The sequence below is a fragment of the Dioscorea cayenensis genome, unplaced genomic scaffold, assembly GCF_009730915.1.
Source record: "Dioscorea cayenensis subsp. rotundata cultivar TDr96_F1 unplaced genomic scaffold, TDr96_F1_v2_PseudoChromosome.rev07_lg8_w22 25.fasta BLBR01001193.1, whole genome shotgun sequence".
Taxonomy (NCBI): Eukaryota; Viridiplantae; Streptophyta; class Magnoliopsida; order Dioscoreales; family Dioscoreaceae; genus Dioscorea; species Dioscorea cayenensis.
In genome coordinates, this window is record NW_024087584.1 from 74545 (window position 1) to 193605 (window position 119061).

The 119061-nt window shown below is 32.9% G+C and overlaps 16 protein-coding genes across 27 annotated transcripts; 7 read left to right on the forward strand and 9 right to left on the reverse strand.

Annotated features, from left to right (window-relative positions):
• The first annotated feature begins 8588 nt into the window (after positions 1-8588).
• On the forward strand, positions 8589-11256 carry LOC120255788 (protein TILLER ANGLE CONTROL 1-like). Its single transcript, XM_039263562.1, has 5 exons — positions 8589-8749; positions 8839-8911; positions 9020-9630; positions 9870-10006; positions 10991-11256. The coding sequence occupies exons 1-5, from the start codon at positions 8738-8740 to the stop codon at positions 11019-11021; spliced, it is 864 nt and encodes a 287-aa protein (XP_039119496.1). The 5' UTR covers positions 8589-8737; the 3' UTR covers positions 11022-11256.
• Positions 11257-14333: 3077 nt separating this feature from the next.
• Positions 14334-19631, reverse strand: LOC120255775 (aldehyde oxidase GLOX1-like). Of its 6 annotated transcripts, none has more exons than XM_039263543.1 (5): positions 19524-19614; positions 19328-19367; positions 18984-19040; positions 16542-16608; positions 14334-16003 (listed from the first exon to the last, which is right to left on the reverse strand). In XM_039263543.1, exons 3-5 carry the CDS (start codon positions 19023-19025, stop codon positions 14457-14459), a joined length of 1656 nt encoding a protein of 551 aa, XP_039119477.1. In that variant the 5' UTR covers positions 19026-19040; positions 19328-19367; positions 19524-19614; the 3' UTR covers positions 14334-14456. The 6 variants fall into 6 exon arrangements, with proteins under 6 accessions (XP_039119477.1, XP_039119476.1, XP_039119478.1 ...); XM_039263542.1 differs by having other exon boundaries at positions 18984-19044; XM_039263544.1 differs by lacking the exon at positions 16542-16608 and having other exon boundaries at positions 18984-19044.
• Positions 19632-31473: 11842 nt separating this feature from the next.
• Positions 31474-33340, forward strand: LOC120255792 (cytochrome P450 78A9-like). Its single transcript, XM_039263566.1, has 2 exons — positions 31474-32504; positions 32597-33340. The coding sequence occupies exons 1-2, from the start codon at positions 31494-31496 to the stop codon at positions 33206-33208; spliced, it is 1623 nt and encodes a 540-aa protein (XP_039119500.1). The 5' UTR covers positions 31474-31493; the 3' UTR covers positions 33209-33340.
• Positions 33341-38011: 4671 nt separating this feature from the next.
• Positions 38012-44867, reverse strand: LOC120255794 (protein prenyltransferase alpha subunit repeat-containing protein 1-B). Of its 2 annotated transcripts, XM_039263567.1 has the most exons (11): positions 44674-44867; positions 43624-43718; positions 43159-43491; positions 42442-42552; positions 41000-41090; positions 40097-40165; positions 39687-39764; positions 39368-39460; positions 38813-38863; positions 38336-38572; positions 38012-38249 (listed from the first exon to the last, which is right to left on the reverse strand). In XM_039263567.1, the coding sequence occupies exons 2-11, from the start codon at positions 43704-43706 to the stop codon at positions 38127-38129; spliced, it is 1269 nt and encodes a 422-aa protein (XP_039119501.1). In that variant the 5' UTR covers positions 43707-43718; positions 44674-44867; the 3' UTR covers positions 38012-38126. The 2 variants fall into 2 exon arrangements, with proteins under 2 accessions (XP_039119501.1, XP_039119502.1); XM_039263568.1 differs by lacking the exon at positions 44674-44867 and having other exon boundaries at positions 43159-43480.
• A 3022-nt stretch (positions 44868-47889) lies between these two features.
• Positions 47890-48558, reverse strand: LOC120255783 (auxin-responsive protein SAUR32-like). Its single transcript, XM_039263558.1, has one exon. The coding sequence runs from the start codon at positions 48284-48286 to the stop codon at positions 47918-47920; it is 369 nt and encodes a 122-aa protein (XP_039119492.1). The 5' UTR covers positions 48287-48558; the 3' UTR covers positions 47890-47917.
• A 6057-nt stretch (positions 48559-54615) lies between these two features.
• Positions 54616-61041, forward strand: LOC120255791 (epimerase family protein SDR39U1 homolog, chloroplastic). The gene is made up of 13 exons (XM_039263565.1): positions 54616-54774; positions 54865-54930; positions 56344-56419; positions 57311-57370; positions 57802-57920; positions 58026-58070; positions 58197-58275; positions 59213-59274; positions 59530-59632; positions 59973-60033; positions 60265-60335; positions 60534-60673; positions 60775-61041. The coding sequence occupies exons 1-13, from the start codon at positions 54712-54714 to the stop codon at positions 60880-60882; spliced, it is 1053 nt and encodes a 350-aa protein (XP_039119499.1). The 5' UTR covers positions 54616-54711; the 3' UTR covers positions 60883-61041.
• Positions 61042-61380: 339 nt separating this feature from the next.
• LOC120255790 (protein ACCUMULATION AND REPLICATION OF CHLOROPLASTS 6, chloroplastic) lies at positions 61381-66353 on the forward strand. The gene is made up of 7 exons (XM_039263564.1): positions 61381-61779; positions 61873-62103; positions 62192-62416; positions 63631-63891; positions 63971-64919; positions 65023-65159; positions 65967-66353. Exons 1-7 carry the CDS (start codon positions 61498-61500, stop codon positions 66255-66257), a joined length of 2376 nt encoding a protein of 791 aa, XP_039119498.1. The 5' UTR covers positions 61381-61497; the 3' UTR covers positions 66258-66353.
• A 202-nt stretch (positions 66354-66555) lies between these two features.
• LOC120255789 (kinesin-like protein KIN-7F) lies at positions 66556-70485 on the reverse strand. The gene is made up of 15 exons (XM_039263563.1): positions 70437-70485; positions 70250-70341; positions 69946-70143; positions 69780-69869; positions 69597-69697; positions 69409-69522; positions 69256-69337; positions 69100-69167; positions 68975-69040; positions 68760-68884; positions 68348-68681; positions 68151-68255; positions 67327-68055; positions 66989-67239; positions 66556-66903 (listed from the first exon to the last, which is right to left on the reverse strand). Exons 3-15 carry the CDS (start codon positions 70133-70135, stop codon positions 66564-66566), a joined length of 2595 nt encoding a protein of 864 aa, XP_039119497.1. The 5' UTR covers positions 70136-70143; positions 70250-70341; positions 70437-70485; the 3' UTR covers positions 66556-66563.
• Positions 70486-72922: 2437 nt separating this feature from the next.
• Positions 72923-76445, forward strand: LOC120255778 (B-box zinc finger protein 19-like). Of its 4 annotated transcripts, none has more exons than XM_039263549.1 (6): positions 72923-73121; positions 74964-75060; positions 75141-75256; positions 75342-75569; positions 75848-75969; positions 76308-76445. In XM_039263549.1, exons 1-5 carry the CDS (start codon positions 73029-73031, stop codon positions 75935-75937), a joined length of 624 nt encoding a protein of 207 aa, XP_039119483.1. In that variant the 5' UTR covers positions 72923-73028; the 3' UTR covers positions 75938-75969; positions 76308-76445. The 4 variants fall into 4 exon arrangements, with proteins under 4 accessions (XP_039119483.1, XP_039119481.1, XP_039119484.1 ...); XM_039263551.1 differs by lacking the exon at positions 76308-76445 and adding an exon at positions 74154-74280 and having other exon boundaries at positions 72968-73121; positions 75848-76178; XM_039263547.1 differs by lacking the exon at positions 76308-76445 and having other exon boundaries at positions 75848-76178.
• LOC120255777 (probable metal-nicotianamine transporter YSL9) lies at positions 76254-79145 on the reverse strand. Its single transcript, XM_039263546.1, has 6 exons — positions 78401-79145; positions 78135-78307; positions 77954-78051; positions 77712-77846; positions 77436-77625; positions 76254-77302 (listed from the first exon to the last, which is right to left on the reverse strand). Exons 1-6 carry the CDS (start codon positions 78801-78803, stop codon positions 76283-76285), a joined length of 2019 nt encoding a protein of 672 aa, XP_039119480.1. The 5' UTR covers positions 78804-79145; the 3' UTR covers positions 76254-76282.
• Positions 79146-88001: 8856 nt separating this feature from the next.
• Positions 88002-91876, forward strand: LOC120255780 (ATPase family AAA domain-containing protein 1-like). 3 transcript variants are annotated; one of them, XM_039263554.1, is made up of 6 exons: positions 88002-88334; positions 89131-89431; positions 90509-90667; positions 90912-91207; positions 91350-91587; positions 91658-91876. In XM_039263554.1, exons 1-5 carry the CDS (start codon positions 88140-88142, stop codon positions 91563-91565), a joined length of 1167 nt encoding a protein of 388 aa, XP_039119488.1. In that variant the 5' UTR covers positions 88002-88139; the 3' UTR covers positions 91566-91587; positions 91658-91876. The 3 variants fall into 3 exon arrangements, with proteins under 3 accessions (XP_039119488.1, XP_039119489.1, XP_039119487.1); XM_039263555.1 differs by having other exon boundaries at positions 91350-91487; XM_039263553.1 differs by having other exon boundaries at positions 91350-91876.
• A 262-nt stretch (positions 91877-92138) lies between these two features.
• On the reverse strand, positions 92139-94068 carry LOC120255781. The gene is made up of 3 exons (XM_039263556.1): positions 93696-94068; positions 92530-92875; positions 92139-92454 (listed from the first exon to the last, which is right to left on the reverse strand). Exons 1-3 carry the CDS (start codon positions 94023-94025, stop codon positions 92273-92275), a joined length of 858 nt encoding a protein of 285 aa, XP_039119490.1. The 5' UTR covers positions 94026-94068; the 3' UTR covers positions 92139-92272.
• A 1074-nt stretch (positions 94069-95142) lies between these two features.
• On the reverse strand, positions 95143-97167 carry LOC120255765 (ras-related protein RABA3-like). Its single transcript, XM_039263529.1, has 2 exons — positions 96824-97167; positions 95143-95803 (listed from the first exon to the last, which is right to left on the reverse strand). Exons 1-2 carry the CDS (start codon positions 97069-97071, stop codon positions 95341-95343), a joined length of 711 nt encoding a protein of 236 aa, XP_039119463.1. The 5' UTR covers positions 97072-97167; the 3' UTR covers positions 95143-95340.
• A 1917-nt stretch (positions 97168-99084) lies between these two features.
• LOC120255766 (mitochondrial import inner membrane translocase subunit TIM23-1-like) lies at positions 99085-102148 on the reverse strand. Its single transcript, XM_039263530.1, has 2 exons — positions 101400-102148; positions 99085-99191 (listed from the first exon to the last, which is right to left on the reverse strand). Exon 1 carries the CDS (start codon positions 102010-102012, stop codon positions 101437-101439), a length of 576 nt encoding a protein of 191 aa, XP_039119464.1. The 5' UTR covers positions 102013-102148; the 3' UTR covers positions 99085-99191; positions 101400-101436.
• A 947-nt stretch (positions 102149-103095) lies between these two features.
• Positions 103096-103908, forward strand: LOC120255772. Its single transcript, XM_039263536.1, has one exon. The coding sequence runs from the start codon at positions 103152-103154 to the stop codon at positions 103677-103679; it is 528 nt and encodes a 175-aa protein (XP_039119470.1). The 5' UTR covers positions 103096-103151; the 3' UTR covers positions 103680-103908.
• A 3253-nt stretch (positions 103909-107161) lies between these two features.
• On the reverse strand, positions 107162-109166 carry LOC120255764 (cytochrome P450 89A2-like). The gene is made up of 2 exons (XM_039263528.1): positions 107746-109166; positions 107162-107457 (listed from the first exon to the last, which is right to left on the reverse strand). Exons 1-2 carry the CDS (start codon positions 109041-109043, stop codon positions 107193-107195), a joined length of 1563 nt encoding a protein of 520 aa, XP_039119462.1. The 5' UTR covers positions 109044-109166; the 3' UTR covers positions 107162-107192.
• Between the last annotated feature and the right edge of the window lie 9895 nt (positions 109167-119061).

Sequence of the window (119061 nt, forward strand, 5' to 3'; positions counted from 1 at the left end):
GACGGCTTGGTTTGCTATGCTTTGGCGAGGTTAAGTTGAAGTCTAGTGAAAGATTGCATAAGAGTTGGGTAGTCTTGAAGGATGATTGCCATGATAGAACTTGGGGGAAGAGTTTTAAAAAAAAAAAAAAATCTAATTGAAACCTTCTCTTATTTGAATAAATAGTTTTAATGTATTAAAAAATAACTCTAGTTTTCAAAACTTTCCAAAAATTCACCAAAAATTGAGACATCACTAAAAGTAAAAGAGAATTTTAAAAAAATTATAACTTTAAAAAAATTCATAATATCTTTAATTTTTTTATTAAAAATAGATAAACTACAATTTATTATAAGAAACATAAGAACAATGAAAACTAATGACAATAAAAACGGAACAACTACAAATTAAAGACAAAAGAGAAACAAACAGTGCATTGAAACAAGAGGAGGGACCATATGTCCATCTTGGGTGTATTATTAAAGACTACAGAAAAAACAACAAAAAGTAGGAGAAGTCAGGCGGTATCAAATGATTAGATATGAAGGATCACTTTGTGCGTTGCTAGGTCCTTATGTGGCGAGAGTCATGGAGCTTGCAAAGTTGAGGCTCTACTTGAACATTGAGAGTAACTCCTCAAGAGTTGTTTATACTGAATTCAGAGTTGCATTACCCAAGTAATAAACATGCGATCAATTTTACAAATAATCAAAAAATAACATAATGCTATGCAAGAGAAAATTAGATTATTACATTCTATCCTAACAGTCTAGTAGATCGCATGAATGAGCAAGTTTCTTAGGCCATGATGACTACTGACAACACCTTTGGTCACCCATGAGGTATTGACCTCCTTGAGAGTTGTAGGAGTAAAAGGGACATTTAAAAAGGCATAATAATGCACCCAAAACCTAGAAGCGATAGGCCAATTAATTAGCAAGTGACCCACATGGCAGAGAACAATAGATGGTTGTGGAGATCCTGTTATAGCTACGCTTTACCAAATTCTCCAGAGCCAAGATCTTGTTGTACGAAGTGAGCCAAAAAAAATTTTTGACTTCGAGCAGGCAATCCCCTTTCCAAAATGTTTTGCTAACGGAACATCTTAGACCATCATTGTTCAAGAATTTAGTGAAGGATTTAACAAAAAAATTTGGCATTTTTATCCTAACACTAGCTCTTTTAAGTAAATATGAATAAACCACAGATTTATTGAAAAGAAAAGAAACAATGCAACACTAGCCCTTTGAATCCCTACCATCAGAGATGTAGATAGATAATCATGGAGTTCGCAAAGATTGGTGGTGCAAAGAGAACTTGGCTTGAGTAGATAAAAGCCAAATATCGTCATATAAAGGTTCTGCCAATCAGCGAAAAGATTGGGTAGTTCAGTGAATCTTGCGGTAACTCAAACTCGCTACTTATTACCTTGTTTTCTTATCCCCTCCTACTAAAATCAGACAAACAAATTAATAAAAACCAAAAAAAGAAAAAAGAAAAATCTGTCAATATTGTTGTTTCTTCTTTTCATAATTAATTATTACTTTGCCATATATATTCTATTAAGTATATTATGAACATCATGTTCAAAGGCCCATATCTAGTACTCTAAATAAATATTTGTGTTAAGTAGGGAATAGCAATAAGATGAAGCGCCTCTACTTTCTTGGAGTTGTAACTCCGGAGTACAACAGAGCACTCAGCATTCACTGACTGCATTCATGTTCTTTTGAGTTTATATAGTGTTACAACTAAATGAAGCTTAACTAGATGAAGGCTTTGCGATGGATCTCCATGCTATGTCCAAAGCTCTTTGTATTTTGATTGAGAGATCGATCAGTGTGCAGTTTGTCTTCAGCAGCAATTCAGAGATTCTCACCATCCTTAATCAACCTGATAATCCAGTCCTCTGGCGCCTGTCCCCAGTGATCCATAACTTCAACTCTCTCTTAGAAACGGCTGGGAATCCGAAAATAACTATTATCCCCAAGCATTGGATGGAGCCTACTACTTGCCTTTCTGTTCTTGGTGCTAACCTCCACACTCTCTCCCTTTACTTGTCAGGACGGGAACTCCCCTTTTGGCTCATGAAGACATTTTTCATTGCTGGTTTTTTATTCTAGATGTATCTGTTTTTCTTCAGTTTTAGTTCAGTTTTAATTGGGTCTTAGTTGTCTTTGTCTTTCTAATCTTAATAAAATCAGCCTCCGGGTTCTTTCTTCAAAAACATGCTAATACACTATTACACAACTAAACCAAACTTAAACTAAGTCAGCTTGCCTCTAACTTAAACACAAAACATTATGATAAGATTCTGGCCTTTCATTTGCTTCATACAAATCACCAAGCAAGTAACGAACTTAACTAAAATTAAAAAAACCTGGCAAACTCTCATTCAACATACATTCAGTCAAACACACACACATCCAGCTAAACACTTTTAAGCTGCTTCACAAACTCTTCAATCATGCTGACACAGGCAGCCTCTAGTTGAAGTGATACAGAAGACTTGCCAGTGCAAGCTCTATGGAAGTGATCACAAAGTTTATTCCCGGGCATATCCTCCTCCTTGCACCAAATGAGGTGAACTTGGAAGAGGGTGCAGTCTCAACATGATGCAGCGGTATACTCGAACTATTGATTCGCGCACGAATACCCAGTACAAGTCTTCAAAACCTGTTGATCAACGATAGCAAGGAATTGAAAAAAAAAGAGTAAACTTTATTACTCAAGAGAATAACTATTACAAAACTGATTATACTCTCTCCCATAGGCTTACATTAAATAGGAAAAATAAAAGATATGAAAATAATCCATAAACGGAAAAAATTTGAAAATATACCAAAAATGGTAAATTTTCAAATACCGGCAATAAATAAAAGAGTTAACAAAATAAACGCTAACGTCATAAACGGCTTACAAATCAGAGATTTCTAGCCAAAGGAATAGCGAAATCAGGGTTTTCGAGGCCTAAACGATGGAATTTGGCCGAAATCATGCATGACTCAAGAGTTTGCACAGCAAACTCGTGACTTGTGTCCGTTGGCCCGTTTCCCATCAGACTAGGCCCAAGAAACCCAAAAACTCCACCGCCCGGCGAATTACTAAAATACCCTTATTACTTCGAGTCTCACTTTCGCATGAACACGCATGCCATCTCCTCAATACGGCCCGCATCACAACACTTCTTTGATTACTGCTTTTTAAGTAGCTCTTCTAAGGAATATCATCCTTAGATACTGTAGTTTTTCCATTGCTTCTCTGCCTCACTTCATCTTGAGCTTTCTTCATTGTCCTTGGATTCTTTGTTAGCTCCTCCATTGCCCATTCTAAGGCCATGTATGACGCATGTGTCTATTCCAACTGCTATCATATCCTGCATGGTGGTTTTATAAATTTTACATTTAGGAAAATTAAAGAAATTGCGGTGTATATATATGTATATATAGATGTATGGTAACATATTTCTATAAAGTCTATGTTGTAAAATGTAGGATCGAATAGAGCAGTACAACAGTAAAATAAATAAAAGGAATGCTGGAAAAAAAAAGAACACAAAGATGTTACGTGGAAAACCCCTAAACAATTAGGGTAAAAACCACGGGCAAAGATAGAAGAATTTACTAAGTGGGAAAATTGCAGGAGTTACAAACTCTCTAATAACAAGGAGAAAACCAGAATTCTCTCTTATACTAGAAGATTGGACTAACTCTCAAAATATTTTTTCCACACTTTTCTTCTCTTTCTAATTTCTTCTCACTCTCACTTCTTCACTTGATTCTTCACTCAAGGTTGTGTATAGAATGAGAATAAGCTTCCCATACTTATAGGCCAACTAAAACCACCATTTTCCTTTAATATGTGGGCACTAATCCATGGGTTAAGATCATGGTTTAGGTTCTAATGGTTTAACTAAGCCATTAGTTTATAATCCATGGATTTGTTCATTGGTTTTGGGCTAATGGTTTTGAGCAATTAGTTTAGGGCCAAAGTTTTGTAGGAGATAGTTTTAGCCAACAGTCTAGAACTTATTTATTTGTTTTAAAACAAGTTTCCATTATATACATATAGTCTTTCAACAAAAAGGGTTCTATATATATATATATATAAATATATATGTGTGCCCCCATAGTTATCCTTTTTTTATTTACTATCAAATGATAGTAAATAGTAAATAGCCATTTTGATTTAATAATGAGGCTATTTAAAGGTATGCATGTATGGGCGTAATATATATGTTAGGATTTTGAAAAGGTACGTGCTTATAGATGTATTATCAAGTGGAAAAAAAAATATCTAACAAATAATTAAAACAATCGCCTCTTTATTCTCTTTTTGGATGATGTTTTTTCTGTCTCACCTATCTATTGTGTTTTTTATACCTTCATCTCTGGTGATCGGGTCTCTTTCTTTTGTATTTTACTCCTAGTTCTTTTTAAGTTTTAAATTCATGATTTATCTATTTTAAAAAAAATAAATAAAAATTAAAACAAACAGAAATCAATTATCATATATGATTAATAGCCTTAATGTTTGGTATAATACCCAAATTGGTCCCTCTACTTTTCTCTTTCTTCCCTTTTGGTCCCTCTACTCAGAAATGCTCCCAAGTAATCCCTCTACTTTTGAAAATGGTTCTATTTAGTCCATTCTACTCTAAAATAGATTAATTATTTGGTTGTATTTTCAAGAGTAGAAGGACTAGATCGAAAGAGATTAAGGGTATAGGGACTAAATTGGATCATTTTCAAGAGTATAGGGATTAATGAAACGCATTTTTTAGTAGAGGGACCAAAAGGAAAGAGAGAGAAAAGTAAAGGGACCAATTCAGGTATTATACCCTTTAATGTTTTTGTCAGCAATGACAAAGTCTCCACCCTCTTCTCTTTCAATGCCATTGGATCGACTTTGTATACCAATTAACTAGTATTTGCTCTACTCAATGAAAACATCTGCAATTATTTATTATTACTAAATTACAATGATGTGGATCTACACCAAATTGGTACGAAAGGGAGAGATGAGTGGTGCATGTTGTGGGTTTTTTAGGGGAAAAAAAACATTTGTGTGAAAACAATCATTAATGATTAAAAAAGAAAAAGAAAAAAAGAAAAAAATTTAAAAGCTAGAAGCTCACGAGGTATATATATTACTCGGTAGGATTTTTGTCAGTACTGGAATTCTCAGATGCTAATTAAAAAATAATTTAATTTTTTATTATGATAAAGAGAATGCAGTTTTGTTGTGATTCAATCTTCTTTGTAATTGTTAGTTTAAAATTTATATAAAATATTTATTTTATCATATATAACTGTAGTAACATCTATATATATCTGTACTAGTTTATAATTTGTTTTATTTTTTAGACTATGCTATACATTAGTCCAGGACATGACCAGATCTAGAGAGCTGGTCAAAGTTCAATAATTGAGGTGGTCACATACAAGTGGTTGTTGGATTGATAGATTAATTAACATAAAGTAGCTAAAAAAAATTAATGTGGTGGATAATCAACCCACAGTGAAAGTGAAAATATTCTAATTTTATTTACTTAATCTTTATTACACTCTAGAAAAATTAAGAAACAATTAACATGATTGTTTTCGTCATGAACCCTAGATATATAACAGTCTATATTCAAGAAGAAAACATGCACTCACTTTCAATTAAAAAGCAAGAAGTCCAACATATCATCACCAAAACATCTGTTAATGTTCTTCAAAAGCAGTTTTTCTGATAATTAAACAACCTACAAAAAGTGCATGCAAACACATGACAAGAAAACTCATAAGCTAACCACTAATTAATTAACAAGCTAGCATAAACATAAATATGAGTACAAAGCCAAGGAGAAAAAAACTTCATGATCTTGAGGATAAAGTGATGGTCCTCCATCACTGCATGCATGCATTGCATGGTATTCTCAGAACATCATGAATGAATAAAGGACACACTGATCAGACCAATCAATTAATACTTAGGTCTCCCTTCACTTCATTCTACATTAATTTTTGAGGATGCTTAGTTTGCATGAAGGACAAGAAGGAAAAGGTTGGACCATAAGGACACATCCCTCCATGCAGTGCTTCTCATTGCTGTTAGGGTTTAGAGGCTGTCTGGTGCTTTGGAACAAAGTAGGGCTAGGATAGTCCTTGTTGGACACTTGTAAGGGAGAAGAAGACAAAGGAATGTGGTTAAAATGAAAGTGCATACATGTCATGCAATGTTGAGAAGGTGGATAGTGAACAGCTTGCATAATTATCTGCATGCATGCATGCATGTATATATCATATATGTCCTTATAAACACAAGTGAGCAGGACATGGGGCACATGCACTAAGTTTTGTGCCCTTCATCATCTCAGCTGCCTTTAAAATCAACTAATGATAGATGTGGAGTTGGATTTATATATATATATATATATATATATATAATTGACCGGCAACAAATGTTTTACCTAAATTGAGCCTGTTAAACAAAGTGAACATACTTGTGAATATCCTCCCTGAAGACTCGTTCTACTAACACGGTATTTCAGTTAACAAGTTAGTGGCTAAAATTAAGGATGTGTAAAACCTCCTTGAAGAGTTCTCACTTGTAACCGTTAATATTAAACTTATATAAAGAACTATAGACTTGTATGGCTTTGAGTTGAATAACATTAATCTTTTCTTGGTATCAAATGATGAAATATATAGAAGTGTGTTAAATTAAGAAGATTTTCTTTGACGTATGTTTATGGAAAATTTTATTATTATTATTATAATTATGAAATAGATTTAGATTTATAGCATCTCAACACTTATTTGTTGCATGTTTGAAATAAGGCTTATTATATTTTGAAAGAAAATTTTTCGGTGCAAGCAAACAGTTAATTAGTTTGCTAATATTTGAATCCTGAAATTTATGAGTTTAAACCCCTAATATTTCTCATATAATGTTCAATTGAGTCAAATTATTATTTTAAACAACATTGACACAAGCACAATAATGACAAACATATCTTCATACAAGCGGGCAAACAGTTTATCAAAATTTAAATCTAATCATATATTTCAAATAAATAGGTTGCTAATTAAGGAGACTCGATTTTACACATATAGTTGATCTTTTATTTGATTATTAGATGGTGAGATTCATATGCATATAAATTCTCATATATATATATATATATATATATATATAGAGAGAGAGAGGATGCATTCTCTGTCAACGTTCACAAATACGTAATCTGTGAACGTTGATATGGGCCGTTGGATTTCAATCAAGCGAGTCGCGCATGCATACGTGAGCGATAACGTTGTCATGCTATTTATAAGCAGCGATAAAAAGTGGGATCTGCGGTGTTTTTAATCCGAGCCATCCAGTCGATCTCGATGACGATGTCGAATCAATCGCAACCATCCAGCACTATGAAAGATCGCATCATCATCTGCGGATGACTCTACGAACGTCCGCAGATGATGTTTAGCCCATATATATATATATATATATATATATGGTTCTCAATAAATCTACATTAATTAATGTTGAAATAATTGATCAATTGAACTTTTTTATAGGTCATATTGATCCAAGAGACATGATGTTGGTAAGGCCAAACACATAGGCATCAAAACATCAGCTATTTCCGTAAGACTTATCAAAACAGTTATATGTATATATCTATATATATATAGTACATTGGTTTATCTACTTTATTTAAATATATATATATATAGTGCATGCACTAGTTATGGACACCAGGACATGCCATATGATCAATTATCTAATTCCGAATTGGATTATTGATGATTATTTAGATATGATGATTAACTTAAAAACACTTGATTCTTAAATACAATTCTCTATTAAAATTTTAACTTTGGTTATTCCAAGTTAGTCAAATTGTAGGAATTCAAACTATGGCTTAACCGAACCCGACAAAATATGATTTGATTTAACTTTGTTATCTAAATAACAGGCCACAATATATATATATATATATATATATATATATAATCTTGCATTTCACTTTTATATGTTAGCTAATGGACATGGCAAGGCAGTGAACATCATCCTCCAAGATTTTAGCCATTTGTTTGGCCATGTTGGGTCCAAAGCTCTTAATTATTAGCACACATTGACTGCTCAACACAATGCAACTTGGATTCCTTTGCTTCATAATATCATACATGCATGTCAACTTTAGACAAGAATGGTTACACTAATTTTTTTTAAAAAAAAAAAGAGTTGAAAGATTATACACATAATTACAGCATCTATGTGATTTAATATTACATTTATTCTGCTCTTGGATTCGTTATTTGATAATAATTATAACAAATAAGTGTGATCATGTTCAACACTTAACTTTAGTTTAGCATCTTTCTATGTTCCATTAATCTTTTTCTTTTATTATTAGTATTATTATTACTATTCAAAAGATTCAAAGTCTCAATGATTTGATTAGAAAAATCATTGAGACTATAGTATAAGAGGACAAGATGATTAAAAAAACTCAAAAGAATTTTAGAGGCAGAGAAAGCCATGAAGATAAATCTCATTGGATATAAACCTTCCAATAAGAAGAGTGCTTCTTGTTCCAATCTAGCCAAGCCATTGCCAACTATGCAAGGGACCCATTCGTTGGTGCTCTCTTCCACAACTTCTTCTCTATAAGACCCCATTCTCTTTCATTCTCTTTTTCCCATCACTCTTCTTCAACATTAATATTAATTCTCTCACTCACCACCTTCCTTTAATTAATTTCTCTCTGATGGCCATGAAGGTACATGATGAGCCAATGCAAGTGTATTAACATTATTTATTTATTTATTTTTATTTACTGAATGTTAGTGTTGCATATATGTTTAACAGATCTTAAATTGGATGCAATGGAAGATGAAGCCAAACACTGTGTACTCTAGAGTTTCTCATAAGCATCCACCAGGTTTAATTAATTTTAACTTTTGATTAATAAATTTCCTTGCTTCCTTAATTTGTTGATGATTTGTTAATTAAGGTTAATTATTCTGATGACCCCTTTTAATTTAATTAGATGTGTTTGCTGATGGGAAAGAGATGGAAACTAATGATCAAGAAGCATTGCTTCTCCACAATGTGCTTCTTGATGGCATTCTCACCATTGGCACACTAGGCCTTCAAGACATACACCACCATCATTCTCCATTAATTAAACATCAACAAGAGTATGACAATGATAAATTAGAAGATGAGAAAAATGTTTCACAAGAAGCAGTGGAACAAGTGGAAATCAAAGTGGCAATGGTGCCACTAAGTGTTAGCAAGTCATTGAGGTCATCTTTTAGAGAAAAGGAAAATGAGAAGGTGGTGGTGAAGGTGATGAAAGAACAAGACCAGCATTGTGATCAAAAGGAGCTCATGGATGAACCATTGTTGAAGGAGGACAAGGAGAGGAGTGAAAAGGGAAGAACTACTCTTGCCGATCTCTTCGCCGCCTCTGATGCCTCCCCGAAGAAAGTCAAGAGTATTACTAGTCCTCTGAAGGAGAAGATCAATAAAGAACCAACAGAAGAAGATGAGAAGAAGAAGAAGAAGATGTTGATGATAATGAATAAGAACAAAGAGAATTCACTTGTTGAGGGAAAAACAAAACCCACCATTAAAGCAACAAAGAAGATGCAAAGAGTAAGATGATTATTCATTCATACACTCATTCAATCATTCATTCATGCATGCATTACTTTATTTTTTTTTTCATGGGAGTGAGCTAAGGGTGTTTGTTGCCTTTGTGGGGGAGAGTTAGAATTCCAAGATTCACATGAAGTATTGCTAAATTTGACTAACATGCATGAAGGCTCAATGTACAATGAAGAGTTAGTGATTTTATTTTTTGTTTTTATTGGTTTTGCATGGGGATTTGGTAGCTGATCACAAGGATGATGAAGAAGAAGAAGGTCCATCCGGAAATGGTGGTAAATGGAATGACAGAAACTGTGTCTCTGATGTCCAAAGAGATGGAGAAGATAAGTCTAATTAATCAAGACATTGAAGAACATCCATGGTGAGCTTCATCATATATACTTTAATTTCTCCATATATTTTCTTCATTTTTTTTTCTTTTTTAACTGTCTATTTATTTTATTTTAATTGGGGTTTATCATTAATCATGCAGTTTTTTTAATTTTACATTTTTTTTAATAAATAATGATTTTTTTTTTGTTTATTTGATCAATAAAAATAATTTTTTACTTCATGGATTTCGAGGGAACGGCCATTCATGTTTACGTATGAATGTATATATGTTTGTTGTTGTGATATAAATATATGAAAATAAATACTATATATTAAGTATTTTTAGGAAAAACTTTTTTATCATATCGTTATTATAATTAGGGTTTATCATTCATGCTGTTTTTTAAAGTAACCTTTTTTTCAATAAATAATGTTTTTTTTTTGTTTATTTAACTAATGAAAACAATATTTTATTTCACTCAAGTCTAGGGAACAACTTTGTTCATGCATGTTTCTTGAGATAAATGTATGAAAAATAAATAAAGAAAATATGGAGATACATAAAAGAAGAAATAATGAACAATATATCACACAAAACATTTAGAATAATAAATTTTTCCACTAATTATATAGACCATTTAAGAAAATACAGATTAATTCTTGAAACATAGATGAATTATAGTCCTATTATTTTCTCCAGTAGAACCAACTTTTTTTGGTTCAAAATATATCATATAAATATATGATAATAAAAAAATCATCTGATTTACAATCTGATTTTTTCCCTGAATAAAACTATTTTGTAAAAAATAAGTATAATAAACCCATATAGATTCAAACTCTCCACCTATAAATTATGCAAGAAATAAAATATTAACTTTACTGTTGCAAGAGTGGCAACCAATTTTTTTTTTTAAATCAATATATATATAGATGTAAGTTTATTGTTGTTGATGTGATATGTTGGACCAAGCTAGTGTGCAAAAGTAGCTACAATTGAAAGAAGAATAACATGGTGATGCAATGCATGCAGGAGGGATCAAGCTGTTCATCAGATTGGGTGATGAATCAAGCCATGTATGGGATTGGATCTAATTGGAAAGTGAACCAAGATCTTTGAGTACAAACTACTAAGCCTTCATTTAGATTTGCTTTTCCATGTGTTTGATGATGATGAATCTTTAGATTCTTTACTGTTTTTTTCTAATTTATTTTGGTGAGTATTAATGTTGTGTTCTAAGCTTTTGTAAAGTACTTGTTGAAAAGGAGTGCTTAATTTGTGTAGTTCTCTTTAAAAAAAAAAAACTTTTTAAATTTCTTTTGTTTTTGTCTTTTTGTGTTATGCTTGATGAATAAAATAAGGAGCATGAGCAAATGAAAGGTAATGTATTATTAAAAATATATTAGTTTTATTTCTCTATTTTTCCCTTCACTCCAAACATACTAATACTTATTTAACAAGTCAAAAGCAAAGATGATTAATTTACATAAATAATATATATATATATTCAAGGTCACATTGTTAATCACGTGACAGACAAAAAATTAAAAGTACATGATTTTTTTTTACAAAAGGGGCGGTGATTGGACATTTACTTACTATATAATTTATATATAATTCATAATGGGGAAGTCACCGACACAATTTTTTTATTAATATATTTATATAGATTAGTTAAACCTAAGTCTAAGGATTTTACCTCGATTATTGCAACAATAAACATAATTATATAATGGAAGTATGAAAGTATTTATATTTCACATATACATGCGTATATAAAGAGAGTATAAAGCACGACAGTTGGGAATCAAAGTTTTTTTTATTTTTTTTTATTTTTATAAAAGTGGATAAATCACATGTATTAATTAAAATAAAAGAGTACAAAGTCCATTAGAAATGGAGCAAAACGAAAATACAGGAAAGGAATCAAAGTGTTAGCCTATATAACAGCAGCTTATTTGTGTTATTTATAATAAAAAATATATTTAATAATTTGAATAAAAAAATTTATTTATGTTATAAAAATTAGTGGAAATTATTAAAAAAAATATTATGATAAAATAATAGCGCAATCATTATTGCTACAAACGCTCTCTCCCAAAAGTTCTTTAATCATAGTCGTTCGATCACTATTGCTACAATACCCTCTTTCTGACCAGGTACAACCCAGAACCACTGTATACATCACTGTTTATGTATATTTTGGTTCATTCCTTTCCCTATCTCTCTACCATTATGTCTCTCTACTGTTTCATCCTCTGCGAACGTTCTACAAATATCCGGAGAGGAAGTGATATAATGTGTGTGTATATTATTTTATTATAAAAAACAATCAAATTTTTATTTTTAATAAAAAAATTTATTGGTGTTGATCGTATGGCAAAACTTGAGTTGACCCATAATTTCCGATCAAATCCATCCCAAATGAGGTGTTTTTTTGTTCAAGTGAAGCTTGGAGCCAGGCAAGACGGAGTTTTTTTGCGAGGGGGTGGGATGGGGTAATTCTAATTTTATCTTGCCCCGCTTCCGTTCCACTCTATTAAAAAATTTACTTATATGTTTATATATATATATATATTCAATTTTAAGTTTTTTCTACACATATGTGTTTTAATAGTTTAATTAAAAAATACAATATTAAAAAAAATTATTTGTTATAATTTTAACCTATTGGTAAATATTATATGTTATTTCATGCAAAATTTCCCTCAATTTAAAAATAGTAAAAGTATCTATATTTTTAATAGAAAATAAATGTAAAATGAGGTATGGCAAGGCAGACCAGTGCAAAATTCGTTAGTGATTATAGTATTAAAAAAGTAAAAAATTAATTAATTAAAAAAAAAAGCCACTAAAATGATGGGCAAGATATGTGGTTGGCGGAGCAATTCCGGCCCATTGCAATCCCTAAATTGTCTCATCAAGTTCATGAAAAACAGTGACCATCATTGAAAAGTAAAAAAAAAAATTTTAAAAAAAAAAATCACATGGTTTACCAAATTTTAAGCATGCATTAACTTGCTTGAACAATTTGACTATTTGCACATATTCATTTGTAGTCTGTACTCTCTTTCATCCAATCATATTTATTCGAAATAAATAAATATATGAAATAAATCCAACCATGGTCACAACTCACAAGCAATTATGTTTGTAAATTTAAGTGCGTGTTTGCCAACTTAGTTCGGCAATATTGATAAAAAAGTACAATGTGCCTCTTTATTTAATGTCACCTTAGAAAGAAGTTTTAGTCTTTTTCACAAATTAAATGGAAAAAAGCAGAAAAATAGAACACTTTCGGTGGCAACTTGCAACTCATAATTTTCACTTCTCTCCTTCACATTATTTACCTTAAAGTGATCACTTCAACATGAAAATGATCTTTGCTTGAACTAATGTTTAATAATTTATTTCATCTAACATTCTAAACTTTTAATTTAAGTATAAATCCTCAAAAGTTATTTATTTATTTATTTTTGAATTTTTTGAATTTACAATTTTTAAAAATAAATTCTAAAGAAGTCTTTGCAAAATACTAGATACTAAGGCATATAAAAAGAAACATATTTCACAATGTCTTTTGTACAGACAGAATTCAAACTCCACTTTAACTTGTTTGATCAATCTAAATCTTTAGTACTAATATTAACCCTCAAGGAGAAATTGGTCCAATTTAAAATTATTGATGTTTATATTGATTTATTCATAACAAGTTTTTGAATAATAGACTGACAATCGCCATTTTTTTATGAATATAAACAAGATCTAAACAAAGATCTTAAAACCCGGATGTACAGATATATACGAGTATGAGAATAGTATATGAATCCGGGTAAGCATGATGTATGAACAGATGCAGGGAAACAAAGATCTGTTGGGGAGAAGATTTGAACAATGCTTTTCTTCCTGTTAATCTAAATTTTTTTTTTAAATATGAAGAAATGATTTAGTTCAAGAAAACTCTTTGATAGGTACTGTTTGAAAGAATTCTTCGTGATTAGGTACTGTTTGATTTTTTTTTTTAATCCAAAAAACTCTGCTAATTACTAAAAATATGTCACATTTGTACAATTAAATTTGTCATGACTAATAAGAAATGTTATTAGATCTCTCGTTGATAGTAGAACACTAGCATCCCTTCCAGAATTGAATCTCCGGTGAACACTAACATCCCTTCCACAATTGAATCTCCGGTGAATGTATTGCAGAACACTAGTCGCTTTGTAAATAAAAAAATCCAAGATTCTCACAATGTCCGGCCAATCAGAAACAAGATTCTGTATAAATAAATTCATATAATAGTATGTTTGTTTTATCGACAGCATTCTCAAATTTCTATCACAACAAACATTTAATGATGATATTATTACTTCAACAAACAAATATATATAGATTCAATTAAAAAAAAAACCACTTAACATAAATCACCGGGAGAAAAAAATTAAAAAAACAAGTCTCCCACCATGGCTCTAACATCAACCAAACCAAACTCCCTCCTTTACTTGATCTTGACCCACTTTCCCCGGCTAGGCACACCACCATGCACAACATGCAACAAATAATACCCCGGCGGCGCCACCACCGCCGCCGCCGGAACAAAAGCATCAACAGCATAACTCTCACCGGAAATCTTATTCACCGCCACCACCTTCAACACCAAAACCCTCTGATTCATTGTAAACGAATGTGTTGTAAACCCCGGCACCACCATTGTCACCTTCACTTCCTTATCTCCTCCTCCTCTCTCCACCTTAAACCCCAATGTAATCCTCTGCCCATGCCTAAGCTCCAAACCAGGCTCCACCATTACTATCCTCGGCCGGCCTCCCCGGAAAAGATAAGGCGGTGAGTAAGCCTCCAAGCTAAGCTCTGTCGGAAAAAGCACACCGGAAAACTCATACTTAATATTAGGATTACTCCCTCCGACCATCACCCTTCCATCGGAGAGCAAATGTGCCGTCGAGTGATAAAGCCGAGGTATCGTCGTCGGATCCATAACTTTAAACATTTTGTTTTCCGGCGAGTAGAGCACCGGGTGCAACACCGGCTCTCTCCCCATGCACCAACCTGCCGTCCCTTTCCCTGCTCCATTGATGATCAGAATGTCGCCGGTCGGAAGTAAGACCATGTCTCCCATCACTCTACTCATCGGCATTCTCTCCATTTCCCATTCCGGCGACTTCTCTGTCACTACTAACCTTCCACACGTGTCATCGGCCGGCAAGAACTCTCCTTTCATGGCCTTAGAGTTGGAGCTTGGCTCAGCACCACCACATATCATGATCTCAGCTTTGATACCATTAATATCTTCACTGTTATTAAGCAAGAGAGGGAGGAGCACCGACGAGCCAGAGCTCGGGTAGTTCCTCGCCGCATTGCCGGGTATCTCTGGAAACTCTCTAACAACTTTGTTTGTTTTAAAGTCTAAGACTATAGACTTTGTGTTGGCGAAGACGAACAAGTTTCCATCCGGCAAGAGATGCAGAAACGGATAAAGATTATTCTCCGACGAGTCTTTAGTTTGCCGGAGAAATGGGAGGTCATAAACAGAAGCTTTGGGAATGAATTCATAATCAAACCGAGCACGGCCACCGACGACAATGATCCTCCCGTCCGGCAACAAGGCATTGCTAGCATACCATCGCTTTAAGATTAGACCATTTTTTATCTCCTCCCAATCACAAGTGTCACAAGGGGAGAAGTACCGGACGGAGTGGTCGCCGTCGTTGAAGCCGCCAGTTTGGATGAGGACGCCATCGGCGGAGACTACGCCGGAGGAGCACCAAGTGTCGGTGAGGACGGTGAGTGGACGGACGGAGTGAGTCTTGGGGTTAAATTCAATGGAATGAGCTGAGCAGTCATGTTTGACAGCTTGTTCATTGAGGTCATCCCGGCAACGTCCGGCCGGGAGGGAGATATTAGAGAGGCCGAAGTCAGTGCGATCAAAGATGATGAGCTTGTCATTGGGGAGCAAGGCTACGTGCATGGCTGAGATACCAATGTTTCGCCGGAGCACCTTAAATTTCCCGCCATTTTGAGGGAGAGCTGAGGATGAAGAAAGGGAAGTTAGGAGGAGGAAGAGTGTTAGAGATGAGATGATGATGATGAAGGACATGGTTAATGAAGGAGGTGATGAATGAGAAGGGAAATGGCAATATGGAGGGATATGGAGAGGGGAAGTGGTTGGGTTAATGTGAGCTGTATTCTGCCTTTGGAGTTACTACGTCTGACTTGGATGATTCAATGCTTTTATTTCAGCTTCAGTCAGTCAATCGTCTAAGAGATAAGATTTTTAATATATCAGATCTATGTCAAGATGAAAGAGCAGAGAGGTTTGGAAAATTAAAAAAATTATGAAGTCATAATAATGCAATAATGCATCCGTTTTTTTTAATTGAATTCTAAATGAATTTGAAACTGAATCATAGGATCATAATGCACTTGCTACACTAGTTTCTTGGTATTCCCTGCCTAATCTTAATGCCGCCTAGTTATTCTGGTAGATGGAGAAGGTAGAGGTGCATAAATGCGGCCTAAACAGTGGGGAATCTATGATTAAATTGAGAGCGAGTTGCTATCCAACCTCCACAAAAAACATCATCAAGCTCATAAACTTTATAAGAAGGATCCCGTGATGAATGTTTTTCAATCTGGTAAAAAAAAAAAATGTTCAAAACCTCATGAAAGACAGGAAATAACATCATAACTAATTACTGGATCTTATGTCAGCAGTAACTCCACAAACCATTTTTGCAGTACATGTTAATTACCATCATTGCATATCTACTTGAGTTTCAGAAAACCTACATTGTGTTAAAACCTATGCGGTTTAAGAGGCTTACAGAACTTAGATTTTTTCTTATATCCAGTACATTCCAAACATTTTTGAAAGTTATGACAAAACTGTCAAACACTAGTCTCTATCACGAATGACTAAACATGGGTTGTTTGCTAAGTATCCAAGAATCATTAAATCTTGTGACAGTGACCAATAACCTTCTTAACAGCATAACATCATGCGTGAGTTGGAAGGCTTCTCATTTGTTCAATCTTCACCATGTGCCTTTCTTCTAGAAACTAAAAAAAAGAAAGCTAGTTTTATTTGTAGATTTTGATTTTGATTTTTTGTGAAGCTTGCTAATGATTTTGTGTGACAATTGCATGTAACTGTTGGATCGCTCCAAAGTTGCATTTTTTTTTTTCTTTTTGTCATCTAACAATCTTGTGGATGCACATCTTTTAACAAGCTTTGTTGTACTAACAAATCTTCAATTGAGCGTGCGCACACACACACACACACACACACTATATATATATATCTGTTATGTATGTTGTTTTGTTCATACAAGAAACTCTTGCATTTGAAGAGTGTGGTGATAGATCATGGGGTTATCAAATAAGATGTGCATTAAAACACTACCTAGCTATTTCTAATTGGGTTTGACATCAATTTTGAAAACTTATGAACTTGCCAAATGCTTCATCATCCTTAACTTTAAAAGGGTAAGTAATAGGTGTAACATCTACAAAAGTGTGAAATTATCAGTGAACAACTTGAGTGAAAACTCAGTTTGAATCACAGTCGTTAGTGCGGATAAATTCTAAAAGATGAAAAATTAACATGGTTGAAGGGCTTTTGGTCAATTTGGCAATTGGAGTTGGAGTTACTATTGAATTTTTGGAATCAGAATTATTGCACACTGGTAGAAATGATAACTATGACAGCATCAGTTATCAAAGCATTTCCACAAGCACAAATTTTAAAGCAAGTGATAAAAAGAAAGGAACATAAATGGCAGAACAACAGCAGTAACCTTGATTTAAAGTAAATCAAATCTAAATACCACTTTGAGTTGAAGTGTGAGAGCGATCTAAAATGATAAGCAACAGGATAAAAGATTTAAACAATTTAACAAGAAATCAGTTTGAGACAGGATATTCACATAAAAACATGTGTTTATGAGATGCAATTTCAAGGCAAAATATAGCAGCAGTAGCTGCACAGATATTTTAAGATAGATATGACTAAGCTAACAGCAGTAGCGCTGATTCAAGGAAATAATAAACAGAGAGCTAACTTAAGTTTCAGATTGAACTGACAGTAGGAATACAACAGCATTAAAAAGGTTTAAGCCAATATGAAGCTGTGTGAATTTATATTGTAGATGTAGTTGGAACAAACATAAAATAATAACCGGTGAGTTATCATATAAAAATAACTAGAGCAAGGTGATGGCCAATTCAGAGTGACCACTGACCATTGGCTGTAAGTACTGAATAAAATTTTGTAAAACAGTGTACTGGCAGAGTTACTGTCAAATCATTTGAATATAAATATGGCTACTTATAACTAGATTTGATGAACTCTAAATTATTAATGAAGATAATGGCACTCGCATAAAACAGGAAGCAGTGCTTTCACAGAAGTTTCAAGATTAAAATCAGGGTTGAAGAGACTGATCAAGGTCAAAGTAAGCATTCAGATGGGTGAAATGGACAATCAAGTTCCAGCTTTATCAAATCAGCAAGTATATAAACAGCAGAAACTTCTGGTTCAGCAAAGAAATGAATCAACAAGAAGAATAGTAAGTTGATGATCACTGTTCAATTTATAAGGCCTGATCATTAATGGATCTTCCATTTACTTTTCAGCAATATTATGTACATTCTCTTTAAAAGATGATTTTGAAAAGAAATGAATGCCATGGCATTGAGATATATATATACATATATATATATGTATATAGATACTTTGATGTATTGGCAAATAGCTCAAATAATAGTTTATAGAGTAACAGATAAGCTGCGGTAGTAGAAAGCAAACAAATTTCAAGAAGCTACAGCTAATACACAGTAAGCATTAACTCAAACTTTAATCGAAAATTAGACAGCTATAGTTTTAAGAGCAAGTATTCAGCAGTGATGTTAATAAAAAAGTTAAGACAATCAGCAGTCCAACAACAATGATTGAGCTTACTAACATGATAAGAAAAGGAGCTATGTAGACTAGAGGCTTCAGACTAACCTGATAAACATACAGAGTATCATTTTTCTCCTCTCTTCCCATCCACTCTGCAGTGACCTATCTATCAAAAGAATACAGGTTCAAATTAAATTAAGTAATTCTATTGACATCTTTGTTCGAAAGACCACACCATCTCTTGGTAGGAGTTTGTAAGCTAACAAACTCATATTTCACAGATCATACTGAAGTATAACAAGTACCAGCTTCCAAGGATGCACCTACTAGTGTTTCAAGATCAAGGAATTGCATATATAAAGTCTTAGAACAACCTTCATTATGCACCTCACCCTCTTAATATTTGGCATGTTGTCAAAAGAAATAAAGAAAGATGTCCATTGACTAACCTGCAACTTGTTTGGATGTTGATATGTTGCTAGCCTGTCTCTGTTTCAGAATAACGAGAAACAGATACATGACCTTCATTAATTAGCATGCATGCTCTAGAGAACAAAGGCATTTCACTGTTGATTCTTTGTAAAGAAGCACTGCAAGATCAACAAACATTAGAGTGCTATCAGTTGAAAAGCTTCACTTTCTTACCTCTCTTAGAAAATTACACATATTGAATATCCAGCCCATCCCTTGTGATCTGTACATTGGTATCCAGCTGCATTGGTATCTAACCATTTCCTTAGAAGGGTCTGCCAACCTCTAGTCAAATTGGTTATCCAAAATTGTTTTGCTTCTTTTGATTGTAGATGTGCAAAAGGCATGCTAAAAATTGGCCAGACGTTGATCATGCCACCTTCACTGAAGTGGGAAGAGAGAATGTTACAGAGAATTCTTCAGAATGCAATATCACATGGTCCGCTGGCCTCCATCCACTGCCTCGCTCAACTAAATATAGCTCATTCTAATCAATGATATGAAGAATGTGGTCAAAGAGTTGAATGCTGTCTGAGACCCTCCCTTGGCCAGGTTGTCATCACTGAATGCCATTATTGGAAGACAGAACCACATTGTCAGATAAGGACTTACTCCCAGGATAATGTCTTGGAGTTCTGATGCGCAAAGACATGAGCCACACTCGCCAGGTTGTCATCACTGAATGCCATTATTTGAAGGCAGAACCAAATTGTCAGATAAGGACTTCCTCCCTGGATATTGTCTTGGAGTTCTGATGTGCAAAGACATGAACCACACTCACTAGAGACTATCCTATCATTATCATATAGATGCAAAAAAGAACAGCTCTATGGCAAAAGAAATTTCATCACTACAGAGCAATCTTAGTGACTTCAATAATCAAGATTGATGAGGCAGGCGTCCACCACCTTGAACTCTGAAGATTGATTTTTCGTTTAAGCTGAAAAGAAGTAAATTTTGCATGCAAACATTGATCTACAAATCTCGCTAGATATTATACGAAATATATGAAATCAATCTTAAGAAGATGCTTGAAGAACTAACTCTAAAATGCCATGGAGAGAAAAGGGTTGATCCTCTTGGTTCGCAGTGCAAGGAGTCTGCAATAAAATGTAATCAAAATCAATACAATTAGTAGTCAAATCTCATCAAGCATTAATTTCAGCAATTAGAAAACACTTAAACTGTATTGACTTTATTCATGTAAAACTTTTACGAAAAATTTAGAAAGGAATTATAATATCTTAAAATATATTCATAAAAATGAGACAAGTAAACAATTTTGATGTAATGTAAGTTCAGTAAAAAGGATATGTAAATTAATTAGTTTCTTTATTTGTTCTTCTTACTGATTATCAACCATGGAAGTAATCCAAAAATAACTAATCAGCCGCTACAGTCTTTTCTCATATGAAGGATCTTGAACCGTTCTCCAACCTCCCTACTTAATTGGATGTTGTGTGCCCTTCTTCAAGTTCTTATATCTAAATGGAGAACTAAGACTAATTAGAAAACCACTCAACAAGAAGATAACAAAATTAAATAAACTGGTGAACCAAGACTAATAAATTGGTATTGCAAAAAGAAAACATAAAACCAAATCTTTAGCATACATCACATGTATGCTAAAGATTTGGTTTTATGTTTTCATTTAAACTCAAGGAACAATCAAGAGCAGGTTCAGGAAAATAAAACTCGAGAAACAAATCCAGTTAAAACTATTAAACATAAAGCCCTTCATTGAAGATCAATCAGACATATATATAAAATCTTATCACAGCCATGCAGCTACTGAGGGACAACAAGCTAGGAGGGACAAATCATGAGTCATGTGGTGAAAAAAACTGTCCAAGAAGATCTGAATTAAAAGAAAGACCTCAAAACCTATTTGCTACCTTAAAAAATGGAAGATCTGAAAGCCATTACGCATGAAGGACAATTTTCAATGCCAATGAACAAACATCAATAAATAAATTTCAAACATTACATAGGTTATCAAACATTTGGGCACAAAATTAATCAGGGAAATCAACATGCCAGCATACAAAACAAATAGTTAACTTTCAGGAAGAAAAACAGTTCAGATCAAACCAAACAACAATAAAAGTTTCTCATCCACCTGATTATATCCCTCAATGATTTCTTCCACGGTTTTCAGTTTCTAATTATCAAAACTTGGCCAAAAAAATTCTAACAAGAAACCCTCATCCTCATGCATTAGAAAACAATAATAAGAAAATGTCTCGATTAAAATAAATCCGAATGCGAGGCTCTCACCATTCTGATGATCAGACCCTTCCGTGAACTCCGGCGACCTCCGGCAACCTAAAAGAAGCTCAGGTTATCAGACAACAATAAAAAGATGAACAAATAGATCAATCAGCCCACCAAGAAAAACAAAACAATAAGATCGGAGAATGCCAAACCCTCACCCTCCTTCCTTCAACTCCGACGAGCTCCGGCGACTCACGGAGAAACTCAAGCTATCAGAAAACAATAATGAAAAAGACAAACAAATAGGACATCAAATCATTCAACCTGACAAGAATAACAAAATCGAATGATCGGAGAATGCCAGAGTCTCACCCTTCCGATGATCGGACCCTTCCTTCATCTCCGACGAGCTCCGACGAGCTCCGGCGACCCTCGAAGAAGCTCAGGCCTCTTTGATCTAAGAATTGCGTCAACGAACACGAGTGTGCTCTATATTTATAGAATTTGGGACAATGGAAGAATCAACGGTCCAGATTCAACGATGGTTCACCGTTGGATGTTAGTGGCTTTCAACGGCCGAGATTGTTTCTATTGAATGGCGGGATGTTGTTGGTTTCCGACGGTTAGTTATTCAAAAAATGAGGGACTATATAGCAATTTAAAATAGAATTTATAAACTTTCATAAATATTTTACTCTTTAATAAAAATTAACTCAATGCTCAATAGAACTTTTACCCTTTATTTAAAATAAAAAAAAACTATTTATTAGTTCTTTTGATTTTTCAATAATCTTAATAAGTTTCATTCCTTTAACATCACTTCAAATTACAACGCAATGAACTCCATAAACTCTCTTTTCTTTTGTAGCTATTTTTACTACGGAGAAAAAAACCAATTTAAAAAAAAAAAAACTTTTTGTAACAAAGCAATTTAAAGGAAGATATCAAGTGGTTGCAAGTAGCCAACTTTTAACCTTTAAAGTTTAGAGGACAGTATAATAACTTCAGCCCAACGGAATTTTCCGTCACTGAAAACTACAATTCCATCAATTGGTGATCTACAGCGACGGAACTGTCCGTTGGAAACGTTTGTCGGAAAATTTTGTGACGCTGATGATATTCCGTCAGAAATATTTTTTTCCATGGGTGATGCTAGAGCATCACCGACGAAATATTCTGTTAGTGAATCCAAAATAAAAACTGAAATTAATGATAAGAAAATACATATCACTGACGGAATTCCGTCACGGATATACTCACTTCACCCACAGAATTCCGTTGGTAAAGATCTTTAACACCAACGAAATTCCGTCACTGATGTGATGTATTACCAACGGAATTCCGTCATTAAAAAATTATCACCCACGGAAATCTATATTTGAGTCTCTTCACCACTAAATGAATTCCGTCACTGATAGTGTATATCACCGACGGAATTCCGTCATAGATATACTCACTTCACCTACGGAATTCCATTGGTAACGATCTTTAACACCAACGGAATTCCATCACTAAATAATTATCACCCACGGAATTAGGTATTTAGTCTCTTTATCACCAAACAAATTTTGTCACTGGTAGTGTATATCACCGACGGAATTCCGTCACAGATACTCGCTTCACCCACGGAATTTCGTCAGGAAAGTCCTTTTAACACCAACGGAATTTTGTCACTGATGTGGTGTATTACCCACGGATTTTTGTCACTAAAAAAATATCACCCACGAAATCAGTCCCCTTTACATCCAAATGAATTCCGTCACTAAAGCTCTTATATTATGTTATTAATTAGATTTATCCTGCTTGATTTCCCTGTACCAATACATATAAAAAATTTCATATGGCAAACACACAATATTAAATACTGTCAACAACATGTAATTAATTTTCCATACCATACTTAGTGTACATACATCACTGATAATTAACAAGTCTTAACAAGTACTAAACATAAAAAAGAAACAGTACCATATGTATAGCATATATTAATCTGTTTAATATTCAAAGTGGTGGTCTACCATCCTATTGAAGCATTTGTAAACATACGCGCAGGATTAAACATATCCATCTTTGTTCAAGATACTTCTTGATATCCGCCGTATCGCTCGCTTGCTTCTCTACTTTATCCTCTAAGTTGATTATTCTGTCTTTCACAAGAGTCACTTCTTCACGTAAATTGTCAATTTCAACTGGAGTTTGTTCACGTTCATGATTCGGACGACTACAAGCCGAATATGATGTATCTCCAGCATTGATGGAAGTAGATATGAAATTCTTACCACGTGGTGTGATTCCAAACCCATAGAAATGAGTGTGTGTAGTACCTTGCCCTCCAATTGCATCACACCAAACTTCTGGGTCAAACTCAGGATGATTGGCTTCATCAGGACCATACTTTTGACTCATTGAAGAAGTATAAGATTCCTATAAAAAAATAACAAACCAATTAGATCAACATATACATCAAAATTAATTTATAAACTAGCTAGTTGCAATTTCATCATAATACATATCAATGATCCTACATTATAACATGACAATAAAAAGTTGACAATAAAAAAAAAGTTGTGATGTAATAATCCCATACAAGAAGCATATTCAGTTTTTTATTATATTTTTTTCTTAAATAAAAACTATGAAGATATTATTAAAAAAACAAAAAGAAAAAAAGAAAATTATGGAGATATAAATAACTTCCATCTTTTTTTTTCTGCAGAAATGGACTAATTCATACCAGTTTTGAGAGAAACATTGCAATACACTTGCAAACGATCTTGAACTTGAAAGTGAGTATTTAGAAGCATACACAAATCATAACTGCAGAAGACTTTTGGTTTTTTTTATTATAAGTTTCCTTCATTAAGTTCTGTTTTTCAGTTATCAGTGATTTTAAAGCAGGTTATGTACTAATTAGTTATTATAGATTTAATTGTCAACTATTTTTGTATTAATAAACCTAGCTACTAAAGCAAAAATTTCTGCAATTTTCAGTGAATTAATTTGCTGCTGGTGTTTGTGTGATCTTTGATGTTACTGATCTTCAGTCCCATGCTACTAATCACTGTTCTTGAACTTCTCTGCATTTTACTGAGTAACTGTAAAAAGAGCTGGCCACTTATTATTATTTATTTACATGTATCTACTTCAATGTTATTCATTATTGAGAACACATGCAGTAAGTACTTTGAAGTGAGTAAAATATGTATTTTGATTCAAAGTCTTGTGTTTATTGTCAACCATATTGAATTTTCAATCCTTGTTATAGTACTCACGGCCATGAATGAAACAAATGATTCAATCCTAGCTTGTACTGTGATGATGTTTCAGCCCAAAGATTTGTGCTTGAATTTCATTTTGGTAACTCAACTAGATATTGATGAAAAATTAATATTGGTTGATTAATCAGAGTTAGGAAGTTGTATAATATCCATCGTATTATACAATAATTCATAACTTGTTTAATATTTACATATGTGACTAATTATTTTTTATTTAATTACCACTAACCCAATAGTCAAATGGTAATGCGTACTAGTTAGTAATGTTTGACTTTGCGGAAGGCTCCGTTTTACAACATGACTAAAGATTTTTTAGTGTGTGATATGTAAATGTGGTGATTTGTCCATCTGTATATATATATATATATATATATTTGAGGTTCATAGAAAACGGATTTTTTTTTTCAGGTTATTCTCCTAGTAGATATAGAGTTTATTTAAATTCATTTTAATGTTTTCGGTCCCATGGTAACATTTTAATATTGTTTTTCTTTAAAAAAAAATGCATGGCTTGTAAAATACAATGTTTTAGAAATTAATTCTATATGTCTTGATACAATTCTTTTTACCAAATTATCTTTTCAAATTTTTTTTAAATTTTTATAATTAAACATCCTAGCCCACTTAGCATGTTATTTTTTATAAAAACATTAATGTCATGAACATCTTTTGGAATTAAAAAAAAACAGTAATTCTAGTTTGCTCACATAAATTAATTAATGAAAATCAAAATCACAAGAAAAAGATGATAATAAAACAAACAAATAAATAAATGTCTAAATCCAACCAAGTCCACCAAGCAAGCATGACTAGACACAAATAATAGGGTGAAGAAAGTATATACATTCCAAACATCCACAAAATATATGGCGGCTTTGTCATATATTTCCCTTATTATTATTATTATTATTAAAAAATATAAAGTTTATGTCATAATTGTTGTAAACTCATGGCTCAACATCATCCCATTAAATATGCTTACTAAAACTTTAGCTAGGAAAAACCTTGATTAGATTGAGAGAGACCAAAATGTGTCATTAGAGCACCATCACAAGCATAAACCTGCATTAGTGGGGGAGCCTTATTAATTTCCATAACTTGGTCTGCCATCTTAGCTAGATATTAATTATAATACGGACAAGTGAATCTACTAAGCAAAAGCTTTGATCATGACAGATACATATCTTATTTGTATTCTTTACTACAAACTACAAATAATATAATGTTATTAGTAGTTAGTATAGATTCACACTTTATATTTATTTATTTATTTATTTATTTATTTATTTATTTATGGTATGGATGATAAGGAAGTGAAGGAGTTTACTTTTGAGGAGATGGATGTTGATTTGATGGGATGTTTAATTGAGGGAGTTGGAGGTCTTAATCAAGATGATTAGGATGTGAAGCACTAATAACTACACAAATCATAACTTTGTTGTTGTAATGTTCTACTAACTATATAAGTCATTATTCTATTTTTTATTTTTTATTTTTATTTTTATGTTTGTGCTTTGTGCGCATGATGCCTAGGATGGCAAAATGTGCTATGTTATTTCATATCAAGATAGACATAGGGAAAATGAGAGCTAAGAAAGTTATTTCTTATAGGGAGATACCTCTAACTATAGGGTTTGGCAAGGTGATAACATTATGAGGAAAGATGATGTAAAAAATATTTAAATTTGGCCAAAAAATAAACCTCATTGTATTTAGATGAGATTGTCATGCCTACCTTTAAATAATTTTATGGAAACTCATAAAACTCAATGTAAGATGATGTATAAACACTAAACTGATGTTGTATTAGTTTATTATTATTATTATTATTTGACTAAGAAAAGTATCAAGTACCATCCACAAGCCAGATGAAACTAATGGATGGTATAAAACAAGGGAATTAAGTGATAATCATGCTTTATATTCTTCTTAGAGGATAAGTACACTATTAATGAACAACAAGAACATAATTAGCAATTAATAGGGCCCTCCTCCATCTAATTAACAAGCCATATATAAATGAAAACCAATGTTATATTATTTTATTTTATTGGCTAAGAAAAGTATCAAGTACCATCCACAAGCAGGATGAAACTAATGGATGGTATAAAACAATGGAAGTAAGATGCTAATCATGCTTTATATTCTTCTTAGAGGATAAGTACACTATTAATGAACAACAAGAACACAAGTAATGGGACCCTCCTCTCCCGCTAATCAATTAATTAACAAGCCATATATAAAAATATATATATTAGATCCAAAGTGTGACAAAGGATGCTCCACTAGTTGAAAACACAAAGACCCCACTCATGGATTTGGTTAGATCTTTCAATGCCCCCATTGACACTCTTCTTGTTCAATGTCAATACAAACCTTTCCTTGCAGTTGCAATGAACCTTTCACTTCCTCCCACTTCCTCTCCCTTTCCTTATCATTATCTATCTGTTTCTCCATTGGATTTATATGATAATAATATTTTTTTTAGAAGAAATATAAACAAGCAACATGTCATGAACATACACATACGTAAAGTTATTATCTAGTCAACACATTAGTGTTTTCATCTTTTATAAACTGAGATTCAAACCTACTTTTTTCAATAAGATATAAGCACTTCATGTAAAAAATTCAGTGTCAATATACCGAGAGATTATTGATTGTATAATAATAATTATAATAATTTTTTTTATCCATTTACTATTTTTTGATATCTATCTATAAGTCTTATAAATATATTATGGTAAGGTTGAGGAGAAAAAGTTAAACTTTGTGAGTCAATGCACCTTCACAATCTTTATCTCCCATGATGCTTTTTTACCATGCTAGTCTAAACCCTAACCCTAAATTCTATTCTAAACTCTAGCTAACAGTAAACACTAAGTTCAGTGTGTGCATGATTGTTTAATATGATTGGTTTTGATTAGGAGGTTCCATTGCAGACTTGCCACAAAGATGCATATCTACATTCAAAGATTTCGCCAATTTAAAAGAAAGAGTATGACAAATATCAACGCAACTGGATGACATACAAATATATATATAGTATTTGAGATTTAATTTTTAGGTATCATATCTACAGTACTGTTTAGCCTATGATTCAAGGACAAGTTTAGGGTTCTTAATGCAACCTTAGAGATCTTGTAAAATGGACATATGTATAGTCTAAGTAGTTAATTAGGATTGGCCTTTAAATAAATTATCTTTTGGAAGAATCTACATGAGCCTTTGAAGTGCTCCAACTTCATTAATTGTACATATAACTATTATGTTTAGCATATCTCTTTTGACACATGCCAGTGTTTCTCTAGACACATATATATCACATTTAAATAGATCTCTCCTAAGTCCTACCATATCCATATCCATGATTAAAGAGATGATATGTAATCTAAAGTAGAACAAACAAAACTAGTAAATTAATTTGCCAAAGATAACAACTTGAGTTAAAACTCTTTTTTTTTTTTTATCGTCATATTATTTTTGTTGTGTTAATCCACTTTATGAGGACTTTCTCTTGTTTTAATCTATAAAATGGCTATATGTATATATATAACTCTTCTAAACTTTGTAAAGAATTATTAGAGTATACCAGTATTTGAAGTGAAATTAATATGATACCATCTTAGGGATGTAAATGGGGTGGGGAATCCCCGTTCCGCGCGAGGACCCACCCCGGCGGGGGGAAGATTCCCCGAAATAACCCCCTCGAGTGGCAGGGAACGGGGGAAAATCCCTCCCCGTGAAGGGTGGGGCAGGTGCGGGGAGGGCATTCCCCGCCCCACTCCCACGGGGATTCCCCGATTTTTAATAATATATATATATATAGAAAATAACTTATATGATTATTTATCTATTTTTTAAAACAGTCCAATATGAATATAAGATTATAAGGACCAAATATTTAGATTTAAAAAAAAAATATTTTTTTGGTATTTATTAATAATGTTTTAGACTTGGTTTAATTACTGTACAGGTCCATGTAATTTTGTACTTTCTGTCTTTTTAGTCCTTGCAATATTTTTAGGTACAATTAAATCCTTATATTTAGTCGAGTTGGGTCATTCTATTTCGTGGTGTAGATGGGTAAGTGTAAATTAGAAGGACTTAATTGTACATAAATTATTGCAGTGGACTCGAACGACCCAACTCGACCAAATATGAGGACTTAATTGTATCTAAAAATATTAGAAGGACTAAAAGGGCATAAAGTACACAATTATAAGGATCTATATGGCAATTAAACCTTTAGACTTCTAGTAATACTAGTGTTACTCCCGTGTGATGTACGAATATAATTATATAAAAAAAATTTAAATTTTTTTATTTTCTATAAAAATTAAGATAAAATTAAGATTAGATAAAATAACCTATTTATCAACTTTAAAGATATAATATTTTTAAAAAATTAATTTTATTATATTATGAGATAAAATAATAAAAATTAGTTTAAAATATAATTTAGTATTATGTTATAAATATTTTAATATTATTAAAATAATATTGGTAAAATTTTTAATGAGAAATTGACTAGTGTTAAATAGGTCATCTACTTTAATATCTATATATATATATATATATATATACATTGATACATAATATTATTAGAATTTTATGTAATAAAAAAAATTGGTGGGGGATTCCCAGCGGGGGAGTGAGTGGGGAGAATTTTTTTCCCCTCGGGGAATTTGGAGGTGGGGAATCCCCGCCCCGTGGGAAGCGGAGATGGGGACGGGAATCCCATTCCTCCCCTACCCCGCCGCATTTACATCCTTATACCATCTTAATAATATGTTAATCTAAGTCTAGGCTTCATGTTAACCCCATTTCACTAATACAACTTCACATGCAAAATGCCGAAACAAACCCTCTAGGCCATATATTATATGTACAAAGTGGGAAGGATTAAATTAAATGGTCAATCATGAATTAACTTTTATATATAATACAAAAGATATATGCATTCTTGCAACTTGCAAGCTGTACCCAGTTGATGTTACTCCACATTGCAAGTGAACAAGACATATAATATATATATATATATATATATATCAGAAAGAAGTCATCTCTCACTAATTAACAATCATATTAATCTTCAAAAAACAAATCACCTCTGAGAGACCAAAGAAGACTAATTAATAATTTAACCTTCTTTAAATGAATTTTTTGACTCAATAAAACTCTCAATAATTGAACAAATGATATTATTGTTCGATCACTAGTAATTTGTCTCCATGCATTGCATGTCCTTAGCATCAAGTATCATATTATATATCTTCAAACTAGAGAAAAACATATATACACACACACACATATATATATATATGTGTGTGTGTGTATGTTTTTCTCTAGTTTGAAGATATATAACTTAAAATGGCAAGTATTGTGTCCTTTGCTAATTCCTTTGAAGCTTTTGCTCCTTCTCATTGTGTCCTATAATTTAAGCCATCTTTGCAAGCTTGCTTTCTTTCTTTTCTTTCTTTCATAAAAGTTCAAGTGATGGTCTCATAAGGAATTGTCTCCCATTAATTTGTCGGCACCTTTTTTATTATAAATTTATAACAAGATATGAATGAGGATCTATGATAGATCCATTGCAAACCTTTTCTGCATCTTTACTTAAGCTTGACAAGCACGGTAATTCAACACTTTTTGACTATGTGCGGAGGAAAAGCTTTGACTAGGAACATGCATGACCAAGCCAAGGTGCATGAATATCAATAATATATATATATATATATATATAATATTAATTAATCAAACTAAAGTTTTTGGTGCAAGTGATGTTGCAAAGCTTTCTTTGCAATGTCTCTAATTTTTTCTTTTCCCTTTCAACATCAATAATGTAGTAGGAGAGTACACTACCCAAAAAATATATATATATATATATATATATATATATATATATATATATATAATTTACGTTAATTTGTCTTCATTTTTTTTTATTTTACCTTTAACTTATGTGGATATTACAACAATAATGAATATTATCTAATAATATCCAACATGATGAAACCAATCATATATGAATGGTTGTCACGATGATATTGATGATATAAACTTAATCCAATATTAATTAATCCATAACCAATGACATGGCCGGCCAAGATTGGTCATACGTGGCCTAAATTTATTCCATTAGCCGGCTTCTATTGGTTGAGTAATCCAAAAATAAACTAACCACCCTAAACACCTCAACGACTTACTAATAATAATGATAATAATCTTAATTAACAGCCACTTAATCACATATAAATCCCAACATCATCATCACCTTTCCCGCCAATTTCAAAACCGCCACGTGTCAGTGTTCCAAGCCACTCAACCACCACCCGACTTCTATGCTCTTTCCAACGTGGGCCTGGCCCATTGGCCCCTGCACTGAACTTCCTCGGGATCTGCACTCCGACACTTCCTGGCCACATATCGCCCCGACAACATCTCACCACCTCCACGTGTACTTTTCCCATGCACTCTCTCCTCTACTTCTCACTGGCGGCGCTCTCTCTCTCTCTCTCTCAATTTTTTTTTTCTTTTTTTCTTTTTTTTAAAAAAATAGTATTATATTCAAAAATTCTCTCTATATAAACCCAACCATTCATAGTTAGACCCAAAGTTCAATCCAGCGAGTAAGACTGTAAGAGTGATCATGGGTTCAGGTTTAGAGAGTGGGTGGGCATTTTCTTTAACTCTAGCCGCCAAATGCAAAGCTATTGATCCTTCTCGTCTCCTTCTACTAACCACTGCTATCCTCTTCTTCTACTTTGTCACTTCTCTCATCTACTGGTCCTTCCCTGGTGGCCCAGCCTGGGGTAGATCACTCATAAGATCACACCGGAGAACCATGATCATAACCAACAACAACAACCATATCCCTGGTCCTAAAGGTCTCCCTATAATTGGCAGCATCAATCTCATGCATGGCCTTGCTCACCGCCACCTTTTTAACATATCTCAAACCATGCATGCAACTAGACTCATGGCTTTCAGCCTTGGCTACACTCGTGTCATCATCACTTCCAACCATGATGTTGCCAGAGAGATCCTCAACCATTCGGCTTTCGCTGACCGTCCGATCAAAGAATCCGCTTATGGTCTCATGTTCAATCGTGCTATCGGCTTCGCTCCTTACGGCGTTTACTGGCGTACTCTTCGCCGCATCGCAGCCACTCATCTTTTTTCCCCAAAACAAATCTCCTTATCAGGCCACCACCGTGCCGACATCGCTCATTCGATGATTGAAACACTTGGATTAATCTCCTCCTCTTCTTCCACTAGTAATGTTACTATCCGTGTTCGCGATGTCCTTAAACGTGCTTCGTTGATCAACGTCATGGCTTCGGTGTTTGGCCGGAGGTATGAGCTTGGTGGTAGTGAGTGTGAGGAGATGAAGGAGTTGAGAAGCTTAGTTGAGGAAGGGTATGATCTATTGGGCAAGATCAACTGGTCTGACCACCTTCCTTTCTTGGTTGGGTTCGACCTTCAAGGAATCAGGTTCAGGTGCTCCAAGCTCGTCCCTCGGGTTAACCATTTCGTTAATCGGATCATCCACCAACACCGGATCCGACCCGCTAGCTCCTCTCCTGATTTCGTCGACGTTCTGCTGTCCTTGCAGGGCTCCGACCGTTTATCCGATCCCGACATGGTCGCTGTCCTCTGGGTATATATGCATTAATATTATCAATTTAATTTTATCTTATTAATTAATTAATTAATTATTATTATTATTATTATTGTTTTTTAAAAATTTAGGAAATGATATTTCGGGGTACGGACACCGTGGCGGTGTTGATAGAGTGGGTGATGGCGAGGCTGGTGAAGCATAAGGAAGTGCAGGAGAAGGTGCATGAGGAGCTGGATAGGGTGGTGGGGAGACACCGGGCGGTGACGGAATCCGAGACGAGTTCACTGGTTTACTTGAACGCGGTGATAAAGGAGGTGCTCCGACTCCACCCGCCGGGCCCACTGTTATCGTGGGCCAGGCTTGCCACGAGGGATGTACACGTGGACGGGAAGCTTGTGCCGGAGGGGACCACAGCGATGGTGAACATGTGGGCCATCATGCATGACCCGCACGTGTGGGAGAACCCGAACGAGTTCCGGCCCGATAGGTTCGTCGGGCCGGGCCGAGCTGAGTTTCCTGTTTTCGGGTCGGATCTTAGGCTGGCGCCGTTCGGGTCGGGCCGGAGGAGTTGCCCGGGAAAAGGGCTGGCGTTGACCACGGTGAGTTACTGGGTGGCGGCGCTGATGCATGAGTTCGAGTGGGATGCGCCACGTGTTGACTTGTCAGAGGTTCTCAGGCTCACGTGTGAGATGGCGATCCCACTCACTGTTACCCTGCGCCCTCGGCGCAGGTTAAACTAAACCCTCATCGCTGGCTTTGCATGCATGGTCTTTATTATTATTATTATTATTATTATTATGATTATAGTTTTATTCCTTCTGTTTTTAGGTTTTTTTTTCCCTTAACTTTTTCTCTTTGTTTTTGTTTTTCAGTGACGTGTGTAAATGAAATAGATTATATAAACATATAAATTTTTCGTCCATATATATATTAACAATGCAGATAAATCATCATATAAATATTTTATTTATATTTCAATCATATATTTTAAAAAAAATAAAATCTTTAATCTCTTTGATATGAATTAAATCCTTGTTCTTCGACTATTGTGGCAGTGGCCATATATATATATATATATATATGATATTGGACATGGTGCACTGAATGATAAGAAGAGAAGTGAGTGATTTGGAGTCTAGGGACAAGGCTAGGAATGGTTGCTTTGTACTGTGGATATATAGTGCAAAGCAATGTCTTAATGGAGTAGCGAGTACTAACATATGAACAAATAAAAATAAAAAAAGAAAAGAAATAAAAACATGTTTTATTCTCTTAAAATATAATGATAATGCTTGCCATAGTACTTTCAAAATAATTTTCCCTTGAATATTGGCATGATAACCCTATAAAAGTTATTGGTCTAGCTAAGCTAGAGTTGACGAAATATAATGATAATGTATTTTTAGTCCATATCTTAAGCAATGATTGGTAAGAGGATTAAACAAAACAAACAATATAATTGTCAATAATTAGTCATTGATTAATAACAATAATAAATAAATAAAATAAAATAAAGTTAACAAATACATATATATACAGAGGAAGGAGGATGAAGTTGAAGTTAGGTTAGAAAAGAGAGAGAGAGAATAGTTGAAATATCATTTTCACAGAATCTATGATAAGTTTGAGTGTCCCTTGTTGATTCGGCAGGGTGACACAGCACATTTTAAATCAGTCTTGTTGATTGATTGGATTGAGCTCAATGCCCTCCTAGGTATTTTTTATTTTTTTTATCAGTAAAACAAAATGCATGAGGATTTGGATGTCTACCCTTAATTATATTTTATATCTACTTAACAATTCATTTATGTTATAATAATCCAATAATGTTATCTTGAGTCTTGACTTTGTGAGAATATATATATATTCACACACACTTGACAAGTGAAGTAATTTTTTTATTTCGTAATGTTATATATCTTAATTAACTTTTTGTAAACTTAAACGCCAAAGCGGCACTAACATGAACCCTTCACGTGGCGTGCAGAATGATAAAAATTTAAATCTTTCGTTAAAATAAATTAAGTCATGAGCAATATTGCACATTCTAGTGTGCGGCCATGAAATAAAAACGCATTTGAAGTAATATAGAACTTACACACAATAGATATACTAATAAGTATTTATTATTTTTTTAAGAAAAAACTTAAGAATAAAATAAATAATTTTTTTTTTTCTTTTCATAAGATCAATATATGTATATAATTCAATTTATTTACTCGACTAACAAGGGAAGTTATTTATCACTTTATAGAATTGATAAATGAACTTGCATGTAAATATGATAATAATGCGATAATGTTTCATTTACGAGTAAATTCTCTTTTAATTTTTCTCATATTTATAAACCTTAACCTGCGTAAGCATTAGAATAAAACCAAAATAACTTCTTAGTACAACTTATTTTCTTGATCATTAGTGAAGTTACTTCTCTCTTAATAAATCAATATAATGTAATATATTATTATTAGCGAAACTCTCCCTTTCTTCGTAAACCTAATTTTCTTAATCGATAGAATAAATCCAAACACAAACTTCTCCCTCTTGTCACAATATCAATAATTGGTCAATGCATAAATGCACTAATATACAATACAACTTAATTACTTGATCATTAGTAAATTATTATTTCTCATATTGCACTATTAATGTATAGATGTACTCGTACAATAATATTTGCTTAATCTTCATATATATATATATATTGCGGACATTTTGCAAATGTCCACAATTGAGCACAATGATAATTAGGTTGTTCATATAAAAATACTGTACATCTCACTTTCATTGTACAACTATTTACAAGTATAATATAACTATTTATTAAATAGTGCACAACCGATTGGATTGAAATCCAACTGTTGATACGAATGTTCGTCGTAGAAGATTGGTGCTCATATATATATATATATATATATGCCATCGAGAGACATCCCACAGTGGTCATTAAATTTGTCTTTAACAGTCATTGTCCATTCGTGCACAATATCAAATAGTACCTAACACTCTCTTAGTGTCAAATCACAATAACTAATAGAAACTTTTAATACACCAGCCCAACAAATAGCAATAGCTAAACCTGTATCCAACGATTGCCATCAAACGTCTTTAGATTTTGAAAACGTATAGTATATATATGTGTATCCATATATATATATATATATATATAAAAGGCACATCATCTAGTCTTTAAATTTCAAATCTAAAAATGTCTTACAGTGTCATTGGATATACATCCAATGGTCACCATCATCCACATATGGTTCGAAACAATCTTAAACAGTTCCAAACATTACTAAATAGTAATCATACACAACAAATCAAGTGAATACGCACAATTCTTTGCATATGTACACAGTTGATGTTTACCCTTGTATATATAAGCTTAATTAGGATGTAAAATGTATAAAGTCAAAATACAAATTAAGTTCTTTATTCCTTAAAACCCGGAAGGGAATGCAGAGATATTAGACATTGTTAATGCTAAGCTTAGGAGTGGTTATCATCACTACAGAGTGGGATGCTATTTAAGATGAGAAAACAAAAGCTTCAATCTCAATTGAAAGTGATCCCAGGATCCATCAAGGCCTCTTCTTAGAAGTGATGGAAAATGACTTCCCACCAGCTTTCTTTTGATTCAAAGGCATCAATCAATCACTAGTGAAAGTCTCATCCTCATTTGGGACAACAAGTACATCTCCAAAACAAACAACTCACTCACATTCATATATACCACATCTCATTTCTATCACTTTATTAATTTATTCTTGGTTTTCTCCTTTGCCTCTTGTCCTTGCATGTATGTTCCCATTAATCAACAAACAATAATTAAATGTTCTTAATTAATCAATTCATCCAATTAACAACTAATTAATTACCTAATTAAGCACTATGTACATTATAAACAACACTGGTTGACTCCTATACCATTAAAAAAAAACATAGTGAGGAAAGAAGACATCTTCCACACAATGTTGCCAAGACAACAAATTTAACCCATTCAAACAGAATCTTCAATCCGAAAATCGTGTAGAGACAAATGTCAGGAACTCGGGGACGAACACGCGGAAACAACTCACCACCGAATCCACGCCTCACCCTGCGAGATGGGTGATCGAAACTCGGGAGGCCCACGCTGACACTGGGCGCGAACACCCTACACTAGCGACTCTGACGCCATGTACTCAAAATTGTCGTTAGCAATCCGAAATTCTCTTTCGGCGATTATATTAAACATTTTAGTTATTCACATTGTAAATAAACTATAAATCATTTTTAGTTTCAATAAGAAGACTAATAAAATATAAATTACCGACATTTGCACCTTTTATTATTTATTCCATTTTATCTATATATATGTCTTCTATTTTTAGCATTCGTACTCTTGTACTATTTAAAATATGGTCATTTATTAGCCAAGGTTGTACTCCCCTAAAGCCTTAAAGAGAACACAAGCATGTGCTTATAGTACATACTTTAAAAAAAAATCTATATACCAATTATTTTAACTAGCAACGTTACAAACAAAAACTAAACAAGAAGATCGATAAAACAATGAACTATCTTTCTTGATTTAATTCAAGCTATATGTATACAATAACCCTTCATCTTTTACTAGCATTTTACATTTGAAATCAATGCATGTGCTTTTGTATATGCCTTAACATATATAAATAAATAGATAGATAGAAAGAAAAATAAATAGATAGAAAAAGAGAGGAGATAAACAACAACAATAAACATGGTTGTGATGAGTCAGTGAACACTGAATGGAAGTTTGTCAATCAGGGATAAATCCAGGTCCACTAGACAGAGAGACAATGATAGACATCTAATAATACAGGTCACAGATGGTGGGATTGTTTTGGTGTGTTCATTGTCCCAAAAAAGATGTGGTTGTTGTTTGTACATCAAAACAGGTGCAAAAATCCCTAAAAAAATCTCTATACCTGTTTTCCTTTCATATCATCATCATCAAGTTGGTGGTGTATGCAATGATAAAAGAGAGATGGTGATTTCTAGCTAATAATATTAATAAATAGATAATAATAATAATAAAAATAAAACAGAGCTTCATCTTGTTTTTGTGTTCTTCATGGAGTTCTCTTTCGGTGAAAGTCTTTTATAATGCATGAACTCAAATCATGCAATGGACATGTAGATAAGGGAAGATAAGTGTCATGTTGATTTTCATTTTCTTTTACATATATACCCTTATAACAAGTGAGTTATATAAGCAAACATCACTCTTTATAGGGGCATATAAATGTGTGTGTGTGGTGTGTTGGCAGTTAAATTCAGATGTTGATGCAAAGCAGACTCAATTATTGTCAATGGCTAGTTGAAGATGCAGGCGCAAATGGGAAAAAGTCATGGCATCAACAAAGTTGACAATTTAATGTCTCTCCCTATCTGTGTGAGTCATATATCACAGAGCTTTATCAAGAGAATAACATTTTGATGCTTTAAATATTCTACCAAATTCACGGGAATATAAAAAGGTAACCAGAATTAGTGATACATGCAAACATGGCACTGAAATCGAATACGATAAGAAAATGTGGGCACTGATGCACTGAATCTTTCATGAATTCAAACCACAAAACATAAAACATTATTTCTGATTTTCGATGGAGCAAAAATGATAACTAAACATTATTATTGTAGAAGTGGACTTACGCAAAGATGAGGTTTATCAGCACATAGTTTTATCATAATGGGCTTTAGATCCATCTCTTGCAACCTACTTTGAAGCTTTTCGTGTGTGTGCGGAGGAACTTGCTGAAATATAGAATTAGAAAAGGTAAAACCGATGAATGGTAACATATATAAAATAATATAAATGAAGTTTACACTGGATTATGGACCTTTGATATCCAGATGATATAAGCTGTAGCATGCTGAGCTTGAACTTGAGTGTCCTCAAATTCATTGTCCGTAACGTCCAGTGAATGGAGGAGGAGTTCTAGCTCTTTGTCTAGAAAATCATCCAAGGTAGAGTGACCACCATGGAAATCTTCTCCATTGGAATTACGGGTTTCTTGGTCAATGGTAAAATAATTTATGTAACATTGAGAGAGGAATCGACGATGAAGCCACAGTGCCTACAGCAAAACAAGAGAAAAAAACAATTAATTGTTAATACTGATGAAGAAAATGAAACAATGGGAAAAGATAGATATTGTTGGCGTTTAAGTCCTGTTAATATACAAGATGGTTTGTTCAATGTCTAGAGTGGAGCAGCAAAATGGGGCATGGCAGATCAACGGAAAAACAACGACGAAGTTATCAAGAGAACTTGCACAAACAAGACATTTTCCATAGATCGAAAGAAGGTAACCAACCTCTCTTCCAATATATCGTCTTATTAGTGATTCATTCCACCCAAGCTCCTCCTGTAAATAATAATCATGACACTCATGTTAGATGCAAACTAAATATATTACCAGGCTAGATCCAGCCCAAAAGCTAATACTAATAGAATGAGAGAGAGAAATTTATTTATTTAGATTTCTAATTGTCAAATTAAATAATCTGGGACCATAGCTACACTTATATTTATCAACCAGTGAGCAAATTTTATGAAAGGTGTGAGATGATATGGAAAATAGTGATAAATTTATGAGCAATTACGTAATTGTTAAATGGGTATGTATATGTGATGGTTTCAGTGAACATTTTAAGATGCAAATAACATCCAGCATAATAGATATGACAAGATATTTCTTAATGGGCAAACAGAACACATATTATAATTTATCTTCAGTTGGTTGTTTAGATTCATGCAAAACTCACTTGGTAAATGGAAATAAGAGCATAGACTCAAGAGAGGTTCCATTAATGTAAACTTACTTCTACTTGCATTAAAATTTATAGTTTTGAGTGATCAAAAGAGTTACCTTCCATAGAAAATAAATTTCAGTCTTCTGATTAATACAAGATTCATCATCTTCCCATGCAGAAATATCCTCAAGCATTTTAAACAATAACCGCTACAATAAAGAGAACAAAGCTTATAATAAGACAAGCATTCTTATGAATATAAATATGTTTAAAACTATGAAAAATGGAAATCGATAAAATATCTTGAATCAAATCTTTAAAATATTCCACTGCAAGCTTATTACACATATACTTGACAAGAAGTAGATTTGCATCAGAATAATGACAAAAAAATCCAGACTTGAATTATAATCAGGAAAAATCATAAAAGCTCACCCTACGAAAGTGAAAGCAGCAGTTGTCAGCAGTATGCAACTCAGACCATTTTTTTGATTTATTCAGCTCATCAATCACCTTTAGGAACATCATATAAAAAGTCAGCACTATTTTACCATCTTGATATGCTTTGAGGAAACAATGATCTGAACAGAAACTTAATGGTCCATTAAGAGGTATAACAAGAAACAATACTACATTGAGACACGAAACCAGGCCCAACTATAAAACAGTCAGATAAATGATTTTGCTAACCAGACAATTGAAAGGAATTGAGTACTATGCATATAAGTTGAATAATTCAAAATAACACAATTACTACAGCTCCTGCATGCTGTTTGAATTTTTATGCACAACAGAGAAATAAAATGCTAGTATGCAAGGGATAAAAACACATCCACAATATAAACCTGTGTCCTTTTCATGTAAGGAATCAACCAGCAAAGATGACTCCATGCCCGATAATTCATTTTTGATTTCTGCACAAGAAAAAAAAATGCAAGGAAGGACATCAAACAAAAATCTATCATTCAAGTTAAGACGTTTGAGTTAAAATCAAATTGAATTTTCCAAAATCATACCATAGATATAAGTGAGGTAAAAACACTTTTTTTTGCTAATTTCAGCAAAATGTGAAATGAATTGTGGCCATAAAAGACATGGAACAAACTTCTCTTTTCATATAAAAGCGAAAGAGGCATATATAAAAGGAGCCCTAATTTCCAAACACAAAACAACGATTCTGAAAAACTTGAAAGTTTTGATCCTTATAAAGTTCTGTCTTCTCCATGAGAAAACTCAAGACTAACTTCACCCTTTACTCCTCAGATACCCTAACTTTTGAACACAAAACAAGATTTCTGATAACAAAATCACCTTCACCTTTTTGCACTGTTTCTTTATATTATAGAAATAATGCATTTATTCTCCATAAATAATTGCACCGGGTACTATACACACTTCTGAGGAAACTTACAAGTTGGCAGACATGCCCAAATTTCTCTATTTCAAAATTCAAATGCTCCTTCTAGTGGGTGAACTTATAGTGGCAAGTCAAAAGAAGCAGAATCTTTTGAAATTGAACATTAAGACGTAATAAACCCATCAAGGACCTTATTTTTTATGCCATAGAAAAAAAAACAGATGTTTTTTTTTTTTCTCTAAAGAAATTGCATCTTCACAAAAGACATTCTTTCCATTATCATCCTCTGAACAGAAAGAGCATATGAGATTTTATGTAGACAAAGCTTTATAAGAACAGATGCGACAAATCATTGGCAATTAGAGCACCCATTTCAAGAACAGATATAAACCTCAGCTATTTGCTTCACAAGTTCAGAGTCTTGTCCCACTATCTCGTGCATAATTTGGAACTTTTCACCAATAATTTCAATCACCCAACGCCTGAAAAAATTATAAAATATTTGGTAATACGTAAGATCTCATTACTTGATATAGCTTCTCCAAAAGAATGTGACTTGTATAACATCTAATGGAAGACGAGAACAAAGATTCTTTGCCGATAGATGGGAGATGTGGCACTTCTCTATCATGTCAAATAATCTTTACATAATCATTCACAAATTAACAGATGTAATCTTGAATCAAAAGATCTTCAAAAAATGAAGTGTTAGAATGCATCTTCATTGTGGAAGACAAAAAAGCATCCAAACTCTATTATAACTCAAATCAACAACGTCTGTATAGGGCTGACAATGTTGTAGGTACCCATAAAAAATACAATTATCACGACTATACCAATTCCACTTATACTATTTATCTGAATTTTTAAATCCATTGTGTCCCAAACCTATTAAAGTAGTCCCAAACCCATTAAATGTATTTAATAAAAAATTAAAAAATCAATGTTACAAATTTAATATATATTACTTTAAAAAATAGCATGATCTTATAAAAAACATTCTGAAAATGACAAAAATATTTAATTTACACAAACCAAAACTTTGTAAGAGAAATAATATTTTTTCTGACTATATACTCACTTCACAATACACAAATATCCTTTTAAAAAATCAAAATAAATTTTTTTCAGGTCCTACATTACAATCTATTAAAAAGCTTTTATTATGTTGAATTTGACAACGAGAGTAGAGAATAAAAGTGAGAAAATTAGCATAATTATTATGGGTATATAGTGTTATACATTTTCATAGTGGTCTGTATACCAAGTTTTCTAAATTAACGCCTTACAATATATTACTTAAATTTCCTACATTTTACTTAAATGATAAAAAAAAAAGAAATTTGTTTAAATTTCAAACTAATTTAATAGTAATTAATTAATTTAATTGTAAAGCATTCCATTTATACAAATACCACCAAATAAAAAATATATATTATTTGGATTTGGGTTTTATGGATTCTATATTGGATACGCATGCGATTTACATGTTTGGATTATGGATACCTAAGAATCAATTCCACCCATCCCAAACACAGTAACACACATGGGTTTTCATTCTAAATCCCAAACCCTGGGATTTATCAAACGGGTCCTATTAGGATTTGAGTGAATCAAGTACTCATCAAACCCATAAAAAGTATTATCTCTTATAATATAAAAAAATAATATTGAAAAAAAATAGAAGTCTACAAAATCATTTTATTTGATAAATCCATGGCTTCAATGGTTAACCCCTGATGAGGGCACTCTCCTTAGAATGCAATATTTGACCTTCGGAATATGTGCTTTTGTCAAGATAAGTTAAAAAAAGGAAAAAGGGAGAAAGTTCACCTATGGCTCCAAGTACACTGGCTTTTGGGAGAATATGAAAGAATGAGTGTGCATAGACGAAGCTCATCCATAAGTAATGAAAGTTGAACTTTCCTTACAATGACCATCTTCCTGCATTATAAATAAAAGAAAGTCCTGCACGGTGAATAAGACTAATGACTGAGTGATTGATAGCTTCACAAGGTTCCAAATATTAATTCAAGATTTAAAAACACAGAGACAGAACTTTATCTCAAGATAGTAATCAGGTGATTAAGGTGTAATAATGTGCATATAAGATCATGTTTGGATACATGTACATCCAGGGCTGTGCCTATGTACTGGTCCCTCAATGTTAGCTTTAGGCTATATTGATATATTCAATTTATGATTATCTAAGAAGATATAGTAAAGCCAGCAGTAATAATAAAATCCACATTTTGGTGAACAGAATGATGGAATACCTAACAAGAACAGTTATTAAACAATGTGGCAAACAAACACAATTTCTATAAGAGAACTTTGTGTGAAAATTGGAGGCTTCACAAGGAATTATTTTTGCAGGAAAGGAAATAAAAATGCTAGTAGTCTAGTGAACTAGGGAATAAAGAAAAATTTCGACTATGTACAGTGAAAATGTGTCCAAAAGGTCAGGAAAACAAATGTTTTATGTTGCCATTTGAAATGCAGAATAATGAACATACAAAATTAACTCCAGAAAGTGCAGAAAAAAGCAACCTGGAATTCCACGCACTGCCAAAGTCAGAGTTTAAAATTAAAAGAGCCATTGTATGCTTTAGGATCTCACTTTCAAGCAGGTGATCTAAATCAGATCCAAAAGTCGGACTCTCCAAGGAATATTTCCCAATTGATTGCTTGATCAGCCCTTCAAGTCTTTTTTTCACATTCATATACTCGTGCATAACAGCCCTATAAAGATGTGGCAGAATCTCAGTTGAGATTGCCAACTTATGATCCTTATTCCAAAATGCCGTTTCATCATAATGTGTTGCATCTGGACTTCTATCCAATGTTGCGAGCTGGGAAGGGTGTACAAACCCTATTTCATTACTGAGGATCAATAGTTGAGCTCAGAAGTCAAGTAAATAAATTAGATTTTTAGAATATTGCAGCAACTTACATCATATAAACAAACAAACAGCAAAATAAAATAAAAAGAAGGAAACATGAGGGTGAGTTTACATGAGAGTATCACGTTCTAAAATAACCTCCAACTGCTTCAAAAGCATCATTCCATCCACATGAAAACAGGAACTTCCTCCCATTTCCTCACAGCCCTAAAAGAAGCCAGACTCAGATTCCAAATTAACATGAAAATAGAGGTTTCAAACGGTCTGAACTGATGATCATAAGCCAGAAGCACCCAATGGAAGCTTCACAGTGAGCAGCGGAACCATAATTGACACATTTTTAGTAGAAATTTTAATGAAATGCAACTTACTAAAATCAAATGTCTAACAAAGAATGCTAAGGAAAAAAACCATATAGGTATAAGAAAAACTAGGATTATAGAATTAAGTTTTAGCAATAATTCAAAAAATGAACATTGATCACCTACCGCTAAACATGCTGAAAAAAATAGAACCCACCAAAGCATTTAATAACACTAAACCACACACCAAAAAAAACAACTGATAGAAGGACAATAACTAAAAACTAGAGTTTTCTTGCAAAATTTTATCGATTACCAAAAATCAATTACAATAATAAGAAAACTCGAATTCTTCCGCCTAATCTGCAGCAATGCATGGATGTTGTTTATCCAGGGGTCTAATAGATTATTTGGATTAAGAGAAATGACCAAATGAATGCCATTTAATGATAGCTTAAGTAAAGGCAGAAACAAATGAAGTTTGTTCACTTCGCCCATTTCTACAGTGATCTGCATCATTGCCATCATATTTAGTAATTAAAAGACTGAATTTTAGTAACTCGGATAGCTTGATCTTTCCTTGCTTTGAGGAATTACATGCATAAACGCTGAGAAGAAATCAAATTTTCTGTTTCTATGATCAAAGTTATAGCATTGTAATCTACAACGAAAGTAAACCATTTCACTTGTGATAATCTTCAAAATTTCAAAGCCAATAGCAATTACATCAAAATGTAAACTCACTTGTGCATTCACCTATCTGAATGCATAGAAAATCAGAATGAATTACAGAGAGAAATCAATGAGAAAACAAATCCTAAGAAGCAATTGATCATTGAAAAAGGATCAAATTAGTAAACCTGCTAGAATATTGAGCAACACCGGCGAACGACGGAGGCTGCGGAGATGGACGGCAGTGTCAACGTAGACTAGTTATGACTCACGACGTCTTCGGCGCCGGCGCCGGCGGAGGGCGGCGAGGGGCGAGAGCGCGAGAACGGGCTTGGAAGAGAGGATTTTGGAAGAGGATTTCCCATTTGGTAAAATTATCTGAAACCCCCTTACTCTAATGAAAATTATTATTGAGTCCCTTTATACAAAAAAAAATTGTTTATACATAAGACCTTTAATAAAATAGAATTTATAATAATTTTTATTTATTAATAATATACAAAAATTAAATAATATACCAAATACTACAAATATAAATGTATATATATATATATGGCAATACATCATCTGCTGTAGAGCATCTGCAAAATGGGGTAGGGTTGCAAATAAAGATGTGATTTATTATATTACTATTACGACCATATCAAATGGTTATGGTTGAGATAAAAATACTATAGGTCCTAACTTCACTATTTTGTAATATGGTTTAAAAATACTGTTTATACCATTTCTTTTTCACGGTTGATAGTAATATTCCTAAATTATTGTTCACTGGAATGAATGATTTGAAACTGTTGAATTCAAATCCAACGGTTAGTAGACGGACATTAGATAACCAGTCCTTGTATATATGTATATAATTATGAAGCAAAATTTAATAGCCCTAATAAAAAAATGAATTAAAAGTTTTTTTTTATGAATAGACAACAAGTGTCCCCAATTTAAAAAAATGTCAGGGAGACAAGGTCATGCAAAAGTTTGAACTTGCCTCTTCAATAGGTTGTATTCTTACAGGACAAAAATAATGGCTATAGACCAATTGGTGGTTGCCAATTTAATGAAGTTTGTATCATCTCACATTAATGAATGGTATTTATTATTTAAATATTAATTAATAAATTTATGTTAAAAAAAGTAGTTATCTTTCCCAACATATTTTTAAAATAAATAATAAATTATAAACCAATATGTTGTACAAGTGGTACAAGTGGCAAAAATTTTGTTTGCTCATGTAATTTAGAGTCTGAATATTTTTATATGCTAAAGCACATAAGTTATGAAGTATTTTTTTATAGTACTCTTAATATCTTATTTTTAAATTTAATTTAAAATTCATAACTCATGTAAAACCATAAATAAAAGAAATAAATAATAAGAATCAATAGATATTTTCTAAAATTGAAAACATAATATTAATTGAGTAGCTACTGATCCGGACCACGTCCCCATTACTTCCCATCATCTTTCCTTTGTATTGTACTTACAAGAATCAGATGCCTTCCACTAAATATGGAATCAAGATTTTTATTTTTAGTACCCCATTTTATGAAGTGGTGATGAATATTTGATGCTTAGTTTTCAAGGAAAGAGTGGTGCTTATTAAAAGTACCCCCTTTTTATTTCTTTAATTTAAAGTTTCAATTCCCACTTTCAAGGTCTATATATATATATATAAAAGGGAAACATATACCCATTAACTCCATATTAACCACTCAATTATAATTTTAAAAATATAAATCAAATGGTAATTGCAACCCAATTCCAAATTATGCATAACTTAATATAAATCTTTTTATTTTTATTTTTATTTTTTTGTCCTTTGACTATAGGTAACTTTAGAGCTTATGATCATTGAACTAATTTAGACTGAAATTATTAAGAACCTATTTTGAGAATAAATTCTCTTTGACGAAAATATTATATATTTTTATAAAAATTTAAATTTTGGATCACTTACTGAAAAATAATTAAACTTTTACTACGTGGACAAACAAAGTTAAAAGAATATATCTTGTGTTTGCACAATTGCGCTTGCATTTCACTCTTTACAAAAAAAAAGTCAAATATCATAATAGTGAAACACACTCATACAAACACCATCTCTTTCATGTTCAAAGTTTATCTCCATCTTTATTTGTATGACAATGGGCATATCATATATATATATATATATATATATATATATATAATAACATTGAATAATGGAAGTCTAGAATGATCAAGTTGTGATGTGAATGTTAGTCCGAGAGGTAGGTGTACTTAGAAAGGAAGGTGATGACTAATGGTGGTTCTTCCCCTTGAGACAAAATGAAACAAAACAAAAGATAAAAAGTGGGCATGCCACTTGTTTCCTTTGTTTTAAGTGGAGTCTCATTGTCTCAAGAGTGATTAAATTCTTTTTTATCTTGGTTTGGAAGGTGATTAAATTTCTTAGCTATCACTACCAAATCTCTCAACCCATAATTATGGTCAATTTGGTACATGCATATGCATGCCTTTGTGAAACTAAAACCAAGAAAAAATAAATAAATATAAATTATTATTTAATTTCATTCACCTAACCTCTTAATATATTCAACATGCTCATGTTGTTAGGAATTTATTTTTAGTATTTTACATTTATTTATTAATTTTAGGTAATATGACAAACCACCCAAAATATATTTTTTTATTATTATCACACTTCAATTGTGCATTAAAAGAAAATCAAGTACGATTGGTTAGCAATAGTATATTTATCTTAGTGATACTTAACAAACGGCAATCATTTATAATTTTTATATTATTTAATAGTATATATTATTTTTAGAAGTTTTGGTTTTCATATTTATTCCATGGTAATATTTTTTAATAATTATGTTATATAAATCTATACAACAACTTATGAATCATGATAATAACATTATTTTTTTAATCCATATAAGTCTTTTCATGATATACAACAATAATGAAAAATATAACATTCAGTGAGTTAATTTTCTAAATTTTTTTAAAAATATTTTTATGACAATTGGTTAAACAAACACATTCTAGAAAATTTAGCAAGTGGCAAATGGCATTAAACAAGATGTTTTGGCATTAATATTGGTGATGCTAAGACCAATTCAACCTTTAATTTTTACATTGATAAAACATTTATTTATTTATTTATTTGTGTTTGCATTTTTTTTCAATATAGATTAAAATAAAATCATGTTGTTCTATTCTTCCCCACCATAAATTTAAATCAACCTTCTAAAAAATTAAAAACAATCAACCCCACACCAAATAAATAAACAAACAAAACTAGGTTTATCAAACTTTTCATCATCATCATCATTATAATAATAATCAACATTTTTCCCCAAAAAAAAAAAGAAAAGAAAAAGAAAAACAAAGGCATGCATGCTTCACACAACCATGCATCATCATCAACCTCAACAAACTCTTTAATTAAGCTCTGAAGCATCCAACAAGGTGGTGGCCATGGCCATGCAAGTGGTGGTGATGATGACCACCACCACCACCACCACCGGCGGCGGCGGCGGAGCAATCACGGTCAATAACAGACCTAACCTTATGAAAATACTCAAGGTGGCAAGGAATAGTGATAACTCCTTCATGATACTGAAACCCATACTCTTCTTCAGCTTCTTTCAACAACCCTACAAACAAAGGATGGTTCAAGTACTCCACCGGCACAGCAAACTTCTTCTGCTCCTCTCCTTCTCCTCCCACTCTTATTCCCATCCATCCCTTCGCCGGCGCCGGCGTCCTTTTTCCGGTCATGTGTCCTTTGTGCAGATGAAAGTGATGACCCATATAATATATATATACTCTTTATATATATATATATTATTGAGTTTTAGAGAAGAAGTAGAAGAGGAGACAAATTAAGATATATATATATATATATATATATATATATGAGATTAATTAGAGAAGAGAGAAAGGCCAAGGATCAGAGCTAGAGATGGTGAGGTGAAAAAGAGTTAGAGAAGAGTCACAAAGAGAGGTTGGAATGTTGGACATGGTTGTGTTTGAAGACAAGCATGCATGAGAGAAAGACAAAGATGAAAATAAGAACAAGAAGACGGTTTTGCAAGTGTGGACCTTATTTATAGATCTTCTCTTTTTTTTCTACTTAAGTTATTTCTCAGTATTGTTTTTTAGAAATTGTTTTATATATATTTATATATATGGTTTTTTTACTTGGTCTTATGGATCGGTCTAAGCTAACAAACTTTTTTTTAGTTATTATTATAAAAATTTATTTATTAAATTCATAAGTGTCTTACGTTCTCTTCTCTGATAAAATAAAAAAAAAAAGTCAATGGTATATATATATATATATAATTAATTATATATTTTAGGTATTTTTTTAGTTTAAAACTTCGATAATGATTAAAAAAATTATATAAATAAAAAAAAGGTGAGGAGAGGGTGCGGAGTCCCACTCAAGAAGACAAAGTCTGCACGTCGAACCCGGAAATAGAGATAGGTGTGGACCAATTGGGTGCTGCCACGCGGCAAGTAATGGGTCCCACCAGTTTGGGAGGGTGAGATGGAATTGGGTTCCTAACTTGATCACACACGTGCCAACTAATGTTGGAACCTTTCGCACGTGTGACAGGGGGGGACAGGGGATGGGTTGGCACGTGCGAGGACGACAGTGTCTTTGGGGCCCACACTGGCCCGATGGGCATGTCGGGTAGCAACAAGGGAACAGCCTAACGGGCCGGTCCCGAACATGCCCCTCTTGTGTCCCGTGCCGGGTCGGGTTTTTGAGTCGGTTTCATATTTTTCTTTTTTTTTAATTGTAAATATATTTATATATAAAAGACAAATCATCTATAGATGTCCACAAATTTAAAATTTGTAGATATTCTTAAAAATCGTTAAATCACAATCCAATGACCCCGTGTCCAATCTTCTCGCCGCCCCCAAGCACTCCCTTTCTAAATCTCGGCCTTTGCCGTCCCTCTCAATCTCTCTTATTTTCATAATTTTTTTTTTTAATTTTTAGATTTATATAAGATTTTTTTTTAGTAATAATACAAAAATAATAATAGTGGGATTTTGCAAAAAATAAAGGAATAATTATTTAATAATTTTTAAAAATATATAGAATTAATGGGTGATATAATTTCTTTTATTATCGTTTATTTTTTATGTATTTTTAATTTTTAATATAAAAAAATTTTTGTGGTTGTGTCGGTTTTATTAGAAAATATCTCCAAATGATAGAGTTAAAATTTACTAGAAAAAAAAAGAACGAAAATGTCACTCTCATTTTCAAGACACAAGTGGCAATGCATTTATTTTTCATATTTAATGAAAATTGATTAAAATTGAAATATATGGTAGTCATTTAATGTTTAGAAAAACTCATTATCTTCTGTCAAAAATTTGTCTTTATGTTAACTTCAAGGACAATCACCTATTGTCCTTGATTAAAAAATAAATAAATATTACAACAGTAATATTACATTAAAAAAATTAAATAGATTTTAAAAAAAATGATAATAATACTAATAGAATAATTGTGATTAAATGGAAAATAAGTCCTTGCCCTATTTTTAAGCAAGCATGACGTGGATCTATGTCATCGTTGTTTGGTTGGTGAACTAAAACAAAATATGACCTTTTTTAAAAAAAAAATATTTATAATATTCATAATATTCATATATATATATATATATCTTTTATGATAAATTCCAGAAGTTTCATACATTTAATTTCAAGTAAAATAATCATTTTTATTTTTTATTTTTTTACAAATAAAGACAAAAAAATTGTCACTCTTATTCAACACAAGTGGCCTTGCATTATTTTGCATATTTAGTGAAATTTGATGAAAATTTTAAATATATGGTAGTCATGGAATATTTTTATAAAAATCAAGTGATAAATTTTGTCCTTATATCAAAAGCAGGAACGATTATAATATTTAGATATTCAGTTGAGAAACTTTATTAAGATGAATTATTAAACAAAATAACTATATATATTTATATGAGGGTAAAATGGTCAATAACATTAAGTAAGAGATAACTATAACTAGAAAAGGACTTAGCTTTCATGTATCTAATTATCTATAATAAAAAAAATCAATTTTAACATTATGAAAAGACCAAAGTAGCCTTTGTTGCTTCTTTCATTAAACAATTGACCAATTTTGAGTAGTGTTCTAGTTACTAGACATAATTTTATAAGTTAATAGTATTTGTTATAATGAATTTTTCAAAGTTGTTTGGAGTGAAGTTCCGTTAAGGTCCATATGATAATTCTTTTTTTTTTTATGATTTAAATTGTTAAGTAAGATATCATTGTTTATGATTCAATGAATGATGTGCCATAAGTGAAGGAAACCATCAATTTAAAAGACAAATGGAGGAAATAAAATTATTGTTTTAATATCATTATCATCAAAAGTCTCTTGTTATATTTAAATTTAAAACGGAATACTTATTAACTCAAGAAAATCAAGCAAATTTACAACTTATGGAGTCATTTTTTAATAGACTTATCAAAAAATGGGGAAATAATTAAAATAAATATTAATTTATTTAATAATCCAATTCAACACACACAAATATTGAAATGTTAATTTATTTATTTATATAGAAAAAAAAAGCTTCAACTTTAAGTTCCACTTTATGTCAATCTCAATGAAGAAAGTTCATTGCAATCTTCGTCAAATTGAGCCTATGATATCTCTAGAAATTGGGATTCTTAAACTTTATTTTATTTTATTTTATTTATTTATTTTGGGTGATTAATTGTTAAATTTATCTGAAAGGGAGGCCATTGCTTTTCAAACTTGGAATCCAATTCCCTCTTTATTTTCTTGACTTTGAATCTACTTTTGAAGATAATGGAAGGCTTTTAAATAAGAGTTTTATCATTGAGAACTAATCTTTTCCAACAAGTGCTCAAATTATATGCAGCTAATCATGCCTCCTAAAAGTAATTAAAGGCATACCTTGGTCTTGGTAGCAGAGTCATGGGTGACTTAACCAATTAGTTTTAAGTTTGATTTTTTATGTATATACATATATATATATATATATATATATAATACAGGGATACAAGTGTTAGTGAAGAACTATTTTAAACAAAAGGCTCGTAGCAATATTATTTTTTTTTTGGGAAAAAGAGTGGGACGAACCCATTAGAGATCTCAGAGATGTGCACAAACCTTAGTGTGTATTTGGATGGGGGTAATGGTTCCCCTTTTGGGAGAACCATTACTTACACATTCCCATGCATGTGTTTGGATGGCTTTTTTGGGGGTTCACCATTACCTTGGGGGGTCACCATTAACCTCCACAGGGTAATGAAGTATTCCCCCCATATTGGGGGGAATGAACCATTCCCCCCTACAAAATTACTCTTATGCCCATGTGAAACACAAAATTATTATTATTATGCCCTTGTGAAACATTAAAATTACTATTATGCCATTGTGAAACACAAAAGTACTATTATGCCCTTGTTAAACATTAATTAATAATAATGAAATATATATTTATGATTTAATTATTTTATAAATAATTATTATTTAAAATAAAGATTATTAGAAATTAATTAAAAAATTCTAAGTACGGAATGTAAAAATGTTATTTGAGATAATTACTAATTTAAATTTAATTAATAATAATAAAATAAATATTTATGTTTTAATTATTTTAGAAATAATAATTAATTCAATTAAATATTATTTGAAATTAATTTAAAAAATTTAGTTATGGAATGAAATTAATTATTTGAAATTAATTTATAATTAAACATTAATTAATAATAATAATAATAATAAAATATTTATGTTTGATTATTTTATAAATAATAATTACTTATAAAAAAAATATCATTTTTTATACAAGGGGTAAAAATGTAATCTTAGCATAACCCCACTTTTTTCTTTTCACATTCCCAATGAATTATCTCTCCAACCAAACAACTTTTTCATTACCATCCTCTACCCATTCCTTTCCACTCTCCTTCATTACTTCATTCCCCCTTGTTCCATTACACTGCCATCTAAACGCTACCTTAGTGGAATAAGTGGAGATAGGGCCACGCTCACGTGGGCGCTGGAACCACTTGTACACAATTACTATTCACAACTCCCAGAAATGTGCCCTCAGCCGAGAATCGAACTCTCACCACTCGGTGAGAGCTATATTGGCGACCCGTGTACCAATAGACCCAAAGGTCGTTAGCTCGTAAATTAGTAATATTAGCTCATTGCGAAAAAGTAAGTGTGAGACATTTAAGAGGTCTCAAGTTCGAGTTTCAACATCAATAATAATGGATCTCCGGTAATAGATGTGAGTTTGTCGCCCAAACTTCATGTCACAAAAGTAAGGGTGTATGAGTTAAATGATTAATTCCCAGCCCATACTCACCTTGGGATATATATACCACTTGTCATTTTCATAAAAATGAAAAAAATAAATAAAGATCTGTTGTAGGACTCATAGTGAATTTAGAAATTAATGAGTCGAATAGAGTTGAATGCCTAAAATTAAATTTCAATATGAAATATTTGTTTAATACTTTTTATAAGCCCATAGAACTGACGTCATCATTTATGATAAAATGAATACATTTGAAAATTGTAAGGAAACTCAAAAACAAAGAAAAAAAAGAGTAACCATATAAATAAATTTAAAACTATTTATTTATAATTACAAGATTGATGTTAGATTAGTAGTGCATTTTTTTAGAATAAACTATTATAGATGATATAGAGAAAAAAAAGAAAATTTTAAAAAATTAGTGAGATTATATAATATTAAGTAAGTATTAATCACTAAATTAAAAAATTTTACCATGTTAATTTATTATAATAAATAATTATGGAAGATCTCTAAATTTTAAGACTTCAAAATTATTATTAAAAATTCTAAAGTCTTGAAATTAATAACAAGGGAGTCAAAATTGGAAACTCTAAAATTAATGTTTTAATAGTCTGATCCTTGAGCCGTCTTTATAGATAATGAGTTTAACGATTTATTTGGCAATATTTTTAAAATATGCAAAAATAACTTTCAATCACTAAAAGCTCATTAATTGAATAAAATTAATGTTGTTGAAATTTAAAGAAAAGAGTTGTTAGAAAATTAACCACTAAACTAAAAAAAATGGACTTTAGTAAAACTTTGCTTTAATGTTAAGTAAGACTTCCAAAAATTATTATTATAAAAAGTTTCTCCCTTTTTGTCCTTATGTATTTTGAGAACTATAGGAGTCAACATTTGACATTAAATACTTTAAGTGAAGGTTATTGTCTAAACAAATTGATTATTTGATTTAGACAAAAACTATTTCTCTCAATTATGTCTTTATCAAATTATTAATTCTCAATTTAAAAATTCTTTGTTAATCATATTTATGTATGTTTTGATTTGAACTCTATTTTATTTAAAGTTTTTAGGCAAATTCTCTACTTTTAATTATGAATTTTCTTAGATCATTAAACAGGTGAGGTTCAAGCTATTTAAATGGTGTTTAGTGTTTTTGTAAGGGAAAAAAATGAATTGATTATTTAAACAATAAGAATTAATATATTATTTTATATATGAATATATATATATATATATAAAAGTTGTGCTTGTATAATAAAAAAAAAATAGTATCACTTAAAATCATATTTACTTGTATTTCCCACAAATATATATAAAATTGTCTGTTATTTTCCTTTTTAAAAAAATATCTAAAAAAATCAAAATTAATTAAAATATAATATTTTTTTTTAAAAAAATACAATAAAAAAATCAACATGTGAATAATCCCCCACCCCATAAAAAAAAATCAGTAAATATTTTTTAAAAAAATAACCATTGTAATTTTGCTTTAAGTTAACCATTAGATATGCCAATCGTACAATACAAAAAAAACAGGGTTAAAATTTTTCTCCCAATAATATTATTTATTTACAGTATATTTGAGCCAAATATTATTTATTAATATTATTTACAGACGGGGTGGGGGTCTTCTACAGGAAAAACAATGGTTTCACATTTCTAAAGTTATATTGCGGGGATTTTTTTTTTAAGAAGTCGGTAAGTAAATCTAATTAATTAGTGCATTTGCTAATAATCATTTACGTTAAATTAAAAAAAAAAAATGGTTCAAGATAACAATTTCCGAGTGGTGGCTTTCCCGACACGCAACGCTCGCCCGCTTCATCGTTTTGGCTCCACAGTGATTTCTCGCTCTCGTCTCTCTCGTGCTCATCAATGGAGTTGTTTAGCAGCACTATTGCTCCGTTCCCTTCTTCTCCTCATCCCCATTCCATGATGGTGAGCATCTTCTGGATATCTAGTTTCTCTCTTCTTTTCTTTCATGTTTCTTTCATACTGTTTTTGTTATCTCTTTGTTCTTGGTTTCAGAGTTTTAAGAGAAGCCATGGGGTTTTCCTCTGTAGCAGGAGCTCTGGCAATGCACAGTCCCTCAAGGTATCAAAGTTCTTGATTGATTTTGCATTGTGTTATGAAATCCTGGATTTTAGCTTGAATCTTTAAACTTTCATGTTGTATCTTGATGGGATTAGTTGAAAATAAAGTTGTCAATGCTTGGAATTGGTTCTGATTCTTGTTTTGTTTTTGATAATTTTAATAAGAATGAGTCATTGGGTGTTGAACATTGGTAACAATCAAAGCCGAGAGACAAGAATTCATCTTTTTTTATTATTTGAATTGATTTGATTTGATTCTGTTTATACTTATCCTGTGAAACTTACATGGAACATCCTTATGAGTTATGCGGTCACAGATGAGATAATTTAAAAATCAATTCTTGTTAGAATTTCTTCTTTTTTATTCCTGACGGGGATGATGGCAAATTTTAGCTGTACTTGTATTCAAAGGATTGCTTTGTTGACTGACAGGCCTGTAGCACCTTTTATGTCATCTCTTTCTTTAGAGCTTCATAATGTAGTCTAATTCAAGATTTAGAATTATTGCAGTGAAGAGCTTCTTTAAGTCTCTTCTTAGACTTGTAATAGGGTTCCTTTTAACCTAAGGCAGATTGTTTTGATTGCGAAGCAAGTGTTGGTGGACTTAGGTAGCTAGCCTAATAATTTGTACATGCTGTGGGTGGTGCATCCTTTGAAGCTGATGGCATAAGCAATGATTCATTCATAGTGGAATATGTTGTTTGCTTCTTTGTGATCCTCTCCTCACAATTACAACATCCTTTTTTTACATTTTAATTAATTTACTTACACAAAATCCTCCACATGATTAGCTTCCTTGTTAAACTTAAGTCTAGACCGTAATCTAATTTAGTTCAGCTCATATGCTGCTCTGATTTGAACATGCCCCGCGTCTGCAACAACTTTGCTCAAATTCCTTGAAATATGATATATTTAGCACTAATTTGATATCACGATGTTGAAGGTCAAAAGCAAAATCAACATCTTAAACTGTTGAAGTATGAGAGTAAGGAATGGCATTTTTTGAAGAACAACTGTTAATGATTTTATCCATCCAATCATCCCTGGAACTAGTATTGGATACAGCTCATTTGGAGTAGGATTTCTATTACTTCCATGGAGCTGTGTGAATGAGCATTAATCCTAATCTAGTCAGGAAGAAGAACCTGCTTAATTCTTGTCCCATTAGTCCTTTCATCTGAAATTCCACATTTCATTCTGACCAACCACTCAGGGGTATCATGTTTAGACAAGACTGGTTTATTTTCTCCAAGTTGCTTGCAGTGGTTGATACTAAGAATTCTGTAGCTAATTAATGGCATATACCTTGCGGATGTTCTTTTCTCCATATGGGAAGCTATGACCTTGACTTTGTTTTAGATTGTTTGCATTACATTTTACTATGTTGTTGTTAAACTCTGGTTATTTGCTTCAGGAGAATAAGATGGTTATATCTATAACTGGAGCTACTGGTTTTATCGGTCGGCGATTGGTTCAAAAGTTACTTTCAGGTTTTGCTCGAATTCTGATGGATGTTAAAGAGCATATGAAATTTTAGGGTATAATCATACTTGTCTAAATTTTTGTAGGCAAGAAAACTTTATTTGCTAAAACATGTTGATCAATATAGACAGTTTGGCTTTCTTATTTCTGAATTGTATTAAGTCATGAAGTTCCCATATATATTTCGCAAGAATTCCCTGGTTCATCTCTGAGAGAATCTCGTGCTTTATATGGAATGCGCTTGATGCCTTCATACCTATTGAAAGTGCTTTTTTCTGTCTATCCCTTTATGTTTATATTCATATGTGCAGTTCTCACACTGGTGTTTTTATTCTTTTTTTGTGTTTTGTTTATTTTGAATGTGGATTCAGATGTTACAATGTTAGGTCATAAATATTTGCAATGTAAAATGCTAAGGTTGTTTCAATTCTATGTGGTATGTCAAGCAGTTATGAAAAGGCTTTAATGTCCATGGAAAACTCTCTTGCATATGTTAGCACTTCTTACAAAAACCCTTGACCTAGAAACAGAAAGGAGCTTTGTGGCATACTTGAGAGAAAAAAATCCATTTTGAGTTTCTGGTCAATGAGTGGATTTGAATTATAAATGCCCTGATAACAAAACATATGCCACATGCCAACTTTGTACTTAGCTAGTCTCTTCCATGAAGAAAGGAGTTTTATCTTGTCTATGTATATAGATATATATACATATTTCTAGAAGTGCCATTCATTTTTTTATTTGTTTTGAAATACTTAAGTCTATTTGGCAGCAACTAAAGCTTTCTCAAAGTTCGCAAATGGTTTTTAGACACAACCTTTGCTGCTTCATGGTATAACCCTATTGAATTCATTCACTAAGACTTATTTAGTGCTCTTTATTTTGATTTCTTCTTGTAGATAATCATGGAGTACATGTTTTAACACGGTCAAGAAGAAATGCTCAGTTAATTTTTCCTGGTAAGAAGGTAATATCTACATATTTTAATGATTCTTGTTGTGGTTTTTAACTTTATCCTGCATGTTGTTTTCATTTCTAACCTTGAATTTTCTATTTGAAGAGATGGAATTTCGATTTATCTAAATTGCTAAGATGCAATTCTATACACTTAAGAATTGATAAACTCATGTCTTACCCATGTTAGGTTGTATAAATTTGATGCATTCCTTAGTAGTCATGGAACATAGCAAAATCAAGTAGATTATGGTGTTGCTATTATGCTTGGTTTTGGGTTACGGACCATGTTGTAAAAAATATCATAGATTCTCATGTAAGTATGAAAAGACGTACTTTGCTTTTAATTTCATGTTTCCTTTTCTCCTAATGTATCAGTAGGAAGAAGTTGTTTCTTCTATTTCACTTGTCCTTTTTTTTTTCTCTGATGCAACAGTTAAAAGCTTCCCTGAAGTTACTATTGCCGAGGAACAGGAATGGGGGAACTCGATTCAAGTTTCAGATGCTGTTGTTAACTTGGCTGGAATGCCGATAAGCACTAGATGGTCACCTGAGGTTGGATGGCGTTTCTTTCTTAATTGTATACCACTCCCAAATCATTTATTACGGCATAGTTACCCAATTAAAAATTCATTCACTAGTTTTATCTGTTGCTTTCAGATAAAGAAGGAGATTAAACAAAGTCGTATAAATGTTACTGGAAAGGTTACCTCTTGACCTTTCCATTGCTAATTTAGATTTTTTAAATTATACATCTTCCTTACTAGAATCATTAATTTAGCAGAAATACTGTCTGCAATTTCTGAGGATTTTCATTTTTGACATGTAAAGGTTGTACATTTGATAAACCAAATGAATGCAGATGTTCGCCCTTCAGTTTTAGTTAGTGCAACAGCAATTGGTTATTATGGTGCGTTAATTTAAGTTTTTACACAATTTTTATTTACCAAATTCATGATGAATGCTTCCTACGTGTTTTTGTATTTTGCCAAAAATTACTTGTACTTCTATGACTGAAGTTCTATCTGTCTCCAGTTTCATGATTACATTGCTTAGGTGGAGATACACTTATAGAGAAATTTACATGATTTTGGCTATAAATTTTTTAGTACATTACTTTCTTCTGGTAGGGTGTTGGTAGTGGTCTGGTGCTTGTGGATATATTTGCACTTCAAAGTAACCAACAAAGCAATGTTGAGATTTTCTCAATAAAACTATCTTTTAAGATGTCACCCTCACCTTGTTTACATGTTTCTGTCCGTGTCTTATACATTTGATCATGTGAGTGCCTTGAGAGGAGTGACTATTGGCGTTATTGGCACTGAACTTCTATACCTATCTGTGACTCCACCTTCCTTTCTTGCTATATTTCTATATTCTTCTGCAAGTTAGAAATTACCTGCTCCAACTAGAGGGGGCCGGTTAGAATTGTTATTATCTGTTTGAATCTTGTTTTCATTTACATTATGATGGAGTGTATCTTATTTCATATCTTATCATTGTATCTTAGCTGATTCTTGGTCTTGGGAAACCAAGCCACTGCCTAAATTACATGAGATGCTTGCCTTTGCAATGTTGTCGTGGATGCCATTGCCCCTCTCCATACATCAACTTTGTTTGGGTGCCCTACTAGATAGCCTGTTTGTGCCATCAGGGCACCCTCTGTCTTGCAGTCATGCCTTTAACTCCATCTTTTGTCTACCTTCACCACAATTCATTACCTCAGGTTGTGCACCAATGTTTGTTGATTAACTTTATGATTTTATTTGTATATGATAGAGTCATTTTATTTTATATTCACTGCAAATGTATATATTTTAATATATTTCCATTTTCAAAACTTGCAGGCACTAATGAAAATAAGGTTTTTGATGAGACAAGCCCCTCAGGACATGACTACCTATCAGAGGTAATACCTTAAGGAGGTTTGGGCAAACCAGTTCTTTTTTCTTTTTTGTGTGAATATGATTGAATCTATTGAATCATATTCTTAATAGAGAATCATACTCTTACTCTTTACAGTAGTTTGAGTTATTAAACCTATTTACATGTTTTTAAGTAATTGCAATGATGAATTTATATACTTTGGTTGGTGATCAATCAGCATTTTTTTTCTGTTGGTTAAAGATATTATGCTAATATTATTCTGAAATAAATTATTCAGGTATGTAGAGAATGGGAAGGAAGGGCTCTCGAAGTAGATAAAGATGTTAGATTGGTACTTATCCGCATTGGTGTTGTTCTTGGCAAAGATGGTGGTGCTTTAGGTTTGCTTTGTTCATTATGATTTCCTATTTTTCACCGAAGATGTTTGGTGGCAAGTGTTGTCTTATGGAGTATTCTAATTAGACTAGATTATATCTTTGAGGATAAAGGATGATTAGTGCATTTTTTAGTACTTGGCATAAGCCTGAGCTATCGATCATTAAAATTCACTTGATAATCATCCTCAACATCATGACACTAAATCTGATTATATATATATATTGTTCTTTATGTTGCTTATTTATTATTAGATGGCTTTGCAGAATGTATAATCTTCTTGTGACTTGACGAACTAAAATTTCCAGCAACTTATTCTTGCTTTAATTTCTGCTCTTTCGGCAGCCAAAATGATTCCTCTCTTCATGATGTTTGCCGGCGGTCCTCTGGGAACAGGAAATCAATGGTAAGTCAGTAACCCCTTTAGAAACTTCATTCTCTGTTATTGAAGTTAATGAAATATTATCATTTTCAGATTATTGCTGTCTTAGCTGTGAGTCACAGGTTTTCATCCATTTGCAATTCTTTGGTGTTCAGGATAATATTATTAAGGGTCTATGATATATTTTCCAAAATTATACAAATCAATTACCAGCTACTGTTAAGTTTAATGTTAACAGCCGCGGTAATTTTGCAGGTTTTCTTGGATTCATCTTGATGATCTGGTCAATTTGATATGTGAAGCTCTAACAAATCCATCTTACAAAGGTAGTAACTATTCTTCTTATAGATATGATTTCGTTTTATTTGTATACACCCATCATCATCTAAAGATTCACATGATTGAGCTAATTCTTAGTGCTTATATATGAATGAAAGATAACATTCTGTGCATGAAATTGGAAAATGAAGTGCCGTATAATTCAGTTAGTTTCGTTCGCAAAATGTGAGTCCTATGAATTCCAGGAGTAATCAACGGAACGGCACCGAACCCTGTTCGGCTGTCAGAAATGTGTAAAGAACTGGGCAATGTTATGGGCAGGCCTTCCTGGCTTCCTGTACCTGATTTTGCACTCAAAGCAGTGTTGGGTGAAGGTGCAACTCTTGTATGTGTTCCTTTTCCACCACCTTTAAAAAAAAAAGTTTTTTTTTATTGTTTTGTTCTTTTTTTTTGTTCACAAACAATTAGCCATTAAATGTGTTGCAGGTTTTGGATGGACAGAAAGTTATCCCTGCAAAAGCCAAGGAATTAGGCTTCTCATTTAAGTATCCTTCTATTAGAAATGCACTCAAAGCTATCATCTCATCTTCATGAAACTAAAGTTAATTTTCCCCTTTTTTTTTTTTTCTTAATTTCTATTTTGTAATTTATTTATTTATTTTTTCTTGAAGCTTTCATGCTTCAGATGAGCATAAAATCTTGATACTGATGTTTATATATCTCAATCAGTCAATCTGTTTCCTTTGGAGAACATTTTCCTAGTTTTCATTTTCTATCACTGTTTTCAGAATTCAATTTGCAAATACCCCATTTTTTTATATTTGTTACTATGCAATGAGCGCCAAAACTCATCTTTTTAAATAACTTATTTTATCTGGACATCCATGCAAAAAGATAAAAAAAAAAAAACATTTAAAATAAGCTCTTTTACGGGTGTATATCTGCAAAAGATCCGTACACGTGGCGACAACCTATTGTCCAACGGGCAATTATGCAATTAAACCCATTTTATTTTTCACACACGTGGAGATCTCCTATTGGCCAATTAGGTAAAATATGCAAAAAAACCCCTACATGTGGAAACTAAGACACTTTCTTTTCACAACTCCAAGCAATCCTCAGTACAAGCCCTATCATTCATCTCTCCCTCGCTTTCCCCGAACTCCATCGAGAGAGCTCGAGAGCTCGAGAGCTTGAGAGCTGGCAGCAATGGAGGCGCTGAAGCCGGTGGGGATCGCTTGCCTCTCCTCTCCTTGCCCTCTCCTTCCCAAACCTCCATCCATGGCGCCGTTCCCAGTCTCCAGACCCTCGAAGCTTCACAAGCATCCAATGCCCGCAACCCGTTCGACGAAATGGGCCGATCGTCTGCTCACCGATTTCCAGCTCCTCCCCTCCTCCCCAGACCCTCCTTCCCTTCTCTCCGTCCTCTCCCCGCCTCCTCTTCCCTCCTCCGCCGATCGCTCCCTCCCCCTTCCTCTCCACTTCTACCAGGTTGGCTTCCTCGTTTGCTTGTTTTTTGCTCTTTGTTCTTTGGTTTTCTTGGCTTTTTTGTTTTAGGGTTTTTTTGGTTTTTATTTGGTTTAGATTCTTGGAGCGGAGGCGCATTTCTTGGCAGATGGTGTGAAGAGGGCCTTTGAAGCAAGAGTTTCGAGGCCGCCTCAGTATGGGTATAGCCAGGAGGCGCTTCTTGCTCGCCGCCAGATCCTCCAGGCTGCTTGTGAGACGCTCATGGATCCGTCTTCCCGCGCTGAGTACACCCGGGGGTTGCTTGAGGATCCTGGGTCCACTCTCACCACCCGCGTACCATGGGACAAGGTGTTTACTCTTTTTGTTTCAATGAGTTTGCGGTTGATGTTTGTTGTGGTGAGCGGTGTTGGTTTGTTTTGGTGTTGTGTTTGGGTAGGTTCCGGGGGCATTGTGTGTGCTGCAGGAGGCAGGACAGGCGGAGATGGTGCTTCAGGTTGGGGCTGGGTTGTTGCTTGAGAGGCTGCCCAAGCAGTTCAAGCAGGATGTTGTGTTGGCGATGGCGCTTGCTTATGTGGACCAGTCAAGGGAGGCGATGACACTGAGCCCTCCTGATTTTGTTGCTTGTTGTGAGGTGCTTGAGAGAGCTCTCAAATTACTGCAGGTAAAAATGATCCATTTTAAGGGTCTTGTATCTGGAAAATGTCTGCATTTGCTTTTTGAATGTTGCATGCCCTTTGCTTTGCAATCTATTATTACTTAATTTTCATTTTTGGGGTCATGTTAGACAATCAAACTTTGATGCTTTACCAATGCATTCAAAATTTTCTTTAGAGTAATATAGATTAAGAACAACTTGTACGGAGTTAATTTGAATAGTTTATAACTTTATGGTCAAGTTTCCATCATTGAAGAGATCAACTAAAGTTTTACCAGTGTAATTAAAAGCGCTAGGCGCTAAGACATTTTATTGCCTACCCGAGGCAAGAGGCGCTACGAAAGGCGCTCGCCCGAACAAAGTAAAGTGCTAGTTAATATATATATATATATATTACATATATATAATTTTTAGAATAATTAAAGTCACATGCTTCCACCAAAACACCAACCTTGTTTCATCTTCATCTTTTGTCGTTGTATGCTATCCTGGTCAGACTTTTATGGCAAATGCTAATTTTGCCACCTCTTCAATTATCTCTAATTGATTAGTTAATTCCTTAATTTAATCATTAGTTTTAAAAAATAGCAACTATGCATTTAAACCTCTTAATTTTTCTCCTCTAAATTTATTTCCTTATTTATTAACAAGCGTGCCTTTTTAAAACCACCTAATTTTTCTCCCCTAAATTTATTTCATACTTTATTAGTAAATGTGCCTTTTTAGAATTCCAATAAACACTAATTGAAAGCATTAAATAAAAGGCTTATATCAAGAAAAATAAGACAGACGCGCCTTTTTAATGCCTGGCGCCAGGCAAAAAGCGCTCGCCTAGACTCGCCTCATTGAAGGCGCCTTGCCCAGAGGGTGTTGAGGTGCTAAGGTCTTGCCTCGCTTGAGCGCCTAGGCGAGCGCCTTTCTCGCTTTTAATAACACTGAGTTTTACATAGTTTTGTCATCAAGATTTCTGAGTCTTCTTAGTAACACTATTACCATAAGGGGAACTAGTGATGCTAAGATTGAAAGCGCCACTGGTTCCTTCAATTTGTATCTTTTACTCATAAAATAGTCCTCTATGGTCTTGTGGTTGTTCTTGTATGTTTGTCTGAAAATGTATGGTAGCACATATTCTGCACATATATTCTGATGGGTATATCCTGCATCTTTGAGACACAACCATGCTTGGATACCAAATGCACAACTCAATCTGGTGAATGCAGGAGGAAGGAGCAAGCAACCTTGCACTGGATTTGCAGGCTCAGATTGATGAGACTTTGGAAGAGATTACCCCTCGTTGTGTTCTTGAGCTTTTAGCAATGCCCCTTGATGAAGAGTACCGAATAAGACGGGAGGAAGGCCTGCTTGGTGTCCGTAATATATTATGGAGTGTCGGCGGAGGAGGTGTTGCTGCCATAGGAGGAGGATTCACTCGTGAAGAATTTATGAATGAAGCATTTTTACGTATGACAGCTTCTGAGCAGGTAAGATATATTTTCGGGGATTTTCTATCTTGTGCATTGTAGTCTTGTTACTGATGTTTGCTGAATTTCGGTTCTGAAGGTAGAATTATTTGCCACAACACCAAGTAACATCCTGGCAGAGAGATCTGAAGTGTATGGTGCGGCACTTGCATATGTTGCTGAGGCCTTTGTTCGTAAGAAGCCCCATCTTATCAAGGAAGCAGACAGGCTGTTTCTTGAACTTCAGCAAACCAAGGAATCTTCAGTAGATTCTCTTTCTGGTTTCACCAGCAGCACTGATGATGAGATAAATTTTGCACTTGAAAGGGCCCTTTGTTCCCTGCTTGTGGGAGATCTTGATGGCTGCCACTTGTGGTTAGGCATAGATAGTGAGAATTCACCACACAAAGACCCATCCATTTTAGAGTTTATTTTGGAAAATTCTGATGCCAACAATGAAAATGATCTTCTTCCTGGGATATGCAAACTGTTAGAAACCTGGCTTACGGAGGTAGTTTTCCCAAGATTTAGAGATACAAAAGGTGTACAATTCAGGCTTGGAGATTACTATGATGACCCTAGTGTCCTTAGGTATCTAGAGGGTCTAGAGGGAGGTGGAGCTTCACCTTTAGCTGCTGCTGCAGCTATAGTTAAAATTGGGGCTGTGGCAACTAATGCACTTGGCAATGTCAAGTCAAGTGCCTTTCAGGCTTTGCAGAAAGTGTTACCATTGGGAAACATGATGGCAAGGGTGGATATAGGGGAAAATAATGGATGGCCTAATTCTTCTCCAGAGATGCAAAATGATGAGTCCATTGAGGGGATTGATTTAGATCAATCAGGGGCTCAAGCCGAGGTGTCTAGAGAACCTAGTTCTGAAGATCATGATGGGCAAGATCTAACATACACCATAAAAGATACAAGCATAAAGATTATGTGTGGGGGGCTGGTGATTGGTTTTTTGACTCTAGCAGGGCTCAAGTTTATACAAGGAAGAAATGGGCCTTCCATAACTGGGAAAGAAATAGGTTCAGCAATGGCTGTTATGGGTAATAGTTTAATCTCCTATGCCTACATTATTCCAATTGCTTTTGTACTTTGCTTCTGTTTAATATAATCAGGAAAGATATGCTAATATCACCTGTGTTTCAGATGCATCATCAAATGATAACTTGGTAGAGGAGATACCCAAAATGGATGCCAGGCTTGCTGAAAATCTAGTTTGCAAGTGGCAAAATGTTAAATCCCATGCTTTGGGACCTGATCATTATCTTGCAGAACTGCCAGAGGTGAGAAATGCATTCTCTTCTTTCTTCTATAATTTCTGCATAAATGGCTGATGCTTCTTTCCAGTAATGAAAGTAATTCTTCAAACCATGTGGCTGAATAGGTGCCACATTTTCATTATCAAGTTATTCAGTGAGAACTTTTTGTGAACATATTATGGAATTAAATTTTCTTTCTCTGAGTGTAGTGATGAGGCCAGTGTTATCAGACACAAGTTGCATTTTATAGTTTCTTTATAGTGACATTGAGGAAAGCCTTAGCGTATACATTAAGCACAAGTTTTCTCACTTCTATTATTGACTAATACTTTTCTCAACAATCCACTACCTGTTACACTTCCAACAGACATTTTTTAATTACTGGTGCCTGCCACATCTTGCTGTACATTGTTGATAGTTGATGTACTTGAAAATTTCTATTTTTCATGAATGTTGCTATTGAAAAAATGAAGGATCTATTTGTGTGCTGCTCCAACCTAATTCGCATTCTTGTTCAATGATCGTGTGTTACGCTGCTTCAGTTGAATTTTATTGAAGTTGCATTCTTATATAGGTCTATGATCCCTAACCTAGCCAGTGTTATGTTGATGTTCTACTGCACTGTTATCACATCCAAATTCCAACAGGACATGCCTTTGTAGGGTACCCTTGTGAAATTAATTCAATTTTAGGTTGGAGCAAAAAGCCAACCCTCCTAGCTGTCAACCATGTCTTTTATAATTAGGCGGTTTATTTTTAAGCCTTCATTGCAAAGTGGTATCATTTCTAGTAGTCATGGAAAAGCCATTTATGCATTGGAGTCATTGACAGGTTTTGGATGGTCGAATGCTAAAGATTTGGGCTGATCGAGCAGCAGAGATTTCACAACGCGGTTGGTTTTGGGAATACAAGCTGTTAGGCGTGACAATTGATAGTGTGACTGTTTCAGTTGATGGTAATCGAGCTATGGTGGAGGCAACAATCGAGGAGGCAGCTCGCCTAACCGACCCAGTTAAGCCTGAGCACAATGATTCCTACAACACAACCTACACCTCAAGGTACGAGATGAGCTTCTCCAAGTCAGGCTGGAAGATAACTGAAGGAGCTGTCCTCAAATCATAGATGCCCCACCCTTGTGCATTTCTTTGTGTGTAAATAACCCTTGTTGTTTCCTGAACTGATTCTTTTGTTGTTGTTGTTGTTGTTGGTTTTTTTTTCCGCCCAAATTTTGTGAAATCAATAAATCCATGGTTTTCATTGAAAATCAAGAAACACTCATCATTTCAGAGGGTGAAGCATTATCAAAGCTTTCATTTGTTTGGCATGCTTGTTATGATGTATGTTGTAGCTGTACAGTGACCCACAACCTCCTCTTTCACAGCAGGATATTATTGAAATAGAAAAATGTACAGCATTCACGGAGTAGAATCAGAAGAATTGGATTGATTTCGAATTGGAATACAGTCCATTTCTGCAGCTGCATGACCTCTTGTACATCATTTGTGGTGTAAAGCTCAGTCCAAACATCTCTTTAAGTGCATGCTCGGGTTTCAGGAAACCGGTTAGTTTTGCAACTAGAGATGCACTCTCACTGACATGTTCCGTGTTTTCCGTCTCAGACCACAATAGGTTTGCGAGCTGCATCCTTCTTTTCTTGGAGCACAATTCGATTCCCCATTTTGAGTAAAGTCTCTCTCTTTCAATTGCCGATAACCTTCTCCACATTTGCCTACATAGCATTTCCCTTTCTCGACGAAGATTTCTCATGCTATTCATTGTAAATCATTGTTATACATAGTTACCCAGTTAATAGAGAAATGATATATAATGAAAGCTGAGGAATGTACATTTACCTTGAAAAGAATGTGTCCTTGAGAAATAAGAGTCGCCTACGTTCAACTTCCATGTAAACCGAGTCCGCTGGATCGCCTTTAAAAAGAAGGAAGAAGTATGTTCTATGGATCAAGGAAACATTGCATGCATGCCAAAGCTCTATAATGTCTTTCCGCCTTTTCTCGAATTCCATCGACCAGTTTGTCATTGGATCAAGCCCGATGTCCTTCACACTGCTCGTCATTCCAAAATCTTCACTTTGTCTTAACTCCTGAAAACATACACAAAGAAAATTAAATCAAGAGTAACAACAGCAGTAAAATGCAGTAAATTTTGTGCACAGTATTTCTTAGCGGACCTGGCTATCGGTTGTCGTTTTCTGATATTGTACTTGAGCAATCTCCTTCAGTTCGGTAACAAATTCACATATGCTGGTAATATTATCTTCAGAAACACATTTTTTATTCGGTTTCTTGAACACATCATTAGAAGCTTTTTGTTCAGGATTAGATCCTAATGCAATGTGCTTTTGATAGATACCTTGAGGTCTTGTATGGAAGTCTTTCACACATTGGCTAGGCATCATCATTGTGGCCCTGCAACTCCTGCTTTTCCTTAGTGCCAAGCTTCTATAGCTTTCATCACTGTACACCCTTATGGTATCAGTTCCATTTGTTCTCACATTCTGTATTTCCTCCTCTTTCACTAATGAGAGTGCCGATACTTCATTCGGGCACAACTTAACAAGATTATTATCAGTGTTAAAACTTGCACCTTGAGATGCATGCTTCTGGTGATTAACACTTAGCAATGGATTGGACTCTTTGTTTGCACTTGTTTTCTGCTCTACTACCTCAATACATTGCACTTCCTTGCAGAGGTCTTCGAAATCAGAGTAAGAGTCTTGCTCGGCCTCCTCTGTCCATTGACGCGTTACCAATACACTATTGGACATTGGACCAATACTTAAATTCCTCGGTGAGGTATAATATTCTTCTTTTAGTGGATCAAAAGTGGTATCAGATGCCGAAAGTACATCATCATATGCATTTGATACATAAGATGCTGAAAGCTGGCTAAGTTCATCCTATCAAAAGCGAAAAAAAGAATGGAGTGATACATATATACATATCGATATAACGTTGCAGAATTAATAGTTGGAATTTTGAGAAACACAAGTACCCATTCTCTGGAAGCTTGTTCATCCCCTACCACTAACAGCAAATCCTCAAGCCGAGACTGAGCAAGATCTCGCTGTTGAATTAGTTCTTTCATCTCTTTCTCCATCTACAAAGAAATATGATATATGATTTACATGCCCATAAAGAGAGTTTATGTCATTACTTCAGAAAAAAAGAAAAGAAAAAAGAAATTCATACTTTCCTGATTCGAGCATCTCTCTCCCTCAGAGCTACGGAATGGAAAGTGCCGGAGGTTGAGCTGGTATATCTAAGTTCAGTCTCCAATGTAGCAAGTTTTTTCTGCAAATGCTTTACCATGGCCTTGTCTGACATGACTGCATTGACATGAGCACTAGTAACAACTTCTCTTGCACATTTAGCGAACAAAAGCGTATTTCTGGATTGCTCAAAATGACTTCGAGCAGGGCTTATCGTGCAAATTATCGCTGTTCTTGCATTACCACCCAATGAAGATTGCAATATGCGAGTCAACTTTGAGTCTCGATATGGTATGTGCCCGTTTCTTCCCTTACTGAATTCGAGAGGGTAGATAGAAGATGAAGAGCAAAAAATATAAGAACAGAAAGAAAATGTAGAAGATTTCAACAACCTTAGTTTACGAATGACAGTCCCGAGTGTCAACAAGCTTCGGTTTATGTGGGAACCTTCTTTAAGTCTAATGCCTTCAGATAAGGCCTGAGATGCTCGTTCACTTCCAGCCAAATCAATGAAATTCTGTTCCCAAGCTAAAAAAGGATCAACCTTTTGTGTCTAATTGATTTTTTTGATTATTCAAAGTTCAAGTGATAAAGAGAAACTTCATACCACACTGGCAGACAAGGTGCTGAAACTGTCCTTATCCGAATACCGTCTAGCAGAACTTTCAATTGTCTGCAGAAATCTAACAATGAGCAACAGAACAACAACTAATCAAATTAATATTTACATACAAGTCTTAGAATTTGATGAGATCTTGAGCTCATTTCATTCAAAGAGGTCTCTCCAATCTGTCTTTGAGCTGATCGAAAAGAAAATAAAGAAAAAAACAATGATCAGCATTAAAAATAAAAATTCAATGAGTTGAAACAAACAATCCTTATTACAACCTTGACAAAACAAAAGCAATGCCTTAAGATGATCCTTGTTTCTTACTGTTTCTTCTCTAAGTTTCTCAACAAATGTTCCTCGCTAAAAAGAAAAAGTGTCAGCATGAACCCCTTTTTCCCTTTGATTACATTTCATTGATTGTTTTTTTATACCTCTGGGTCATCAAGAACACGAAGAGGCCTAGCATCGGTACTTAGTAGATCTCTTACAACTTCATTGTATATTTCAATTGCTGAAAACTTCAAGACAAATTCCCTCTCTTCATGCTGCAACAAAAACAAACTCAAAACACACAAACTCATGTAATCCCAAATGACTCTCAAGTGAACATAAAGAGTACCCTTTCTATGTATTCATATACATCTGCAACACTACACTCTGTAATTCCATTCATTGTGTATGTCTTTCCACTGCTTGTTTGGCCATAAACAAAAACACTTGCTAAACAACAAACAAACACAATTCATGAGTTTTAATGACAAAATTACAGAAACAGAAACAAGCAGAGAAGAGAGAAACTCACAATTAACACCATTGACAACTGAAAGAACTACTTCCTTTGCTGAATTCTCATACACTTTCTTTGTTGTGCACTCACAACCAAATACTCTATCTATCATTGAAAAATATAACAAAATGCATAAGAACAGTTGGATCTATGCTAACTAAACAGGAAGCAAAACACTCACCAAATTCATAAAAACATTTGTTTTGATTCATGATGGTGGTGTTACTAATACACTCCCAAACTGAAAACTCATTCCTTGCAATCTCCATTGAATTCAGAGGCCTTATTCTCACTGACACTAACATCCTCTCCTCCTTTCCTCCACATCCATCACCAATAACCATAACTTCATCTTCTCCTGCTATTCTCATCTTTCAAACTACATCCACAACAACAAATTATTGAATGCACATAATTCCACACTCAAGAACAACCACAACAAATGTTAAAATTAAACAATATGGAACAAAATGGACATGCATTACCTGTTGCTGAAATTCAAGCAGATTCCCTACTTGAGATCTCTTACCAACTCCATCACCATCACTTTTCTCTCATTGTAGTACTCTTCTCCAAGCTTTCTTGAAAGAAGAGTGAAGATGAAGGTGTGATTAGCTTAAAGAAAGTGCATGAAAAGAAGAGAAAATAAACAATGGTGATCTTTTTTCTTACTCCATTGATGTGAGCTCTGAAACCCAGCAAGCTTTTTTCAACTTCCTGAGTGTGATATTGTTACTCTGGAGTTTGTTTAATTGATGTAATTATTAGCTTTAGTCTTCAAAAGAGAAATGAGAATTGAAGGTGGGAAATGTAAAGAAAGGGTGGGAGAATATCAACGGTATTTTTTTATATTAATATTTATATTGTTATCGAAAGGCTGACATGGCGCGAAATTCTGTCGGGAAGTTGGCATTTTCCCGCCGTATTTCACGCTGCCACTGTGAAAATAATGACACCAACCAGTATATCCATGATTTACAATCAATAAATAAATTTTTTATTGATATAATTAATAAATAAATCATAAATATTCTTTAAACTTTTCCTTTTTTTTTTAAAATCTTATTATTGATATATAAATATATATAAGAAAATAGATAAGTGACAGTGTACTTAAAAATATAATTATTATTATATATATCTATTTAATAAAGTAATAAACCACAATTTTATTAAAAAAAGGAGATGAAGACAAGACAGACACTTTTATTAAAGAAAAAAAGAGATGAAGACAAAAAAGACCCATAAAAAAAATAGCACCAAAATAAAAATATAAACCGAGATCTCTCGTTAGTGATGAGGCACTCAAAATAAAAAGAAAGAAAAAAAAAGAAGAAAAAATAGAGAAAGTGGAAGAGAAAAGAGCAGCTGGACCAGCAAATACTACCGTCTGGAATCACAAGCATGACTGAGCTGCCTGGGGGAGTAGACCATTCTAAAGCTATATTAGAATATGTATCATCGTCTGGAATCACACTTATGAAATTGAGGGAACGCTTGATTCTAGTTTGCTGTTGAGGATCTGTAGCTGTGGAAAATTAAAAAAAACACATATTAATAATTTTAAAAATAACATAATGAAAAAGATAAAGAAATAATTGAAATATGCGATTATTTTTTCTAACCATATATTTCAAATAATGGCTTTAGAACTGAGATCTCATAATGTCTGTTGATTAGAATTTAACGAAAGTAGCCCGTAACTATTATAAATATAAGCATGAGAAAGTGTAGAAAAAAAAACATAATATATGAATAAGTACGTAAATCATAACTAAAAGCAAATTGAAATGTCCAATAGAGTATATCCTCAGTTCTCGGGAGCTCTCCATATGAAGAGATACATAAAAAGTCATAAAACACATCAATTATAGCATAAGAAATTTAAACACTTTTGATAGTAATTAATTAAAAATGTTATTTGGCTAATGTAATATTTGGCATGAATGTATATATCAACAATTCACTGATGAGAACAAAAATTAAAATTATTAAATTGGTATTTATTTTATTGGGGACACTATTTTTTATTGTTGTAAAATATTTTCCTAATATAGCAAAATTATTTTATTATAAGTTTTAAAACTACGAATAACTTCAAACCAAATAATTATAAAAAATAATGCACTGGAAGAGTCACATCTTAACCATGGGTGAAAAATAATGATAATGCACGGAATCAAGAAGTGGCTCAATGTAAATCATAAGTAGATAAATTATTTATTTATTATATTATATAGGAATAAATTAGTAATTATATCAAAAGATGGTTACTTTTTATTTTATAAATTACTAAAATGAGGCAATCTAACGAGTGAGGAAAAGTCACATCTTGGTTTCGTCATAACTACCACAAAACAGAATTCACGGAATCATTTCTCATAATTCTCTACCAATCAGTCCCAAATTATTTTTTGTTTGCATAATTCATTGAAAAAACAATTTCTATACATCAAATTAAATATATATGAATGATATATTTGTCCCAAAAAAAAAAAAAACCAATTATTCATTTGGTATCTCTAAGACTCTAAAAGAACTCATCCAACTAAAAACCTAAACTCAAAATTTCAATGATTTCAAATTTGAAGATAGGGCTAAATTAGTGGGATTAGGTCGAGCATGGTCCCAAATACAGTTAGGATAATGTCATATCCCCTCACAGTCAATCAATTCAAAGCCCCAACCAATTGATTAAAATTCCAAAATTTTCAAAATTAATATATATATAAGAGTCATTTAGAATATATTCGTAAACAATGTCATATAGTATTACATAATAATTAATAATTATATATAATAAATATATATAGTATTTGTATGAACAATAATTATTGAATTATCATTTATAAATAAACATCTCTGGTTAACGTTGTCTCCCCTGAATATATATATATATATATATGTATATAATAAAAAAAAAGCATTAATTCTCAGCCATCCATTAATTTCGAAATCGTGTGGCTGAGAAGCATTCTCTCCCCTGAAAATCCTCAAATCTCAGAAGATGTGGGGGCGAATCCCTTGGGGCCCACACTCCCCACTCGAACATCGCCACATCAGCACAAACCCGCCCACACTTCTCGAACCCTCTTCTCTTTCCAAGCATCTCTACGTGGGCCCCACTCTCTTTTCCACACATATATATAAGAACTCCAGCCATCGGGAAATGTGAAGACCGCCGCCGCCGCCGCCGTCGCTGCCGCCGCTCTTCGTTTGCTCGCCGGCGGTGCCACCGGGAGATGATAAGACCTGACGAGGAGGATGAGGACCATCTGTGATGTCTGCGAGAGCGCCCCTGCCCTTCTCTTTTGCGCCGCTGATGAAGCCGCTCTCTGCCGAGCTTGCGACGATAAGGTCTTGCTCTTCTCCTCATTCAGGGCTTTTGATTGATGTATTTCTTGCTTTATTGAACCGATCTGAAAAGTTTTTAGGATTGGATCGTGGATTGATGTATGGATCGGAGTGGTTGTTCATAATTGTTAGCATTTTTTTTGTTGGAATGGATTTGGATTTTTAGTATGTTTAGTCTGTGGTTGATTTTGTCTAGAATGCTCTTGTAGTTTAGTGAGGATGTTCTACACTAAAGGAAAAATTGGAACTTTTACCAAAATGATGTGCAACAATAGGGTCTGTGGTGATTGAGATAAATTCCTTACAATTTGAGTTGAAAGGGGCTGAGAATAATTTTAAATTGGTCTCTTTAGTGTTTTTGCATGGTTTACAGACGAAATTTCCGACAGATTATTGTAGTTTGATGAAATGATTCATGTCTTTCTCTATACAGCATGATTCATCATTTAGTAATGGGTGGCAGAGATCAGGTTGAGAGAGTTTCATGTCACTGATTGGCACAGCTGTATTTGGAGCTGGTTTTCCCTTTCTAATCTTGGGCTGCTGCTAGTGTTTAGCTAATTGATTTGTTTTTGTTTCTTCTAGTCATTGCCAGTGCTTTTGGGGTAATTCCTCTACTTGTTTATCCATATGTCTGTGTATATCTCTGACCATTTTAAGTAAAGCCACCAATTTTGAAGGCATGCACATGTATATTGAGTCTTTCCAACCAATTTTAGGCTTTTATCTCTGGTGACTTCCTATTGTCATCTTCTGTTTTGTAACTTACTTTTCCAAATCGTGTTTGCTGCCTTAAAGAGGTCTATTCAAGAGTCTGAAACTTGTGCGCCTTACATCAATGGTTCTATTCTTCTTGAATTTTTTTAACTTGGATAAGGCACTTTAGGATTATTCTGTAAACAGATAAACCTGCATAACTGATTGTTCTTTTCTGTGTCATGTTAGGTGTTTATTCATTTTTTTTCTTTCCTTTTGACAAAATGTAACCTTTGTTTATAGAAAAGTTCCCCTAAACTTACATATCTACTACCACAGAGTGCAAATGGGTGCAGGGAAATTTCTCTGGCAGACATGCATGGATACTGCTTTATTTGGAAGTGGTTCATGAGTGAAAATAATGGCTGAGACCTCCAAGTGGTGTATTCTCATAAAGAAATCATAGGTGGGTGATGCAATTTAACCCCAAAGTCCACGTCTGTTTAGTGAGTTTTCTCAAGGATAATGAGAATGCGAGGCCTATAAAATAAAAGAAACCTCACAATTTTCTCTATTTTGTGATGGTTACAATGTAAATCTAATTCAACTTGCAGTCTTTAATTGCAGAAATTTCCTAGCTAATTACCATGATCTGTCTTGTACCAAGTTTAACATAGTCTTTCGACTGTATTCCTGTGTATTAGGAGAATGTTCATATCATGTCAGATCAAAGTTTAGTCTGTTCCACCGTCTATGTAGAAAAAAGAACAGAAACAATAAGGCGAAGCACAAATCTTTGCCTTGGAAAAGGAAGAAGCATATTGGATAAATGAAAACTTGCTTGTTAATTCTAACAATAGCCCTGACCCAAGCTGTTGGGCATATGGCTCTCCCAGGCATATGTATGACCATTTTGTTTTACAGCCTTTTGTCTTTGATTTAGAGTGAAGAAGGTGTATAGGGGAGGCGGGCAAGAAGGTCCTCATGGAATTGTTTTAATGTTTCTTATCAAACTTACAACTGGTGTTTTATTATATTGAATTGATTCCTGAAGTTAGTATTAAAGTTTAAAAGGGCCATCCGTCATGATAGATTTCATTCTGGTTGAAATTTTTTTTTCTTTCTATATATTGCCAATTGGCAATTTAGGTTCATATGTGCAACAAGCTTGCTAGCCGACATGTGCGTGTAGGACTTGCTGACCCAAGTGAAGTTCCTCGTTGTGACATATGTGAAAATGCACCTGGTATGGATACATCTGCACAATTTGTGCTTTCGTTGTCTTTCAAGGGTCTTTAATTACTTCCACTTTGACTGTGCATGCAGCTTTCTTCTATTGTGAGATAGATGGAAGCTCCTTGTGCTTGCAATGTGACATGATTGTGCATGTCGGAGGAAAAAGAACTCATGGAAGATATCTGCTCTTGCGGCAGCGGGTTGAGGTTAAATTCCTGCTTTGAAGTACACCATCAGCTTCTTGATGTTGTTTTTTATTTCAAGGAAATCAGACAGTCTGTTCCTGTATAGTTTCCAGGTGATAAACAAGCTCACATGGAAGATGCCGCCATTCAACCTAAGGACCCTGTTGAAAGTGGCAGGGACCCTTATCAGGCACTTAAATCAGTCACTAGAGGCCGGATGCAAAATCATAGGATTCCTACTGCTGCAACTTTAGATGAAAATAATGATGATCATGGCAAGATTGATTTAAATATGCGACCCCTTAGAACTCTAGGGCAGGCTTCAAACCCACAGGTATGCATTTTCGGTTTATGTGTATTGCCATTAAGTCTTTATTTATTTATTTGTTTTCTGTATATCCGCCGAAAAATTCTTAAATTGTTTATCAACCATTTAAATCTGGATGGCTGAAATTTTGCTTCTCTCTCCCTCAAATCACAGAACACATGCCATTATACAATTTGAGATAATCCTAGTTGTGTAATGTCATGTTGCTCATTCTTGAATTGAATCCTTTTTTATTTGACTTTCTTAAATTATACTGCTGCTCATTGTCTTTCTCACACACAAAGCCACAGGGTGTCGATCTTTCGAGTGGTAACAACCATGACACCGCCGGAGTGGTTCCAACGGGGCCTTTTAAAGGCGACGTAGAGAAGTGAGAGTACACGCCCCGGCCACTGTTAATTTCCCGGTAAATGCTCTTTGGTTTTTTGGCCATTTGTTTTATGAGAAAGTGAGAGATGCTCATATCTCATGGATATTATTAGTCAGAAGGGACATATGTTATCTTTGTGCATAATTCCCATTAAGCTATTGATGTACCTTAGTTCTTGGATAATAATGAGTTCATTTGGACACCATGTACAAATTTTCCAAAAAGGGAAAAGAAATTCAGGTGCATCTGTACAGTTGTTCGATACAAATCCCACGTATTATTTCTTCTGCAAATTTCGTATTCTTTACATCAATAGATATAACATCAATCCATAAATTACGCGTGCATGCTAAGACGGCACAAAGTTCATGCAGATCGGAGGTTTAACCTTAGCAAGGGCGAGCAACGACGAGGGAAGGATCCATAGCCCATTTCCGCAAATCAATCCAGAAGCCACAGCAGGTACCATCACATTAGCCTTCTTCTTATTCACCTTATTCCAAACAAACACAATAGCACTCCCAATGCTCATATCTATAGCAAAGCTTGCACCTACTAAGAATGGGACAGCCATGGCCATTGGCAAGGGCACCCACTTCCCATACCTTCTTGGAGAAAAGTCCCTCACTAAGTTAGCCACCACTGCAAACCCAAAGAAACCATAGCAAAGCTGCAAGCAATGTCCAGGCAATGCTGCGAACCCCTCAACTCCCACAATAGCCAAGTTTCTATAGATCAAAGCAAACGGAGCTTTAAAAGTTCCATTAGGATTCCCGACATCGAAGGCCTTGTAGAACAGAAAGAAGGATAAGGGTGCAATCACACATCCCATAGCTGTTCCGATTGCCTGGCTAATGAGCATAGATCTCGGAGAAGTTAGTGTTAGATGCCCTGTTTTTAGATCATGCATAAGATCAGCAGAGATGGATGCCATTGACTTAATTACTCCACAACCGACAAGCCCTGCCACCACGCCGGAGTCCTTCCCGGCCCATGCCGCAAAGATGAATAACGAAACTTTGCCGTAATTGTATGCCATGTTCATGTCTGTGAGTCCTGCTCCATATGCATTGGAGAAGGCAAGCACTGGTCCCATGATGTATGCAGCAATTATGTGGTACCACTTGAGTTCTGGAAATATTTGAGGTAGTGTGATTACACATATTGTTGCTAAGAAAACATAGCCTGAACAAGCTATCCATGTCGGAATTTTGTCTCTTAAAAACACTTCATTTCTTTCAGGATCATCATCGTCGGTTTTATCGCTTTTCATCTTCGATCTCTCATGTATGTTTTTGGCAGTGCAAACAAGCACTTTAACAAAATTATATAGTCCATCTCCAAGTATGAGAGTAATGGGGATGAACACCTGTTTGTTTGTTTGTTTGTTTTCACAAGATAGTTCAGAAGAAGATGATTACAAAAGTGAATTTCATATATATATATATATATATAGAGAGAGAGAGAGAGAGAGAGAGAGAGAGAGAGGTATATATGCTGACCTTATAACCTTGCAAGCTTCTCATATTGTTCTCTGGTAAGTTAGCAGAGTACCAGTTACCTTTCTCTTGTTCTATCAATGGCCACATAATGCCCCATGAAAGCACAGCTCCAAGAAGAACAGACATATTCACAAGATGAGAACATATCATCCCTGCCCCAACATATGTGGGATCAAAATCAAAGAAGAACCTACAAACCAAAGAGATAAATTAACACTTTTTAATGCCAAAAAACTAAACTAAGTTATTAATTAACAAAATCTTAAGTTAATTTACGTTTGTTTCCAAGCTCTTAAACCAAAAGTAGGGAACTGGGAGAAGCCACACTGTTCTCCTCCAGAGTAGAACCATTGGAAGAAGCCCCACAGGAAACTCATTATAAAGCACTTTGCAAAGCCTTTGATTTGTTTCCTAAACATGAAAGAAAAGAAAAAAGGTTTAATATTTATTGGACTTCAATGTGTTGAAATTTCCCATATGCAGTAGTAGTAATAGTAGTAGTAGAAATATATATATACTTAGCCATTGCATCTCCTTGAGCAGTGTGAAAGCCATTGATAAGAATAGCAGTAGCTGTTCCACTTGGATATGTTAGTTTGTAGTCTATTATCATTATCTGAAATCATAGAAAGAATATCATATTATTAGTCAATATTTTTAAAAAAACACATATAACTTTTCCTTCTTCTTCATTGATACCTTTCTAAGAGGAACCAAAGACAAGAGACCAACAAAACAAACAGTGAAAAGATAAGCAGTCATCCAACCAATCCCAGGCTCCTTATAACTCTTTGCTGTATTCCCCTCCATATCAACCCCTGCCAATTCATAAGTCTTCTTGTTCAATCCCAACAAATAAGATCCAAATCCACCTGCAAAAATTAACCTCATTATTCATCATCATTTGAACATAAATTCTCTATATGCATGAAAAACATAACCAATAATAATAATAATTATCATACCACCCAAAGCAATGCTATAACATGCAACAGCACAAGTTTGGACCACTGTATTCTCCTGAGGAGTGAAAGGAGTAGCCAATGCACCAACCCTGTGAAGAAGTTTAGTCCATGTTCGGATAAATATAAAGGCGAGAAGTGCGGCGGAGACGTTCAGTGTCGGCACGAGGCCGGTTGTAAGGTTGAGTTTCATACAAATGATGCTATACAAAGCTCCAATGATTAAGCTAGCCATGAAACCTCTGAGAGTTAACTGATCTTTCCATTCAGGTATACTTTTCTTGATCATCATCTTGTTGTTGTTGTTGTTGTTGTTGTTGTTGTTGTTGATGATGATGTTTACTTCTTGTACATCTTTGTGCTCTTTAAGTTGAGAATCATTTCCAACTTCTCTCATTTCCTCCATGTCTTCTTAATTCTCCTTCTTTAATTCTCTCTAGTGAACACATACAAAAGACTTTGGGCACTTATTTATTTATTTATTTATTTATTTTTTTGCCAAGGTGGGCTGTCTAGCCGCTAAGAAAACAACGGGCGTGTACAAGTCTTGTCGAAACAAGTGAGAGTGGGGTCCACGTATACATGGTGCTGGGACCACCCATACACAATCACTACTCACACTCCGACTTGTGAAGGATTTTATTGGGGACCCGGTTACCAATAGACCACTTGGTTAATATGGTCAATGTGTGTATATACCAAAGGAAAATAGAAGGATATCAAAATAGTGTTTTTATATATAATATATGGCCAATGTGTGTTCACGAGACTTTTTATGAAAAATAAAATAAAATAATTAAAAAAAAAATACTCATTCTTGTCACAGTATGATTTTTTATTTTTATTTTTATTTTTGTTGAGTTTTATAATTTTACTAGTTATGTAACATATATATATATATATATATATATGTCTATCACACGCAATGCACACAAGTTTTCTTTAGTACTTCTATTTTTAAAATTTATTTATGAGTTCCAACGACTTATATATTTAAATTTTCAGGTATTTATTTTTCTCATTTTAATTTATAAAACATTCAATCAAATAGATGATAAATCTGAGCCAATGATTCTCAATTATTTGAATATTCTTAGCAGGAATTTTTAATTAGTCCGAGGGAGACTTTTATGCTCATCATTCGGGCCATATTCTAAAACATATTATTAGAACGTAATAATTGTACTTATAATAATTGTGCCCTATTAAAAATTTTTAAGATAGATCACATGTTTTTACTTTGATTAAATACAACATCTTTGTTAGACAAAGCTTAATTTTTATACTACTATAAAAAAACACATTAATTTCATTAATATTTTTTCATATTTTGGTGAAAACTGTTCCGACTACTCTTACAATATTAGTGAAAGAAAAGTGAGGTTCAATTGAGGGTTTACTAGTCTTTAAATAATTTTTATTAATATTTTTTCAGATTTTGGTAAAATTATTTTGACTACTTTTACACTATCAATAAAAAAAAAAGTGAGGTTCAGCTGAGAGTCTATTAGTCTCATTTTATCTATTCATGTAATCATTATTGGTGATTAAGACGAGAATTTTTTATTTCATATTTTGTATTTATTTTGATATACAATTTTATAATTGTTTTCTCTTAATATAATTCAGTAGTTTGTCTTTTTTTTTTTTTTAATTCTTAACGGAATTTATCTAGTTGATTGATTAATGTGAGGTCAATGAAAGAATATTAATAACACTAGAATACATGGGCATACAAGTGAGACAAAAACATGAAGCTAGTGCTCAAATAATGAAGAAAAATCCTAAGAAAAAATAAATAAATAGTTGGCCTAGAAAAATGGGCAGAGACCAGAGATAGATAAGATAATGCAGAAGATACCCACATCTTTTTGGATTTGGACTTATATGACTTATTTTGTTATCTTTTCTTAGCTTGCTTGAAATATGTGGTTGATAATGAGACAAAGTTTATTTTCTAGTGACCTGGGTCCATGTCTCTTTATGTCTCCATTTCTCTGTCTTTGATAGAAGAGGAATCTTCTTCTCACTCTACAATGATTTGTGGTCTTATGCTTTCAATTTTTTTTCTTGTCTATCAATTTCATTTAACATTTAACATTTATGTCTTCATTTCTGTGTCTTTGATAGAAGAGGAACCAAAGTTTGAATCTAAATGTCTGTAAGTAACAACTACTATTTAGTGCAGTGCTATGTTACTTGAGTAGTGAATGAATAGACTCAGAATTAATTTTTTTCGGTCGACAATACTATTATAGTAATGTGTATATACTAGTAAAGTACTACATAAATTACACCATGTGTATCTATCTGTCTCTTGACACCCTTGTGTGGAGTGGCGCTTGTCATTTTTATAAAAAAAATAAATAAATGTCTGGAAGTTAGAATCACTATTAATTAAAGTCCTAATTGTTAGAAATATTTATTTTAATTAAAATAAAATTACAGTTTTAGTATAGTTATTTACTCTAAATTTGAGTATGATTAACCGGTTTAAATTTATTTGGTTTATAATTCTATATAAAACATTGTGTATGTAAATTTCAAGAGTTTATATCTTAATTATTTTGTGAGAGATTATTCCTGAAAATATTTAATATATAATTAATAACTAAAATTTCAAAAGATAATCCCACTAAAAACATTAGATAGTTTAGGTTAAATGAGAAATTAAAATTAAAGTTTAATTAGGAAACTTGAGTGAAATACGCGTAAATAAGCAAAGGCGAGTCATATTTTTTTTTCATATTTTGTTTTAGTCTCTGTTTTTATATTGGATGAATAAATTGTTTATTAAGCATTTTCAAACTTAGTCTTTAAAAATTTTAATTTTAACTAAATATGTTTATAAATAAAGAGTTGATGTGTATTTTGCTTACTATTTCTTGTAATCCTTTAATTTGATGCATCATTTGTTTTTCTAACATCATCCTACTTTTATAGTTTTAGAGATTTCAAACTTTACTATTGAAAAATTTTACTTTGCTAAATAAGAATAAGAACATGACCAATCTTCTTAATAAATGTTCACTTATTATTTAGTTGTCACTATTTATAAATTTTCCATTTAATACTTCAATGACTTAATCAACATCTACTTAGTCAAATTGATATAAATAACCAAAAGAGTTATAGCCCAATAGTATTAGTCATATTATGAAAAACAAGTATGAGACATTTAATTTAGGTTAGATGAAAAGTTAAAACTAAGGTTTAATTATAAAACTTAAATGAAATGCTTATAAATAGACAAACATGAGTCTTACTTTCCTTCGTGTTCTGTTTTAGTCGATATTTTTAAATTGGATGTATTAATTGTTTATCCAGCATTTTGTTTTAGAAAAGTTATCAAGCATTTTCAAACTTAGTCTTTAAAATTTTAACTTTAACTAAATATGTTTATAAATAAGAGTTGATGTGTGTTTTGCTCACAATTTCTTGTAATCCTTTAATTGATGCATCATTAGTTTTTCTAACATCATCCTAATTCTAAAGTTTTAGAGGTTTCAAACTTTACTATTGAAAAATTTTACTTAGCTAAATCGGAACATGATTAATTGCAGACCAATCTTATTAATAAATATTCATTTATGTTTTAGTTGTCACTATTTGTAATTTTTCATTTAATACTTTAATGGCTTAATCAACATCTAGTTAAGTCAAATTGTTAGAAATAATTAAAGAAGATATTGTGAAAAATAAGTGTGAGACATTTATAAGTCTAGAGTTCAAGTTTTATTGGATGTGAATAGTGGTGATGAATTTCCGATTATGGATGCAAACTGCTTAAACTCCGTGTTACTCGGTAAAGATATGTGGATTGGATGATCAATATAACGTTTAAAAATAGAAAACTTCAACCATCTTAAAAAGTTTTAGTAATTTTATTAATTTTCAAAGTGAATAATCTCCATCTAATTCTTTGTTAGACTTAGATGAAGACTGTTATAGAAGTCGGTGGAAGCTTCTTTTTTTTTTTTTAAACTCAACAATTTATAATATTTAATATGCATTTGGGTAACTCTTGGAGCATCTCATCCCATTAACAGCCCAATTAAATCTTGTCATTCATATAAAAAAAATGGGTAACTTTTTCAAAAGTTAAAAAAAAGCAGAAAAATAAAATACGAAGAATAATCCTTTTAAAATTTAAACTAAAGTTTAATTAGGAAACATAAGTGAAATACACCTAAATAAGCAAAGATGAGTCATTTTTTTTTTATATTATGTTTTAGTCTCTATTTTTATATTGGATGAATTAATTGTTTATCAAGCATTTTCAAACTTAGTCTTTAAACATTTTAATTTTAACTAAATATGTTTATAAATAAAGAGTTGATGTGTATTTTGCTTACTATTTATTGTAATCCTTTCATTTGATGCATCATTGGTTTTTCTAACATCATCCTAATTCTAGAGTTTTAGAGATTTCAAACTTTACTATTAAAAAAATTTTACTTAGCTAAATAGGAACATGACCAATCTTATTGATAAATGTTCACTTATTATTTAGTTGTCACCGTAGGCGGAAGGAGAGGGGGGCAAGGGTGTGCTTGAGCACCCCCTTGCCCCCATGAAAATGTTTATATATTATATATAATATATGTATAATATTAAAATATTAGCAATTATAATTAATATATATAGTTATCTCTTTATTTTTTTAAAAAAATTCCAACTCATGCTATTTAAGATAAATTAAATAAAAATTATAAAATTATTATATTAAAAAAAATCGATGTTCAGTGATAATAATAAATAATAACATAATATGGGTGCTGAAACCTATATCAATTTTAAATTTTATATTTTAAATATTTTTTTATTGAATTTATCAAATTAAAATTATCAAAAATCTCTAAGAAATATGTAATCCTTATCTTTCAAGTTCAAATACAATTTTTCTCTCTCGTATAAGTTAAAAGTGTAGTACAACAGTAAAATTTAACTCTGAATCATTGGTTGAGTCGATTGATGAGTTTTTCTATTCGCTCAATCTCTTCCAATTTTCTGTTTTATGTGAGACTTATCTTGTTTTTTTTTATCTAATTTAATTTGATTCATTAATTGTTTTATTAATTTTTTTATGAATTTTTTTTATATTTGTTAAATATGTGTTTTGTTATTTGTTATGAAAATTTGTTATGAAAAATTTATTGTGCAAATTATTATGAAACTTTGTTAAATACTTTTTTATTAATTGTTGTGAATATTTTGATTGTTCATTAGATTACAAATTAAATTAGATTATGAATTTGCATTAAGTTGTTTTTTAATTGCATTATTTGTTACTAGTAAGTTGAGTTAATTGTTAATTATGTAGGTATAATAGTTTGTTTTTACATTTAACCCAAAATATTTAGATGTATGTATATTTTATATAGATTATTATTATTACAATCTCAAGTTTGAAGTAATAGAATTATTCAAAATTCATATATATTTTTTTTAAATTTGAATTCAGCACCCCCCTTAATTTTGTTTCTAGTTTCGCCACTGGTTGTCACTATTTATAAATTTTCCATTTAATACTTCAATGACTTAATCAACATCTACTTAGTCAAATTGATAGAAATAACCAAAAGAGTTATAGACCAATAGTATTAATCATATTTTGTAAAACAAGTATGAGACATTTAATTTAGGTTAGATGAGAAGTTAAAACTAAGGTTTAATTAGAAAACTTAAATGAAATGTTTATAAATAGACAAAGATGAGTCTTAGTTTTGCTTCGTGTTCTGTTTTAGTCGCTATTTTTAAATTGGATGTATTAATTGTTTATCCAGCATTTTTTTTAGAAAAATTATCCAGCATTTTCAAACTTAGTCTTTAAAAATTTTAACTTTAACTAAATATGTTTATAAATAAAGAGTTGATGTGTGTTTTGCTCACTATTTCTTGTAATCCTTTTGATGCATCATTAGTTTTTCTAACATCATCCTAATTCTAGAGTTTTAGAGTTTTCAAACTTTACTATTGAAAATTTTTACTTAGCTAAATAGGGGCATGATTAATTGCAAACCAATCTTATTAATTAATGTTTACTTATATTTTAGTTGTCACTATTTGTAATTTTTCCATTTAATACTTCAATGACTTAATCAATATCTACTTAATCAAATAATAGAAATAACAAAAGTGGTTCTATTACAGAAGCATTGGCTATATTGTGAAAAAACAAATGTGAGACATTTAAAAAAATCTCGAGTTCAAGTCTCGTTGGACATGATAATAGTAACAAATTTTCAATTATGATGCAAACTGTCTAAACTCCGTGTTACTTGGTAAGAATATGCGGATTGGATGATTAATATAACATTTAAAAATAGAAAGCTTCAACCATCTTTAAAAGTTTTTAGTAATTTTATTAATTTTCAAAGTAAATAATCTCCATCTAATTCTCAGTTAGACTTACATAGTGTTTGGATTCAAAAGTTGAAGGAAAAGTAAGGGGAGGGAAAATGAGGGAAAGGAAAGGGCGAGTTCAACCCTCGTTTGGATAGATAAATTTTATGGAGGGAAAGGAAAGGAGAGTTCTCTAATAAACCTTGTTTGGTTACGGAAGGGAAATGAAAAGAAAGAATATTATAATACCCTTATTATTAAATAAAAATTACTTATTTCTATTTAAACACATGCATTATGAATATCTCAAATAAATTCACACTTTAAGTAGATTTTTTTTAATAAATATTAAAATTATTATTTTGATTTTGATTTTTATACTTTATAATAAAATACAATTGCATTAATGTCTAATCACATAGTTTATAAAAGAAAATAAATTATGCAGAGATTTGAAGCACAAATAAACTATTGTCTATCATATAACCATATAATATTTGCATAAAGAAGACAAAAACAAAATCGAAGATAAAAGTGAAACCAAAATATATATTTCTCGAACATCAAATTTTTGAAATACAAACAAATTATTAGTCATCAGAATCTATAGTTGAAAGAACAACCTACCTTTTGAATAGCATGTTATCATATGTAGCACCACACATGAACAATTAGTCGTGCAAATGCAAAGTAGCTTCTAACTATTTTTAGAATAGTTCCCTTATCAATTATGCAACACCAAATTACTTAATTAGGATTTAAAGACCAATTCCTCCTACAATTCTATATGGATCATCACAAGATCACTTTATCATATGGTTAATAAACTTATTTTAATATTTTAATTCATAGCATAATAATCATGCTGAATTTAACAATTATTTTGTTTTCTCACTCAAAGAAAATTTTAATTTTATTTGTACTTCGAATAAAATTTGGATAACAATAGAATTATATTAAGATAAATTATTCTAATGATGAATTGAGAAATAAAAAACATAATATAAACAAATAGTTAAAAAAAATAAGCAAACAAAAAAGAAATACATAAAAACAAAGATTGTGATGGGTGTCATGTGAATACTTGATTAAATAAAATTAGATTGAAAAAAGTGAAAGAAAAAACTTATGAAGTGGTGTTATGTAATTAATTTAAAAAAATTAAGGGTAATAAGTTCTTTTAAAAAATTTTAAAATCTTTACGAGATTCTCCCTCCCGTAGCACCCCAAATCGGGGGGCCAGGAAAAGGGGGATTTTCGGAGGGTTTTGGAAGGTCAGAGTTAACCTTCATGTTTCTTCATTAAATTAAAAATATCAATCCAAATGAAGGAAGAGCCGACTCTGACCCTCCAAAACCCTCGTTTTACTTTACTTTCCATCGCCGACTCTCAATCCAAACATAGCATTAATGAAGACTAGTCCAAAAGCCGTTGGAAGGTTTTTTTTTTGTTAAACTCAACAATTTATAAAATTTAACATGTGTTTGGGCTGGAAGTCCAACCCAATAAGTCTTGGACCATCGGAGCCCATTAACAGCCCAATTAAGTCTTGTCATTCGTATAAAAAAATGGGTAATTTTTTCGAAAGTAAAAAAACAAAGAAAAATAAAATACGAAGAATAATTCTTTTAAAAAATTTAATTTGCAATGCAAATAGCACATGAAGCTCTGGGAATTCCCAACGAGAGTTTTTTTTTTTTAAATCTTGTGGATAATTCCTTTAGGTGTTGGTTTGTAAATAAATAAATAATTAATTAGATATCTTTGCATAATTTTCTATAAATTTAAATATATAAATTACTTTTAAAAAATAATATTTATACTTATTAGATAGGAATATCCTTAATTTGGATGATGATAGAAATATTTATAAAAAATAATTATTCAATTAAAATAGCTTTGCATATTTTAAAATCCATGCGGATGATTGAAATAATAATTCTCTATATTTTTTAAGCAAATCTCTTTAATTTTCACAATTATAAATATATATTTTTTAATTTTTAATAATGGCGAGTTTAATCACCTAGAATGAAATTTAAATTAATGGTATAATTTTAATGGTGATAGCCACAAACTTAATTTCGCAAAATCTAATTTAATGAAAAAAATGATTTCATCACAAAATTTCATTGACATTGCATTGAGTTTATTGACCAATAGTTAATTTTAGGATCATTTTCAAATTAAAATCTTTTGATATAATGTTTACTAACTAATTAATTTTTATTTATTCTTTATAAAAATGAAGGCCATTTAAATGAATCACTATGCCACGTGGGCTCAGCATGAATATTTTATAAACTTTAATAGTATAGTTACCTATAGATGTTGATCTGAACCGTTATATCACAATTCAATGATTTGTTGATTATGTATTACTGTAATAGTGCACAATAAAAAAAAAAAGAGATGTACAATATTATACATTATTTATACTAGCCATTTTTCCCGGCTTCGCATCGAAGATTTTAAAGTTTTGTGAGGAGTTTTGAGACAATATCATATATAAAATAATATAATTAAACAACTCATACTATAGAAACGATTTTATAGTCTTATAGACATTTATTACATAAATAATTAAGTGTAATTAATGTTTTTTAATTATTAATATTATAAGTAATATAAATAAAAACTTAAATGTTATTAAAAAAAAATAAAATTGTTCCTTGAAACGCTCTCGGAGTAGATTAAACATCTACTTTAATAGTATGTATAGATAATTATTAAATAAATTACAACCATTAAACTCTATTTCTAATAACGGATGTTTGCATAGAATGTTCGCAAAAAAACACTTTTTTTCATATATATATATATATATATATATATGAGAAAAGGGTTTCTGTGGATGTAAACAGATGTCCACAGACAGTAACAGTAGAATTAAGATAATGCACAGTGAAAGCTAATTTTGTATTAATTGGGTTAATTAATCTAATTTTGGAAAATACTGTTTATCCCACCTTTTACTGTACATTGTTAATAAGCACAGTATTATTGTTTACTAAATAGTGCAGAACCGTTGGATTGAAATCTAATGGCATAAAGCAACGTTCACAGATTACGAATTTGTGAACATGCATAATGCTATATATATATATATATATATATATATAATCATAACAATTGTAATAAATATATATTTTTTAAGGGTACATATGTAAACAAATCATATTTATTATTTATTATTTTATAAGGGTTTATAAGCAAAAACGAGTAAGCTATTTCCCAGCTTGCGTTATAAGCCACCGTTTCGTTTCGTGGGCTCTCGTACCCTAATCTCTGTCTCTCTCTCTCTTTCTCTTCGCTTTCTTTCTCTCGCTTGCAACCCTCGTCGTCTCGAGCTTCGATTGAAGAGCTTGCCCTCGTTTTGCGCTCGATTTGGGAAGGGATGGGATCGTCGGAGACGCGGTTGGTGCAGGAGTTGGTGCTCTATGCGGCCAGCGCCGCGCTTAGTTGCTTGGTGCTCTTCGCCGGGCTTCGCCAACTCGACCCTAATCGAGCCGCGTCCAAGAAGGCTCTTGAACAGAAGAAGGAGATCGCTAAGCGCCTTGGCCGCCCGCTGATCAACACCAACCAATACGAGGTCTTTTGAAATCTATCTTCATGCTTAATTGCGCTAATTCCTGTTCTTGTTTTGTTGGATTTGGTTTAGGGTTTTTATGCTAATTTGGTTATGACCTTCTTTAGGGTTTACGTTTGATCTTTGGATTTTGGTTTTTTAGATTTTAGGGTTCTAAAGTTCAAAAAGAAAACAAATTTGCTATTTTGGTGATTTTCTTTTGGTTGGTTATTTGTATGTTGATTTTATGAATTGCTTTTAGGTAGTTGGCTTTGATTTCGTGTTTTAGGATTAAGTCTTTGTGTTTTTTTTTCCTTAATGATGCCCGAGCATGATGTTCGTGTTATTCTGTTTCGCTGCCTGTATCATTGTACTGCGAATTGCTCTTCCTTTGTTTTGTATTACAATTTGAATGTATGGCTTTTTTGCAAAGACATGTAACCTTGGAAAGAAGCTCTCAGGTAGCTGCTGAAGAAGTTTAGGTATATATTAAAACTTCTATCAGGGCTTTGGAATAATAAAATGGAAAAAGGAACAAAATTGTCTTATGAGTTGGTTAGTACCATATACACTTGTGGTAATTTTTGTCAAGGATTTGTTTCTCTTATTAGTTATTTTTCTCTTACAATTACTTCCTCTGCAATTTTTTCCTTTGATATAACTCATGGATGATGAAGCGAGTGAAATTTTATATTGTATCATCACTTGCAGAGTCAACAACATACTTTTGAAAACTTGCTGGCTCACACCTTAAAAATCTCCTTATATTGCCTCATTATTTAATGCTTCCAGTTTTGTTTGACATTCTATTATATGTCAGGATGTTATAGCATGTGATGTCATAAACCCTGATCATATTGATGTGGAGTTTGATTCTGTTGGAGGTCTGGACCATATTAAACAAGCATTATATGAATTAGTCATTCTTCCTTTACGCCGACCTGAATTGTTTGCACATGGAAAGCTTCTTAGCCCACAAAAGGGAGTTCTGTTGTTTGGGCCTCCAGGAACTGGAAAAACAATGCTGGCAAAAGCCATAGCTAAAGAGTCTGGTGCTGTTTTCATCAATGTGAGAGTATCAAATTTGATGAGTAAATGGTTTGGTGATGCTCAAAAACTTGGTATGTGCAGACTGCTTTAGTTGTTTTTTTTTTTAACTGTTTGATAACTTGCAAAAGGATTCAGACTAAACTGCTTACTTTTATGTATGAGAGTAATAGAGAATTATTTTTTCCGTTAGCTTAATGCAATTCTTGAGTTTAACATATTTAAATAAATTTGATTGAGTTTCATTCTGAATTCATATAACTGTTTATTTGTTCCAATCCTTAAATGGTTCCCATACTTTCTGGTTCAAATGAGATTTGTTTTGTTCTATCTAAATTTCGCTTTGCATTGCATGTAGTCTAATTTTTAGTTATGATTTATTTGACTTCCACAAGCGCTGAATACTGCTCACTTTCAAAATGAAGGCGTGTGCCATATATGTGGGTGTTCCTAGCATTTACGTATCAGTATATCACACGTGATGAAATTTAAAATCTATTGAATAATTCTTTAACATAAAACCTTTAAATGAGAAAAATTATTTTAAAGAGTTCCATTTGATCAATCTAAAAGTCAATACGTAGTTTGATCTTTTCACAAATTTCTGACTGGAGGTATTTAAATATTCACCAAATTGTATTTTTCAAATTCAGGACCTAGATTTTGTCTCATTTACAAACACGAGTATGTGCTTGACAATTGTTCCATATTAAATTCTTTCTTTGTAGTATAATCGAATAGAACCCGAGTTTTTGTATATGCAGACATGGGCATTGAGCTTAATACATGTGAATATGGCTCTCAAATATTAGAAGAGTCGCTCAAATCAAAGTTTGTTAGTTGTCCTTTTGTTCTTGCAGTGTTTGCTTCGGTATTTCACAGTCAAATTCTATTCCTATTAGTGTCTTGAGGCAAGACAAATTATGCAGCCTTAGAATTTTTAGTAATCTGTATAGGCAGCAAGTGCTCATTTATTGGCATCTTGAGTTAGTAATTCTAAAAGTTTCTAATAATAGAAAATAACCCTACATAACTATATCATGAATATTTGACATCTAGATATATTAATTCTTAGTTTTTACTATCCTAGTTCTATAAAATGCATTTCTTATAGAAGTTTGCTTATTGAATTTAAATCGGGATTCATGCAGTGACCGCTGTCTTCACTCTGGCTTATAAGCTCCAACCTGCTATTATTTTTATCGATGAGGTTGATAGTTTCTTGGGCCAGCGTCGCACTACAGATCATGAAGCTATGACCAACATGAAAACTGAGTTTATGTCCCTGTGGGATGGTTTCACCACAGATAGTAAGTATATTCTGATGTTCTACCATATTCAACCTACATTCAAATAATTTTTGATTATTTGGTATTTGTAATAGAAACTTTATCTCATCATGTACCAATAAACGAACATGTTGCCATTTGTTTTATGACTAATCTATTCAATGTTGTAATAACATCCAATTCTTCTTGATTTATCCCATTATTTCATATCTGATATGGTAAAAGATAAACTTATTAAAAACCATCCTTTGTTGCTTCTCCATAGAAAACGCACAAGTCATGGTTCTGGCTGCTACAAACCGTCCATCAGAACTAGATGAGGCAATACTTAGGCGGTTTCCTCAGGCTTTTGAAATTGGCATACCTGATCAAAGTGGGAGAAGCCAAATATTAAAGGTGATTCTGAAGGGAGAAAAAGTCGATGAGAACATTGACTATGACTACATTGCCAGTTTATGCTGTGGTTTCACTGGTTCAGATCTGTTTGAGCTATGCAAGAAAGCAGCATATTTCCCTGTCAGGGAATTACTGAATGATGAAAGGCAAGGGAAGCAGGCACATGTAAGATCCTAGCTGATGATAGTGATATTACCTTGTTAGATAAGTTCAGAGTCCAATTAGTTATTTTCTTTGTTATGTTTAGCTATTTGTATCAGCTTAAAAATTATTACTTCAATATCCAAACTTGTGGTTTCCTCTGCAGAGTCCCAGAGCATTGACACAGGCGGACCTTGAGCGAGCGCTCTCAACATCTAAAAAAATGAAGAAATCAGCAAGTGAATATAGATTGGGAATGCAATTAACCCCATGGGCGAGGCAAACAGAAACAGATGATGATCAGGTCCAAAATGCTATCTTGGAGATATCCAAGCTTATGTCTCGTATTGTTAACAACCAATCAGAAGCACAAGATCCTTAGTCTTTATATAGCCATCTTCAAGGTTTTTTTTGTCTTTCCCCCCTTATGTACCACTTCTGAAGAACTTAACTGAATACGTGTTGCACTCTCAGGAATTATAGTGTTGGTTTACAAGCAGCTGATTCGCCCCCACTTGCAGGCATTCCACATACTCCTGGTTGAATGACCACATTTTGAAGGTGCTGGGAATTCGATATTCTTCTGGTTGAATTATTATGTTTTGAAAGTGCTTGCTTTAAATAATTTAGCTCAGAAGTCTTTGTATCTATATTCCAAATTCATCAATCAGTAATTGTCCCTACATTAAATCATTTTTTTTCCCATGGGTTCTGTATCCTATGTCATTTTGGTCATTTTCCAGAATAGTATCTTGTCCACACTATTTTTTTTTTTTTTTTTACTTAAGTTGAGATAAAGGAAAAAATAGTGTATTAGTTTAGCATGATCGTGGGTTGTTATACAGGGATTGGTAAATGTTTATTCTCATGAAATGTTTGATTAGGAAATAGGGTTCAATCTGATGAAAGAAAGACTTATTTGGTTAAAATGCATCATTTTGTAGTGTTAGAGAAGTTGAAATTTAGACAGTTTTTGACACTCAATATTCAATGTGAAACAACTCCATGATCTGATATTGTGATGGAATATTTACATTATAGGCGTAAAATACACAATGAATATTCACCATGATCCCTGTGATCAATGCTTTATTTTTTCATTGGAAAAGGACTCAAAAGCCTAGACTTAAAGCAGAAATCTAATGCAATGGCAGAGAAGAGAAATACAAAAACACTCTCTGAAACATACACTGCTCCATCAATAGAGAGAGATACCAAGCTGCCAATGTTGGATTCTAAAGGCTTTCCTCTAACCTCAAGTGCAGCAAGACCTACAATTTCAAACAGATTAGCTCAGTGTCCAAATTTACACACACATTAAGTAATGGAAAGCCAAAGACCAGTACCTCTAACAAAACCAAAAGCTGCAGATGTCCCTGTTTTAAGTTGTATATTGTCCAAATCCCTTCGTATCGTGTAACGGTATGTAACCCCAAACAATGCACAGCTAACAAAAATGGTAGTCAAGTGAAGGGCAAATTGAGGGAAATCGGTTGAGTGATACAGTGAAATGGGTAAACCAGTTATTGTCCCAACTAGAGATGAGATTGATGCAGCTTTTATCGATTCCCACCGGTCTGCGGTTTTGGTATCTTCATTTGTATTGCCATCATATGTGTCAAACAACAATGAGCGCTGTGCTTCTTCCGCCAAAGCTCGTGCTTCTAGTATTTCTTTCTGAGCTTCTGCAATCTAGAATCCATAACAAAGTATCACCATTAGCAATATATATAAAGTTTAAGTCGTTGTTTGTTTACATCCATTGGATAATGATCCAATGATTATTATTTATATTGATATTGTACAAATTTATTGCATACATGATCACTATGCGTACTATGTAATACTGTTAGCACTGTTTAATACTGTTTATGAATGGGTTTTAGCTACTGGATGATAATTCAACGGTTACTATAGATGTCCCTAGATTCGACATCCAAGATGGTCCTCATATATATATATATATATATATAAAGTTTTGCATATGTTGGTTGCCAGAGGTTTCATGGAGAGTTATTCATGATAGACATGAAAGATAATAACTATCATAAAATCTATAAGAAAGGTCAAAACTTGGGGCTTTGGAAAGCTTGTCTAGAGTTTGGAATGAATAGATTGCATTGAATTCTTAACACAACATGTTAATTTGATTAAGTTCAACCCATCAATTAATGTGATGATATAAGTAAGCAACAAACTCCCTGTTGATCAAATTCTTGCATCAATGGAATGCCCAATCAAGTCAATGAAAAATCCATTTAAAAAAAAAATATGAGAAATCATATGATAAAGAGAGAAAAACACAAGCAAGGCAAAGAATCAAACAGATGATGGGCATGAAGTGAACCTCCAATTTCAACTTCTTTTCAATGAAATCAAATTCTTGCATCAATGGAATGCTCAATGAATTCATTGAAAGAAGCAGCTAGAAAAATGCTTATCATTAATAATAAGAAGAAGAAAAAAAATTGAGGCAAAGAATCAAACAGATGGTGGGCATGAAGAGATGAACCTGGGATTTCCTGGTCTCAAGCTGTTTGATTTGGTTCTTAGCACGGAGGAATTGGGCTTCCTGCCTCTCAATATCAGCAAGCGCAGCCCTAGCGAGATCCACCCGCTGAGACGCCTTGTCGAGATCGTTCAACAGCGGGCGGTTCTCGTCCCTTTGTAGTAGCTCGTCGACCATGGCTGAGACCTGCTCCTCGGCGCGAGAGGGTTCGGCGGTGCATCTCGCTTGGAGAAGCTGTAACCTTGGAGATGGAGCTCTAATGGCGAGTGAGGGTTTGGGAGGGACTAGGGTTTGGAGGCTAGTGATTGGCATTGGACGCATCATCATCATCATCGCTTTGGATGCGCTGAAGAGACGATGAAAATTAGGAAAAGGAAAAAAATTTATTATTATATTATATCATATATATATATATATATATATATATGCGTGTGTGTGTAAAAATGGAAACATTTTTATTAAGATTTAATTAATGTAAAAGTCCTTGTAATTGTGTATGTCTTTTTATTTAGTCATTGTAATATTTTTAGGTACAATTAAATTTGCATATTTAGTCGAGTTGGGTTATTCTAGTTTGTGGTGTAGATGAGTAAATGTAAATTGCAAGGACTTAATTGTATTTAAAAATATTACAGTAGACTAGAATGACATAACTCGACCAAATATGAACATTTAATTATACCTTAAAATATTATAAGGACTAAAAAAACAAAAAATATATAATTATAGGGACGACAATTAAACCTTTTATTAATTATTAGTATGCACTTAATTTTTATACATTTATACTCTGAAAACCTAGTAATCTTAAAACATAATTAATATTTTTAGGAAATTTTGTCATGGAGATATTTCTGAATTTTTTTATGATTTTATTGAATTTATTAAAATAAATCATCCCGTAATAAATAAGTGATAGGGACATTAACTCTTATATGGAATATATAGTAGATTCGACTTTTTTTTTTTTTAAATATAGTTGAGGATTTAAAATGTGTATATTAATTAGATGTATGTCTACTTCTTAAAAAGAAAAAAATTTATTTTTATATGAGGTGAGCTAGAACAAGATAAATATCAAAAATAGATAATTTGTCACAGTGTTTTTTTTAAAAATTAATTTGTCACAGTATTTTTTCAACAAAAAAGATTTGATAAATCGCAAAAAATTCATTGGAATATATAGCTCTATATATACATATATAGAAATTACTTAGTAAAAAAATGAGATTAAAAAAAAATTGTATGCACTGTGATTTTACTATTTCATTAAATTTACCAAAATACCCTTCTCACTTCACAGGAATGAGCTAGCAAGTGATGTACATACTACATACATGCCGTATCACAAGGACATATTAGTCTCATCATTGGTTGGTAAAAAAAAAGTTTAAAAAAAGCTGGATAAATCACATAACATCACCATAATCCATTAAGCTTTGGAAAAATGTCACAAAAGACAAAGCCATCATCAAAATAGTATACATGTAATTCAGACACATAATAACTTTAATCTCTTACAAGTAACAAAAGAACAAAGAAACTTGAAAGCAAAAAATAAACACACAAATATAAGTACCTATAACCAAACAAATACCATGAATGCAAACTTTTAAAGATAAATCCCATCAAACAAACCAACAAAAAATCACAAACAAGAACAAGGATACCCTTTCTTCATAGCACTAGTTTCCATGATAGACCCATCATTGAGAACAGACACTTTGGCACCTTTCAGTGTCAATATATCAAGTTCCCCCTTCTTCTTCCCTTCCTCACTCTCTAATGCCTTCTTAGAAACCACTCCATGAATTTCCTCCATAATTCTAAGGAATGCATGCTCTACATTGTCACCACTGAGTGCCGATGTTTCCGAGAAGAAGAGTCCCTGTTCTTCAGCAAATTCAATGGCATCTTCAGTGGAAACAGCCCTTTGATTCACAAGATCAGCCTTGTTTCCTATTAGCATCACAACAATGGAGTTATCTGCATGAGCTCTTAGTTCTTCAAGCCATCTTGCAACATGATCAAATGTTTGCCTTTTAGTTATGTCATAAACCAGCATTGCTCCTAGGGCTCCTCTATAGTATGCACTGGTCACTGCTCTGTATCTGCATTCATTCAAGACCTTCAATCAAAAAAAAATATGAAAACTCTAATTTTATTTTATAAAGACAAGATTATAATTGAAAATATCATGAACAAAACAGGTCTCTCGAGTTTGAAAACTCAAGAGCAATAAAAATAAAAAAAGGTACTTGTCGCCGGTTTATTAAAAATAATTCAAAATGTCTTTATGTTCAATGTTTACAGATGTGAAAAACATGTTACAGATGTGAAAAACATTTCACATGTTTTTCATTCCATGTGGAATAATAAATAAATTTAAGTCCATTTTATTGGATGAATTAACCTGCAATAAATTCCAAATTTTACCAAAAAAAAACCACAGATATATATAATGAAAATATAAACATGTATCCAAAAACAAATATAAGATGCATTCACTTGAGCATTTAAAGAAAATGTTTGTATAATAAAAGCAATAATTGAAAACATGTTCTCATGTTACTCAAATTATTGTTTTTATGTCCAATTATAAAGATGCACATTTTCAGCATTTAATGAAATAATTGTTTCTTTTTTTTTCCGAAACAATTATTAAATACATGCTTTATATATATATATATATATATTTTTCATTATTGTTTTTATAGCTAATTATGAGATTCAATTGCACATCATTTATTGAAAAAAAAAAGTGACAATTGAATACATCTATTTATATACATATAATTACTGTTTTCTTGTTCAGCATTTAATCAAGATTTCACATATAAAATAAAACAACAATTAAATGATTTCAATAGAAAATATAAAAAAAAATCAAATTATTTAAAAGAAAAATATATTCAATCAAACACTTACCTGCTTTGTTGACTAAAAATTATGAACAATTATTAACATAAAATCAGCAGTAATTTCATCCCAAAAAAAATAATAATAATAATAAAAAAACCTAAATCAATCCAAGAGATCAGTGACAACTGACAAGCTTAAAGAAGAAGTTAGGGTTAGGGTTAGGGTTAAAAAGTATACCAAAAGAAAGAAAAAAAGAAGAAGAAAGTAACCTCTCTTGGCCGGCAGTATCCCAAATCTGAGCTTTGATGCGCTTGCGATTGAGGGTGAGGGTGCGAGTCTGGAACTCAACGCCGATGGTGGATTTGGAGTCAAGGATGAACTCATCTCTTGTGAATCGGCCGAGCAACTGCGTTTTCCCCACCGCCGAGTCTCCGATGACGACTATCTTGAAAACGTAGTCGATTTCCACAACCCCTCCTTCTTCCCCTTTCTCCACTTCCCCTTCATACTCCATCATCGACCTCACTCCTTCTTCTCCCTTTCTCTCACTAGTACCACCATCGCCATTGATGTAGTCTCTCTCTCTCTATATATATAAATATATAAATATATAAAGAGAGAAGAAGGAGAGTACTGTGTGAAGGATTAGGTGGGTTTTAGTGAGGTTTTTTTTTGGAAAGGATTTGGGTTTTTTATTTTAATTATTTTTTAAATTTAAAAATGAAAAAGAAAAAGGTGGAAAGGTCTATAGTATAATTAGTGCTTCACTTATTAGGTGTTATAATAGAGTTTATTTATTATTTTATTTAATTATTTATTTTTAATGAGTGACTGGAATTGGATTTTTAAAGTAGGGTAATGTTTGTTGAGATTTTGCTTGAGTAATAAACCGGATTTTTATAGATATAAATTTAGTCTAAATTGTTCATAATGATTGTGAGATTTACAAAAACAGAGTGTTTGGTTAAAGGATAAAAAAAATAAAAAAATAAATAAATTATATGTATTGAAAAATAATCAAAATACAAAACATCCACTAACAAAAATGGAATGAGATAAACATTAAAACTAGGATAAAAGATTTAGGTTGAAAAAGTTATTATACAAATTGATATTGACTTAATTAATATTAATTAAAATTAATATTTTTGAGAAATTTAATTTATAAATATAATATTATTAATTAGGGAAAAATTATAATGAAATTGAATATAGTCACAGTGAAAAGAGCGCGTAAAGAGGAATGATGAAAGCAACTAATCAGCCATGAGAGATGTTCATTGTAAAGACAGTGTGCACTGAGCGCAATTCAAGATGGTTTTATTTGGAGGAATGCTGCCGGGTTTCTTATTATTATTAATAATTAATAATTAATAATAATTATTATTATTATATTACAAGAAAAGTAAGAACAATAAACTTAGTTAAAGAAATATGGCAATTAATTCAGACAGTTGGCTTGTCTGCATTTGATCATCCATCGTAGCCGTTGGATCACTCCTAATATCAAGCACCGACAAACAAGTGGGCCCTTAACTTGGACAGTATTAACATTGCCGTGCAGGCCGTTGTATGTTTATTGTGTCCTCCTTTCACGTGTTTACTATACATTGTTTAACCTATTCTCTCTAGTACCCTTTACTTTCCCCTTTTTTTTTTTTTGTAATCTTAGATTCATAGTTTGTAATAATAGTAATAATAATATAAAGTGTCATATATGGTTGATGGTTATAATAAAGTGTCACATGAAGCATGAAGATGTATCTTCTAATACTATTTATTATAATTAAACATATAAAAAAACACATTAAATACATGATAAATCATAAACACAATCTTCTAGATTTTAACAATTTCCAGAGTGCATGTAACAGTTAAGAAATTTATGTGAGATTAACTATAATTTTTCACTCACATAAATCTGACAAAATAAAATTAACAGACACCACACAAATAAAATTGCCAATTGATGTGCAGTGCTTGACCAGATTCAAGTGAAATGATTCTGAAAGTGGGTGAAATATGTCCAACTATTTCTCCTTTTCATATTTTCTATAAACCATGGTTTGGTTGAAGAATAGTTTAAAATAAACTATCTTGATTTATTGAAACCTATAAAAATAATTATCAACAAATATCAATCAGTACATGAACAATATATATTAATTGAGATCATCAATTAGAATAAACATCTGTCTGCAAACCAAACACAAAACTACTGATCCAACATAGTAACATACATACAATCACAATAAAAATGATAAATATCATAGCCAGAGCCCATTAAATTCAATTAAGGGGAAAAAAGGGATAGCAAAACCAATAATGAAAACTGCAAATGAAGTAATAATTTAAGAAATTACAATGTAGACATTTCAAAATTGGGTTGGGTATCAAACATAGCGATCAAAATATTTCTGCAGATTTGTGCGCGCACGTGCTCGGGCGTGTGTGTGTGTGTGTGTGTATCAATCATTCTACACGTAGATTTATGAGTGTAAAGCACCAGAAATTAAATTAGGAAAGTCTGTTGTTCAACAAATCAATATCAAAATTTCATAATTAGTTGCAACATTTTGATGGCTGCACATCAATATTCCAAAACAATTCCCTCTTACTTTGTGACGCCAGTCACACCTACATGAGACATGAAGGCCAATCACTTGCAAATTCTGAAATATTTCTAGCCAAAAGTAAAGATTTTCTCTTCATTATTTAAGAAAAGCAGGGCAAACATAATAGATGCAAATACTTCAAGGTGTATAATCAAATACCGGCCTTTGTAAATATTGTCATGTTAATGTTCATCTTTGGAAATTTCTATCTTTTGGTACCCAGAAATGAGAATTAATAATTTAATAAAAAATTGCTATAATAAATAGGGCCAGAACGAGAATGGTAGCTATCAATCTACAAAAGACCCCAGGAGTGAACTAACATTTAAATATTGAAGAACAATTTTAATTTAAAGGGGATATTAGGCATCAAAGAGTACAAGCATTGTCCTATTGTCGTGGTAAATACAAGTCAAAAATCTAACTCCACAGTGTGGTATCAAATCTAAAATTCTTCAAGATTAGTATTCTCAATGGAAAGGAAAGGAGCAAATCTTCTAAAAAAACAAAGAAAGGGAAATTAAATGAGTGAATCATGCCCTCACGCAGCATGTTACTACTTTACTTTTGATACCAAGAAGACCCTTTAATCTTCAACCAACAATTCACCATATCTGACCTTAAGAAGAGTACAGTTGCTACAAACAATATCATGCATGCGTAGAAGGAATACAAGGCGGGGTAAGAAAAATCACCATAGTTCTCAATGACTCACCTAAACACAAGACCAATAAATCTTCAAAACAGCAGTGTATAACTAAGGGCAGCTAAAGCCACCAACCTTGATGCCATTGTTCATTTTGATGGGTCAAATTGAGATATGTTTATTTTAGAATCCAACAGAACATGCATTGTTCTGTTTGGTCACTCAATCAGCTACCGTGAGCCAGGTGGCAGGAACTACATTATGGGGGTGATGTGGCTATTTATGTGACATGATACAAGGACAAGTTATTCACGCGTCAAGAATTTTCAAATTTTTCAATAACATCTTAAATTATAATCACTGTTAATAAATATTTCAATGCACAGCAAGTGGATACCTAGGCCTAGGCCATGTGTCATAACACATAAGCAACCACATCACAATTTAGCAAAGTCCCTGTTACAAAATTCATGGAAGCCAACGGAGGAACTAGATTGAAATTTTTAATTAGAGGACCACAATGAATATTTACAGACTTGAGGGACCAAAATGGACAATCACTCCTGGTTATAGTAGTGGCTTTAACTCTATAAATTACACTTTCTCTTAGTAAAACCTTGCCTGAAGTTATTAAAATTTGATCCCAAATCTACAATTAACGGCTTCTAAATTAACAACCTAAACAAGGTAGAAAACCTAACATAAGTTGGATCAAACTTATATCTCAATCTCAGGGGCACAACTTGATCCCAAAAAATAAGACCATCAGAGGGACATAATATCACAGCTATAAACCTAGTAACCTCAAATAGATTTTCCAAGGCACCATGAATCCCCAATATCTAACTTTTATGTCACAAGTTCTGCCTTCTTGATGCTGTAAGATCTAACCTGCTATGAAAAGAACTCACAATCATCGCCTTGAGCCATCAACATTATAACCCTTAAGTTGGTTAACAATAAAAGTTTAAGCATAGAAAGAGTTGACATAATAAGAGATTTTTCAATACAACAAGTATAAATACCAAAAGAACTTTTCCTATCCACAACAACAACCATAAAACCAGCTATGCCACTCTGTATCTCAAATAGGTCAGGCCTGATATAAACTATAAATGAAATACTTCAACCAAAGATAAGCAACAATAAGGCAAGCTCATTAGCTATTGTGGTTTAACGAATTACAAAAGGACTTCTAAAGACTCGTAAGAGGGTTTATTACTCACTATTGCTGAATTTTGTGCAAGAACTCAATTCCCATTAATAGCATTCTTCTAGTTCAATAAAATCCAAAAAACAAAAAAATTTAATAACAACAGATGTACGAGCATCAGAATCTTTAGCATTTCAATCCAAATATCCGTAAATATAAGGAGAATTCAATGTTTGGCATAATTCCAAACACGACTACAATCTCTAATCCGATACAATGAATAAGATTTCATACAAGGGTTATCACACCCATAACAAGTACCGTAGCTAGTGTCAAAAAAGGCTGAAGTTTAGTATCTTCAACCATGAATTTATTGAACTCCACAACATATCGATGAGGAATTAATAAAAAAAATTGCACATATATGTTACCATTAATAATTTCGGTAATTGAGATCAGGAGAGAAACCTAGATCGGCACGTATCTCTTCAGCACCTGCTTTCCAGCCACCGCCGCACCAACCATCAGCCCCCCGATCGCTCCAGCCACCGCCGCAGACCTAGGCCCGGAGGCAGCCTTGAACAGCGCTCCGGTTCCGAGCCCGGCAGCCACGCTATTCATCCAATCATCAGAATCCCGCACAGCAACCAACCCGCTCTCCATCCCGGCATAGAGCAGCCCAAGAACACCCAACCTATTGCCGATCCGGCGGCCGGATTGGCCAGACGAGTTGAGAACACGATTGATCCGGAGCTTCATCGTATCCCCAGGCTCCGCTCCGCGGATGGCCTCACGAAGACCGAGAGCGCCACCAACGACGGCGCCAGAGAGGTACCCGATGCCGGTGTAGTAGGTGAGATTCTCACCCCAGGAGCGGCGCTGAGCGATGGACTCCTCCTGGAAGAGAAACTCCGGCGATGTCGGTAGATCGTATATGTTTTTGTACGGGATCTGGAGGTCATGGTAGGGGTTGTAGAGCCTCCTCCCCGGTTGTTCCAGCTTGCGATTGGCATCGTCGCCGGCGAAGATACTCGGGTCCGCCATGGAACCCGTCGATCTCCTCTGATCCGCAAGGATTCGAGAGCTAGGGTTTGGAAAACACGGAGAAGAGAACGGCGCAAAGCTTGGTCTTCTTCTCGAACGCCGCCCAATGAAGGAAGGGATGATTCCCGAAATTCTAATTCAGCTACGCGCTTTTATATTCAAACCCCCCTTAACTTTTTGGTATTTAATATCTGATGATATTTGCATCTAGGTCCTTTGAAAAGTTCTCGTGTGGAATGGAAATTTGGAATTTTTAGTACTGAGGTAAATATTCCTTAAGAATGATGCTGATGCTCTTAAATTGTTGCTTGATTGATTTACTTAATTTGTTTGGACTTTGGATTAATTGAAGGAAACTAGAAGGAGAAAATTGAAAAATTGGAAAAGCATATATAAGCAAACTTGCATCAACAATTTTCCCATATTATAGTTAACCTATGTGCCATTTGATGTTTCAATATATATATATATATATGTTCATACAAGTTTATTTTTATTTCTATTTTTTAAAAATAAATTAATCACTTAAAATATAAGACAAATACAAATATAAAACTAGTAAAAAAAAATGTGGAAAACAAAATTGAAATACAAATCAACTACAAGAGATGACTAGACATCTTTATAAAGAAAAACAAACCGGGCTTCCAAAAGATTATTACAGTAAAATATTATATGTATAATCATTTATCAGGCATGTCTTGAATATTGTCAAATGAATTCATAAAAATTGAAAAGCGACAAGGCGGCCATATATAAAAGAGGCGCATAAAAAATTATTGTTACTTTAATTCAATAAGTACCGGGGGAGGTACACTAGAACAAGTTTATTTTTTAAAAAATAATATTTACTTAATAAAAACATAAAGAGATTTAAGTGTTTTTTTTTTTTTCTCAAACAAAACTCAAAACATAATTCTATATAATAACATTAATTATCTAATAAATAAGAGAAACTTATTCCTTAGAATGCTTCCAAGGAACTCCAACCTATGGCTATAACACACATACATACATATCCTTTTCCATGATCCCATTTCTTGTGGTCAATATTAATTTAATAATTTCACTTCCTTCCATTCCACAACCACACCTATATCATCCATTGGTGTTCTTCTTCTCCCTTCTCTCCTTCATCAATGGATGCAATACCCACCTCCATCTCAACTCTAAGAACAACCTCCTCCTTCATCCCTTCCAACCCTCCACCTCTTCTCCTCAAACCCAACCCTTATCTCTACCGTTCACGCTCTCACAAATCCACCAAACCTCCTCCTCCTCCTCCATCCTCCATCCAAACCTTAAAACCACCTTCTCTTCTCGTCTCCTCCTCCTTCTCTCCACCTCCCATCTCCTTCACCTCTAAACAACACCACAAAGCTTCAACAGGCTACGCCGCCGCCCTCCTTGATGCCTCTCGGTGCCAAAACTCTATACATGCAGTCTACAACGACGTTCATAAGCTCATGCACGTTCTCCATGATACTAAGAGCATGAAGATAGCTTTAAAGAGTGGAGACTTTGCTAAACAACTAGTGGTTCTGGTGAAGATGCTAGTGAAGAAAGGCAAGTCTGGTTTGGTTTTGGAGGTGTTGGATGAGTTCATAAAGTTGTATGATGAGCTGACTTTCACTCCAGTGATGCTTGTCTCTTCCAACAACATATAAATGTGCAGAGAAATATAGTGCTGCTGTTGATCAAGTGAAGGTGAGGAACTTTACTTCTGAAAAGCCTTTGGGTGTGTCAGTGTGGTACTCTTTGTTTAGGTTTAATGCTTTTAAGTATGGTTTGGATTATGGGAAGAAGATAGATATGTATCTTAGAGTACTGTTTGATTTTGTCTACCATGTTAAATAAATAAAAATTTTAGTACTTGACACTTGTGTTTTATGTTGATATTATTTAGTTCAGTAGAGATGGAAGATGATGAACATTGATATTAAGTTCATCGAATAATGTAACGAAAAATGGCCAAGTAATTAGTTCCATTTTAATATTTGCAAGTTAAACATACAAACAGTTAATTATTATGAAGATTTGTTTGGAGAGATTTGTGTTGTGTGTTAGTTTGGGAATGTGGAGGTTTTCTCTTTATATCCATATATTCTTTGATTCATGAATACAAAAACAAAATTTAAATTAAATTGAAATTATGGATGGAATCACGCACAGATTTGCATTAATTCTTTGCTTAAATTCCCCAGAAATTCATATCAGATCCTAATGAAACCTTCATATTGGTTAAATGAGAGTGATACAAAATGCTTCAATCTTTACAACAAACAGTACAGATACAGTAACACTCCACCATAGAAAAGCTAAAGATAACAACCGTATTGACATCTCCATCTCAACATTAAAGTCTCATATAATTATTTCCTAAGTTTTCATGCCTATTCCCAACAATGATCATCACCTTTCTCTTCACCACCAGTCCACCTTCTTCATCTCCATCTTCATCTTCTTCAAAACAACCAACAATAGCAGTCACCTTCCATCAAGCCCACCAATCATCCTCACTGGCTCTAGACATCATCCTTCTCATCAACAATAGCCTTTCTCCCATCTCTTAGCTGCAAGCCTGCAACTACATTTCAAGAAAGTGATGGAGAACCGCCATTGATCCATGTGAGAAGCTAAGGAGCATGATGATACCATTGATTACCACTAATGAGCGGAGAGCATTGTTTAAAACTCTTGTATTGACTCACTTCTAGACATCAAGCTCGTAGAAGAAGGAAACAGAAAGATAAGTGAGGACAAGATGGTGAGTCTCTGCATGGACTTCATGACTGGTTGCACTGGCATGACCTAGAGCTTGGTGGAGTGGCTTCTTTTACACCTTCTCAACTGGGCTGCTGTATACCCTGTTTAACGGCTGAAACAGAGAAAATATACTGCAGAAAAAACAGAGTGTAGTAACAAGAAGTAATTAAGTGGAGATCATTGCAATTTATTGGAATAGAATGCTTCATGTATAAATATAGACAGTGGAAGATTAAGTATAAGAAAGAAAATGGAGATAACATGACTAATGAGTAGTGGCACAAGTGCATAACTAAACCAGCATAATAAAAAAAGAAAAAGAAAAAGGAGATACAAAGCAGAGGAGGTGAAGGAGGAGGAGCTTCAAAGGATGCCTTATCTCAAGGCGATGGTTCTTGAGGATGTTGTCCATGTGTAATAATAATATAAGCCATATTCGTTATTTTAATAGAGCACACTGATAGGATCTCTTAGCTGATATAAATTCTAACTGGTTCTTCAATCAAAACAGCGAGACTCTCTCTTACACTCTATGCTATAAACACTCTCAAGTAAATGAAGAGAAGAACACTCAATTGATCATTCATAGTTCACACACTCATTGCCAACGATCTGCTGGTCTATTGGTACTCGGGTCGCCGATAGAGCTTTTACCTAGTGGTGAGAGTTCAATTCTCGGTTGAGGGCACATTTCTGGGAGTTGTGAATAGTGATTATGTACGAGTGGTTCCAGCGCCTACGTGAGTGCGGCCCCATTCTCACTTGTTCCACCGAGACTTGTGCACGTTCCTGGAGTCTCTAGTGGGTTCGCCCCGCTCCTCTTCCAAAAATTCACACACTCATTCATTCAAACACTGAAAATATAAAGATACATGATAGTGAATGCCAGTCACATGCTAATACAACAAAGGAAATACAGTAATGATTCAAAGTGAACCATTCCAAACAGCATACATACAGACAATAACAAACTAAATAACCAAAAGTGCTTCAACTATTATTCAGTCTTCTCAACAGAAGCCCACACTTCACTTTGCCTCCATTTTCTCAATTCTCCAACACACGTCTTCTAAAAAAACATACATAGTTTTGAATTTACAACATGCCGAGACAGTTAGATTAACATCCAATGGTGTACCAAAACCTCTCTCTTTCACTTTTTATCATATGCCAATATTCTACCAATATTTATAAATGATGTTTCTTATTTTTACTATTGCAAATACTGAAATTTTTGTGGAAAAATCATATTCTCTATTTTGCCCGGGTTGTATGATAAGGAGGATTTATCATTATCAGGTTATGATCAAAAATATATCATCTCAGACACATAGTAAATTATCATCACTATGTTTATCACGAATTTTGTACACAATTGAATTATTCCTAAAAAAATTTAGAATTTAGTTTGTAAATTTTGACTAGTGGAATTTTTCATAATGGTCCTGCTACTCTTTGATATGTATTTATTTCGTTACAATAACATGTGGGTTTACATATATATATATATAAACAAATTAAATTTTAAATTGATATACATAAATACTATGTTTTCACTGAGCATTAGCAACGTTCCATCATTGTTTTGGTTGATGCCGCATAAAGCTTGAATTTGTCTCATGGAAGATGAATGATTAAAAAAAAATATTTTTAATTTTAAAAAAATATAAATCTTGAGAACTAGTGATGGAAGGGCTTGAGGGTAAACTTGAAGTGCCCAAATAGAGCCAAAAATGCAAAATTTATGGATATTTTCTTTCTACAAAAATTTAAGCCACAATTTTGAAATGATTTGATTTTTGCGATGGGCAAATGAATGGTGCAAAATAGTTAAGCGAGAAAAATCTACTTGTCTCGTTTGTCTCTATCCTCTAATGGTACACCACCAATGAGACTCTCATATTTATAATTAATTATGCTTTAAATTGCATTTAATTATCAACACTTCAATGTTAAGTGACACTCCACATGCACACAACTATCAAAGTAGTTTCCATTAAATTCTTATTTCAATCTGAGTTAATTTTTTAAAAGAATTGGAAGTTATTCAACAATAAAAAATCGTTAATCCGCACTGTTTAGTATTTACTATATAGATTTTTCTTTGTCATTTTGTTCCATAAAGAAAAAATAATAATAAATCAAAATCAGATTTTTAAAGTTTTTTAGAGTGATTCTTCCACACAAAACAATGAAGCAAAGTTTTTAAGTAGCAAAAATAATAATCTAACGGCTCTTCTATCTTCATCCTCTAATTGTACACTTGCATTATGAACGATCCTCATATATGTATATATAATTAACTAAGATATAAATTGATTTAATTATCAAGAGTTGAATATCAAGTCACACTCAAACACAAATTCATACACATAAATACTGATTGATGAGAAGCCAATATATTCAAAACAATCTTAAATTCTTCTGCGGATAATTCTAGCGCGTAGAGTAGTTTTTATAACAGTGGTAAATTCTAGTATTTCTTGATTGACATCTATATCTTCTCCATTTATGGCTTTCCACTCGAATTCTTTAATTAAATTAGCTAAAAAATATTCCAAATGCAGCATGGCAAGTCCAACTCCTGCGCATATTCTTCTCCCAGCTCCAAAAGGCATCATTTTGATTTCTTTATTTCCAGTAATATCCACTCCTTCTCCTTCACCACCTTCCATGAACCTTTAAAATAAAAAAAAAATAAAAATAATATTATAATTAAAAAAATCATGAAATATGTTAATGCTATAAAAAAACTATTATATTCTAAAAAAGGAAAAGAAAAAAAACTCATTGTTAAGATATAATTATACTAGATGTATATTAAACATACTAAATAAATGTTCACCTACTCTAAAATAGAACTAGTTAAGGTGCAAATGTACAATAATAAAATGCATATAAATATATATATCTACACATATTATATTAAACAAGATTTCCATATATATAGAATGCATATATACAAACCTTTCAGGCCTGAACTCCATGGGATTCTCCCACACCTTCTCATCTCTCCCCATCTCTGCTACCATGAAGTTCACGGAAGCACCCTTTGGGATCACGTATCCATTGAGCATCACGTCCTCTGTGACCGTGTGCGGCAGCACGAAGTGGCCGGGCGGGTGCCTTCTCAGCCCTTCAAGAACCACTGCCTTAAGATAAGGCATTTTATGAAGCTCCTCTTCCTTCACTTCCTCTGCTTCACTCCCAACAACTCCTTGTATTTCATCAAACAGTTTGGCTTGTATCTCCGGCTGCTTCACCAGATTAGCCATGATCCATTCCAGAGCTGTCACGGTGGTGTCGATGCCACCAGTGAGGAATTCCGAACAGAGGGTCACCAGCTCATCGTCAGTGAGCTTCCGGTCTCCGTCTTCAGGGATCTTGATGTCTAGAAGAGAATCAAGATAGGAGTAGACGAACCTCTCCTTTTCATCATCACCCCAGCCTTGTTTGTTCTGCTTCTCTTTGTGCTTCTCTCGAGTTCTGATCAATGGTATGATTATGTCCTTTTGTTTCTGGCGGAGATCCATGGCCGTGTTCCATCTCTTTCGGAAGATGAGCTTGGAGATTCTGGGGACGAAAGCGAAGACAGTGAGCTTGTTGAAATACAGAAGCCAGTTCCTCTCCACTGTTTCGATGTCTCTAATGGCGTTCTCGTCGAGTTTCTCGCCGAAGCACATGAGGACAAGCAAGCAGAACATGGAGAACTGGAGATTTTGTTTGAAATCAAGGACGACGCCGTTGTTAGCCTCAGCGCTGGCGCGGATCTTGGAGATGAGGATGTTGAGAACCCACTGCCGGCCATTAGAGAAGAGCTTGACTCGAGAAGGGTGGAGGATTTCGGAGATGAGGTTGCGGCGGAGGAGACGCCAGAGAGGGCCGTAGGAGGCGGAGCTGATGTTGTGTTGGTTGCTGTTGAAGACGCGGGTGGCGGGTAGGGCGGGGGGACGGTCGGCGAAGACGGCGCCGTGGGTGATGAGAGCGTCATGGGCGAGGTGACGGTCGGAGATGAAGATGGCGCAAGTGGATCCGATGCGGAGCGTGACGATGGGGCCGAGACGCGCATGAAGGTCTCGGAGGAGTGGCTCAATGGTCGGGGGTGATGACCAGAGCCAGTGAAGGTTGCCGATGATGGGGATGGCTGTTGGGCCAGGAGGGAGGCCACCATTGTTGAGGGTTTTGAAGATGAAGATGGTGGAGATGATGATGATGATGATGATGAAGAGAGTGGTGGTGGAGATGAGGAGCCAATTTAGCATCATGATCGTAAGAGTTTTGGTGTTGGGTTTGTTTTCCTGCCACTCTGTGGCTCTATCTATATCTTTAGATGGAGGGAAGAATATAAAATAAACGCGAAAAGGACTTTGACGGTCCCTCACAAATGAACAATTGGATCCTTGCAATTGCCCCGTACCCAAAAAATCTGAATCTTTTTTTAACCAGCTTATTATTATTATTATTATTATTATTATTATTATTAAAAAATTGGATGAACCAAACATTCATCACCAACGAGGCCAGGAACCAAATGCAAAAGAGAGACAACAACAAAATAGAAAAGGAAACAAAGTGTCTGACACCAGAAGTGTTAAGGCAAACAAAAATAAGTGAGTGAAGAAGGCATCATCCAAAAAAAGAATGATTAGAAGGCGAAAAGATCAAATTACTGTTGCTGTCACGCCCCGACCCGCGGGCCCACGGGACGCGACAATCGCCGCAGCAATCCCGAGGAGGGATACCCCGCCACTCAACCCTCAGGATGCCGCAAGGCTAATCAACACACCTGGAATTCAACAATATACATATCGCAGATATAGAACAGAAAAAAAACAATGTTACACAACGACAGTAACAACAACAACAATAGGATACAGGAAATATAGAGGTTCACAAAATACACAGGGAAACAACCCTAACAACAGTAGGAAATGGTAATACACAGAAGTTTAAGAGTATTTAAATACTAAACCATGCAACAAAGTTTTCTACACACTAGTGGATCCATAGGTCTTATAACATGTTCCATGACAATAATAACATACATGAACTGAAGAAAATACAACAGATGATAGAATAGTAGTAAATGCCCAGTACGCTGCCACACGGTCACACCTACTACCTGCAACAGTCTGGGACGAAGAAAGAGGGATGAGTAACTCAAGTTACTCAGTGAGGGGAGGTTAGCACAACTTTAGCAGAAAAAAATACACCAACAGCAAAAAAATAATAATAATGACAATGAATCATCAAAATAAATGCTTTACCAAAGTAATACAAGTTTAGAAACATTATTACATATAATAGAAGCCTTCAAGAGAATTAAAAACATAATAATACCAAGAAAACTTTTTTTACCCCAACTAGGGTTTACAACACAAAAAAATAATAAAAGCATGGTTTTTAAATACAAGTAAAAACAACAAAAATATCATGGGTTTGAAATAAATAAACACAATACCCAACACTCACCCAACATAACATGGTTCTAGAAAACTCTCTAAACCTTCGCTGTGGCCATGGCTAGGGTTCAGAGCCGCCAAGGTACTCATGCCCTTGACGTTGACCCATCGAGCTCACCGGTTGGTGACTCGGCTACCCGATGAATATCCAGGTCGGGGCTCTACACTCCCACCGAACCGCCCTCGTAGTAATCAGCCGGTCGACACGCCACCTCAATAGGGTCGGCCGTGAAGACCGCCCTACTCGCAGATGAGGATATCACCAAAACAATCACCACAATAAAAATACAACTCCACTCGAGTACAATATCCATCCATGATCATAAATCAAGAATACCTCGCCATTTGCACGAGGACAAGATAAACACATAAGCAAAGCCCAAACTTTTAACACAAAAATAATTTGCAAGTCCCAACACAAGCAACAACATGGAAATCCTTTTTCCTTTCAACAATCCAAAATTTGCTTCAAGCCTAGGATTTCACCAAATCAAAGATTTCCATAACAAAAACTCAAGTTTCAAAACAAAAATAAAGATTTCACAAACTCATGGATACATATATCAATCACAATTTCCACGATAACAAAACAAAAAGCCAAAAAGAGACATCCAAGATTTGCCTCAACAATAATTATCATTCACCAAATTACCAAACAAGTATAAATCAATAAAACTTACTTAAAACATGAAATGCATATATATATATATATATATAGCTATTGGCATTCTTCTAATAAAGTTATGCTAAATAATTCCACTCACAGGATCGGCAATTTATCTTCCTCGCAAGCTACTCCTCGGCTAAGCCTTTGCTTCGATCCAAGACTTCTTCTCCTTGCCAAAGCATAACAAAATACAACAAAATTTAACAAAAACAAAACAAACAAGAAAAACCCTAAGTTTTCTAACAAACAACCCTAATTCGATCCTAGGGTTGGCTCAAAACTAGGTTTAAAGGTTCCCAATGAGTTTCTAGGGGTTTTAGCTTCAATCTAATCCAAAGAAATCAAAGAAACAACTAAATATTCCCGGTGCTACAGTAACCTCGGAATTGCTACAGTAAAACCGAGCCCTATACTATGGTTTTCTCCCAATTTACAACTCTAAATCACAAATTTTCTTCTACAACATTCTCACACAAGATCAACAATTCAATGGCTTCAATTTAAACCTATAAACATGCAAATCCATGGAGAAATTCTAGGTTTTGAAAAAAAACTAAAACAAGGAAAATACAAGAATAAATACGGTATAAAACCATAAATCTATGCTTACCAAGCTCAATGGTGAAGGAGGAAGAGATAGGATGCTTGGTTCGCCGGAAAACTTCGCCGGAAAAAAATAAGAAAATGGGAAGGTTCGGCCAAGACAAGGAAAGAAGAAGAGAAGAAGAAAAGAAGAAGAAGAAATGTTTTAAGGGAAAATTTTCGGGCTGCTACAGTACCAGGCCTCTATCAAACCAGGCTTCTACAGGAACAAGTCGCTACAGAACCGGTTTGCTACAGGATCAGGCTGCTACAGTAACGGGCTGAAAATCTATAGAAATGGGCTATAGTAATCTACAATAAACACTGGGTATAACAGTTGCGCCATCGGTAGGGGGCTTAACTGGCTCGCTTGCTGGAGTTGATGGAGGAAGAGAGGTTCAGAATTCTCGGTCCTGAAAAGACCAGGTTTTGTTTGATTGTAAGAATAGATTTCTCAAGGAGAGATTTTACCAAGTTTTGATTGCATCAACCTAAATAATAAGCAAGTGATTAATTTTACAAATAATGGAGATGGTGTATTATTTTAATTTCATTTCTTTTACTCTTACGATTTCCCTCTCTTTATATTTGTTCTCTCTTTTATATTTCCAATGGCTTCCACTATGTTGAGAGCAACATCTTCATCCATCCTTGTGGGAAGAGGATATGCCCCAGATTTGAACTAATTTTTTTTTTTTTTTATATTTGGAGTATTTTGTGATTAATTTGATAAAAAAAATTTCAAATAGAAAACTATTGAAGGAGAAGAATTAAATCTTATAACTAAAAAACTTGAGTTTGCTATGGTTATGAAGAACTTTTTTTTAACGTGCTAAAATTATGCATAGAAAAATTTAAAACTTAATTTATGTTTTTTAAAAATAAATTATTATTTTTAATTAAAAATAAAAACATATAAATATAAATATAAAGAGTACATCATCCACTAGGAGCGGAGTTTACTAAACTATGAAAGCAATAATTTGAAATATTATAAAAGAGAGAATAAAAACAAAAACATAAAGCTGAAACGTAAAAACAAGCACTCTGGAGATTAAAAAGTAATTAAAAAAACGTGTTTGCATATATGTACCCTTGCAAAGACCTACAATTACAGTTAGCATTAGCCATTAGCAATGTTATTTCAACATCATTTTTTTTTATTTATAGGGTATGAACGATGAATCTTGCATTGGTCTCATGTCAGGTGGAATGTTTTTTTTATTGAAAACAACGAGTTCTCTTAATAAATAATCACAACACCGCAGAACAATTTCGATGATTAAACCCAAAAAAAAAAAAATCAGATTGATTTTTAATTTTGAAACAAATGCACATCTTAATAATTAATGATGGAAAGGCATGAGAATGAATTGAAGTGACCAATTCAAACGAGAAGTGCAAATTTTTTGAAAAATATATACATATAGAATTAAGCCATAATGACTTCTTTTCTTTATCACTTTCCATCAATTTCAAAGTTATTTAATTTTCTGAAGGGATTGAAAGTGATGCGAATGAGGAAAAATAGACGGGTAGCTTAAGAAAAATCTACTCTCTATTCATACCCTTTTTTTTTTTAACAAAGGCACCACTCATATTCATAATTAACTATATTTTAAATTGTATTTAGTCATCAAGAGTTGAATACCAATAAAAGACAAACATAACCAATGCAAAGTAAATCTATTCAAGATAAAAAAAATGATAAATACTACATCCTAGGAGGAATGATTCAAGCATAAAAAATATTTTTTATAACAATAATAATATTTGTTTTTATAAATATCTATTTTTTTCATTATCTTCCTCTTTTCAATCAAACTCTTTAATTAGATTAGTCACAAAATATTTTAAATACAATGCATTAAGTTCAAGTCTAGGATATATTCCTTCTCCAACTATAAATGACATCATCATAATTGACGATTTAATTAATATTGTTTATGTAATAATTCTATTAATAATTATTTTTATATAAATAATAATAATTAGATATTAGTGTCAACTATTTGTTATTAGTTACGTAAATTTTTTTTTCTATATTATTTTATTAATAATAAAATAAATAAATAAACTAAAATTAGATATGTCATGTCCGAAAATTTCTTTTAAACATTTTTTGGTATTTCTTTTCTTTTTCTACAAATGCACAATTAAAGAGCTGTCATGTTTATTGTGGGCATCTATTGGTGCAAAGTTATAGTTATGCCATAATAGGTGCCACATGGACGTCAATCTCAACATTTTTATTTATATAGGTTTTAATAAATTAAGAAAAATCAGTTTTAAACGTTTTTTTAACAAAGCTATGATTTATAAATAACCCAAATATATATATATATATATATAATACTTTAAGAAACATTTCACTTTAAATCCAGTCAAACGACTCAAACCTCGCTGCCTTACACAATCATTAATCATTATTAAAAATAAAAAATAAAAAAAATTAGTTAACTAGTTTCATGACCGGCCTGATCTGCCCCTACCATCCACTCAACCCTAATCCTCACGGATTGGAAAATAGCCTTGTGAATAGTTTTGGCGTAAAAAAAAAGAAAAAAGAAAATTAAATACCCAAAAATTCTTGATAATTTAATTTTAAAAAATAATTATTTTTAAGTTGTATTTTTATCTTCCACCTATCTCTTTTCTCCCATGTCCCTTTCATTATCAGCGAGCTCATTGAATTTAATGAATTGACATCAAGCTCCGGTTTCATGGAAATAATGGGCCAAGAGCCTTTGCTATCGATATTGGCATTTTTTTTTTAATACAATACCATCATTTTAGAAAAAGAAAATTAGAAAAGAGAAAAAAAAATGAAAATTGCACTAAATGGCAACATCTGGGTTTATTTTTCTTTCCTAAAACAAAATATATTGTTTCTTAGTAAATTTTAACTATATATCTCTTTCAATTGCTAACTTAAAAAAAAGAAAAAATTTAACTCACTAAACAAATTTTTTTTTTTTTTTTGAGAAATTATGATCATAACATTATAAGTATTTTTTCATAAAAAATGATTCCGTATAAATTTAAAATTTGTCAACTCATCAGCTTATTCGAACATTAGCTTTTTATAAAAATAGTGATAGTAGTTATATTTTATTTTTCTTTAATTATTTAAAAAAATTATTATTATTTTTTTATATTCACTTAACAACCTCATAATGAGACGGCACTTATTGTTTTTGATGATAATAAAAAAGAAACTTTTCTTATTCTTAACAAATTCAGAAGAGCTATTAACCAATAAAAGGAAATAAATTTAATGAATTTTAAGTTTGAATATTCCATAAATTCAGGTACTAAAACATATTTCTCAATTTTTATTTTTACTAATGATAATGAGAAAGAACAAGAATGTTTTTCACTCATTAAATCTGTGTATATATCTATATATATATATATATATATATAAGAACCCATCATCTAGGGACGTCCCTAGATTTGTCCATAGTAGCCATCGGATGAAAATTTGACGGCTCTTATCATTATGAACAGTAGAAACCGCGTTCTACAATGTTGTACAGTTATCATGAACAGTAAAAAGGTGTACAGTGTTTATATAATCAATCAACCATCGGATGATGATCCAACGGCTTAGATTTAAAAACATCCCTAGATTTGAAATCTAGGGATGTCCCTAGATGATGTTTTCCCTATATATATATATATATATAATGGTTGTGTAGTACAAGCAGTTTGAATGTTTACTTGTGAAAACCATAATAAGTTCATACTAATTATTTGGATTACATTCCTCAGCTTCAAAAGCATTATACCAAATCAGCAGTTAAATTAACATCACCAACTCATTGCTTTTCGCCATCCAACATCTCAGGTACCGAAAGTTTCTTCTGACTCTTCTCAGAAAATCCTTTGCACTTTCCATTTTGCTAAAATTTTAGTTATATTTCTGATTTTTTTCTTCACTCATGTCATTCAAAACCTTATATAGATAGCACTTATGTATTATTAGCATCAAAATTATACCTAATTGGTTTGTATTTTATTCAAACTGGATGTAGCTTCCAACTTTTCGCCATCCCTCTTCCGGAAGTATTGTTTTCTATACTGTTCATATATTGATCAACCGGGATTCTTATATTATTTTTATACTGTACATCCAGTCTCTAATACTGTTCGATATTGTTTATATTATAAAAAAAAAGACACTTGTGGCTTATCATTTAAAAAAAAAAAGTTATAAGGACAAATAAATACAAAAGTGCACCGACTCCCATGAACTTATTAACATATATTATCACTTCCATTTCCATGTATATATATATATATATATGTTATTTCTCTTACTCAATGTTTGTCTTATTTTCATATTTTTAAAATATTCAAAAAAATTTCTGAGGTATTATTTATCACTTCCACATATAAAAGTGAATATTTTTTTTTCTTCAAGGTTATCATCATTGAAAAAGTGAATTCTATATTTAAAAAGTCTGAGTTCATTAGTTATTGAAAATTCTTTGCACGCTACAATTATTCCTAAAAAATCTTAGTACTTGATTTGTATAGTTTTACTCTGACATATTGATTATACTATTAGTTTTTCGCTTATGTTTTTTAATTAATATGTAATATGGGTTTACATATACCTTTGCAACCTATAATTACAGTCATACTCCAGTGAAATTTCAATTTGATGTATTATAGATACTATATTTGACTGAGTATTAGCAATATTACATCATTTTTTTTTGGGTTTACAAATCTATCCTCTAATCATATTCCTCCAGCTCAATAACATGACAAAATCTACCTCCACTCCGGTTCTCATATTATTAACTATATTTTAAATTATATTTAATTACGGAGAGTTGGATATAAGTCACACTCAAGATAAATACATAAACAACTAAAGTAATCGATGCAACCCAATCCTATTCAAAATAAACACTACATTCTCCTAGGAATAACTCTAGTATAAAAATATTTTTCATAACAATAGGAAATTCTTTTTTTTTTTATCTAGATTTATTTATTTTTTTCCAACTATAACTTTTAACTCAAACTCTTTAATTAAATTAACCATAAAATATTCAAAATATAGCATGGGAAGTCGAAGTCCAAGTCCTAGATATATTCTTCTCCTTATTCCAAATGACATCATTTACTTTTTTTTGTGTTTCTAGTTACGTCCACTCCTCCACCTTTCATAAACTTTAAAAAAAAAATTACAAATAACCAATTTAGAAAAAGAAAATCTATATATACTATTAAAATAGATGTATAATCTACTCACATAATGTTTCAAAAAATAAATTTAATTTTTTTTATTACATTTAAATTTTTGTTCATATTACTTATGATATTAATAATTGAAAAAAATTTCATTACACTTATTTATTTGTGCAATAAATGTCTATAAAATCGTAATTTGAAATCCAAGAAATACAACAATTTGCATTGCAGGAGTTATTTAGTTATATTGTTTTTCATATTCGATATTACCACAAACAAAACCTCTGTATAATATGCTTTTAGAGTATTGCAACGAAGAAATTTTAATTTTATTATTATATTTAAGTTTTTGTTTATATTATTTATGATATTATTAATTGAAAAAAATTAATTTCACTTATTTATTTGTACAATAAATGTCCATAAGATCTTTGAAATCCAATATATACAACAGTTTTCATTGTAGGAGTTGTTTAATTATATATTTTCTTTATATACAGTACTGCCACAAAACCTCACTCAAAATTTTAAAAACTTCACTGCTAAGATTGGGACTTTGCCTAGTTATAGATAACAAATCATGAAATATGCTAATACTCTGCAAAATCCATCCATAATAAGATACAATTATACTATTATAGTAAACATGGAAAAGAATCTTCACATCATGGTACCCATTAATTTCGCCAGAGTGTTGTGGATTAGAATTCAATCAAATCTCATACATACAGTCAAGACACAACCATTAATAGCACACAACAATAAAAAGGAAACATGTGAATTGGTAGTTCAGTTCGGCACAACAGTTGTATACATCTAAGAGTCAAGCTCGGAGATAAAAATCAACTAAAATTGAAGAACAAATATGAGTACAACTCTCACACTCGTCTTACCTTTTTTAGATTGCCAATACCCACTCTCTCACCCACACACTTGAGTTTCTTTATGGCAGCTCATCCTAAATTTTCAAAGCATAATTTCTTATATAGATGTCTCCATATCTCAAAGATGGTACTTTTCTCTTTTAGAATTTCCACGGTTACTAACTTGGACACTTTTTAAATTTAGCCGTTGCAACTCATGTTGTAACTAATCTTATAACGTGGCCCGACTGTTGACCTTGAATGAGTTTGACTTCTATTGTAACGTGACCTTATGACACCTCCAACTCTCTTAGTTGTGTCAATCTGAATCGATGCAGTCAAATCCTCCTGATCTCAACTTGCCAGTCTCCTCACGTCCTATTAGCATTACCCTCTCAAGAATTGCACCCCACATGGCAGGTCATCTTCATATCAAAGATAATCTTCAACAATCTTCAAATGATATTTCACATTTTCTACCAAACTTGATCTCCAAGTCATCAAGTTTGGCCTTCACAATTTCTTAATTACTAAACTTGATCTTCCATTCATCCAAGTTTTGCCTTTGTAATCTTACCTTCAGCCTTCTACATGTATAGTTGTGTCTTCATATAGTTTTGCCCGTAAAAGCTTTGTTCTTCATTTAGCATTGTCTTCACTTGGTTACTTAGATCTTCTACTTCCTTTTATGACTTGTATCTTCAAATAGCTTATTTAAGTTTCAATCTAAACTTGGCCTCAAAGAGCTGTTCTTCCAATCTTGCTAAATATAGATGGGATCTTCTTCTTAATCTTCAATTGGTCAAATATAGCTTTATCTCCACTTAGTTATTGGTTGCTCACCAAAATCAAACCTTCTTAAAATATCTCCAAGCCTTCAAGTTGTCACATCATGCACCATAACATCTTGTTGCCACCTTATTATGGTAGTCAAATGATTCCAATTGTGTGTATTTACACTAACAGTACCAATATATGCACAATCATGAACCAAATTCTGTGTAAGCGTGAAACATTTTGGAAAACTACTACATGAGAGATTTTTTGTTTTTTGTTTTTTTTAAAGTACCCAAGTGGGATGAGAAATGCAAAATTCTTAAATATTTTCCTTCTTTAAAAAAATAAACCACAATGTCGTTTTTCCCTTGGTGGCCTTTCATCAATTTATATACAGGTCAATTTTTGAAAGGGATCAAAAGTGATTCATCAACAACAAAGAGGAAAAGTGGTTAAGTAGAAAGGAAAACCTACTCTGCTTTCTTTTTCTTTATTGTATAATCATACACAACCATTTTGATTCTCATATTTATAATTAATAATGCTGTAAATTATATTTAATTATCAAGAGTTTGATATCAAGTCACATCCAAAGACAAATGCATACACATAATTATTCATTTATGCGAAACCAACCTATTCAAAACAAATGTTAAATTCTTCTGGAAATAACTCTAGCACGAAAAGTAGTTTTCATAACAATAGTGAATTCTGATTTGTCTTT

Bases quoted from the DNA above. Each gene is read 5' to 3' on its own strand.
- LOC120255788 (XM_039263562.1), top strand. The intron at 8,912-9,019 runs GTTTAATTAATT...TAATTTAATTAG, and splicing joins TTCTCATAAGCATCCACCAG to ATGTGTTTGCTGATGGGAAA. The intron at 10,007-10,990 runs GTGAGCTTCATC...CAATGCATGCAG, and splicing joins GACATTGAAGAACATCCATG to GAGGGATCAAGCTGTTCATC.
- LOC120255775 (XM_039263540.1), bottom strand. From the start codon at position 19,610: ATGGTTAGATACCAATGCAGCTGGATACCAATGTACAGATCACAAGGG. The intron at 19,368-19,523 runs GTAAGAAAGTGA...ATTCTGAAACAG, and splicing joins TGTGTAATTTTCTAAGAGAG to AGACAGGCTAGCAACATATC. The intron at 16,004-19,327 runs GTTAGTCAATGG...CTTCATCCTCAG, and splicing joins AACATCCAAACAAGTTGCAG to CTCTCCCTCAAAATGGCGGG.
- LOC120255792 (XM_039263566.1), top strand. From the start codon at position 31,494: ATGGGTTCAGGTTTAGAGAGTGGGTGGGCATTTTCTTTAACTCTAGCC. The intron at 32,505-32,596 runs GTATATATGCAT...TTAAAAATTTAG, and splicing joins ACATGGTCGCTGTCCTCTGG to GAAATGATATTTCGGGGTAC.
- LOC120255794 (XM_039263567.1), bottom strand. From the start codon at position 43,706: ATGGGAGGAAGTTCCTGTTTTCATGTGGATGGAATGATGCTTTTGAAG. The intron at 41,091-42,441 runs GTGAACTTTCTC...TAATTTTTTCAG, and splicing joins CAGTGTACTTGGAGCCATAG to GCGTTGGGTGATTGAAATTA. The intron at 39,765-40,096 runs GTTTATATTGTG...ATGTTCCTAAAG, and splicing joins CTTACATGAAAAGGACACAG to GTGATTGATGAGCTGAATAA.
- LOC120255783 (XM_039263558.1), bottom strand. From the start codon at position 48,286: ATGGGTCATCACTTTCATCTGCACAAAGGACACATGACCGGAAAAAGG.
- LOC120255791 (XM_039263565.1), top strand. From the start codon at position 54,712: ATGGAGTTGTTTAGCAGCACTATTGCTCCGTTCCCTTCTTCTCCTCAT. The intron at 58,276-59,212 runs GTGCGTTAATTT...CAAAACTTGCAG, and splicing joins AACAGCAATTGGTTATTATG to GCACTAATGAAAATAAGGTT. The intron at 59,633-59,972 runs GTTTGCTTTGTT...CTCTTTCGGCAG, and splicing joins CAAAGATGGTGGTGCTTTAG to CCAAAATGATTCCTCTCTTC.
- LOC120255790 (XM_039263564.1), top strand. From the start codon at position 61,498: ATGGAGGCGCTGAAGCCGGTGGGGATCGCTTGCCTCTCCTCTCCTTGC. The intron at 61,780-61,872 runs GTTGGCTTCCTC...TATTTGGTTTAG, and splicing joins TTCCTCTCCACTTCTACCAG to ATTCTTGGAGCGGAGGCGCA. The intron at 64,920-65,022 runs GTAATAGTTTAA...CCTGTGTTTCAG, and splicing joins TTCAGCAATGGCTGTTATGG to ATGCATCATCAAATGATAAC.
- LOC120255789 (XM_039263563.1), bottom strand. From the start codon at position 70,135: ATGAGAATAGCAGGAGAAGATGAAGTTATGGTTATTGGTGATGGATGT. The intron at 69,338-69,408 runs GTATAAAAAAAC...TTTTCTTTTTAG, and splicing joins GTGTTCTTGATGACCCAGAG to CGAGGAACATTTGTTGAGAA. The intron at 66,904-66,988 runs GTAAATGTACAT...TACAATGAATAG, and splicing joins AAGGACACATTCTTTTCAAG to CATGAGAAATCTTCGTCGAG.
- LOC120255778 (XM_039263549.1), top strand. From the start codon at position 73,029: ATGAGGACCATCTGTGATGTCTGCGAGAGCGCCCCTGCCCTTCTCTTT. The intron at 75,257-75,341 runs GTTAAATTCCTG...GTTCCTGTATAG, and splicing joins TCTTGCGGCAGCGGGTTGAG to TTTCCAGGTGATAAACAAGC. The intron at 75,570-75,847 runs GTATGCATTTTC...TCACACACAAAG, and splicing joins GGCAGGCTTCAAACCCACAG to CCACAGGGTGTCGATCTTTC.
- LOC120255777 (XM_039263546.1), bottom strand. From the start codon at position 78,803: ATGGAGGAAATGAGAGAAGTTGGAAATGATTCTCAACTTAAAGAGCAC. The intron at 78,308-78,400 runs GTATGATAATTA...TAATTTTTGCAG, and splicing joins TTATAGCATTGCTTTGGGTG to GTGGATTTGGATCTTATTTG. The intron at 77,303-77,435 runs GTCAGCATATAT...ACAAACAAACAG, and splicing joins GAAGCTTGCAAGGTTATAAG to GTGTTCATCCCCATTACTCT.
- LOC120255780 (XM_039263553.1), top strand. From the start codon at position 88,140: ATGGGATCGTCGGAGACGCGGTTGGTGCAGGAGTTGGTGCTCTATGCG. The intron at 90,668-90,911 runs GTAAGTATATTC...GCTTCTCCATAG, and splicing joins GGATGGTTTCACCACAGATA to AAAACGCACAAGTCATGGTT. The intron at 91,208-91,349 runs GTAAGATCCTAG...TTTCCTCTGCAG, and splicing joins GGCAAGGGAAGCAGGCACAT to AGTCCCAGAGCATTGACACA.
- LOC120255781 (XM_039263556.1), bottom strand. From the start codon at position 94,025: ATGATGATGATGATGCGTCCAATGCCAATCACTAGCCTCCAAACCCTA. The intron at 92,876-93,695 runs GTTCATCTCTTC...TATGGATTCTAG, and splicing joins TTGAGACCAGGAAATCCCAG to ATTGCAGAAGCTCAGAAAGA. The intron at 92,455-92,529 runs GTACTGGTCTTT...TTGAAATTGTAG, and splicing joins AGCTTTTGGTTTTGTTAGAG to GTCTTGCTGCACTTGAGGTT.
- LOC120255765 (XM_039263529.1), bottom strand. From the start codon at position 97,071: ATGATGGAGTATGAAGGGGAAGTGGAGAAAGGGGAAGAAGGAGGGGTT. The intron at 95,804-96,823 runs GTTACTTTCTTC...GAATGAATGCAG, and splicing joins GATACTGCCGGCCAAGAGAG to ATACAGAGCAGTGACCAGTG.
- LOC120255766 (XM_039263530.1), bottom strand. From the start codon at position 102,012: ATGGCGGACCCGAGTATCTTCGCCGGCGACGATGCCAATCGCAAGCTG.
- LOC120255772 (XM_039263536.1), top strand. From the start codon at position 103,152: ATGGATGCAATACCCACCTCCATCTCAACTCTAAGAACAACCTCCTCC.
- LOC120255764 (XM_039263528.1), bottom strand. From the start codon at position 109,043: ATGATGCTAAATTGGCTCCTCATCTCCACCACCACTCTCTTCATCATC. The intron at 107,458-107,745 runs GTTTGTATATAT...TTTATTTTAAAG, and splicing joins ATGGAGTTCAGGCCTGAAAG to GTTCATGGAAGGTGGTGAAG.